Raw genomic sequence first — 130,217 nt, 5'->3', positions numbered from 1 at the left:
GTCGGGGTCAGACACAGAGTGAAGATCCCTCTACACTGTCCCATCACACACTCCCGGGGTCAGACACAGGGTGAAGCTCCCTCAACATCATCCCATCACACACTCCCGGGGTCAGACAGAGAGTGAAGCTCCTTTCACACCGTCCCATCACACCCTCCCGGGGTCAGACACAGAATGAAGCTCCCTCCACACCGTCCCATCACACACTCCCGGGGTCAGACACAGTGAGCATTTCCCTCTACACTGTCCCATCACACACTCCCGGGGTCAGACACAGGGTGAAGCTCCCTCAACATCATCCCATCACACACTCCCGGGGTCAGACACAGGGTGAAGCTCCCTCAACATCATCCCATCACACACTGCCGGGGTCAGACACAATGTGAAGCTCCAGCAACATCATCCCATCACACACTCCTGGGGTCAGACACAGGGTGAAGCTCCCTCAACATCATCCCATCACACACTCCCGGGGTCAGACACAGGGTCAAGCTCCCTCAACATCATCCCATCACACACTCCCACGGTCAGACATTTAGTGAAGCTACCTCAACACCGTCCCCTCACACACTCCTGGGGTCAGACATGGGGAGAAAACACGTCTCTGCAGTGTGAGATATACCAAAAGAGGTCTTGAGCTGAAACAGATTACAAAGGAGAATCTCATTGTGTTCACCTTGGAACTGTAGCACAGGGAACCACACAGACACACACACAATGAAGTGGTACAGCTGCACCTCAGTTCCAGGCTGATATTGTCCAGTCCCCAGGATCTCTTCAGTCCCCACCCCCATCAAGGCTGACCGCCGCTTCCTCGCACCCGAGATACGCCCACTCTCCGGACCCCAACCGTCCTGAACACTCTCCTGGCTTTGCAGACAAAATCGACAAAAGAGACTGGAAGCTCATATACGGTATACTATCAGACCTGCGTCCTCAACGGTCGGAAACAGCAGAGGTTCAGACACTGAGTGTGTGCCCCTCCGCAGGGCCCCATCACGCTCTCCACGGATCAGATACAGAGTGAAGATCCCTCTGCAATGTCGCATCACAGTCTCTGGGTCAGACGCAGAGTGAAGCTCCCTTCGCATCGTACCATCACACATTCCCAGGGTCAGACACAACGTGAATCTTCCTCCACGCCTTCCCATCACACACTCCCACGGTCAGACACAGCGTGGAGCTGTTCTGAATGAGCTGGGAAAAATCGAGGAAAATCTGCTGTATAAGTTCGTGAGAAACTTTGGAGATGTTTCGAATTGTCTCTTGGACATATAAGTGAGCGGCTGTTTTAGCGTGGAAGCTTCGCTTGGAGTTTTTCTGCCAGTTTGGTCTGGGTTCGTTCACGGCTGCTAAATGCCGGGCTCCCAGCTGCAGCTGCTGGCAATTCGCCAGGAGACTGGTTTGCTCCAAACAACGGAGACAAACGCCACTGCTTCCCCACTGACATCGGGACAACGTCCCTCCTCTTTTGTCGTCGTGATTCTCGTTCGGTGTAGGAGCCGGACCATCTGTTGAGAAGTCTCGACCTCTCACGGCCTGGAAGTTCTGCAGGACCGACGGAGCCTTTCCTGGCGCTGGAATTTCTGGCGCCGAGCCTGCAAGATACTGTCGAGTACAAACTTTTCAGGCCAGTCACTCAACTCGTTCCAGGACTTATAACCGACACATCCGTATATCTCTAGATTTGGACATAGTGTCACCATGCCGGGCCGTTCTCCACGGAGTTGCAGGCCTTCGGGGAGTTGGACAAAGGCGGCTGCATCTCCGGCCTCGGACAACGCCTTGTTTTGGTCGGTGAAAGGAGAACGCGAGTGCAATGTATTTTGAATACATTGAATACATTGAAACCGCACTGCAAAAATATATGTGGCGGCTCTGGAGGACTTGTTTGGGAAAGGTGGCATTTTGGCCACAGAGAATGAGTTCGGGGAGGCAGTGTTTTATCTAGAGAATGATGAGTTGGTACACCGGGATCTTAGTTGGGGGGATCACGGTGGAAAACATCCTTTTAAAGATGGAGCTGGTGACATTTCCACGCAGCTTAACGGACACGTTTAATCCCCAACGAGGTCCTACTTCCCGCACTAGACAGCTTGGGACAAGTACGGTCAGATATAACTGACATCAGACTCAAATTTAAGAGACACACCCTCCGTAACGTAATCTCTTTCCGGCGTCAGGTGTTCATGCAGCTGGAAATGGAGGACGACGTTGAGGGCCGGTTTACTGTCCGGCCCGAGGGGGTAGACTATCAGGTGTATTGGAACTCTGAGCGCCCACGGTACCATGCGTGCGGGGTGGTGGGGCACTTTCGGAGTGACTGTCCTAGCACTCGAAAACCCAGGGAGTCCATTTCGGGAACCAGTGCCCCAGCTAACTCTGCCCCTGATCCCATCCCTGTTCCTACACCTGTGCCGGCCCCTGCTCCTGCCCCTGACCCTGTCTCTAACCCTGTCCCTGTTCCTACGTCTGTTCCAGTCTCTGCTACTACCCCTGTGGTTCAGGCGGGTGCTCCTGGGGCTACGTGCAGGAAGGTGAGGCACTTTCGGAGGGACTGTCCTAACACCCGAAACCTTAGGGTGTCCACTTGGGGCACCAGAGCCCCAGCTACCTCTGCCCCGATCCTATTCCTGTGCCTGCACCTGACCCGACTCCTGCTTCCTGCTCCTATTCCTACGTCTGTTTCAGTCTCTGCCCCTGCCCCGTGGTTCAGGTGGGGCACTTTCGGAGGGACTGTCCTAACACCCGAAACATTAGGGTGTCCACTTGGGGCACCAGAGCCCCAGCTACCTCTGCCCCGATCCTATTCCTGTGCCTGCACCTGAGCCGACTCCTGCTTCCTGCTCCTATTCCTACGTCTGTTTCAGTCCCTGCTCCTGCCCCGTGGTTCAGGTGGGAGATCTTGAGGCTACGTACAAGGAGGTTCAGGCGACGGACGGGGAGGAGCTTGTGCTGAGAAAGAAAGCAAAGAAGAAATCCAAACACACTAAGAAGTCGGCCCCCGAGACCGCAGAACTCCCGCCTATTTGCCCTGAAGTGGAGCGGGAGGCTCGGGAAAGTGCGCAGTTGGAAGCGGAGAGTACCGCGCCATTGGTGAATCCGGCACCTGTGTGCGCCTCAGAAGAGAAGGGTATCTTCCCCCAAGAGGGTAGGGAATGTAGATACGGGGATTTCCCAGGAAAGGGTGGGAATCCGGGTAGAGTTTGTGTCTAACCCTGAATCCCCAGATGTAGCCACTAGTCCTGTGGTAGGTGGTGTGATTGTGTAGAAAGTTAGTGCTAGCCCTGTTTGCACAATCGCGACAGCCCTGAAGCCCTCCACCCAGGACTTAGTAGTAAGCGATTCCCTGGGGGCAAGAGCATTAAACAGTAAGAGCGGAGAGGAGACCCTGGGGATGATCCCTCCATTGTCGTAACTGTGGATAAGACTGATGCGACGGTGCAGCGGAAAGGTATGAGGGAGGTACCCGCTGCGCAGTGTGGGTTTTAAGTGCAGCCGTCTGTTCGAACACACGGGGATGAAGACGGGGGGAATCTATCTGTAGTGAGGCGGTGGAGTGAGACAAAGGACATCCTCACCCCTCCAGAGAAATCCCCATTGATACCTGTGGAGGAAATGAGAGAGTTCATTCTCACCTCTGAGGGTGCAAAGCATCGGCCTAAGCTGGCCTCGCTTCGCTGGTCTGGCACGCCGAGGCTGATGAAGTCCCTGCGAGTCATCCTTAGACGGAAGGTGAAGGGGAAGAGGAATGTTGTGTCTGGGAATGTCAGGCGGCAGCTGAAATCCTTTCCGGATGACCTGGTGAGGGACATCAGAGTGGGAATCAGCCTCGCTCCTTCGGGAGACGGTGGGTCACAGGTGAGTGGCGTTGGCACCACTGGGGCCCGGAAAGCAAAGAGAATTCTTGTTTTTTTTTCTCGGGCTCGTGTGGTTGAGGGCGCCTCCGTTCTCACCGGGAAGGGTGCAGGTGCTGAGTCCTAGTAAACTCCTTACATGAAGCTCACTGTAGCTGGTCTAAATTTTAATGGTAGCAGGGGTTCTCTCGGCAGATAAAAGAATCTCTCAGTCCTTTGGGATGGGTGATATACGGTGAGGTTCCTGTAGGGAACCCATACCACCGCGGGGGACGAGTCCGCTTGGCTCCTGCAGCGGCAAGGAGGGGTCTACATGAGCCTCCTCAGCTCCAACTCTAGCGGGGTGACGATCCTATTGGCCTCGACCTTCCAGCCGGAAATGGTAAAAGCTCAGGATGTCGAGCCCGGCCGCCTGCCCCATCTGGCTGTGCGCCTGGATGGTGTACCTCTGCATTTCATCAACGTGTAACATGATACCAATTCAGTTAGTCGCATCTGAGGATTGGAACTCTCCTATGCCCACAAGAGAGGGTTGATCATCGGTACACGGAACCACAACGAATGTGTGTGGCTGTCACTTCGTATAATCCATAGCAGTGGAGTTTGGAATATATTGGGTGAACCCTTGCCTGGGTATGTTGTGTAGTAACCCCTGGAAGACGGTATTCCTGTGACAGGTCACTTTCGCTGATAACTCGTATGTGGACGGATTCAACAGTTAAGAAATTCTCGACGGTTATTTTGATGTAACGGCCTTTTCTCTACGTTTCACCCTGGATCACAAATATCTCTCTCCCATCATTTATTCCGTGGATTACTGAACTTTACTCCTTCACCATCTCAAGACTCTGAGCTTTGCTTTCTCAGGCTTGATAGTCTGGGAGTTATATTTACACATATATACAGATAACACTTTTCTTTATTTCGTTAACTTACTGTGTTATATGTAGATACTAATAAATAGAGTGGTTTTAACATCAAAACCAGACTCCAGTGTGAACTCTATTGCTGCTGTTTCGTTTCTAAAACGTTACAATTCGTAACACAGTTTTATAAAACTAGTTAGACCACATCTGGAGTGTTTCATACAGTTCTGGTCGCCCCCATTCTCGGAAGGATGTCGGGGCTTTGGACAGGGCGCAGAAAAGGTTTACCAGGACACTGCCCGGATTAGAGGACATGAGCTATAACGAGAGGCTGGACAAACTTGTGCTGTTTTCTCCAGAGCGGCGCAGGCTGGGGTGAGACTGGATGGACGTTTATAAGATTACGAGAGGAATAGATAGAGTGGACAGACGATATATTTTTCCTGGGGGTTGAAATGTCTAATACATTTAAGGCGAGATGAGATGTGAGCAGCAATTTTGCTTCTTTCCACAGAGTAGTGGTTAGCTGGTTCACTGTCTGGGGATGGGAGACCAAACCGGTCACGTGATCCCATTTCCTGTTCACGTTTTTCTGCAGATCTGCAGCACCTGCGGGTCACTGCTCTACGTGTACGTGTAGCTTCACCTTTCCCCGTTCAGACAAGGCAGTGAGATCCGGATCTGTCACGTCCTCTCGTTGTGCGTGGACAATGTTTTTTTTTTTGCAATATTTTCAGCATGTTTCATTTCATTGTTTTTATCTGCTGAAGTGCAGCCGATGTTTCTGGGTGTCCGACCCGTTTATATGAGAATTTTGCCTTTTCTGTTTCTCTGAGATTCTTATAAATGTGTACAGTTCAGTTGAGCTTCACTCCACTACTTCCAAAGCAACAACCCGGTCAGTCAAATAGTCGACATAAGTAAAATAGTTTATTAAATTTTAAAAAATATTTTGGTACTATTTATATAATTTAACTACTTAAAATGTACACTCTTATTTTACACTCAATTGTTAAAATCTATTGTTATGAATTAGGTTCTACTGCTGCCGCAGGGACAACGAATTTCATGACATATGCCGGTGCTATTAAACCCGATTCTGATATTGATATGGGAGACCCACCACTGGTCACCTGATCCCAGTTACCGCAGATCGTAATAAGAAATTGAAGCCTTTTCCATATGTTTGCTTTCCTCAGAAATGACAACAGTTCAGTTTCCTTCTGAGCTTCCAGAGCAGAAGCTCAGTCTGTCTAATATTTCCACGTAATTAAAATGGGAAATTTGTTTATTTTCATAACGTTCTGAGCTACATTGAAAATCTTGCCTGACGTACCATCCACACAGATTGATACATTTCAACAATACATTGAGCTGATATACGACAGAACAATAACTGTAACAAAGCATTATGGCTGCAGAGCAAGTGCAGTGCAGATAGACATATGGTGCAGGGTCATGTCGAATTTCATTGTGAGGCCGAGACCATTTTATCATTCATTTGGCTTATAGACACAGACAGGAAGTCGCCCTTGAGCTTATCATTACTAAGAACTGCGGGTCTTCTTTTTTGCTCACTTTCTCGTGGCACTAGACAGGGATGTCCATTAAGCCCTTTATTTGTTAAACTTGTATTGGTCTTTAGCTATAACACTACGTGAAGTTAAAAATATTCTCCATATCTCTATGAATGGAACCATACATAAGATTTCTCTCTATGCAGATGATCTTTTCGTTTTTTATTTCAGATCTTGAGGAATCAATTCCTAATCTTTTGAAACACTTAAAGATATCGCTAAATTTTCAGGATATAAACTTAACTTGAATAAAAGAGAATTGTTTCCATTAAATGTCCCTGTTAGTATATATAATGATATTCCTTTTAGAATTGTTAATACATTTATATACTTAGGTATCATAATTACAAAAAAAAATGTAAAGATCTCTTTAAAGCAAATATAGTTCATTTAATGGACGCCAGGAAATAACTATTTTCTAGATGCTATCCACTTACTTTTTCTTTAATAGGTCATGTTCGTGCTGTGAAAATGATGATTTTACCTAGATTTTTATATATTTTCCAATATATACCTATCATTTTAACTAAAACATTTTTCGATCAAATTGACTCACTTATTTCTTCCTTTATTTGGAACAATAAGAGACCAAGATTTAATAAGTATCACTTAGAAAAATCTAAAAAAGATGGTGAACTTGCACTTCCTAATTTAAGACTGTATTATTGGGCTGTGAAAATTAGACAATTATGTTTTTGGTTATATTGGCTTGATAAGAAACAAAAATCATTATGGGTTGATTTGGAATTAAAAGCTGTTAAACAATTTTATTTAACTTCAATTGTAGGAGCTCCATTACCTTTACAGCTCTCTAAAATCCATCTTTACCCGTTTAATAAACAATCCCTACGGATTTGGGTTCAGATCCGTAAATTTTTAAAATTTTAAACAACTTAAGTTGTCTAGTTTTTTTTCATCAAAACTTTTCATTTAAACCTTCAACAACTGACTCTATCTTTCTCCTATGGAAAAATAAAGGGATCCACTCTTTTACAGATTTATTTTGTAATGGTCGATTAATGACCTTTGAAGAGTTAATTAACAAATTTTCTCTCGCTCATACACATTTTTTGCAATATGTTCAGGTGAAACATTTTTTACAACAATATATACCTAAGTTTCCATATTTACAAGTATCTGATTTGTTGGAAACCATTTTGAAATAGATTCCCGTAGTGTAAGTTTCCAGTAGCAGAATTTATAATTTATTTTTGTTACAAAAAGAGAACCTAACACAAAAGATTAAACAAGATTGGGAGAGAGAACTTAATATGACCTTTGTTAATGAGAGTTTGGCTTCGAGTTTCGAAAAAAACGTAAATTCTTCTTCTGTCTGTGCCAACCATTGTTTATTTCAATTTAAAATTGTTCACCGTTATTATTTAATAAAGGAGAGACTATCTAAAATATTTCCTAGTACAGCCAAATGCTGTGATAGATGTAAAACTGAAGTAGCTACTTAGTCACTGTAACGTTCTCCTTCGCGTGTAACTGATAACGTCGAATTTAACGTCGAGATAAACCAGTTAATAAGAACCAGATCGCAGTAAGATTAACCATTTACTGTTCACTCTTCACATTAACATATGGTGAAAACTGTTGATAAAACAATACAAGATTGATACAGTATTTGTTCCTTCCTTAATATCACATTTCAAGTGTAAATACTTGCAAAGGTGACTATAACTACATTACACTAAGGTGCAGTATACAGGGAGAGTTTACCTGCTCCATTGACTACTTTAAATACACTTCCATGCAAACTATCCGCGACTCTTTAACTAACGAAAGCATAAACATTATCTACCGTCGTTACTTCTAACAGGATCGGCATTAACATCTTAGTTCAATATATCGATTATCTATTAACTTACAGCGTTGCTCTCACTGTGATTTCTCATGCCTGCAAAACAACTTCTGCTCAGGTGAGCCTCGTGGTAAGCCCCCACCCTCGCGCTAATTTCAAACCGGTATTTTCCCACAAGACGCGGCGAAACCGGATGTGACGTCATCGAATGCCGATATATTTTACATGTAATGAATATACTTTAAACACTTCTAATTCTAACTAGAAAATACTATCGAATGAATTACTAAGCAAACATATTATAAACTAAATAACTGTCGTAAAGACAGCACACTCCCCGCTTGACCTTCGTAATCATCAACACTGTTCAGGGTTTTGCACTTAACAGTGTATTGTCTCATACATTCGACCAACCGAGCTGCCAAGATGATCATCACTAATCAAATCTCACTGAGATTTCTCAGGTCCTGTTGAATTTATTGCCAAGTGCACAAGTACGGGAAGGTACAGGTACAGAGAAACATTGACTTGTGGCAGCATCACAGGCAAGTACATTCAGATAACACACGGAACACAAATTATATGATTCTCTGTCAGTAACAATCTTTAAATATGTTTATGTCATTAACGGTATGAAAAATACATTGTGTCATGATCAATATTAAAATGTGCATTTTGTGTCAATAACAGACTTGGAAATGTTGAATGTGCTCACTGTCTTCATTCCTCCTGTAATCCACAATCAGCTCCTGTGTTTTTGTCACAATGAGGGAGAGATTGTTTTCTTGACACCACTGTGTCGGGGTGATGACTTCTTCTCTGTCGGCTGCCTCGTTATTATCTGGGATTCGGCCGATCAATGTACTGTGGTCAGCAGATCTAATTAGCAGATTGGAACCCGCCACTGCAGCCCCACAGTGCACTATGTACTGATTGCAAAGCTACGAAATTGCATGTGAATAGCCTCCCCTCCCCCAACTCCACTCTTTCTGCCTCACCAGCAGATTGGGACATCTCACATCTCACTGCCTCCGCCAGGACATTAAACTGTGAACAACTGTGGTCAGGGACTGATCTCTGTGCTACTCCAAACGCTACCTCCTTCCAGTCTGAAAACGACCCACTCATCCAGACACACACTACCGACAGTTTATCGATCTCCAACGAAAAAGCCTAATCACCTACTCCTGAGGGTCAATGCCATTGCTGACTCTGAGTTTACCACCGTCGAATGCCGGGAGGGACATAATAATCAGAAAGTCTCTAGTCACAGCCTTGTAAATAAAATGTGATCTCAGTGGGTGTGTGGCGCATGCTCAGAATGCGAAGGAGACAGACAGACTGAGCCAAGTCACAGACTGATGAAGGGGAGGAATGATCCATTTTGATACAGAGAGGGAAGCAGAGAGTTTGATATTGTGCCTGATGCCGGAACTGTGGCCAGTTAGAAGATGAAGTCCTCCCCTCAAATTGTTTTGAGTTGCGACAGTGTTTTTCTCAGAAGGCACCATGGAGAATAAAATTATCTGAGTGGAAATGTTGTCCTTCACCCACTGACGTGGTTTGTAAACTTTTAACAGTTTAGAAAAGTCAAAGGATTTGTGCATGAGGATCACAACCACAACAGCACGTTAGTGCCGCTGTATCTGTCAGTTCACCAGCGCTTGAATGTCGCCGATTCTTGAATGTGGAGGCGGAGATGCTAGAGAAGACAGCGCCCCACTCGCTACAAGGAGAGCCCGAGCACGTGTCCATGTACGTGATGTGATTGGATAAATCGCCATGACGTTCAGAGCACTGTGACGTCATTCACTGGCTCCCATTTTGTAAGGGATTCAGTCGGCCATCGCAGATACACCAACAGCTTCGCTCTGGGAAGCGGCCGTTCACCTGCTCCGTGTGTGCGAAGAGACTCATTCAGTTAACCCACCTTGTGATGCTCCGGTGAGTTCACAATAAATAGAGGCCACTTTTCTGTCCGGAGTGAGCAAAGAGTTTTACTCAACCATCCCAGCTGCTGCAACACCAGCAACTTCACATCAGGGAGGAAGTTCAAATTAGCTCCGTGTTAAATGTTTAACCATCACGGTGACTGAAGGCAGCTGTAGGTTCATGAGGGACTGTTACTGTCAGATTCTGCAGTTCTTGCGGCTGCTCATCGCACCCAGGACTGAACCCTGGTCACTAAGCTTTGGAGGAGGCTGTTCTGCTGATGTTAGTCTTAATCTAGACTGGCTTTTAATATTGTGGATCTGTGAAAGATACATCAGTTCTGTATCAAATCCCGTGTGTCAGGTACTTACTGTCTCTACCACTCTCACACTTGTACACTAGAGAGGCCACTCAGCCCATCTGGTCCCTGCCCAAGTTTCTGTTTCATATCAGTATATACCGTTTCCTTCTCACTCTCCCCGAGATTACAGGTTGCAAATAGTTACCACTCTGTGGGATAGGAGATTTCCCTTGAATTTCATAAAATCACAGAAATCCATAACACATTACCGATGCTTTGGCCCACAATATAGTGCCGACCATGTAACTTACTCTAGAAACTGTCTAGAATTACCCTGCCGCATAGCCACCTATTTTCCTAAGCTCCATGTACCTATCTAAGAGTCTAAAAGACCCTATTGTATCCGCCTCTACCACCGTCGCTGGCAGTGCATTCCACACACATACCACTCTGCTTAAAAGAAATTAGTTCTGACATCTCCTCTGTACCTACTTCTAAGCAACTTAAACCTATTCCCCCTCGTGTTAGCCGTTTCAGCCCTGGGAAAAAGCCTCTGGCTATCCACACGACCAATGCCTCTCATCATCTTATACACCTGCATGAATTCCCTGCATGATTTTCTCCGGGCTGAACAAGGCGATGAGCTCACTGTGGTTGTGACGTTCTTCAGGGCTCCGGACGAAGTTGGTTAAACTCCTTCTTCCCTGCTCTTTTCAACGTTTTGGGTCATTTTCACCAATTTTAAAGGACTGTGCCTCAGACAGCACAATTGTTACGTACCAGCAGCAATAGATCACTAATGGAGTCTGGTTTCGATGTGAAAACCAGTAGCTTTATCTGTATCTACTCCAAATATAAAAGATTAAACGAAATAAACAGAAGTTAACAGTGTTAAGCGTATATATAGCTCCCAAACTATCAAGCTTGGGAAACAATGCTTAAAGTCTTAAGATGGTAAAGTGGAAAAGTTAAGTAATCCACGGAATAAGTGAGTGAGAGGAGAGATTTGTAAATCCACACGAAGATGTAGAGAGAAGGCAATTACGAAGAATTCCACACACATTCCACGCTGGGTGAACGAAATAACAGTCGCCGAAGATCTTATCCGTCGATTAGTTCCGAAATACACTTAGAAATATCACCAGGTGACAGTCACAGGAATATCGTCTTCAAGTGATCACCACAGAACACCCCGATTCCAGGTAAGGGGCAACAGAAGTGATACCACGGGTACTCCAGCAAATCCACACATATGGATGATACGAAGTGACAGTCACACATCCGTTGTGCACTGCGTGCCGATGATCAACCCGATCTTCTGGGCGTGGAAGAGCTCCAACCTTAGAAGTGGCAAGCTGAAGTTCCAACAGCTTGTGCCTGTGTGTGTGTCTGTCTCTCCTCTCTCTCGCTCTCTCTCTCTCTGTCTCTCTCTCTCTGTCACTCTCTCTCTCTGTCTCTCTCTCTCTCTCTCTCTCTCTCTCTCTCTCTCTCTCTGTCTCTCTCTCTCTCTCTCTCTCTCTCTCTCTCTCTCTCTCTCTCTCTCTCTCTCTCTCTCTCTCTCTCTCTCTCGTTGCCGCAGTGTGTGACTGACGTCACAGTCCCGCCTCACTCAGGCAGTTAAAGCGACACTCACAGTGAACGAAACTGCGGTGTCGCAACACAATGCCCCTCTAAATTGTGACAGCAGACTCGCGGGTGAAACTTCGATGGAGCAGAATCAGAAACCAAATTGTTGCCAGCCTGAGTCAGGGGCTCCAGAGAGAGAGATGGGGTCTCGAGTTTACGAGGAGGAGGAGGAATCAGACCAGCTGGATATGGTTACAAAAGTAACATTTGGAAACTGGTTGACCGGAAAAATTGGTGGTTAATTTCTGCAAAATACTGCTGGAAATCAACAAATCAGGCAGCAAATGTAGAGAGGAATAAAAAGACAACGTTTACACTGAGCCTCTTCAGCATGCCTACACTGTGTACTCCGCTGCTTAGTTGCTGACTGAACTGCAGAGTTCCTCCAGAATTTTGTGTGTGTGCGTCTCTGTATTTCCAGCAACTGCAGAATATCCTGTGTTTTATACCTGCGTTTTACTTTGGCATTAGCTACACGTTGAAATTGAGTATATTGTTTCTGGAAGCCGCTTTCTGCGTTAAAACAGCTGCAGATTTCTCTATACACACGCGAAAAAAACTGAGGTATGGACATTGATCCGCTGCTTGCAGAAATCTTTAATGGCACCCACATTACCCAAAAGGTCCTGCGTTTATAAATTTTGACCAGCTTTGAAGCACCGATGAAATGCGTAGGCGTCAGGGCTGTGTCGTCTCCGAATGTCACGCATGCGCACAGTACACAGAAGGCCCTGCAGGTAAGAGCGATTGTCAGTCTTTCTATCTTAAACACCAATTTCAGGGCAATTCCTGTGAACTTCGAAAACCGTGACCCGCAATCGCAGGACAGCCCTGCCCTCTTCCCTCTCTTTCAGCCCCACGATCCGTACACGGGCCCCGGGGAGCTTCCGGCTGATGAGGGAATGGGAACCGATGGATCTCTCAGACAGAGCTGAGTTCCAGCTATCTAAATGCAAGGATTAGGAACTCCGAGAAAGGGAACAAAATCTTTTACATCACCAGTTGAGAAAATCACCTTTGTTCTACCTCCAATCACTAACAAGAGAAAATCTGCAGATGCTGGAATTCCAAACAACACGCACACAATGCCGGCGGAATTCAGCATTAGTACTCTTTTCCATAGATGCTGCCTGGCCTGCTGATTTCCTCCAGCAATTTGTGTGTGTTGCTTGTTCCTCCTCCTTTTGTTCAGGTCTTTTCAACCCGTGACGACATGTTTTGTCCCATTCTCTCTGGGTACATAATGATATCAAACACCTTTGCCCTGGGAAACAAGCAACTTTCACATCACAAATGTGCCAGACTCCAATGAGACAGACTACTGCCCTTCCCTTCATATTCATTGGCATTGCCATCACCGAGTTCACCACCGTCAGTCACCTGGGGGAGAGTTCAGGGGAAATATTTATGTAGAATGCAGAAACTGGGGATACCTGTGTGCATGTGGTGGTGCTAAAGTTGCTGGAGAATTTACAAGTGGGAAGCAGTGGAGTGATATTTTGGAAATCTGTCTTTTTAAAGTGTAATTTAGCTAGCAAACCACATATGGACAATGTGCAAAAGCTTTGGTGAGAAAATCCTTCATTAGCCGTTACAGGCCTGCTACATAGGTTGTGTGAGAGTGCAGATGAACTGGATGGAACCCAGAGGAGATCAAAGTTCCTATTGACAGTGAAAATGAATACATCTGAATCTGATTAAAATACACTGTGCACATGTCACTGGCTAAAAAGGCACAATACAAGCTTTACATGCACACTGGTCGTTACAAATTAGAGGGGACATTGGCGGGAAGGTGGGGAGACCTCCAGTGTCCCTGATGCCCTCACCTACATGATGTGCTTCCAGCTGCAGCTTATAGCCCTGAACTTTGGATCTTGAAATGGATGAATTCCGGATCATCCAGGAGTTGGAGGAGGTGATAGATATGACATGAAGAGAGCTGAGTTACACCCAAGGTGCAAGACACAGGCAACTGGGTGAGAGTCAAGAAGTGGAATGAGGTTAAATAGCCATCGCCAAGTACTCTTGTTGCCATCCCACACAACAACAGGTGGACACTTTAGAAACTGTTGGGGGGAATTGCCTAGCAGAGGAAAGTCAAAGGGGTGCTAGGGGATTGGTTAGTTAGGGGAACAGGACAAGAGGGGACTAATATCCTAGTAGTAAAGCTTAGTAATGTTGGGGGGTGGGGGGTGATGTGGTTAAAATAAGCTGTAGGGGGAATGGGAGCCAGAATGACAGAACAGATACTGGAGAGGGTGAATTGAATTGACTTTATTGAATACATACTTCATAAACATGAGGAGTAGAAATCTTTACGGTACATCTCCATCTAAATCTGCAAAGTGTAATATATAGTAATTTATAATAGATAGTGTGTACAGAGGACAGTCAATATAACATCGAAATGCAATTGTATCAGCATGAATTAATCAGTCTGATGGCCTGGTGGAAGATGATGTCCCAGAGCCTGTTGCTCCTTTTGCTGTGGTACCATTTCCTGGATGGTGGCAGCAGGAACAGTTTGTGGTTGTGGTGAATTTGTTCCCCGATATCCTTTGGGACCTTTTTACACACCTGTCTGTGTAAGTGTACTGAATAGTGGGAAGTTCACATCTACTGATGAGCTGGGCTGTCCGCACCACTCTCTGCAGTTTCCTGCGATTAAGGGAGGTACAGTTCCCATACCAGGCAGCGATGCAGCCAGTCACAATGCTCTCAATTGTGTCCCTGTAGAAATTCCTCAGTGGCCCCATCTCAAAGTTCTAAATACTGTCTGAGGTGAAAGCTGTGCTGCTGTGCTCTTTTCACAACACAGCCGGTACGTACACACCATCTGAGATGCTTGGTGATGTTTACAGTTTGGAGATGGCAGAAGTGCCCTATTATTATAGAGACAGGAAGAGCATTAGTGAATTTAATGGTCATTCCAGATACCAGCACTCTGCCAAAGTACAAGATTATTTCTCTCTCCAACTTCAGTTGAACTTTACTGTGATGTCAGATCACACCTTGACAACTCAAGTGATTTCATCTGAAATGTTGTCCTTCACCCATTGATGGATTTTGTAAATCTTTTCACAGGTTAAAAATGACAAGGAATTTGTCTACGGGAATCTCAAACACAACATGCCAGTTTTGCTGTCTCTGTCCAGATATTTAAGAGAGGAGCAAGGGATTCACTCAATCATCCTTCCTGCTCAGACTGTGGGGAAGGATTCACTCAATCATCTGACCGACTGGTGTGCCCGTCATTTGCTGGGACACTGGGAATTGATTTAGACAGTCATTTCAACTGAAGGTACATCAGCAAGTTCACACAGGGCAAGGCCATTCATCTGTTCTGTGGTTGAGAAGGCATTCAGTTGGTCATACCACCTGTGGACACACTGGTCACTTCTCTCTAGGCAGAGGCTTGTCATCTGCTGAATTTTTGGGGAAGGATTCACTCGGTCATCTGACCTAATGGCTCACCAGCGCGTTCACACTAGGGAGCGGCCGTTCACCTGCTCAGTCTGTGGGAAGGGATTCACTAAATCATCTCACCTGCTGAGACACCAGTCAGTTCACACTGGAGAGAGGCCGTTCACCTGCTCAGACTGTGGTAAGGGGTACATTTGCTCATCCCAACTGAAGGTACATCAGCGAGTTCACACTGGGGAGAGGCCGTTCACCTGCTTAGACTGTGGGAAGGGATTCACTCAGTCATCCGACCTACTGGCACACCGGTCAGTTCATACTGGAGAGAGGCCATTCACCTGCTCAGAGTGTGGGAAGGGATTCACTTGCTCATCTCACCTACTGAGACACCAGTCAGTTCACACTGGAGAGAGGCCATTCACTTGCTCAGACTGTGGGAAGGGATTCACTTGCTCATCTCATCTACTGAGACACCAGTCAGTTCACACTGGAGAGCGCCCGTTCACCTGCTCAGACTGTGGGAAGGGGTTCACTTGCTCATCCGAGCTGAAGGTACATCAGCGAGTTCACACTGGGGAGAGGCCATTCACCTGTTCAAACTGCGGGAAGGCATTCAATCAGTCATCTGAACTGAAGGTACATCAGCGAATTCACACTGGTGAGAGGCCATTCACCTGCTCAGACTGTGGGAAGGGATTCACTTTCTCATACAAACTGAAGGTACATCAGCGAGGTCACACTGGGGAGCGGCCATTCATCTGCTCAGACTGTGGGAAGGGATTCACTTGCTCATCCCAACTGAAGGTACATCAGCGAATTCACACTGGAGAGAGGCCGTTCACCTGCTCAGAGTGTGGGAAGGGATTCACTCAGTCATCTGAACTGAAGGTACATCAGCGAGTTCACACTGGGGAGAGGCCATTCACATGCTCAGTGTGTGGGAAGGGATTCACTCAATCATTTAAACTGAAGGTACATCAGAGAGTTCACACTGGAGAAAGACCATTCACTTGCTCAGACTGTGGGAAGGGATTCACTCAGTCATCCATCCTAATGGCTCACCAGCAAGTTCACAGTGGGGAGCAGCCGTTCACCTGCTCAGACTGTGGAAAGGGATTCACTCGGTCATCCCAACTGAAGGTACATCAGAGAGTTCACACTAGAGAGAGGCGGTTCACCTGTCCAACTATGGGAAGGGATGCACTCAGTCATCCATCCTAATGGCACGCCAACGAGTTCACAGTGGGGAGCGGCCGTTCACCTGCTAAAACTGCAGGAAGGGATTCAATCAGTCATCTGAACTGAAGGTACATCAGCGAATTCACACTGGGGAGCGGCCATTCACCTGCTCAGACTGTGGAAAGGGATTCACTCAATCATCTGAACTGAAGGTACATCAGCGAGTTCACACTGGGGAGAGGCCGTTCACCTGTTCAGACTGTGGAAAGGGATTCACTCGATCATCTGAACTGAAGGTACATCAGCGAGTTCACACTGGGCAGAGGCCGTTCACATGTGCAGTGTATGGGAAGGGATTCACTCAGTCATATAAACTGAAGGTACATCAGAGAGTTCACACTGGAGAGAGGCCATTCACCTGCTCAGACTGTGGGAAGGGATTCACTCAGTCATCCATCTTAATGGCTCACCATTGAGTTCACAGTGGGGTGAGGCCGTTCACCTGCTGCGAATGTGGGAATGTATTCACTCAGTCATCTAAGCTCATGTAACTCTCGCTTCAGCTAGCAGCTTAATATACGGGGTGATAGCCCCCACCTCAGCCCGGTCAAACTTAAGAAATCTCGTTTGGGTGGATGCTGCTTGAGGTGTCCCCGTTACAAATTAGTATGCTGAAATAACAAACAGTAAACAATATGTGATTAAATGATTGAGCTTTATAATTCTTACTTTGACCATTGCATTAGTAAGGAAAATTTAAAAAAAAGAAAAAGTGCTCACTCTCTCCATTTGCATCTTCTCATGTCTCCCTGGCAAAAGACCATGAAAATCTCTCTCCCAGACTCACAAGAACGAACATTTCTGTCATTGGATAGTCCCGCACTCCAAAACCCTGTTATCTCGAGTCGTAACCTAAACATTGCTGTTACAGAGAAACCACTACCTCAGCAGTGAAACATTACAGAGAGGCCATTACATCAGCAGTGAAACCTTAGAGCATGTTATACTTGTGACACACTACTGGGTTCACACTGGGGAGAAAGTTTCAATAGGCTGCATGCTGGATATTTGTCCATCACCATTGCTGAATGCAATTTCGACACTGTCTGTCGGTGCTGAACTCTGCAATTATTGCTGCTGCTCACCACACCCAGTTCTGTACCCTGGTCACTGGGCAAGGGGGGAGTTTTTTCTGCTGCACATTCACCTTTAATGGAACTGGAATTTAATATTCTGGGTCTAAGACAAATAATTCAGTTCTATTTTGAATTCTGTCTTCAGTATTTAGGTTTCACACAACTAGTGTACAGTAGAGAGTCAACTCAAGCCAGCTGGACCCTGCCAGTGATTCAGTTCCATGACATTCCTTTTTAATCCTCCCCTGTTGTTCATATCTCACTCTCCCTGGGTGCTGAGATCCACCACTGGATCCATTGTCCAGTGGTGATGGATTCCAAACAAAAACCTCTCTGTGGTGAAGAGGATTCCTTTGAGTTTTCTGCAGAGTGAAGATGTCGAGGAGAAGGGAATCAGCAGCAGGGCATGGCAACGAATGACAGAGTAGTAACATTCAGAAGCTGATTGACACGAGAAAATCTTTTGTTTGTCTGACTGATGGCAAACTATACCCATGGTGAGCTGCTCCACTGGTCGAGGAACCTGTGTGCATTGGGAAATGCTTTATCTATTGAGGGAGTTGTTTCTGCTTGTTTATCCTGTAATATTATATCCGGATGGTTATTACGGACTGTCCTATCTGAAATAATGTATTAATTAACGTATAGTTTTGTCAGCATCTCGTCTTCTTAGATTGTTGGGATGTCTCCCATGGAGGGTCATACTCATTCCACTGGTTAATGTTTTCTTCCAGAGTGATAATTCATTTTTCTGAGTTGGTCTCTCATTTAAGTTTTCTGTTCTGTATTTCTCATCACGATTGCATATACACACATGGAGTGCTGAATCCAGTTCATTTTTGATTAAAACATATACTTAGAAGTTTTATCTGACTGTTGTGTGATTTTTTTTTTTAATTTCATGTGTGTTACTTCTCTTCCTCCTTCTGTCCAAGGTAGTGTTAATCTAAGTGAGTTTGAGTGTAAATTGTCTATATTAATATTTTTCTTAAGTTCTTTATCTTTCTAAATTTTACTGTTTGAAATAGGACCAAGATATTTTTATTTTAAAAAAGTCAACGTCGGTATTGATGAAAGTGTTTATTGCCTGTGTTGTATTTGTTAATTATTGAGCTCTGTTTGGTTGTTTTTTTTTAAAGCCTTGAACTAAATTTTGTCAAAGGTTTTCCCTATTTTACACAATTTTCTATTTTCTTAGCTTGTTGATATTCCAGATACGTGGGTATCAAGAGTCCCAGTGAAGGGTCTTGGCCTGAAATGAAATCCATAGATGCTGCCTGACATGCTGAGCTCCTCCAGCACTTTGTGTGTAGATTTCTAGCATCTGCTGGTCCTCTTGTTCCCCAGATACTTACGTTTCTTGAAAGAACAAGCCAGGAACACGCTGGTTGTGGGGTTGTGTGGCTCTGTTGGTAAAATATTAAATAGAATCATTAGAAAAAGGTGGCATCAGGTTGGAACGTGTAGAACCTCTGTGGGTAGAATTAAGGAGCAGCAAGTGTAAAAAAAAATCCTTGATGGGAATTGTATAGAGACCTGCAAACAGTAGTAAGTATGTGGTCCACAAATTACAATGGAAGATGGAAAATGCGTGCCAAAAGGGCAATGTTACAATAGTCATGGGGGATTGTCATGCAGGTGATTAGGAAAATCAGTATGGTGTTGGTCTCAGGAGGAGGAATTCCTCGAATGCCTACAAGATGCTCTTTTAGAGCAGCTCGTGGTTGAGCCCGCTTGGGGATCAGCTATTCTGGATTGGGTGTTGTAATGAACCGGAATTAATTAGGTCACTTAAGTTCAAAGAACCCTGAGGGGCAAGTGATCTTAATGTGATCAAATTCACCCGGACATTAGAGAAGGAGAAGCTAAAGTCAGATATGGAATAAAGAGTATTAGAGAGGTATGAGAGGAAAGTTGCTGAAAATTGATTTGAAAAGAACACGGGCAGGGATGAAAACAAAAGAGCGATGGCTGGAATTTCTGGAAACAATTCGGAAGGCACAGGATATACACATTGCAAAGAGGAAGTAGTATTCTAAAGGTAAGGTGACAAAACCGTGGCTGATAAGAGAAACCGAAGACAACATAAAAACCAAAGAGAGGGCACAGAGCAAAAATTACTCGGAAGTTAGAGGATTGGGAAGCTTTTAAAAACTGACTGAATGCAACTATAAGAAGGAAAAGATGGATTACACAGATGAGCTAGCCAGTAATATTAAAGAAGATACCAATTTTTTCTTCAGGTACATATAGTGTAAAGAGAAGCAGATGTGGATATCGGACCACTGAAAAATGATGCTGGACAGTTAGTAATGGCGTGGGGGTGCAAGGTGGTGACAGATGAACTGAATAAGTCTTGTACATCACTCTTATCTCTCGAAGACACTGGCAGGAATATGGAATTCCCAGATGTCAGTGGTCAGAAAGTGTAAAGATACCTTACACAGGAGAAGGTTCTTTGGGAAACAGAGATGGTCTGAAGGTAAATAGGTCACCTGGACCAGATGGTGTACACCCCTGAGATCCGAAAGAGGCCGAAGAGATGTGGAGGCATTAGCAATGATCTTTCGAGAATTGTTAAGGAAATAGAATCCAAAGAAGATTTTTCCTTCACTGCTCCCACTCTCCCAGTTCCACCCATCACCTACCACGTCTTCCACCCCTTCACCCCCACACTTCTTCCTCTGACGTCTCATCTTTTTAGTTCGCAGTCCTGATGAAGGGTCTTGGCCCGACTCTTTACTATTTCCCATATGTGCTGCCTGGCCTCCTAGGTTCCTCCAGCATTTTGTGTATGTGTTGCTTGGATTTCTAGCATCCACACATTTTCTCCTGTTTTTGTTAAGTACAAAAGCGGGGTTATATAATATAGTAAGAAAACAGTGGGAAGTTAGAGGATTGGAAAGCTTTTACATAACCAGTAGGAGACAAATAAATTAAAACACAGGAGAGACATGATGAAAAATTAAGATAAGTGAGCCAATAATATCAAGTATCAAAAGTTGTTCAGATATATAAAGAGTAAAAGAGAGGCAAGAGTTGATATTGTACCACTGGAAGATGATGGTGGCGAGTTTGTATCAGAGCAAAGAAATCGCGGCCAAATGTAATAAGTATTTCGTGTCAATCTTCACTGTGTAAGACACTCGCAGTATAAGACTATCAGACATAGGCGCAGAATTAGGCCACTCAGCCCTATCGAGTCTGCTCCGCCGTTCTACCATGGCTGATCCCGGTTCTCACTCAACCCCATGCACCTGTCTCCTCGGCATATCCTGTAATGCCTCGACTGATCTGTAAACTATTAGCTTTTGCTTGAAATGTACCCACAGACTTGGCCGCCACCGCCACCTGTGTCACAGAATTCCACAGATTCACTGCTCTCTGACTAAACAAAATCCTCCTTAACTGCTCTAAAAGGTTGCTCCTCAGTTTTCAGGCTGTGTCCTCTGTTATGGCTACCCCCACCATAGGAAAAGTCCTCTCCTCATCCACCCTATCCGGACCTTTCCACATTCGGTGGGTTTCAGTGAGATTCAAGATTCAGGATAAGGTTTATTATCACTAGCATTTGGCGTGAAATTTGTTGACAGCAGCAGCAGTTCAATGCAATACAGATTCTGACATAGATAATAATAAACTAATTAAAACAATAATCAACAAGTAAATCAATTATGTGTGATGAATAGTTTATTAAAATGTGTAAATACAGAAATACTGTATATTGAAGAGTGTCCAAAGCTTTCAAAGTCCATTCAGGAATCGGATGGCAGAGGGGAAGAAGCTGTTCCTGAATCACAGAGTGTAAGCCTTCAGGCTTTTGTATCACTTACCTAATGGTAACGGTGAGAAAAGGGCCTGTCCTGGGTGCTGAAGGTACTTTATAATGGACGCTGCCTTTCTGAGACACCACTTCCTAAAGATGTCCTGGATACTTTGTAGGCTAGTACCCAAGATGGAGGTGACTAGATTTACAGCCTTCTGCAGCTTCTGAACGCCCTCCACCCACATTTACTAAACATAAGTCAGTGCAGGAGTACAGTCCCAAAGCTGGGAAACGCTTCTCGTGCTTAACCCCTTCATTCCCGGAATCATCTTCTTGAAGATCCTCTGGACTCTCTCCAATGACAACGCACATTTTCTAAGATAGAAGTCCCGCATACTCTAACTAACGGAATGTTACCCTTCATTGGTAGAGGGATTGAATTCAAGAGCAGGGAGGTAATGCTGCCACTATACAGGGTACAGGTGAGGCCGCACCTGGAGTACTGTGTGCAGTTCTGGTCTCCATACTTGAGGAAGGATATACAGTACTGGCTTTGGAGGCAATGCAGAGAAGGTGAACCAGTTTGATTCCAGGGATGAGGGGGTTAACCTATGAGGAGGGATTGAGTCGCCTGGGACTTTTCTCTCTGGGGTTCAGAAGAATGAGAGGGAATCTTATAGAAATACCCAGAATTTTGAAAGGGATAGATAAGATAGAAGTAGGAAAGTTGTTTCCATTGGTAGATGAGAGTAGAACTTGGGGACATTGCCTCAAGATTCAGGAGAGAAGAGTTAGGACGGAGATGAGGAGAAACTGTTCTTCCTAGAGAGTGGTGAATCTGTGGAATTCTCTGTCCAAGGATGCAGTTGAGGCTTCCTCACGAAGTATAATTAAGATAGAATTAGAGAGGTTTTTGCAGAGTAAGGGAATTAAGGGCTATAGGGAAAAGGCAGGGAGATAGAGCTGAGTTCAGCCATGATTTTATTGAATGGCGCGGCAGGCTCAATAGGCCAATGGCCGACTCCTGCTTCCATTTCTTATATTCTGACGTGCGGCCTGAGTAGTGTCTTATAAAGTAACAGCATTATCTCCTTGCTAATATATTCTACTTCACTTTAAATAAAGCCAGCATTGCAGTTGCCTTCGTTACCACAGACTCAACCCGTAAATTAATCTTCTGGGAGTTTTGCCCAAGGTCCTGGTGGCGTAGTGACGTCAGCGCCGGACTTCGGTAATGGAGGTCCCCGGGTTCGAATACAGTCGGGCCTCTCCCTTGTACGCTTTCCATCCGTGCCGGATTGAGTGTTGAGCTCGCAATTCGACCTCACAAAATAAAGATACTGCGAAATGTCTGTGTGAGGAGTAGCGCCCCACACAACCTTCCGATCCGCGCCTTGTAAGGCACGAAAATGCCCGACGCTGCCCTAAGTCAGTCCTGAGTGTCGACGACGTCATCATCATCACATTTCCTTCTGTACTTCTGTGGCTTGAACCTTCACCCCAATCAGATAACAGTTCACTATTGTTCCTTTTGCCGAAATGCACTATCGTACTTTTCCGAATATTGTATTCCATCTGCCACTTTCTTCAAACTTGTGTCCTGCTGCAATCGCATTACTTCCTCAGCACTACCATCGCCTCCACCTATCTTTGTATCATCCGCAAGCCTTGTCACAAAGCCATCAGTTCCATTATCTAAGTCATTGACAAACTGTGAAAAGTAGCGGTCCGAATACTGACCCCTGAAGACCACAAGTCACTGCTGGCCAACCAGAAAAGGCCCCTTTTATTCCCACTCGCTGCCTCTTGGCTGTCAGCCATTCCTCTAAACATGCCAGTATTACTTCTGACTTTTATCCTGTTAAGCAGTTTCATGTGTGACACCTTATCGGAAGCTTTCTGAAAATCCAAGTAAATGATATCCACTGCCTCTCGTTTGTCCATCCTGCTTATGACTTCCTCGAAGATCTGTAACAGACTTGTCAGGCAAGATTTCCCTGTACAGAACTTATGCTGGCTTTGACATTATATCATTAGTCTCCTAGTACACCAAAACCTCAACTGTTATCATAACTCCACACTTTCCCAGCCACTGAGGTTAGGCTAACTGGACTATAATTTGCTTTACTTTGCCTTCCTCCCTTCTCAAAGAGTGGATTGGCATTTGCAATCTTCCTGTCCTCCGGGACCATGCCAGAATCAAGTGATTCTTGACGTGTCATGACCAATGCATCTGTTATCTCTCCAGCAACCTCTCTCAGGACTCTGGGATGTAGTCCATCTGGTCCAGGTGACTTATGCACTTCAAGAACCTGTGTTTGCCTCAAACGTTTTCCTTTGTAATAGCAATGGCACTCACTCCTGTTCCCTGACACTCATGGATCTCTGGCACACTGGTGGTGTCTTCCACAGACAAGACGGATGCAAAGTACCTATCAAGTTAGTCTACCATCTCTTCCCCATTTGTACCCCATGAGCATCATTTTCCAGTGGTCCAATATCAACTCTCGCCTCCCTTTCGTATATTTTATAACCGGTTGATATTATTTTATAGTTTGCTGTCATATTTCACCTTTCCCCTTATAGCTTTTGTTTTAAATTTTCCTGTTGTTGGATATTAAAAGCTACCCAATATCCAACCTACTATTCACTTTTAATACCTTATATGCTTTTATACAGTCCTTAATTTCCTTTGTCAGCCACGATAGCCTAGCCCCGCTGTTTGAGAACTACGTCTGTGGGACATATCTATCCTGCACATTATGAACTATTCCCAGAAACGTCAGCCATTTCTGCTCTGGCGTCATCTCCACCAGCATCCTCCAATCCACCTGGGAAATCACCTCTCTCACGCCTCTGTAATTCCCTTTCATTCCATTGCGATACTACACATGTGACCTGTGCTTCTCCCTCACAAATTGCAGCAGGACTTCAATCATATTATGATCACTGCCTTCTAATGGTTCCTTTACATTAACCTGCCTAATAAGATCTGGGTTATTACACAACACCCAATGTAAGATAGCAGTTCCCCGAGTAGGCTCAACCATCAGCTGCTCTAAAAAGCCATTTCGTTAGCATTCAATACATCCCCTCTTTTGCGATCTCACGCCAATCTGACTTTCCCAATCCTCCTGCAGAGTGAAGTCACCCACTACAGTTGTGTCATTAAATTTATTACATAAATGCCAAACATTCAGCAGCACCTGGGACAGAAGTGAGGATACATGCTTTTACCAAGGAGAGAAGGTGTTTTTGTAGCTGAAAGGCCTGAAGGTAGATAAGACACCGCGGAGTTCAGAAAGAGGTAGCTGAAGAGATTGTGAAGGCATTGGAGTCATAAAACACTAAAACACAGGAAAATGCCATTCGGCCAGTCCAGTCCATGCTAAAGCATTAATCTTCCGAGCTCCAGCAACTTCCACCTGGACCATAGCCCTCCATATGCTTCTCATCCGGTGACCTAAGCAAACTTCTCTTAAAGATTTCAATCGTCCCTGCCACTTGCTCTGGCAGCTCGGTGCACACTCTCCCAGCCTCTGAATGAAGAAGTTCCCCCGTAGTTTCCTCTTCAAGTGATGAGTAATGATCTATCACAAATCACTAGATTTTAGAACGGTTCTGGTGGACCAGAAATTTGCAAATGTCACTCCACTCTTTAAGAAGAGAGGGGGCACAAGAAAGAAAATTATTGGACAGTTAGTGGTCAGGACCTTAGTGGTCAGGAAGATGTTAGAGTGTACTAAGAGTGTGTTTTTTGGGTACTGTAATTGGGGAAACATGATGAAGTAGGCCAAAGTCAGCGGGATTTCTTCAAGGAAATCTTGACTGACAAATCTCTTGGAATACTTTGCGGAAATAACAGGCAAGGTAGATAAAGCAGAGGCAGTGTATGTTGTTTGCTTGGATTTTCAGATGATCTTCAACAAGGTACCCCCATGCAAGGCTGATTGAAAAAGTAAGGAAGCATGGGATCCAAGGGCACATTGCTTTGTGCATCCAGAACTGCCTTGCTCACAGAAGACAAAGAGTGGTTGTATACTGGTCATATTCTGCATGGAGGTCGGTGACCAGTGGTCTGCCTCAGGGATCGGTTCTGGGACCCCTACCCTTCGTGACTTTTATAAATGACCTGGATAAGGATGTGGAGGTACGGGTTAGCAAATTTGCTGATGACACAAAGGTTGGGTTAGGTTGCAGGGGGATATTGATAGTCTGCAAACCTGGGCTGAGAAGTGGCAAACGGAGTTCAACCCAAAGAAGTGTGATGTGGTTCATTTTCGTCTGTCAAATATTATAGAATATAGTATTAATTGTAAGCCTCTTGGCAGTGTGGAGGAACAGAGGGATCTTGGGGACGGAGTCCATAGGACACTCAAAGCTGCTATGTAGGTTGACTCTGTGGTTAAGAAGCCATACTGTGCATTGGCCTTAATCAACCGCAGGCTTGAGTTTAAAAGCCGAGATGTAATGTTGCAGCTATATAGGACTTTGGTCAGACCCCACTTGGAGTACTGTGCTCAGTTCTGGTCGCCAAACTACAGGAAGGATGTGGAAGCCATAGAAACGGTGCTGAGGAGATTTACGAGGATGGTGTCTGGATAGGAGAGCATGTCTTTTGAGAATAGGTTGAGTGAACTCAGTCTTTTCTCCTTGGAGTGATGGAGGATGAGCGGTGACCTGATAGAGTTGTTCAAGAAAATTAGAGACATTGATCGTATGGACAGTTAGAGGCTTTTTCCCAGGGCTGAAATTGCGAGCACGAGGGCATAGTTTGAAGATGCTTGGAAGTAGGTACAGAGGAGATGTCAGGGGTAAGTTTTTTACACAGAGAGTGGTAAGTGTTTGGAATGGGCTGCCGGCAATCGTGGTAGAGGCGGACACGATAGGGTCTTTTAAGAGACTCCTGGATAGGTACACGGGAGATTAGAAAAATAGAGAACTGTAGGTAACCCTTGGCATTTCTAGAGCAAGGACATGTTCGGCATTGCTTTGTGAGCCAAAGGGCCTGTAACGTGCTGCAGGTTTTCTATGTTTCTAAGGTGCTGCACGTGAGGCTGCTTAACAGGATCACAGCTCATGGAATTACAGGAAAGAAACTTGTACTGACAAGGGAGAAAGAGTCAGAATAATGTGGGCAATTCTGTTTTGCTGTCGGTAACTAATGCTGCTCTGTAGGGGTCAGTATTGAGACCGCATCATTTCATGTTAAATGTGAATGAGATGGATGACAGAATTGATACCTTGGTGACGAACATTGCAGTTGATACAAAGATAGGTACGGGACAGGTAGTTAGAGCAAAGCGGGAGTCTGCAGAAGGACTTCGATAGGTCTGGAGAAGGCCAGCAAAGTAGCAGTTGAAATACAGTGTATGCAACTCATGAACATTTGGTAGAAGTATTTGGCGTAGAAAAAAAAATGGGAGAAACTTGAAAAAATTAGATGTGCATAAGTGCTTGTGAGTCCTTGAGCAAGAGGCCCTAAAGATTTGCTTGCAGATTGAGTTGATTAAGGATGACAACTGCAATGTTAACAATATAAGAGCAAGGATGCGATACAATAGCTTTATAACGCATTGGGCAGATCACTGTTGGTGCATTATGAGCAGATTCCGATCTGTACTTACGTCTTATTATCTGAGCAAAAGATGTGCTCGTAATTGAGTGGGTCCGGAGAAGTTTCAAAGAATGATTCCAGGAAGACCAAGATGAGGAAGTACGTGGGAAGGGATTCACTCAGTCATCCAACCTACAGAAATTTATCAATATCCACTGCTGCTGATTTCCACAAATAAATCTAAAGGGATATGCCCGATCAAATAGCTAATTAATCGATCAATAGCCCCCAAAACAACACGGCCCAGCCGGACACATAACAGTTGACTTTACATCTCACAACAGTGGATTCAGTAATGAAACCCGTGATTAATGTTGTTGTCCCTCTGAAATCATAAGAAACGCACATTAAGGTGCATTTAAATGAGAGCGCATCCCCACAGGTGACGTCGCACAGACCCCCCTCGCGCCTGACGTCACGCATGGGCTTCCCACACCGGGATCTGCCCTTACGTGCACAGCGTCTTACGTCATCCATGCGCTGGTGAGCTCGGGCTTTATCAGTTTAATAGCTGGGCTAATAGTCACGTGACCAGCCCTCCCCCACCGCTGTCAACAAAGGATTCAGGGGCTGCGCTATTCCCATTGGTGCAAAGCGATGTCAATCACTTGTTACCACCAGTCGCAGAGGTGGACAAGTCCAGAGGGTGTTACCCCCGCTGAGTTCGCCTCCCGCTCTGGCCTCAAACTCCACATCACAGCGGAGTAAATGTCCGTTTTTTGATTTATTTCCATTTCCCTCCAAGGGAAGTTGGGGCGTTTGTGAAGCGTCTCCTGCAGCCGGAGTCTGATATGTCGCCGAGAGGTGGAGACCGCTTGGCCTGTCGGTTTGATGCCAGTTCCCTGGGGAGGGAGAGGAGGGATTTAATTGAAAGGAAAAAGATGGTGTGAGAGGGAGCGGAAAAGATGTTTGCCCCGGTGGAAATCTGTGGAAATGTCTGAGCCCACGGTGGTGGCGAGCAGAGGGATTCACATAGGGGAGGAAACACCGACAGACGGTTGACCTGCAAGTGGGGCCAATGACGGGGGTAGGAGGTGAGTCGTTGGGGCAACACGGGGCTGCAGAAGATGGACATTTTTTGCACAGAGGATTAAAAAAGTGATTGGAGAGTATTTGTATTAGAGAGTGCAATGAAGTTTCAACAGACTGATCCCTGAAATGGTTGGGTCATCATATAAAGAAAGATCAAATGTGATAACCCTTTCATTTAGAGAATCGAGGACTGAGAGGTGAACACATTGCAATGCACATCATTACCAGTTGAAACAGGGATCCCAGTCTCTGAAAAAGGGGGTGGGTGCCTATATTTTATAATAAAACCCCTATTGGTTTAATTTTACCTCCTCTCCCAGTTTCATGCTTGCTCTGGTCCTTCACACCCCCTTACCTGTTTAAGATTCAGCCCATTAGCAACAGTCAGCAATTCATTCTTTTTGGCTTTTCCTAATGCCTTAGGGGTTGGCGCTTCCAGAAATTTATAAATGTCCATTGCTCCTGATTTCCACACACAAATAAATCAAAAGGGATTTCCCCAATCAAATCGATAATTCATCGATTAATAGCCCCCAAATTTGTTCATATCCCAGACGCAGGCCCCAAATTTGTTACGAACCATAATGCTTTAGAAACAAGCCAGCAGCAATAGACTACACCTGGAGTCTGGTTTTGATGTTAAATCTGTCTTTATTAGAATCTACTTGTAAAATTGCAACTTCAACAAGATAAACAGAAGTTAACAGTGTTAAGTTTATAAATGTGTGTAAATGTTACTCCCAAACTATTGAGCTCAGGGGAAACAAGGCTTCCAGTCTTGAGATGGTAAAGTATGAAAGTTCAGTTCAACTACAGAATAGGCGATGAGAGAGAGTGAGTTATGATCCAGGGTAAATGGCGAGAGAAGTCAAATATGTAGAATTGCACAGGTTCCACGGTGGTAAAACGAGAGAACAGTTGCTGGAGATTTTATCCGTCATTGTTCCAAATCCACATCCCAATTATCTTCGAAAGTGACTTGTCACAAGGGGTATTGTCTTCGTGAACTACCACACCACAGCCAGGCAAGGGTTAACACATAAGTGGTCTCCACAGGATGCGCCAAATCCAATCCACTCTTAAGGATCAAATGAGATGACAACCACACATTCGATGTACGGTGAATCGATAATTAACCCGTCCTTGTGGGCATAGGAAAGTTTCAAACAGTGACCCTTGGCCACTAGTTCCCTGGTTTCGATCCTTCCATTTTTCCTCCTTTGTCTCTGTCTGTCTCTGAGTGTCTGTGTCCTCGGTTAAAACTAAACAAGCTGCGAGCAATGAAAACAAGCAGCAAGTCAGACTGAGTCGGCATCCTAATCCCTGTCTCTCTCTCTTAAAATGACAGTCCACATCAAACAAAACCCAGGGATTCATAACAACGGCCAGTCCCCACTGTGAACGGACTGGTGTGCCAGTAGTTGTGATGACCGAGTGAATCCTATCCCACAGTCTAAGGTGAACGGCCTCTCCCCAGTGTGAAATCGCTGATGACTCTGTAAGCTGGATGACTGAGTGAATCCCTTCCCACAGACTGAGCAGGTGAATGGCCTCTCCCCAGTGTGAACTCGCTGGTGTCTCTGCAGGGTGGATGACCGAGTGAATCCCTTCCCACATACTGTGCAGGAGAACGGCCTCTCCCCAGTGTGAACTCGCTGGTGACTCAGTAGGGTGGATGACCGAGTGAATCCCTTCCCACATTCTGAGCAGATGAATGGCTTCTCCCCAGTGTGAACTCGCCGATGATTCTGTAGGTGGGATGACCGAGTGAATCCCTTCCCACAGACTGAGCAGGTGAACGGCTTCTCCCCAGTATGAACTGACTGGTGTGCCAGTAGTTGGGATGACCGAGTGAAACTCTTCCCACAGTCTGAGCAGGTGAATGGCCTCTCCCCAGTGTGAACTCGCTGATGACTCTGTAGGATGGATGACCGAGTGAATCCCTTCCCACAGACTGAGCAGGTGAATGGCCTCTCCCCAGTGTGAACTCGCTGGTGTCTCTGTAGGGTGGATGAGTGAGTGAATCTTTTCCCACATTCTGAGCAGGTGAACGGCTTCTCCCCAGTGTGAACACGCTGATGACTCAGTAGGGTGGATGACTGAGTGAATCTTTTCCCACATTCTGAGCAGGTGAACAGCCACTCCTCAGTGTGATGTCGCTGATGATTCTGTAGTTGGGATGACTGAGTGAATCCCTTCCCACAGACTGAGCAGGTGAACGGCTTCTCTCTAGTGTAAACTCGCTGATGACTCTGTAGGTGGGATGACTGAGTGAATCCCTTCCCACAGACTGAGCAGGCGAATGGCCACTCCCCATTATGAACTGACTGATGTGCCAGTAGATGGGATGACTGAGTGAATCCTATCCCACATTCTGAACAGGTGAACGGCTTCTCCCCAGTGTGAACTCGCTGATGATTCTGTAGGTTGGATGACTGAGAGAATCCCTTCCCACAGACTGAGCAGGTGAATGGCTTCCCCCCAGTGTGAACTCGCTGATGACTCTGTAGTTGGGATGACTGAGTGAATCCCTTCCCACAGACTGAGCAAATGAACGGCTTCTCCCCAGTGTGAACTCGCTGATGACTCTGTAGGTGGGATGACTGAGTGAATCCCTTCCCACAGACTGTGCAGGTGAATGGCTTCTCCCCCGTGTGAACTCGCTGATGTCTCTGTAGGTTGGATGACGCAGTGAATCCCTTCCCACAGACTGTGCAGGTGAATGCCTGCTCCCTGGTGTGAACACGTTGGTGTGCCATTAGGTCAGATGACCGAGAGAATCCCTTCCCCAAAATTCAGCAGATGACCAGCTCTGCCCAGTGTCATCTGACCGGTGTGTCCACAGGTGGGATGCCCGACAGAATCCTTTCTCACACACAGAACAGATGAATGGCCTTGCCCAGTGTGAACTTGCTGATGTACCTTCAGTTGAAATGACCAAGTGAATCCCTCCCCACAGTCTGAGCAGGAAGGATGGTTGATTGAATCCCTTGCTCCACTTCTTAAATATCTGGACAGAGACAAAAAAACTGTTGTGCCGTGTTTGAGATTCCTGGAGACAAATTCCTTCCCGTTTTTAACCTGTAAAAGATTTACAAAATCCATCAATGAGTGTAGGACAACATTTCAGATGAGATTACTTGAGTTGCTAAGATTTGATTTGGTATCACACTGTTACGGTGAGGTTAAACCCAAGTTGGAAGATAAATCATCTCCTGACTGGGCAGAGTGCTGGCATCTGGAATGACCATCAATTCCCATATGTGTTTCAAGTTCCAACTCCTTAAAGTGCAGGGTTACAAGCTGCAGCTGGATGCACTTCTTGTAAGTGAGGGCATCAGGGACACTACAGGTTTCCCCATCTTCCCTCCAATACCCCCTCTAATTTGTAATAACCAGTGTGTACATAAATCTTGCACTGTGCATTTTTTTTACCCAGTGACAAGATGTGCACAGTGAATTTTATATAGAGAGGTATTCATTTTCACAGCTAGAAAATCACAGTCAATAGGAACTTTGATCTCCTCTGGGTTCAATCCAGTTCATCTACACTCTCACACAACCTATGTAGCAGGCCTGTAATGGGTAATGAAGGATTTTCTCACCAAAGTTTTTGCATGTTGTCCCTATGTTGTTTGCTTGCTAAGTTATGCTTTAACAAGTCAGATTTCCAAATATCATTCCACTTCTTCCCACTTGCAAATTCTCCAGCAACTTTTGCAACACCAGAATACACACAAATATCACCAGTTTCTATATTCTACATAAATATTTCCCCTGAACCCTCCCCCCCCCCCAATGACTGACAGTGGTGAACTCAGTTTCTATCCTCCCTTGAAGCCTCCCCCAATTCTCCAGCAACGTTTGCATCGCCACAATACACACATCAGACAAAGACTGACAGTGGTGAACTCAGTGATTGCAATGCCAATGAATACGAAGGGAAGGGCAGTAGTCTTTCTGTCTCACTGGAGTCTGGCACATTTGAGATGTGAAAGCTACTTGCTGCCCAGGGCAAAGGTGCTTGATATCATTCAGTACCCAGAGAGAATGGGACAAAACATGTTCTCACCGGTAGAAAAGTCCAGAACAAGAGGAGGTAGAACAAGCAACACACACAAAATGCTGGAGGAACTCATCAGGCCAGGCAGCATCTACGGAAAAGAGTACCAATGCTGAATTCCTCCAGCATTTTGTGTGTGTTGCTTGGATTTCCAGCATCTTCAGATTTTCACTTATTAGTGATTGGAGGTAAAACAAAGGTGATTTTCTCAACTGGTGATGTAAAAGATTTTGTTCCCTTTCTCTGAGTTCCTAATCCTTGCCTTTATTATAGCTGGAGCTCAGCTCTGTCTGAAAGATCCATTGGTTCCCATTCACTCAGCAGCCGGAAGCTCCCCGGGGCCCGTGTATGGATCGTGGTGCTGAGAGACAGGGACAAGAGCAGGACTGTCCCGGGATTGTTGGCCATGGTGTCCAGATTTCACAGGAATTGTCGCGAAGTCGGTGTTTAAGATAAAAACACGGAGAATCGCTATTACCTGCACCCGACATTTTTAAAGCCTTCTGTGTACTGCGCGCATGCGTGATACTCAGGGACGTCCTCAGCCTGACACCTGCGCATTTCAGCAGCGCTTTAGCGCTGGCAAAATTCTTAATGCATGGCCCTATGGATAATCACGATGCCATTAACCATTTCTGCAAGCACCGGTTCAATGTCCATACCTCATTTTTTTTATAGTGTGTATAGAAAAATTCTGCAGCTGTTTTAACGTAGAAAGCAGCTCCCATAAACAATATACTCAATATCAACGTGTATCTCACACCAAAGTAAAATGCAGATATAAAACACAGGAGATTCTGCAGTTGCTGGAAATACAGAGACACACACACACAAAACGCTGGAGGAGCTCTGCAATTCAGAGAGGAACTAAGCAGCAGAGTACACAGTCCAGGCATGCTGAAGGGGCTCAGCCTAAACATTGTCTTTTTACTCCTCTCCACATTTGCTGCCTGAAATTAACCACCTTTTTTTCCGGTCAACCAGTTTCCAAATGTTTCTGACCTTTCTTTTGTAGCCACATCCTGCTGGTCTGATTCCTCCTCCTCCTGGTAAATTCAAGACCCCATCGCTCTCTGGAGCCCCAAAACGCTGACTCAGGCTGGCAACTTTTTTGTTTTTGACTCTGCACCATCGAAGATTCACTCGCTAGTCTGCTGTCAGACTTTAGAGGTGCATTGTGTTACGAGACCACAGGTTCGCTTACTGTGAGTGTCACTTTGTGCCTGAGTGAGGCGGGGCTGTGACATTAGACACAAGGAGAGAGAGAGAGAGAGAGAGAGAGAACGTAAAAACCACAGTGAGCTCATCGTCTTATTCACCCTGTAGAAAATCATGCAAGTGCATAAGATGATGAGAGGCATTGGTCGTGTGGATAGCCAGCGGCTTCTTCCCCAGGGCTGAAACAGCTAACACGAGGGGGAATAGGTTTAAGCTGAAAAACTTAAAACTTGTTGTAGTTCATCCATGCAATTTTTAAATGCTTGCCATTGCCTTTGAATGTTGCGGAACCAACTAGAGAGCAGGCCATTCTACATTGTGCATTGAGCAAAAAGAAAGGGTTAGTTAGCAATCTTGTCGTGCGAGGCCCCTTGGGTAAGAGTGACCATAATATGGTGGAATTCTTCATTAAGATGGAGAGTGACATAGTTAATTCAGAAACAAGGGTTCTGAACTTAAAGAAAGGTAACTTTGAAGGTATGAGACGTGAATTAGCTAAGATAGACTGGCAAATGATACTTAAAGGGTTGACGGTGAATATGCAGTGGCAAGCATTTAAAGCATGGATGAACTACAACAATTGTTCATCCCAGTTTGGCAAAAGAATAAACCCGGGAAGGTAGTGCACCTGTGGCTGACAAGGGAAATTAGGGATAGTATCAAGTCCAAAGAAGAAACATATAAATTAGCAAAAAAATGTGCCACACCTGGGGACTGGGAGAAATTCAGACACCAGCAGAGGAGGACAAAAGGCTTAATTAGGAAAGGGAAAAAAGATTATGAGAGAAAGCTGGCAGGGAACATAAAAACTGACTGTAACAGGTTTTACAGATATGTGAAAAGAAAAAGACAGGTCAAGACAAATGTAAGGACCTTTACAGTCAGAAACAGTTGAATTGATCATAGGGAACAAACACATGGCACACCAGTTGAATAACTACTTTGGTTCTGTCTTCGCTAAGGAGGACATAAATAACCCTCCGCAAATAGTAAGCGACCGAGGGTCTAGTGAGATGGAGGAACTGAGGGCAATACATGTTAGTAGGGAAGTGGTGTTAGGTAAATTGAAGGGATTAAAGGCAGATAAATCCCCAGGGCCAGATGTTCTGCATCCCAGAGTAGCCCAAGAAATAGTGGATGCATTAGTGATAATTTTTCAAAACTCCTTAGATTCTGGATTAATTCCTGAGGATTGGAAGGTGGCTAATGTAAGCCCACTTTTTTAAAAAAGGAGGGAGAGAAAAACCGGGGAATCATAGACCAATTATTCTGACGTCGGTGGTGGGAATAATGCTAGAGTCGGTTATCAAAGATGTGATAACAGCACATTTGGAAAGAGGTGAAATCATCAGACAAAGTCAGCATGGATTTGTGAAAGGAAATTCCGGTCTGACGAATCTTATAGAATTTTTTGAAGATGTAACTAGTAGAGTGGATAGGGGAGAGCCAGTAGATGTGGTATACTTAGATTTTCAAAAGGCTTTTGACAAGGTCCCACACAGGAGATTAGTGTGTAAACTTAACACACTCAGTATTGGGGGTATGGTATTGATGTGGATAGAGAATTGGTTGGCAGACAGGAAGCAAAGAGTGGGAGTAAACGGGAACTTTTCAGAATGGCAGGCAATGACTAGTGGGGTACCACAAGGCTCAGTGCAGGGACCCCAGTTGTTTACAATATATATTAATGATTTTAGATGAGGGAATTAAATGCAGCATCTCCACGTTTGCGGATGACATGAAGCTGGTCGGCGGTGTTAGCTGTAAGGAGGGTGCTGAGAGGATGCAGGGTGACTTGGATAGGTTAGGTGAGTGGGCAAATTCATGGCAGATGCAATTTAATGAGGATAAATATGAGGTTATCCATTTTGGTTGCAAGAACAGGAAAACAGATTATTATCTGAACGGTGGCCGATTAGGAAAAGGGGAGGTGCAACGAAACCTGGGTGTCATTGTACACCAGTCATTGAAGGGAGGCATGCAGGTACAGCAGGCGGTGAAAAAGGCGAAAGGTATGCTGGCATTCATAGCAAAAGCATTTGAGTACAGGAGCAGGGAGGTTCTGCTGCAGTTGTACAAGGCCTTGGTGAGACCGCACCTGGAGTATTGTGTTCAGAAAACCATCCCGCACACATTCTAAGAAATCCTCTTCCTCAGCACCCTTACCAATTTGGTACACCCAATCTATATGTAGATTGAAGTCATCCATTATAACTAGTGTTTCTTTTTTGCACGCATTTCTAATATCCTGTTTAATGCCATCCCCAACTTCACTACTACGGTTAGGTGGCCTGTACACAACTACCACCAGCGTTTTATGCCCCTCAGTGTTAAACAGCTGTACCCATATCGATTCCACATCCTCCAGGCTAATGTCCTTCCTTTCTATTGCGTTAATCTCTTCTCTAACCAGCAACGCTACCCCACCTCCTTTTCTTTCCTGCCTATCCCTCCTGAATATTGAATATCCCTGGATGTTGAGCTCCCATCCTTGGTCACTCTGGAGCCATGTCTATGTGGTTCCAACTATATCATATTCATTAATAACTATCTGCACATTCAAATCATCCACCTGATTATGAATGCTCCTTGCATTGACACACAAAGCCTGCAGGCTTGTTTTTACAACACTCTTAGCCCTTATACAATTATGTTGAAAAGTGGCCCTTTTTGATTTTTGCCCTGGATTTGACTGCCTGCCTGCCTGTCTCTCTGCACTTGTTCCTATCCCCCGCCACATTAGTTTAAATCCTCCTGAACAGCAGTAGCAAATGCTCCCCCTAGGACAAGGAGGAGGGACAGCCCTCAGTGATTCCTGTGTATGCTCCCTGGAAGCATCAAGAAATGATAATGATCCTGAATCAGGCCCCAGATAGAAAGGACAAAGCAGCACAGTTTGCTCAGTGTGTCCACAGTACTATACAAATGTTTAATGCAACTCCGCAAGATTTATTTGGTCTCTCCTGCATGATTCTCTCAGGTGATGAGGGGAGGAAATGGAAGGCAGAATTGAGATACCAAACCTATCAGGAGTTACAGGTGGGAAAACATAATGAGAATGAACAGATGGACCAGATCATTCAAGCTTTGTAAACAGCTCTCTAGCAACCTGTGAACATCACTAAAGTACCTGAATGCAAACTTAAGCCTGGGAATCGGGACCAGACTATTGAGAGTGATTTGTGGCCTGCTACGGCACCTTCGCAGGAGACCAAGCCTTTAATGATGGGAATCTGTCCCCCCTGTTCAATGCCCTACTGCTCCAATGCTTACCAACTAAGTTAGCCAACATGATTAAAACAAATAATATGGATTGGCCTGACAATGACCGAAATCGAATGTGATGAGCTTTGACATATCATTAGGACCCAACTTTCGAATCCCGATCAACCCTGAAGGGAACTAATATTAAAGGTGAATATGCTCAGCGGGAAGGATGCGAACGGGCTATATCTGAGGAACAGAAATGGGAGCAAAAACCTACCAAGGGACAGGTGGGATCAACAACCCATTTAGAAACTGACAAGAAGATGCTTCCAACTATGAGTGCCAACCCTCAGGAAGAGCCCGATGTAATATTCCAAGTTGCTGGAAATCCAGTTCCATTTATGATTGATATGAGGGCAACCACAACCACTCTCGATCAGGAAATAGGATCGGAAAAGGGATTCCAGCTATCAGATGCTACAATCACTCTGTCTGGGTTCGAAGGCACGGAACGTACTGTTACGTACTCGTGATACATGACAGTGGAGCCCTTGTCATGTGACTGGGGTTGAAGCTGTACTGGACTTGAGGTGATGGTCTTGTGATGGTGGAATGACGTCATTTTCCCGCCAGTAGAGATCAAGTGACAGGTTTTTTTTAACAGGTTATAAAAGGTAGACCCCACCCTGTGAGGAGGGGCAGTTCGTGGCTGGATTTGCCAAGTTGACTTCATGCCACTGCGTGTTTGAAGTGATGACGCAGTTTAGTTGAAGGATGAAGTTTTTATTTAATGCCTAAGTTTAAAAGGTTAATGCCAACAGGTTCTTTATGATTCTGTTAGTTCGAGGGAATTAGAGGAGAGTGAAGATTCAAGGTTGGAAGTTAAAGATCGAGGAGAATCGCTTTCTACGGTGAAACGGGGGCGACCTTTGTTTGATCCTTATTTGGAAGGATTTCGTTGACTATCTTCGTGTTAATCCCTAGGTTTACCTAGAAAGGATTGAAGGTAGTGGAGAAGGAAAGGTCAGTGCCTTTAAGCCGTTCTGTTTCGTAAATTCTTCGTGGGAAGTTCGACGTCGGGGATCGAAGCAAGCGATGTGAAAGAGAACCTAAATCGTCCTATAAAGTCTCTCCTTTTAAATGGACTGTGAGCATATCGAACTTTTGGCAATACCACTTTAAAGAAGTTTTTGGCAATACCACTTTAAAGAACTGTTTTTGGCAATACCACTTTAAAGAACTGTTTTGGAATATCACTTTACGAACTGTTTGAACAGCCGCTCAGTAGCTGTTTCCGGTTATGGGAGTGTTTGTTTACTTTTGGGGGGGTTTGTTTTCTGTGTTTAATAAACGTGTTGTTTGTTATAAGAAACCCTTGCCGAACTCATATATTTATTGTTGCCTGAATACGTAACATTAAATATGGGGGCTGCGTCGGGATTGAAGCTTTTGAGTTTACATGCTTGCTAACTTTTAAATCGGTGTTTTGGAAACGGGGATTACTCGGTTCTTTTGTTTGGCTTGTTGTGGTATTCGGCAGCAATGAATATTGATGAGTTTCTGGCTTCACCAGCTGCGGAGGTGTTGGCGAAGGCGAAAAAAACTGAGGTGTTTGAGCTAGCTAGTAGATTGCGACTTAAAGGTATTTTGCAGACTACTTCTAAGGCTGTGATACTGAGAAAAATCGCGTCACACTATGTGGATTCGGGTGTTTTTGATGAATCGATTTTAGAGTCGTTTCAAATAAGTAATTTGGAGATGCAGTTGCAAATCGAACAAATGAAATTGGAACAAAGTAAAGCTGATTTGGAGAGGTGTAAATTGGAGATGGAACAAAAGCAGAGAGAATTTGCATATGCAATGGAGGAATTAAGGACTGGAAATCAGTCTTCTGGTTCTAAAAAAACGTTTGTTGCTAGTCAAGAAATTAAATTGGTCCCTCCATTTAGTGAAACAGAAGTGGAAAGGTATTTTCAACATTTTGAAACTATTGCTCGGATGTCAGAGTGGCCGAAAGATAAATGGTCAGTGTTGTTACAGAGTGTAATTAAAGGCAAAGCACAACAAGTTTATACAGCTTTAACAGCTGCACAAGCTCTTGATTATGATATTGTAAAGAGTCATATTTTAAACGCATATGAGTTAGTCCCAGAAGCATATAGGGAAAGATTCAGAAGTTTGGAAAAGTCTGTGGAAAAAACTTATGTGGAATTTGCCTATGATAAAGCTATGTGTTTTGAGAGATGGGTTTCTTCTAAAAATGTAAATGGGGACTATGATACATTGAGAGAGCTGATTTTAATGGAGGAATTTAAAAGAAGCATTCCTGTTGAAGTAAGGACCTACTTAAATGAGAAGGATACTGATAAATTGCAGGACTGTGCTAGATTAGCTGATGAGTATGTTTTGATCCATAAGAACAAATTTCCTCAGGGCAGAATTTTTAAGAGGAAAAATAACATGGAGACTCCAGGTAAATCTGAAATTAAATCAGAGGTTAATGAGAAAGTCGATGAGAAAGGAAAGCCTGTGAAGGAAAGACAGTTTGGTCTTACTTGTAACTATTGTAAGAAGCCTGGCCATGTAATAGCTAACTGTTACAAATTGAAAAAGAAAGAGAAGGAAGCAGTTCCAGATGCTTGTGTGCAACATACTGAAGCACCTGTAAAGTTACAGGGTTTGATAAACATAAATGAGGCTTTGTTAGAGTCTGACCAAGTTAGAAAGGGATATGATCATTTTATAACTGAAGGGTTTGTAGCCTTGAAAGAAGGATCTACTCTGGTGCCAATAAAAATCCTTAGGGATACTGGTGCTTCTCAATCATTGATGTTAGACAGTGTGTTGAAGTTTAATGAAGAGTCTGATACTGGTGAGGTAAATTACATAAGAGGTGTTGGAAGTGATTTTATGCCTGTACATTTACATAAAGTAAATTTAAAATCAGGGTTAGTTACTGGATTTGTTAAAGTAGGATTACAGCATAGCTTACCTGTGAAGGGTATTTCTTTATTGTTAGGTAATGACTTGGCAGGTGGACAAGTTTTTCCTGAAGTGCATTTGACAATGGAGTCAGAGGAACCAGAGTTGAATTCTAACACAGATTCTTCCTGTGTTGTGACAAGAGCTATGGCTAAAAAGATTGAAGCGCAGAATGAGGTTGTTATTCAGGACTGTTCAACTCAGGATTCGAGTTTTGAGGATGTGTCAGAGACTTTCTTATCTTCGTTGTTTGAACAAGATTCTGGGAGTAAGTCTGACTATAAAGATTTATCTTTGTCTAGGAAGGAGATGATAGCAGAGCAGAATAGAGACTCTGAGATTATAAAATTAAGAGAGCAGGTTTTACTAGATAGTGAAATTGATAAGGTGCCAGTAGGATATTACTTGGAAAAAGGAGTGTTGATGAGGAAGTGGAGATCGCCTACAATTCCTGCAAGTGAGGATTGGAATGTTGTTTACCAGGTAGTTGTTCCAAAAGCTTATCGAAATGAGATTTTGACTTTAGCTCATAGTGTGCCTTTAGGTGGACATCAAGGGGTAAGGAAAACTGTGGACAAGATTTTAAAACATTTTTACTGGCCTGGTCTAAGAAAAGATGTGGCGATGTTTTGTAAAACGTGCCATACTTGTCAAATTGTGGGTAAACCAAATCAGGTTACACCAGTAGCTCCATTACAACCTATCCCAGCATTTGGTGAACCATTTTCTAAAGTTATTGTAGATTGTGTTGGTCCATTACCAAAGACAAAAACTGGTTATCAGTATTTGTTGACTATCATGTGTACTTCGTCTAGGTTTCCAGAGGCAGTACCACTTAGGAATATAAAAGCTAAGACTGTGACAAAGGCCCTTATAAATTTTTTTACTTATTTTGGATTACCTAAGGAGATACAAACTGATCAAGGCAGTAATTTTATGTCTGGATTGTTTCAACAGATAGTTTATAAATTGGGAGCTAAGCAAATCACTTCGTCTGCATACCATCCAGAATCGCAGGGTGCCTTGGAGAGGTTTCATTCTACCCTCAAGAATATGATTAGGACATTTTGTGTGGAAAATGAAAGTGACTGGAATGAGGGTATAAACTTACTTTTATTTGCAGTAAGGGAATCGGTACAGGAATCTTTAGGTTTTAGTCCATTTGAACTTGTGTTTGGGCATAGAGTTAGAGGACCTTTAGCTTTGTTGAAAGAACAGTGGATTGTTGGACTATGTGTTGAAATTTAAGGACAGGTTACATAAAGCTTGTAGCTTAGCTAAGGAAAATTTAAAGTTGGCTCAGGAGAAAATGAAGACTTGGTATGATAAAGAAGCTAGGATGAGGATGTTTAAGCCTGGAGATAAGGTGTTGGTTCTTTTCCCAGTGCAGACAAATCCTTTACAAGCTAGATTTCATGGTCCTTATGAAATTGTGTCTAAAATTAATGATGTGGATTACGTGGTAAAAACTCCAGATCGTAGAAGGTCAACACAACTTTGCCATATAAATATGTTGAAACCATATTTTGAGAAACAATCTGATACTGTGACTGTTGTGGTTAATGAGAATGAGTTTGATGTTACAAGAGTACAATATTGTGATAACTCATATTAAAGGTAAAGATAATGTGGTTGCTGATTGTCTATCTCGATGTTGAATGTACACTGTAATTTTTTTTTATGGAGTGTTTTTTTTTTCAATTGTAACACTCCTACTGTATTGTGACTTATAAGCTGTTATATGATGGTGTATGTTATAAAATTGTATATGTTATAAAATTTATACCTTTGTTTTTCTTGTAAGCAATTGTTAAAAATTTTTGTTCTTGTCAGACCAAAAATGTTTTTTTTGGAGGGAGGTGTTACGTACTCGTGATACATGACAGTGGAGCCCTTGTCATGTGACTGGGGTTGAAGCTGTACTGGACTTGAGGTGATGGTCTTGTGATGGTGGAATGATGTCATTTTCCCGCCAGTAGAGATCATGTGACAGGTTTTTTTTACAGGTTATAAAAGGTAGACCCCACTCTGTGAGGAAGGGCAGTTCGTGGCTGGATTTGCCAAGTTGACTTCATGCCACTGCGTGTTTGAAGTGATGACGCAGTTTAGTTGAAGGATGAAGTTTTTATTTAATGCCTAAAGTTTAAAAGGTTAATGCCAACAGGTTCTTTATGATTCTGTTAGTTCGAGGGAATTAGAGGAGAGTGAAGATTCAAGGTTGGAAGTTAAAGATCGAGGAGAATCGCTTTCTACGGTGAAATGGGGGCGACCTTTGTTTGATCCTTATTTGGAAGGATTTCATTGACTATCTTCGTGTTAATCCCTAGGTTTACCTAGAAAGGATTGAAGGTAGTGGAGAAGGAAAGGTCAGTGCCTTTAAGCCGTTCTGTTTTGTAAATTCTTCGTGGGAAGTTCGACGTCGGGGATCGAAGCAAGCGACGTGAAAGAGAACCTAAATCGTCCTATAAAGTCTCTCCTTTTAAATGGACTGTGAGCATATCGAACTTTTGGCAATACCACTTTAAAGAACTGTTTTTGGAATACCACTTTAAAGAACTGTTTTTGGAATATCACTTTACGAACTGTTTGGACTGCCGCTCAGCAGCTGTTTCCGGTTACGGGAGTATTTGTTTACTTTTGGGGGGGTTTGTTTTCTGTGTTTAATAAACGTGTTGTTTGTTATAAGAAACCCTTGCCGAACTCATATATTTATTGTTGCCTGAATACGTAACAGTACGTATTCACGTACCCAGCCACTGCAGGTGGAATTCCATGGGAGCCAGTGTGAGGTTTCATTTACATTCACCACCAGACGGGGGGTGTAATCTAGCAGGGAGAGACTTGCTCTGTCCGTTGGAAGTCGAGATTCTTTGCACAGACAATGCTGTCACCCTTGTCAGGAGAACAACCGACAGCTTCCCCAGTTTCTGACCCCCAAGTGGAGGGCACTTAATTTGGACCCCACTCCTTCTGCCAGCAGCCGACCCTCATGTGACTCTGTGCTTTGACCCTACAGGGTGTGCCACTGAGGAAAGCCAATATTATACATCCCTCGAGGGACAGAAGTTCCCAGTCACGGTGATTAGAGAGGTTAAAGGAAGAGACGGTATTGCATTACTGGCCGAATTTCCGGATTTCCTTTGGCGACAGACAGAACTGGTAGTTCCCCATACCACCATTAGGATTTGCTCTGGGTTCAAGCCAAAGAGCCCAGGGTTCCTGGCCTACACCCTAACGAAACAAGCCTCCAGCACCGAAGGAGACTGGCAAGACTGGCTGTGGGTCTAGTCCAATACGGGAAGGAGTCTGAGGTGAAGACGGGATATCTGGTAAGACAACCTTTTAATAGTGACCAATCCCAAGATGCTGTACCCCATCTCTGTGCAATTTCAGGCCGAGAAGTCTGTTGCACCAACTGCCCCCCTGTCTGGATCACCATGAAAGAAGGACAGACTCTCCCATCCATTTAGCAATATCCCCTCAATCCCGAGGCAAAGTTTTATGAGAATGGAAGCTCTTTTGTGGATCCAGCAGGATAACAATATTCTGACTATGCAATAGTGACGGACAGTGAAGTAACTGAACAGGCCTCTTTTGAAGCAGCTGTCTCTGCCCAGAAGGCTGAGCTGTTTGCTCTGACTCGTGCCTGTATCCCAGCAACAGACTAAAGTGGGAACGTTTACACAGACTCCCGTTATGCATTTGGGATTGTACATGACTACGGGGCTCTCTGGGAACATGGGGATTCCTGACTTCCTCTGGCCACCCCATTAGTAATGCAACCTTTGTAAACAACTTACTCACCGTTCTACAGCTACCGTAAGTTTTGTTTTTCTCAGGGGGATGCCTCTGAGGAGGAGTGAAAACTGTGGTCCCATATGGGGTGCCAGAAAGACCCCGGCCTAGGTTTTTGGTTCACCCCAGTGGGACAGGTTTGTGTTCCTACACAGTTTTTACCAATATTGGTCGATTATATACATAATTGTACACACCTGGGAAAGGACGGAATGGTTGGTAACCTGTGCCCTGCACACCAGGTACGAGTCCCTTGACAGGTGGACCTTTTCGTGTCTACAAGTTGATTTGATTGAATTGCCTAGAGTACATTGCTATAGATACTGCTGAGATATTATAGATATGTTTAGTAGATGGGTTGAAGCTGTTCCAACTACCAATAATACTGTTATGACTGTTGTGAAGGTATTATTATGGGAAATAATTCTCAGGTACGGCCTGGCAGAGATGCTGAGCTCTGACAATGACCCACAATTCGTGATGAAAGTAAACAAAGGCATACACAACGAACTAGCTATCCAGCAACAATTCCACTGTGTACACCACCCACGGGCCGCTGGCAGAGTGGAGAGAGCCAATGGCACTCTGAAGAGTAAATTGGCCAGACTAACAGTGGAGACTGGACTCACCTGGTTGAAGGTCCTACCATTACCCAGTTCCACATGAGGGTGACCCCACAGGGGAAAACAGGGTTGTCACCAGCTGAAATCATTTATGGATGGCCCATGAGGAGACCCTAGGGACTAAGACCTTGTGTACCATTGCTCCCAGAAAGTCTACCAGCAAAATTGGATATTCATACCCGAGGGGAAGGCATGGGGAAATATATATGCCAACTAACCAAAATTTTCCAAGCATACATTCACAGGTATGACAGGCATACAAGGAAGAGAACTACTCTGCACCATGGAACCTGGGATTTTTTTTCCTGATGAAGAACTGGGATTAAGGGAATCTTGGACCTCAGTGGCGAGGACCATATCAGGTGTTACCGACCACTCCCACAGCTGAGAAACTGAAGGGGCAATCTCGGTGGATACGTCATTAGGCGCCAAACATGTTACTGAAGGAACTGAGTAGAAGGTCTCTCTCGGACTAATGGAAAATGTATTGGTTGTTAGTGGTGTTCATGTTTATGTCTTTGAGAGGGCTCAACCCAGCATCCGGGGGCCCCCACGTTAACACATTTCCATCTTTCTGTTATACCTATGCCAAACAGGTAGAACTAGGGGCCTGCTGGGTTTGGGCTGAAATTCCACAGCATGGTAAAACTATGGTTCCAATGTCAGTAATCCCGCTCAACCAGAGTGAGGAACTCTCAGCCTGGGCTTTCTCAAATAACATACGGGGAAGTGAGTTGAGGACCTGTGGTCCAGTCAGAGATGACTGTGGCTGTCAGTGTTTTGAGGAATGGTGTCTCAGTCCCCCACCAAACGGAACTTCCAATTCTGGGAAACATGACCAGCAGCAGAGAGGAACAACTGAGACTGATTGATTTTGGATGATTACTTTTCTCTCTTATGGAGTAGCCAGGAATTCACAAGAGATAATCAATTTGGATACAGCACATGAGGAGCTGGCCACAATACTGCAGGGGCCCTGAGAGAAACACAGGCCCAAGTAACAGAAATATCCACTGAAATGATTGCAATCTGGCAAACAGTCCTACAGAATCATATGGCTTTAGATTTTATCCTAGCTGAGAAAGGGGGAACCTGTGCTATTATTGACACAGAATGTTGTACCTATATCCCTGATGAATCTACTACCATTACATCCCTCTCCGAGCACACTGCCAAGGAGACTGATGGCATCAAGAAAGTAGGGCAGGATTTACATGGGTTCACTGAAGGATCGAAATGGTGATCTGTGAAGGCCTGTTTGGTAATATGTGGGGTATGATACTGCATTATAGCCTAATAGTTGTACATATCTTTGTTGTAATTACTGTTGTACACTGTCTTTACCCACTGATAAGCCAATGCTGTCATCAGTTGCTTTCTCTATAAAAAGTTAGTGCTTTGTTGATATTGTAATGATCAAAAGGAGGGATTGATAAAGTCTGTAAAATGGTTAACACTTTGTTAAACAATAGCAGCCTGTTTTTCTGAAAGAAACTGCTGATGAGCAACCGATGTGCTGAGCCGTGATTCTTTTTGAGCGTAGCTAGCTGGAGTTTCAAGATGCTTATCTCCATGTGCACTAATGAGAAGAGATAGGACAGCTTCAGTCTGTTCTGTGTCTGGAAGCCTTTATGACTGTTTTGTAATTTGTCTATAGGGGCGGCTCATGTAGTAAATATCTTTGGCTCCAGCCTGTCTTGTGTGAGGGTATCTGGATGGATATATCCGTGGTGTAAGGGGAATTGTTAATCAGTTAGTGGATTGGGTGGGGACAGTCATTGACTGTTCCTGTTTGAGCGACTAACTGAGTAAGCCCCAGGTACGTGGAATAAAGAGTTTGTACCATACGGTCTCTGAGTGACTCTCTCCAGCTTCGACTTACAGAATGGGAGTGGTTTTAAAGGGCTGGAAACCAGAAGCTCATTACCAGACCTGGAGTGATTGCAACTGGGTCTGACAGAGGCATAACTGGTTGTTCTGGGCACATTCAGTCTCACTCCAACTATAACCCACCTTCCCTTTTACGGGTATGTAATGTCTAAAGGACCAGTGTTTGAGTAAATGAGACTCACCAAACTTTCTCCTGACTGAATCAATGGAATCTCCGATTCTCCTGAGGCAGTTGTTCTCTCCAGTTTATGTTCTCAGTCCTCAGGCTGGTTCACTTATTGCTGTTCCCGTCTTCAGTCGTGGTTTGCTTCCATTTGGGGTTTTTCTTCCAATAAACCTCTCACTGCAGGTCTAACTTTAACCAGAGTGATAATGAAGCACAATAACAATAAAAAGGAGAACCAAATATTTCTGCTTAATGTTACTAAGAACAAAACGTTGAAGGCTGATATAATGATTTCAGTAAACATTTTTTATTTTCACTCACATCAATCAGGATCAGAATTATGTGATTTGGTCCAACTGGTCTGCCCCATCATTTAGCCATGGCTGATTTTCATTCCAACACCACATTCCTGCCTTCCTCCTGTAACCCAGAGCTGCTCAGCAATCATCAATATGTTAATCTCTGTCATATGTATACCCAAATGGCAGCTTCAACCACCCTCTGTGGCAAGAAATTCCACAGATCAGACATCTTCTGGCCAATTTTTTTTCCCTCTCTGTTTTAAAGGGAAGATTCTTTATTCTGAGACTGCGCTGTCAGATCACAGTCTAATGGAAACATCCTCTCCGTGTCTACTGTATCCAGGCTTTTCAGCATTTGGTAGGTTTACTTAACCATACATCCCCCACCACCCCCACCGTCCCGATGAATTCCATTGAGCACGGGTCCAAAACAATCAAATGCTCCTCATACATAATGCCGAACATTCCTGAGATTATTCTTGTAAACCTTGTTAGCAACAACTGTACTGAACACATTTCTAGGAATAACAAACTAATTGGTACCAGAGTAATTTGCAGGGAAAAGTTGTGGTTACTTTACTGTTCTACTATCACAGAGTGAGCCATTTCCACTCCCACGTTAAAACAGGTACATTTCAGGAAACAGAAACTAATCCAGAATGAATGTAATAAAAATAAATTGGAATGACCAAACTGCTCAGCAGGTAAGGAACAGCTGTGGGGAGGGGAACAATCTTTACAATTCAGGTTAATAACATTTTGTCAGGATGACTTGAAACATTTTCAGTTTTTAGTGCAGATCTCCAGCAACTTCAGATTCTGCCCGATTTCCACCACTTTATCCAGATTTGACTTCCACAAAATGGGAGTGATTTTAAAGGGCTGGGCTGCTGGAAACACATTACCAGACCTGGTGTGATTGCAACTGGGTCTGACAGAGGCATAACTGGTTCTTCTGGGCACATTCAGTTTCACTCCCCACTATTTCCCATCTTCTATTGTACAGGTATGTAATGTATAAAGGACCAGTGTTTGAGTAAATGAAACTCACCAAACTTCCTCCTCACTGACTCACTGGGAACTCCAAGTCAGCTGATTCAGTGTTGTTCTCTCCAGTTGATGCTCTCAGTCCTCGGGCCAGTTCACTTGTTGCTATTCCCACATCTTTAGCCATGGTTTGCTTCCAGTTGGGGTTTCTCTTTCAATAAACCTCTCACCGCAGGTCTAACATTAATCACAGAGATAATGGAGCGCATTAACAATGAAAAGGAGAACCAAACATTTCTGCTTAAAGTTACTAAGAACAAAACTCATTGAAATTTAAACATTGAAGCCAAATATAATAATCTCAGTGAACAATCTTTTATTGTCCCTCATACATCACAAAACAATGTAGGATAAGAAGGAGCCTTCATACTGTCATGGTAATACATAAGACACAGGAACAGGATTAGGTGATTTGATCCATCTGGGCTATAAACGCGCAGGAGCAATGTGTGGTTAAGAGCCATGCTCAAGGATACAACACACTGCCTGGCCTGAGGCTCAAACTCATGACCTTCAGATAGCTTAACCACTTGTCCACGTGCACATCACAGAAACCACTCACCCCCCCTAGACTTCCCAGTCCCTCAGTAAAGCAGGCAGTGAAATCAAAGATCCCCAAAACCTGGGACGTTCCCCTTTCTCACCCACCCCAGTTCGGGAGAAGACATAACTGCCATAAAGCTCAAGGACTAATGTGAGCAGCCTCAGGAAACAAGGCGAGTTGGGGGAAGTTAACGGGACTCAGTGACCAACATCAGATTCCCCAACACAACATAGAGGAAGCATCCTGACCCATCCAGGAACTCTGAGCACACACCACGTCATCTCGCATCACAAAGCGAAGGGCAGGGCAGATCTGCAGTAAACAGCCTCACGTGACCTGTCGGTGGGTCTCCCATTTCAACTCTGTGGAAATAGACAGCCTGGGCTCCAGGTTTGGATCATTCAATGCAGATTAAGTGAAGTCTACACACTTTTGACCAGCCCAGATAATTGGTCCTCAGTTCGGTGCTCACGGCCAACATTGGATCTCCCCACTTGGGATCGGTCTCAATACTCACCGATGGGAACGCAATATCTTTGGCCCACAGACAGTGATCCTGACCCCTGACTCCCCCTCCCAGGAGGTGAGGACCCTTCCCTCAATCCCACAGATGATGCACTTCTGCACTGAGTGGAAAAGAAAACACCGCCCGGCCGGAGACAGTGAACATGCGCGAAGTGAGGGCAGGAGGGCAGGGCCTCATCCGGAGGGCAGGGCCTCGGAAACAGATGCACAGGTGCCGCCCATCAGCTGTTAGATGGGAGGGGCAAACTGGATCAAGTGACCAGTCGGGTCTCCCACCCCAGGCAGAGTTTTCCAGCTACCCAACATTCTGTGTAAAGAAACAAACTTGCTGCTTACATCTTTTCTCACCTTAAATATATTAGACATTTCAACCCCCAGGAAAAATAGATTGTCTGTCCACTCAGAATCAGAATCAGGTTTATTATCACCGGTGTGTGTCATGAAATTTGAAAACCGTGCAGCAGCAGTTCAATGCAATACATATTATAAAAGGGAAAAACACCCAAAATAAAATAATAAAAATAAACAACTAAATCATTTACAGTATATCTGGGACCCTTACTCTTTGTGATTTTGATAAATGACCTGGATGAGGAAGTAGTGGGATGGGTTAGCAACTTTGCTGATGACACAAAGGTTGGGGGAGTTGTGGATAGTGTGGAGGGCTGTTAGAGGTATCAGTGGGACATTGACAGGATGCAAAAATGGGCTGAAAAGTGGCAGATGGAGTTCAACCAGGATAAGTGTGAAGTGGTTCATTTTGTTAGGTCAAACATGATGGTAGAATATAACATTAATGGTAAGACTCTTGGCAGTGTGGAGGATCAGAGGGATCCTGGGGTCCCAGTCCATAGGACACTCAAAGCTGCTACGCAGGTTGACTCTGTGGTTAAGAAGGCATATGATGCATTGACCTTCATCAATCGTGGGATTGAATTTAGGAGCCGAGAGGTAATGTTGCAGCTATATCTGACGCTGGTCACACCCCATTGTGTTCAATTCTGGTTGCCTCACAACACGAAGCATGTGGAAACCATAGAAAGGGTGCAAATTTGATTTACACAGATGTTGCCTGGATTGGGGAGCATGCCTTATTAGAAAAGGTTGAGTGAACTCGGCCTTTCCTACTTGGAGCAATGGAGGATGAGAGGTGGCCTGATGGAGGTGTATAAGATAATGACAGGCATTGATCGTTGGATAGTCAGAGACCTTTTCCCAGGTCTGAAATGGTTTTGACAAGACAGCACAGGTTTAAGGTGCTGGGGAGTAGTTGCAGAGGAGATGTTACGGATAAGTTTTTTTACTCAGAGAGTGGTGAGTGTGTGGAATTGGCTACCGGCAATGGTGGTGGGGGTGGGTAGAATATGGTCTTTTGGATAGGTACCTAGAGACACTGGAGAAAAATAAAGAAATACTAGCTTCAGAAAAATAGAGGGCTATGGGTAACCATAGTAATTCCTAAGGTAGGGACATGTTGGCTCAACTTTGTGGGACGAAGGGCTTGTATTGTGCTGTAGGTTTTCTATCTTTCTGTGAATAAATTAAAAATCGTGCAACAAACAGAAATACTATATATTTTAAATGTGAGGTAGTGTTCAAGGGTTCAATATCCATTTAGCAATCGGAGGCAGAGGGGAAGAAACTGTTCCTGAATTACTGAGTGTGAGCATTCAGACATCTGTACCTCCTTACCTGCTGGTAACAGTGAGCAAACGACATGCCCTGGGTGCTGGAGGTCCTTGATAATGGACGCTGCCTTTCTGAGACATGGCTTCTAATCCTCTGGTAATCTTATAAACGTCCATCCAGTCTCACACCAGCTGGCACGGCTCCAGAGTAAACAACACAATTTTGTCCAACCTCCCGTTAAAGCTCAGGCCCTCTAATCCAGGCAATATCCTGGTAAACCTTTTCTGCGCCCACTCCAAAGCCCCGATATCCTTCCGAGAATGGGAGCGACCAGAACTGTATGAAAGACTCCAGATGTGGTCTAACGAGTTTTATAAAGCTGCAACACAACTTCCCGACTTTTGAACTCAATGCTTCAACTGATAAAGACAACCATGTCATTTGCCTTCTTAACCACCCGATCAATCTGTGCAGTCTCTTTCAGGGAGCGATGAACTTGGAGTCTAAGATGCCTCGGATTATCAAAACTGTTCAGGGTTTTGCATTTAACAGTGTACTGTCTCATACATTCGACCTACCGAGCTGCCAAGATGATCATCACGAATCAAATCTCACTGAGATTTCTCAGGTCCTGTTGAATTTATTACCAAGTGCACAAGTACGGGAAGGTACAGGTACAGAGAAACACTGACTTGTAGCAGCATCACAGGCAAGTACATTCAGATAACACACAGAACAGCAATTATACAATTCTCTGTCAGTAACAATATGGAAACATGTTTTACTTCATCCTGCTAACAGGACCAGAACAACAGGGGCTGAGCGGCGGCTCATCTCAGACGGTTCGTTGTGAAGGTCTCACAACCCAGACCGACCCCGGCAGATTCTGTGAAGGAAGCGAGGCGAGGCCGCCAGTTCGGGAAAGTTCATCCCCTCCCCCTTCAGGTTTCACCGATCACCTTGTGTTTCTCTCTCCCTTCCCCACCCCCACCTTTTATTCTCCAGTCCTGCCGAAAGGTTTCGGCCGGTTATGTCGACTGTATTCTTCCCCTAGATGCTGCCCGGTCTGCTGAGTTCCTCCAGCATTTTGTGCGCGTTGCTCGCATTTCCAGAATCTGCAGGCTTTATCTTGTTTGAATTCGGGAACTCACCACTCAACGTCAGACCTTCCCGCTCGGGACCGGCTTCAATACTCACCGAAGGGAAATTGTTGCCCCGCAGAGAATAATCCGTCTCCGGCTCCCCGTCAAAGGGGGCAAGGACCCCCTCCCGATCCCGATCCCGACCCCGATCCCGGACCCGGACCCACCGCTGATCCACTTCCACAAAGAACGAAAAAACCATCCCTGCCTGGCTCGGGCCTGTGAGCATGCGCAATGTAATTCTTTTTGCGTCACAGGCGGTGGGCGGAGCCACGGAAACAAACCCGCAAATACTGCCGATCTGCAGTAAAACACGATCACGTTTCGCTGGAGGGTCTCCCATGTGACCGGTGATTGTTCCTCGCCCTTCACATACCGCCCTACCCACCGCCGCATTTCCCACATTATTTCATTATTTCCCTATATCATTTCCATACGTATTTACATTTCCCCTCCGTATCTTCCCCGATCCCTTTCCCTCCAGCCCCAGGTCACAGAGTTCTCAGGGTTTTGATTCACTTCCCATCCCAATAGACAATAGACAATAGGTGCAGAAGTAGACCATTCGGCCTCTCCAGTCTGCACCGCCATTCTGAGATCATGGCTGATCCTTCACTATCAATACCCAGTCCCTGCCTTGTCCCCATATCCCTTGATTCCCCTATCCATCAGATACCTATCTCGCTCCTTCTTGAAAGCATCCAGAGAATTGGCCTCCACCGTCTTCCGAGGCAGTGTATTCCACACCTCCACAACTCTCTGGGAGAAGAAGCTCTTCCTCAACTCTGTTTTAAATAACTGACCTCTTATTCTCAATCCATGCCCTCTGGTACTGGACTCTCCCAACATCTGGAAGATATTTCCTGCCTCAATCCTATCAAATCCTTTAATTATCTTAAACGTTTCAATCAAATCCCCTCTCAATCTCCTCAATTCCAGCGTGTACAAGCCCAATCTCTCCAATCTCTCTGCGTAAGACAGCCCTGCCATCCCAGGAATCAACCTAGTGAATCTACGCTGCACTTCCTCAATTGCCAGAATGTTCTTCCTTAAACCTGGAGACCAAAACTGTACACAATATTCCAGGTGTGGTCTCACCAGGGCCCTGTACAAATGCAAAAGGACATCCTTGCTCTTGTACTCAATTCCCCTTGTAATAAAGGCCAACATTCCATTTGCCCTCTTCACTGCCTGTTGCACTTGCTCATTCACCTTCATTGACTGGTGAACTAGGACTCCTAGGTCTCTTTGCATTTCTCCCTTACCTAACTCTACACCGTTCAGACAATACTCTGCCCTCTTGTTCCTGCTTCCAAAGTGGATAACTTCACATTTATTCACATTGAATGACATCTGCCAAGTATCTGCCCACTCACCCAGCCTATCCAAGTCTCCCTGTATTCTCCTAACGTCCTCATCGCATGTCACACTACCACCCATTTAGTATCGTCAGCAAACTTGCTGATATGGTTTTCAATGTCCTCATCTAAATCGTTGACATAAATCGTAAAGAGCTGTGGTCCCAATACAGAGCCCTGTGGTACCCCACTAGTCACCTCCAGCCAGTCCGAGAAACACCCATTCACTGCTACCCTTTGCTTTCTATCTGCCAACCAGTTTTCTATCCATGTTGAAACTCTGCCCCCAATGCCATGAGCTCTGATTTTACTCACCAATCTCCTATGTGGCACCTTATCGAATGCCTTCTGAAAATCTAGGTACACAACATCCACTGGCTTACCCTCGTCTAACATCCTTGTTACACCCTCAAAAAACTCCAACAGAATAGTCAAGCATGATTTGCCCTTGGTAAATCCATGCTGGCTCGGCCTTTTCCTATTACTGCCATCAAGATGTGCCAGTATTTCGTCCTTAATAATGGACTCAAGCATGTTCCCCACGACTGACGTTAGGCTAACAGAGCGATAGTTCTCCGTTTTCTCCTTCCCCCCCCCCCCTTTTGAAAAATGGGATAACATTAGCCACTCTCCAAGCTTCAGGAACTGATCTTGAATCTAAGGAACATTGGAAAATGATTACCAATGCATCCGCAATTTCCTGAGCCACCTCTTTTAGAACCCTCGGATGCAGACCATCTGGACCCGGGGATTTATTAGCCTTCAGTCCTAACAGTCTACTCATCACAGTTTCTTTCCTAATGCCAATCTGTCTCAATTCCTCTGATATCTTATGGCCCTGGCCCATCCATACATCTGTGAGATTGCTTGTGTCCTCCCTGGTGAAGACAGATCTAAAGTACGCATTAAATTCAGTTGCCATTTCCCTGTTTCCCATAACAATTTCTCCCAATTCATTCTTCAAGGGGTCAACATTGTTCTTAACTATCTTCTTTCTCTTCACATAGCTAAAAAAGCTTTTGTTATCCCCTTTTGTATTCCTGGCTAGACTGAGCTCATACCTGATTTTTTCTCTCCGTATTGCTTTTTTAGTTAAAATCTGCTGTTCCTTAAAACTTTCCCAATCATCTGTATTCCCAGAATATCTGCCACTGCTGATCCACTGTCTTTCCTGCCAGGGCATCCGCCCATTTAACTTTGGCCAGCTCTTCCCTCATGGCTCCGTAGTCTCCTTTATTTAATTGCAGCACTGACACCTCTGATCTGCCCTTATCCCTCTCAAATTGTAGATAAAAACTTATCATGTTATGATCACTACTTCCTAATGGCTCTACTTCAAGATCACTTATCAATTCCTGTTCATTACACATCACCAAGTTCAAAATAGCCTCGTTCCTGGTTGGCTCAAGCACAAGCTGTTCCAAAAATACATCCCTTAGACACTCCACAAACTCCCTATCCTGGGGTCCAGCACCTACCTGATTCTCCCAGTTCACCTGCATGCTGAAATCTCCCATAACGACTGCATTACCTTTAGCACATGCCAATGTTAACTCCCTAATCAACTTGTACCCAATATCCACGCTACTGTTTGGGGGCCTGTACACAATACCCATTAGGGTCTTTTTACCGTTAATGTTCCTCAGCTCAAACCACACAGACTCTACTTCCCCTGTTCCCAAGTCACCTCTTGCTAAGGACTGAATCTCATTCCTCACCAACAGGGCCAGCCCACCCCCTCTTCCCATATTTCTGTCTCTACGATAGCACGTATACCCTGGTACACTCAATTCCCAGGCCTGATCCCCTTGCAGCCATGTCTCCGTTATCCCAACAATATCGTAGTTCCCCATTTTCATCTGAGCTTCAAGCTCATCTGTCTTATTTCTGACACTACGCGCATTCAAGTATAGAATTCTTAGCCCATTCCTCCTCTCTTTGCTTAAAACACTGTCTATTGTACCTAACCCAGCTCCTTGAACTTCCATCGGGCTAATTGCACCTTGAATTTTGATGACCTTCTCAAGATCACCCAAACCTTCTACACATTTAACCCCATGCTCCTTCTGACCAACCCTCTGGATCTGGATCCCTGCCCCCTGCACATCTAGTTTAACCCCCCCTGAGCAGCACTGGCAAACATTCTTGCAAGAATGTTAGTACCCCTCCGGTTCAGATGTAGACCGTCCCTTCGAAACAGATCCCAATGTACCTGGAACAAAGACCAATTATGCAAAAACCTGTACCCTTCCTTCCTGCGCCATGCTCTCAGCCTCGTATTAATGTGCATAATCATTCTATTCTTCGCCTCACTCGCACGTGGCACAGGTAGCAATCCCGAGATTGTCACCCTGGAGGTCCTGCCTTTCAGCTTCACTCCTAACTCCCTGAACTCTCTAAGCAGGACCCCCTCACTCACATTACCTACATCGTTGGTCCCTACATGGACCACTACATCTGGGTTCATGCCCTCATTCTCAAAAATAGCCTGTACCCGATCTGAGATGTCCCGGACCCTGGCACCAGGGAGGCAACATACCATCCGAGACTCCCGATCTGCCCCACAAAATCTCCTATCTGCCCCCCTGACTATAGAATCCCCTAAAACTATCGCTCTCTTCTCTTCTCTCCTCCCCTTTCTAGTTGAGGGGAAACTAGACACACAAATCCCGACACACAATTCAGACCCACACAGAAAATGAGCTGGTTTCTTTTAAATCAGTCAACACACACAAAATGCTGATGGAACGCAGCAGGTCAGGCAGCATCTACAGGGAGAAGCGCTGTCGACGCTTCGGGCCGAGGCCCTTCGTCAGTCCTGAAACATGGACAGCGCTTCTCCCTGTAGATGCTGCCTGACCTGCTGTGTTCCAGCAGCACTTTGTGTGTGTTGCTTGAATTTCCAGCATCTGCAGATTTCCTCGTGTTTGTCATTTAAATCAGTCTAAGTTTATAAACACCCATTTCTATTCACATTCCTCTGGCCTCACTGGACAGGAACACTGCAACATTAAGTGAGAAACAACAGGAGGAGGCCATTCGGCCCCTTTAACCATCAGCAAGATGGAGGCTACTCTCCCATCTCAGCCACATGCTTCTACCGATCTTGATTTTCTCGATCCCTTGGCTCGTCACAAATCTGCCAGCCTCTGTTTTATGTGAGGACGATCACCGAGTCTTCAATACCCTCTGTGGTGTGGATTTACAGACATTCACCACCCTCGGAGTGGAGACATTTCCCCTCATCTCAGTCCCGACATTTTCACTGCCATCATATTTGACCTACTAAAATGAACCACTTCACACTTACCTGGGCTGAACTCCATCTGCCACTTCTCAGCCCTGTTCTGCATTCTATCAATGTCCCGCTGTAAAGTCTGACAGCCATCCACACTATCCACAAAACATCCAAACTTTGTGTCATCAGCAAACTTACCAACCCATCCCTCCACTTCCTCATCCAGGTCATTTATAAAAAACACAAAGAGTAAGGGTCCCAGACCAGATCCCTGAGGCTCTCCACTGGTCACCGGCCTCCATGCAGAATATGACCCATCTACAACCACTCTATGCTTTTAGAGGGCAAGCCCGTTCTGGATCCACAAAGCAATGTCCCCTTGGATCCCATGCCTCCTTACTTTCTCAATAAGCCTTACATGGGTTACCTTATCAAATGCCTTGCAGAAATCCATATACACTGCATCTACTGCTCTTTCTTCATCGATGTGTTTAGTCACATCATCAAAAAATTCAATCGGGCTCGTAAGGCACGACCTGTCCTTCACAAAGTCATGCTGACTATTACTAATCATATTATACCTCTCCAAATGTTCATATCCATAGCGACTTATCCAACTTGATGTTTTCCAAAAGCTGCAGCACATTCTCTTTCTTAATATTTACATGCTCAAGCTTTTCAGTCAGCTGCAAGTCATCAGTACAATCACTAAGATCCTTTTCCATAGTGAATACTGAAGTAAAGTATTCATTAAGTATCTCTGCTATTTCCTACGGTTCAATACACACTTTCCCACTGTCACACGATATTTCAGGGTGAAAGGTGAAATATTTTTGGGGAATCTGAAGCGGGATTCTTCACTCAGAGGTTGGTGAGAGTCTGGAATGAGCTGCCAGTGGAAGTGGTGGATGTGGGTTCAAGTTAGACACTAAAGAGAAATTTGGGTAAGGACATGGATGGGAAGTGTATGCAGGTTGTTAGCAGTAAAAACAAAAACGGGTCGGTATTGACTAGAAGGGCCGAAAGGCCTCTTTCAGTTCTGCTGGGCTCTGTGACTCTAATAGTATTCTGATTTGTAATTTCCACAGTCATGTGCTTTGCTGCTAATTACCGAACCCAGTAATTTACAGAATGTGTGTAGAGGCTGCCCAGTGACTGTTCCTGGGATCAAAGTCGCTGAGACGTCTCATCACTGAGCAGATAATGTCTTCTCCATTCCCTTTCACTCAGTCCGTCACTCAACACCTTCCATGTTTACAGGAAATCACAGAACTCACAGAGAAGGAAACCGTGACAGAGGATTCCCTGCTTTTCCTCAGACCTGGTGATGGGGAAAGGCTCCCAGTCCCAGAGAGTGATGTGGGAATCAGGAATGATTTGGCAAAGTTGGACAAAATGCTGAAAAGATTTCTGCAGCTCGGTATGGTAAAACAATGCACCGAACTGAAAATAACATTGAAATATTGCTGACGTAACAAAGAACGTCAACAAACTAACCCTGCAATATGGTGTAAAATCCCGCTCCCCGTACTAATACGGGTTATGCACACCAAAGAACAAACTGCCGGAGGAACTCAATGGGTCGGACAGCATCTGTGGAGGGAAATGGACCGTCAACATTTCGGGCCGAGACCCTCCCTCTGGACTGAGAGTGGACGGGAAATAGTCAGAGAAAAGAGGTGAGGGCTGGGGATGGGGCAAGAGCTGGGGAGTGAGAGGTGGATCCAGGTGGGGGGGGAGGTGGAAGTTGGAAATAGTGACAAGGGTGGGACGTCAGTAGTTGGGGCAACACAGGGCTGCAGAAAGTTTAAATTAATTCCATAGAGGATGAACAAAAAGGTTAGAGAGTATTTGTTATAGAGAGTGCAATGAAGATACACCTAACTGATCCCTGGAGTGGTGGGGTCATAAATTGAAGAAAGATCAAATGTGGTAACTCTAAATGTCATTTAGAGAATCGAGGACTGAGAGGTGAACACATTTAAATGCACAGCATCATTATCGGTTGAATCAGGGATCCCAGTCTCTGAAAAAGGGGATGGGAATCGAGCCCGTGAGTCTGTGACCTGGAGGTGGAGGGAAAGGGATCGGGGTAGACATGGTGTGGAAAAGTAGACATGTATCTGGTGTAAATATGGAATAATGTGGGGAATGCGGCGTATGGGTCGGGCAGCGTGTGAGCGGCGAGGAGCAGAGTCACCGGTTCAGGAGGGAGTCCCTCCACCCTTCACCTGATCCCGTTTCTTGTTCACGTTTTTCTGCAGATCTGCAGCATCTGCGAGTCACAGCTCTACGTGTCCGTGCAGCTTCATCTTTCACCCATTCATACAAGTCAGTGAGATCCGGATCTGTCACATCCTCTCGTTGTGAGTGGACAGCGTTTTTTTTTTCCCTGCAATATTTTCTGCATGTTTCATACACAGTTTCGACGTGCTGAAGTGCTGCCAACGTTTCTGGGTGTATGACCCATTTATGTGAGAATTTAGCCATTTGTATTTATCTGAGTTTCTCAGAAATGTGTAAAGTTTAATTCAGCTTCACTTCAGAATTTCCAAAGCAACAACCCAGTCAGTCAAATAGTTCCACAGAATTAAAAGTTTATTAGATTTTTATTTTTTCTATTTTTGAACTATATATATATTCTTATTTTAAATCACAATTGTTAAAATCTTTTGTTAAGTATTAGGTTCTACTGCTACCACAGAGACAATAAATTTCATGGCACATTTCCCCTTTCATGAGTTATATTTCATGGGTTGAAATTCATGGGTTGAATTGGGGATGAATAAAGTATCTATCTATCTATCTATCTATCTATCTATCTATCTATCTATCTATCTATATGCCGGTGCTATTAAACCTGATTCTGATATTGATATGGGAGACCCACCACCGGTCACCTGATCCCAGTTACTGCAGATCGTAATGTGAGATTGAAGCATTTTCCATATATTTGCTTTCCACAGAAATGACAACAGTTCAGTTTCCTTCTGAGGTTCCAGAGCAGAAGCTCAGTCTGTCTAATATTTCCACAGAATTAAAATGGGGAAATTTGTTTATCATCATCACGTACTGAGCTACAGTGAAAATCTTGCCTGATGTACCATCCACACAGATCGATACATTACGACGGTACATTGAGCTGATATACAACAAAAAAATAACTGTAACGAAGCATTATGGCTGCAGAGAAAGTGCAGTGCAGATAGACATATGGTGCAGGGTCACGCTGAGTTATATTGTGAAGTCGGGTCCATTTTATCATTCATTTGGCATAACTACAGACAGGAAGCCATCCTTCAGCTTGGTGTTACGCACTTTAAGGCTTTTGTATCTCTCCGCCAATGTGGGAGCGGGTTTACAGCAAGAATGTCCAGGTTGTGAGGGTCTTTGAGTACATGGCCTGCTTTTCCGAGGCAGGGGATGTGTAGGAAGAGTCCATGGAGGGGAGGCTTGTTTCTCTGATCTTCTCTGCTCTCCAAAGTTCTCTGCAGTTCCTTGCAGTCATGGGCAGAGCAGTAGCCATACGAAGGCGTGAAGTATCGACAAGGAGCTCAGAGACCTCGGCCTTCACCCTGCCTTGTGTCGCTGGATCCTGGACTTGCTGTTAGGTCGCCGCAGGTGGTAAGAGTGGGCTCCATCTCCTCTGCCTCTCTGACCCTCAGCACACATAACCCAGAGGGTTGTCTCTTTGGCCCCCTCCTTTACTCTCTGTGCACCCATGACTTGTGTTGCCACCCACAGCTCCAATCTGCTGATTAAATTTGCTGACAGCACTACATTGATTGGCCTAATCTCAAAAAATAACTTTCAATCGATCAAATACCTCCTGACAAGGCTCGGTCCAAACAAACTTTTCAACCTTCTTCAGGAGATTAGTCAGAGGAAGAGCGATAGCAGCCAAGTTCTTCCAGAACTTAAAATAATATCCATCCATTCCCAGAACCCTTCTAAGAGCCTTCTTAGCAGTCAGAATAGGAAGTGACGAAATTGCCTGGACTTTTGCCCGAACAGGAGCAAACTTGCATCGACCTACAACATAGCCAAGACAGGTCACAGTGTCATGGCCAAATTCACTCTTAGCTAAGTTAACTGTAAGGCTGGCCTTGGAAAGCCTGTCAAACAGCTTTTCTACTGCAGAGATATGCTCTTCCCAAGTGTCACTCCCTGTGACTAAGTCATCAATATAGGCATCTGTGTGTTCTAATCTCGAATTACAGAATCAATCATTCTCTGGAATGTTTCTGGAGCATTTTTCTTTCCAAAAGGTAAAACATTGTATTCATACAACCCAGATGGTGCCACAAATGCAGAAATATCTCTACCTCTGTCCATCAATGGAACACACCAGTACCCTTTCAACAGATCAATCTTTGTAAGATATTAGCTATTCCAACCTTATCGATGCAATCATCTATCCTAGGGATAGGATAGGCATCTGTTTTTGTTACTGCATTTGCCTTCCTATAATCAGTGCAAAATCTAGCACTGCCATCAGGTTTGGACACAATAAAGCAGGGTGAGCTCCAATCTGATGCTGAAGGACTAATAATACCATTTTTCAGCATATATTCAATTCCTTGCTCAGCCTATTTACACTTTTCATGTTCATGCAATATGGGTGTTGTTTAATCGGTTTAGCTTGACCATTATCTATGCCATGTACTGCGACTGTGGTTGTTTGGGAACATCGGGAAAAAAATCTTTCAACTTCAGAATTAATTCCGTCAGCTGTTGTTGTTGCTTTGGCTGCAGATCAGTCAACTTGTTATCAATGTTTTCTGGAACAACCAAGTTCATTAGTCTAACTGGGACCATGTTTGGCTTGTGAAAAGTCTCAGACGAGTCAATTGTTTCATTCTCAGGGTTACCAGATTCATATGTTTTGACAAATACACTCACAGATGATGCCTGCTTGTCAAAATAAGGTTTTATTATATTTATATGTACCACCTGTGTTAGTTTACGTTGATCAGGTGTTTTAATAACATAATTCACATCAATAAGTTGAGAGACTATTTGAAATGGTTCATTGAATTTCACCTGTAGTGGATTCATCAACATTGGAGATAAGGTAAGCACATTATCCCCCACCTGGTATTTTCTTTCGCAAGCCCGCTTATCAAACCAACACTTCATTTTGTTTTGAGAAATCCTTCAGTTTTGTCTTTCTAGAATACAGGCTTCGTGCAGTGTATTTTTGAACTTTAAAACATAGTCTAACAGGTTAACATGTACATCCCCATCAATCCACCGTTCCTTTAACAAGGTCAAAGGTCCCCTCACACTGCGACCAAATACAAATTCAAATGGACTAAAGCCCAGTTAATCCTGTACCAACTCTTACCGCGAACAAAACCAAATACATTCCTTCATCCCAGTCTTTTCCATTTTCATCATGGTATGTCTTAATCAGTGTTTTGAGGGCAGAATGAAATCTTTCCAAAGCCCCTTGTGATTCCAGATGGAATGCAGTTGATGTAATTTGTTTAGTTCCCAGTTCATAAACTACCTGCTGGAATAATCCAGATGTAAAATTACTTCCTTGATCAGACTGGATTTCTTTAGGCAAACCAGATAAAGTAAAAAACTTGGTAACAGCCTTTGCCACAGTTTTAGCTTTAATATTTCTGAGAGCTATTGCCTCTGGGAATCTGGATGTATACCCTACTGGCACTTTCTTAATCTCATCATCTGAGAGAGCTGTTTCTTTTAAAGCTTCAAACTCAGGGTCTCGGTTCTGTTCTGCTATAATCTCCTTCCTAGACAGGGATAAATCTTTCTCATCAGACTTACGACCTGAATCCTGATGAAACAATGAAGGCAGAAAAGTCCCTGACGAGTCATCATAACCTGAATCCCGATTTTGGCTATCATGGGTATCAGAATCATGCTGCACAGAACTCTTTGCATTGGCAGACTTTTTAGCCATACCTTGAGTTCCTGCGTAGGAAGGATAAATGTTAAAATCCATCTGTGGGTCATCAGTGGTTGGCTTAGTAGTGAACTGCACTGCAGGAACAACTTTACCATCTGCCAGGTCATTCCCTAACAGCAAAGTAACATCTTCCACCGGTAAACTAGAGCACAATCCTATCTCAACAGGTCCTGAAACCAATCCTGATTATAAAGTTACCTTGTGCAACGGCACAGAAACCACACCGCCCCCAAGGCCTTGAATAAGATTTACCTCACCAGTGTTAGACTCATCACCAAACTTTAGAACACTGTCTAATGCAAGTGACTGAGAAGCCCCAGTATCTCGAAGAATTTTCACTGGTACTGGGGTTGATTCTTCATTTACTAATACAAACCCATCTGACATAAAATGATCGAACACCTTCTTAACTCGGTCAGACCTCTCAGTCCTTAACTGAGCCTCAGCAGAATATTCAGAACCCTGTGGGTTTATAGGTGCTTCAACATACTGACCACGGGCATTTGGGACTGCCTCCTTTTCCTTTTTCTTCTTCAGGATAGAACAATTAGCCATCACATGACCAGCTTTCTTACAATAGTAACAAGCAAGACCAGAATATTTCACCTTCAACTGTTTCCCTTCATCCTTACTCCTGTCACTAGTCCCAGCTTTAATTTCTGGTTTACCCTGGTGATCCCTGCTACTCTTTTGGAAGCTCTTATTCGGGGTAAACTTAACCTTATGAGTTAAAGCAAACATCTGCTAATCTAGCAGACTCCTGCAAAGTGGCAGCATCATTTTCATCTAAATATCTCTTTATGTCATCATAGACGCACCTTTTGAATTCTTTAATTAAAACCAACTTTTTCTATCTGTAAAAATCATCATTTATATTTTTATATGTGCACCAGCGGTCAAAACACACAAACTTCTCAGAAGCAAATTCCATGTAAGTCTGTTTCATAGATTTCCTCCAATTTCCAAGCCTTTGTAAGCTTCTGGAACCAACACATAAGCTTTGAGCACAGCCTGTTTCACAATGACATAATCAGCTGCATTTTCAATTGATAGGGCAGAAAAATTATACTTTGTAACTAAAGAGTCCAGCTTCCTTTCGGCCTCTTTTGACTTCCAGCCACTTTCTCAAAAGGCTGGAAGTATTTACCTACGTCAGTTTCATCAAATGGAGGGACCAATTTAACTTCCTGGCTGGCAATAAATGGTACAACCAACTCCTTTGAGACAGCAACTTCTTTCTTGAGCCTTAACTTATCTGTCAGAACATGCCTCTGTCTTTTTCCTTCTTCCCTCTGTTTGTCTGCTTCCTCAGCTTCAAAACACCTTTTTATCTGCTTCTTCCCTCTGTTTGTCTACCTCTCTAGCATCAAACCCCCTCTGTCTCTTTTTCGTCAGCCTCTAATCTAAGTACATCAGTCCACAATTGTTCTAGTTGTAACTGGATCTCCTCTTTACTCACAGGAAACCTCTTTAACACTTCCTTATCAAATACCTTCATAGATATATAGTGCTCAACTATTTTCCTCTGAATTTCTGGCTTTCTCATAGTCCCCTGTGGCGTCTGCAATTCGCAGCCGCACCATCAGCCGGGCCTATTAAAGTGTCCTGTAGCCGACCGTCCCCCTGATAACCTGGGAAACGACTCAGGGGCTGCATGACACCAGCCTATGTAGATGGGGCTGGATAATTGGATTCTGCTACAGCCAGAGGGGTGTTCTCTGGAGCTACGTCATTTATGGCATATCTTTTAAAGGAGAGGAATGTTTTCTGCCCCATGCAATTTACTATTGAATGGCCAGCATCCAATATAAGCCCACAGCCAGGAGCTGAGTGGTGTCTCTAGGTCTGAGGAGTATTTCGCTGCATTGTTGTAACCCAGTTTTGTTCTGTTTAGATGATTCAAGTTTAGACTCTAGAACAGTTCTGTTGAGTTTATAAACATTTTTTGTAATAAAACCCCTATTTTTTTCAACTTTACTTGCTCTCCCAGTTTTATGCTTACCCTGCTCCTTCACACCCCCTTACCTCATTGACGTTCAATAGTCAGCTATTCATTTGTTTTAGCTTTTCCTAATGCCTCAGGGGTTGGCGCTTCCAGACATATATAAATATCCATTGCTGCTGATTTCCACACACAAATAAATCAAAAGGGATCACCCCATTCAACTCGATAATTAATCGATCAATATTTCCCCAAGTTTGTTCATATCCCGGACGCAGGATGCAATTTTGTTATGAACCGTAATGCTTTAGAAACAAACCAGCAGCAATAGACTACACCTGGAGTCTGGTTTTGATGTTAAAACCACTATCTTTATTAATAACTACTTATAATATTGTAACTTAAACAAGATAAACAGAAGTTAACAGTGTTATGTGAATAAATGTGTGTAAATATAACTCCCAAACTACTGAGCACGGGGGAAACAAGGCTTGGAGTCTTGAGATAGTAAAGTATGAAAGCTCAGTTCATCCACGGAATAGGTGATGAGGGAGATATTTGTAATCCGGGGTAAATGTCAAGAGAAGGCAATTATGTCGAATTCCACAGGTTCCATGGTGGTAAAACGAGAGAATAATCGCTGTAGATTTTATCCATCGTCATTCCAAATCCAAATACGAATTATCACAAAAAGCAAATTGTCACAAGGGGTATCGTCACCACACCCAGGCAAGGGTTAACACATCAGTGGTCTTCACATGATACCCCAAATCAGATCCACTCCTATGGATCAAACGAGGTGACCACCACACGTTCGATGTACGATGAATCGATAACTAACCCACCCTTGTGGGCATAGGAAAGTTCCAAAGATTGACCCTTGGCCTCTAGTTCCCTGGTTTCGATCCTTCCATTTTTCCTCCTTCGTCTCCGTCTGACTCTGAGTGTCTGTGTCCTCAGTTAAAACTAAACAAGTTGTGAGCAATGTAAACAAGCTGCAAGTCAGACTGATTCACCTTCTTAATCTGTCTCTCTCTTAAAATGACAGTCCACAGCAAACAAAACCCAGGGATTCATAACAACAGCCACTCTCCATTGTGAACTGACTGGTGTGCCAGTAATTGGGATGACTGAATGAATCCTTTCCCACAGACTGAGCACGTGAACGGCTTCTACCCAGTGTGAACTCGCTGATGATTCTGTAGTTTGGATGACTGGGTGAATCCTTTCCCACAGACTGAGCACGCGAACGGCTTCTCCACAGTGTGAACTCTCTGATGTACCTTCAGTTTTGTTGAGCAAGTGAATCTCTTCCCACAGACTGAGCAGGTGAATGGCCTCTCCCCAGTGTGAACTCGCTGATGTACCAGTAGGTTGGATGATTGAGTGAATCCCTTCCCACAGTCTAAGCAGGTGTACGGCTTCTCCCCAGTGTGAACTCTCTGATGTACCTTCAGTTTAGATGAGCAAGTGAATCTCATCCCGCAGTCTGAGCAGGTGAACGGCCTCTCCCCAGTGTGAACTCGCTGATGAATCTGCAGTATGGATGAATGAGTGAATCCTTTCCCACATTCTGAGCAGGTAAATGGCTTCTCCACAGTGTGAACTCGCTGGTGTCTCTGTAGGTGGGATAACAGTGTAAATCCCTTCCCACATTCTGAGCAGGTGAATGGCTTCTCTCCAGTGTGACTTCGCAGATGTCTCTGTAGGTGGGATGACAGTGTGAATCCTTTCCCACAGACTGAGCAGGTGAACGGCTTCTCCCCAGTGTGAACTCGCTGATGTACCAGTAGGTTGGATGACTGAGTGAATCCCTTCCCACAGACTGAGCAGGTGAATGGCCTCTCCCCAGTGTGAACTCGCTGATGTACCAGTAGGTCAGATGACTCACTGAATCTCTTCCCACAGACCGAGCAAGTGAACGGCTTCTCCCCAGTGTGAACTCGATGGTGTCTCTGAAGGTGGGACGACAGCGTGAATCCCTTCCCACAGTCTGAGCAGGTGAATGGCTTCTCCCCTGTGTGAACTCGCCGGTGACTCTGTAGGTTGGATGATTGACTGAATCCCTTCCCACATTCTGAGCAGGTGAATGGCTTCTCCCCAGTGTGAACTCGCTGATGAATCTGTAGTGTGGATGACTGTGTGAATCCCTTCCCACAGTCTGAGCAGGTGAATGGCCGCTTCCCGGTATGAACTTGCTGGTGTGCCATTTGGTCAGATGACCGAGAGAATCCCTTCCCTGAAATTCAGCAGATGACCAGCCTCGGCCCAGTGTGATCGGACTGGTCTGTCCGCAGGTGGGATGCCCGACAGAATCCTTTCTCACACACAGAACAGATGAATAGCCCTGCCCAGTGGGAACTTGCTGATGTACCTTCAACTGAGATAACCGAGTGAAACCATTCCCACAGTCTGAGCAGGAAGGATGGTCGATTGAATCCCTTGCTCCACTTCTTAAATATCCAGACAGAGACAGCAAAATTGCCGTGCCGTATCTGAGATTCGTGGAGACAAATTCCTTCTCGTTTTTAACCTGTAAAAAGATTTACATAATCCATTAATTGGTTTAGGACAACATCTGAGATGAAATTACTTGAGTTGCCGAGGTTTGATCTCGTATCACACTGTTACAGTGATGTTAAACCCAAGTTGGACAGAGAAATCATCTCCTGACTGTGCACAGTGCTGGTATCTGGAATGACCATCAATTCTCTGATGCTCTTCCTGTCTCTATAAGAATGGGGCATTTCTGCCATCTCGAATTTGTGCCTTGGCTCAGTTTGACTCTCTCCAATGCTCGTATTCCCTATTCCTGCTGAGCAGCACGGGTGCCTGGCCCCACAGTATCTGAAACGCAAATAGTCTTTCTTGACGTGCTGCTGGGAATTCTTTTATGTATTATTAACTTAAAGTGCCACCGTTTTAACGCCATATAAAAAATTCCTGCTGAGATGAATGGTTGGTCCACACAGCTGTTACAAGTTCATAGAGTACATATTAGGATTATTTCAGGATCCTGTCACAGTCATAGAAAAATACAAAACAGAAACAGGCCCTATGGGCCATCGAGTTTGTGTTGAACCATTTAAACTGCCCACTCCCATACCCCTGCCATCCAGGAACCTATTAAAAACCTCTTAAATGTTAAATCGAGCTCACATACACCTAAAAAAGGCTCTAAGCATAAACAAGGAAATTATGCAAACAACATTTCCAGAAAAGTTGGGATATTTTCCAAAATGCAATAAAAACAGAAATCTCTGATATGTTAATTCACATTTACCCTTATTTTACTGACAAAAGTACAAAGAAAAGATTTGCAATAGTTTTACTGATCAACTTAATTGTATTTTGTAATTACACAAATGTAGAATTTGATGGCTGCAACACAAACACACTCAACAAAAGTTGGGACAGAGGCATGATTACCATTGTGTTACATTACCTTTCCTTTTAATAACATTTTTGAATCGTTTTGGAAATGTGGATACTAATTGCAGTAGATTTGCAATTGGAAATTTTGTCCATTCTTGCTTGATGTAAGACTTCAGCTGCTCAACAGTCCGTGGTCTCCGTTGTCTGATTCTCCTCTTCAAGATGCGCCATATGTTTTCAACAGGAGATAGATCTGGACTGGCAGCAGGCCAGTCAAGCACATGCACTCTGTGTCTGCAAAGCCACACTGTTGTAGCCCGTGCGGAATGTGGTCTGGCATTGTCCTGCTGAAATAAGCATGGACGTCCCGGGAAGAGACGTCGCCCTGATGGCAACATATGTCTCTCTAAAATCCTAATATATGCCTTAGAGTCAGTGTTACCTTCACATACATGAAACTCACCCATGCCGTGGGCACTGATGCATCCCCATACCATCACAGATGCTGGCTTTTGTACCTTTCTCTGATAATAATCAGAATGGTCGTTTTCACCTTTGGCACAGAGAACTCAATGCCCATTTTTTTCTTAAAACTAGCTGAAATGTGGACTCATCTGACCACAGTTCCACAGTCTTTCAGTCCATCTGAGATGAGCTCAGGCCCAGAGAATTTGCTGGCGTTTCTGCATAGAGTTGATGTATGGCTTCCTCCTTGAGTAATACAGTTTCAAATTGAATTTCCGGATGGAGTGACGGACTGCATTAAGTGACAATTGTTTTCCGAAGTACTCCCAAGGCCAGATGGCTATAATTGTCACAATAGCATGACTGTTTCTTAGGCAGTGCCGCCTGAGGGCTTGAAGATCACGTGCATTCAACAGTGGTTTCCGACCTTGCCCTTCACGCACTGAGATGTCTCTGAATTCTCTGAATCTTTTCACAATATTATGTACTGTAGATATTGAAAGACCTAAATTCTCTCATGAATTTTGGCACAAAGGGGTGAGCCATGACCCATCCTTGCTTGCAAAGACTGAGCCTTTGATGGACGCTACTTTTATAACCAGTCATGATACCTCACCTGCTACCAATTAGCCTGCTTCATGTGGAGTCTTCCAAACCGGTGTTAATTGAATATTCTGTGCACTGTTCAATCTTATTTTAACTCTCCCAACTTTTGTTGAGTGTGTTGCAGCCATCAAATTCTAAATTTGTGTATATTTACAAAATACAATTAAGTTGGTCAGTAAAACTATTGAAAATCTTTTTTTTGTACTTTTGTCAGTTAAATAAAGGTTCACGTGAATTAACATATCACAGATTTTTGTTTTTATTGCATTTTAGAAAATATCTCAACTTTTTTGGAAATGGAGTTTGTACACTGCTTTGAGGATTTGTTGGAAGTATACAGAATTATAAGGGTATAGATAGAGGTATTTGCAAGCAGCATTTTCCACTGATGTTGGGTGGGATGACAAGCAGAAGTCATGGGTAAGTGACTTCACCATTTATACAATACAATACAGGCCCTTCGACCTACAATGCTGTGCCACATATTACTTACTTTTGAAATTACCTAGAGTTTCCCATAGTCCTCTATTTTTCTGCGCACCATGTACCAGAAGCCTCTTAAAAGACACGATTGCATCCGCCTTCATCACAGTCGCCGGCAGCCCATTCCAGACACTCATCACTCTGCGTAAAGAAACTCAGCCCTCGTGGTGATATCACGTGCCAGGACGTGACTGGACAGAGTTCTGAGAATGCGCAGAAATGAAGAATGATCGAGAAGCATGGCAGTGTAAAACGTGGTTTTGTTGCTGTTAAATAAAAGGTCAATTCTTCCCTAATATAGTTTGTTATGAGTAACCCACGGTCCGTATAAAGAACACAACACCCCTGACATCTCCTTCGTACCTGCTTCCAAGCACCTTAAAACTGTGCCCTCTCCACGGGTTTTCTCTTGTTTGTGATTGGAGGTAGAACAAAGAAGATTTTCTCAACTGGTGATGTAAAAGATTTTGTTCTCTTTCGCCGAGTTCCTAATCCTTGCATTTAAATAGCTGGATCTCAGCTCTGTTTGAGAGATCCATCGGTTCCCATTCCCTCAGCAGCCGGAAGCTTCCCAGGGCCTGTGTACGGATCGTGGGGCTGAGAGAAGGGGAAGACAGCAGGACTGTCCCGGGATTGTGGGTCACGGTGTCCGGCATCAGAGCAATTGTTCCACACTCGGTGTTTAAGATAGCCGCCCGTAGATTCATTCTTACCTTGAACGCTCCTGCTGAGTCCTTTTGTGTACAGCGCGCATGCGATCTGAATACGTCAACAACCTTGACGCCTGCGCATTTGATTGGTGGTTCAGAGGCAGAGAAATTTTAAACGCACTGTTTTATGGGTAATCACGGTGCCATAAAAAGTTCCTGCAAGCACCGGTTTTATGTCCACACCTCAGGGTTTTTTCTGTGTAGAAAACTCAGCAGCTCTTTTAACGTAGAAAGCGGCTCCCAAAAAACAATATCAACAGGATAAAACACAAACGATTCTGCAGTTGCTAGAAATACAGACACACACACACAAACCCACAATGCTGGAGGAACTGTGCAGTTCAGGCAGCAACTAAGCAGAGGAGTCCACAGTCTAGGCATGCTGAAGGGCTCGGCCTAAACGTTGTCTATTTATTCCTCTCCACATTTTCTGCCTGATATGTTGATTTCCTCCAGTATTTTGCAGAAATTAACCACTTTTTTTTCAATCAAGCAGTTTCCAAATGTGTCTGATCTTTCATTTGTAGCCACATCCTGCAGGTTCGGTTTGTCTTCTTCCTCCTCCTTGTAAACTCCAGGCCCCATCTCTTTCTGGAGCCCCAAATCCCTGACTGGCAACTTGGTTTCTGACTCTGCTCCATTCACTCGCTAGTCTGCTGTCAGACTTCAGATGTTCATTGTAACAACCCAGCAGTTCGAAGCGAAGACCTTTGAAATTAATGAGAGTGACCTAAAACGTTGAAAAGGGCGGGTAAGAAGGAGTTTAACCAACTTCGTCCTGAGCCCTGAACAACGTCACAACCACAGTGAGCTCATCGTCTTGTTCAGCAGGAGAAAATCATGCAGGAAATTCATGCAGGTGTATAAGATGATGAGAGGCATTGGTCGTGTGGATAGTCAGAGGCTTTTTCAGGTATTCAGATAGTCAGGGCATAAACGGCTAACACGAGGGGGAATAGGTTTAAGCTGCTTGGAGGTAGGTACAGGGGAGGCGTCAGAGCCAAGTTTTTTTTAAACAGAGAGTGATGTCTGTGTGGAATGCACCGCCAGCGTCGGTAGAGGCGGATAAAATAGGATCTTTTAAGAGACGCTTAGATAGGTACATGGAGCTTAGGAAATAGGTGGCTATGCGGTAGGGTAATTCTAGACAGTTAAGAGACTAAGTTACATGGTCGGTACGATATTGTGGGCCAAAGCATCAGTAATATGTTGTAGATTTCTATGTTTCTGTGAAATTCAAGGGAAATCTCCTATCCCACGGAGTAGTGACTAGTTGCAATCTGTCATCTCAGGGAGGGTGAGAGGGGAACGGCAGGGATAGATTTTAATATACTGATATGGAACAGAAAAATGGACAGGGATCAGCTGGGCCGAGTGGTCTCTCAAGTGAGACACGGGATTTGATACAAACTGATTTATCTTTCACAGCTCCACAATATTAAACACCAGTATAGTTTAAGGCTAACATCAGCAGAACCGACTCCTCCAATGCTCAGTGACCAGGGTTCAGTCCTGGGTGCGATGAGCAGCCGCAAGAACTGCAGAATCTGACAGTAACGGTCCCTCATAAACCTGCAGCTGCCTTCAGTCACCGTGATGGTGAAACATTTAACACGGAGCTGATGTGAACTTCCTCCCTGATGTGAAGTTGCTGGTGTTGCAGCAGCTGGGATGATTGAGTAAAACTCTTTGCTCACTCCGGACAGAAATGTGGCCTCTATTTATTGTGAACTCACCGGAGCATCACAAGGTGGGTTAACTGAATGAGTCTCTTCACACACACGGAGCAGGTGAACGGCCGCTTTCCAGTGCGAAGCTTTTAGTGTATCTGCGATGGCCGACTGAATCCCTTCCAAAATGAGAGCCAGTGAATGACGTCACAGTGCTCTGAACGTCATGGCGATATATCCAATCAGATCACGGACATGGACACGTGATCGGGCTCTCCTTGTCGCGAGTGGGGTGCTGTCTTCTCCAACATCTCCGCCTCCACATTCAAGGACCGGCGGCATTCAAGCGCTGGTGAACTGACAGATACAGCGGAACTAACGTGCTTGTGAGTCGCATAGACAATTCCTTTGCCTTTTCTACACTGTTAAAAGCTTACAAAGCACGTTGGAGGGTGAAGCTCAACATTTCAACTCAGGTAATTTTACTCTCCATGGTGCCTTCTGAAAAAAACTGTCACAGCTCAGAACAAGTTGGAGGAACAAGACTTCATCTTCTAACAGGCTACAGTTCCGGCATCAGGCTGAATATCAAACTCTCCGCTTCCCTCTCTGTATCAAAATGGATCATTCCTCCCCTTCATCAGTCTGTGACTTGGCTCAGTTTGTCTGTCTCCTTCGCGTTCTGAGCATGCGCCACACACCCACTGAGATCACATTTTATTTACACGGCTGTGACTAGAGACTTTCTGATTATTATGTCCCTCCTGGTATTTGACGGTTGTGAACTCCGAGTCAGCAATGGTATTGACCCTCAGGAGTAGGTGATTAGGCTTTTTCGTTGGAGATCGATAAACTGCCGGTAGTGTGTGGCTGGATGAGTGGGTCATTTTCAGACTGGAAGGAGGTAGCGTTTGGAGTACCCCAGAGATCAGTCCCTGACCATAGTTGTTCACAGTTTAATGTCCTGGCGGAGGCAGCGAGATGTGAGATGCCCCAGTCTGCTGGTGACGCAGAAAGATTGGAGTTGGGGGAGGGGAGGCTATTCACATGCAATTTCGTAGCTTTGCAATCAGTACATAGTGCACTGTGGGGCTGCAGTGGCGGGTTCCAATCTGCTAATTAGATCTGCTGACCACAGTACATTGATCGGCCGAATCCCAAATAATAACGAGACAGCGTATAGAGAAGAAGTCATCACCCCGACATAGTGGTGTCAAGAAAACAACTTCTCCCTCATTGTGACAAAAACACAGGAGCTGGTTGTGGATTACAGGAGGAATGGAGACAGGGAACAAATTCAACATTTCCAAGTCTGTTATTGACACAAATGCACATTTTAGTATTGATCATGACACAATGTATTTTAAATATCGTTAATGACATAAAACATATTTACAGATTGTTACTGACAGAGAATCGTATAACTTCTGTTCCGCGTATTTTCTGAATGTACTTGCCTGTGATGCTGCCACAAGTCAGTGTTTCTCTGTACCTGTACCTTCCCGTACTTGAGCACTTGGCAATAAATTCAACAGGACCTGAGAAATCTCAGTGAGATTTGATTAGTGATGATCATCTTGGCAGCTCGGTAGGTCGAATGTATGAGACAGTACACTGTTGAATGCAAAACCCTGAACAGTGTTGATGATTAGAGGGATCTTAGACTCCAAGTTCATCGCTCCCTGAAAGAGACTGCACAGATTGATCGGGTGGTTAAGAAGGCAAATGACATGGTTGTCTTTATTAGTTGAAGCATTGAGCTCAAAAGTCGGGAAGTTGTGTTGCGGCTGTTACGAGCCTGCGGTCGTACTGTGTCTGTTTCTTTAAGAGCGCCGGCGTGAGGAGGCGGGACTCTGACGTCAGTCACAGGCTGACAGCGCTGACTGTGGACTGAACCATCGGGGGGGGGGGGGAGAGAGAGAGAGAGAGAGAGAGAGAGAGAGAGAGAGAGAGAGAGAGAGAGAGAGAGAGAGAGAGAGAGAGACTGCCTGCCTGCCTGCCTGCCTGCCTGACTGGAAAAGCTGATCGCTTCAGTTAGTCGCAGCTGAGGCTTGGAACTCTCCTATGCCCACAAGAGTGGGTTGATCATCGGTACACGGAACCACAACGAATGTCTGTGGCTGTCACTTCGTATAATCCATAGGAGTGGATTGTGGAATATCTTGTGTTAACCCTTGCCTGGGTATGTTGTGTGGTAACCCCTGGAAGACGGTATTCCTGTGACAGGTCACTTTCGCCGATAACTCGTATGTGGACGGATTCAACGGATATGAACTACGTCGACGGTTATTTTGATGTAACGGCCTTTTCTCTACGTTTCACCCTGGATTACAAATATCTCTCTCCCATAATTTATTCCGTGGATTACTGAACTTTCCTAATTTACCATCTCAAGACTCTGAGCTTTGTTCCCTCAGGCTCGATAGTCTGGGAGTTATATTTACACATCTATAACACTGCTAACTTTGCTTTATTTCGTTAAATTACTATGTTATAAGTAGATACTAATAAAGAGAATGGGTTTAACATCAAAACCAGACTCCAGTGTGAACTCTATTGCTGCTGGTTCGTTTCTAAAACGTTACAGTTCGTAACACAGTTTTATAAAACTAGTTAGACCACATCTGGAGTGTTTCATACAGTTCTGGCCGCCCCCATTCTCGGAAGGATGTCGGGGCTTTGGAGAGGGCGCAGAAGAGGTTTACCAGGACACTTTTGTAAATGGTTCTATTACCGGTATCTATAACTTGTTGATTGATTCTAGACAAGACTTCTTTGATAAAATAAAAAGAGCTTGGGAGGATGACCTAAATTGTCAGATTTCTGATGATAGGTGGAATAGAATTCTTAAACGGGTTAATAAATCATCTTTCTGTGCTCGCCATTCTCTTCTACAATTTAAAGTGGTTCATAAAGCTTAAGATTCTGAACAGAAGCTCTCCAGTTTTTACCCGAATGTTTCTCCACTTTGTAATAAATGCAACACAGCTGATGCCTCTTTAGTTTATATGATTTGGTTTGGCCCTACAATTGAAAAGTTTTGGTGGGAAGTATTCCATACCTTTTCACAACTTTTTTGGGTCCAATTTGACCCAAATCCCCCTTACTGCCTTGCTTGGTATACCTATCTTTTTAACTAAAATTTTTTTCGATCAAATTGACTCTCTTATTTCTTCCTTTATTTGGAACAATAAGAGACCACGAATTAATAAGTATAATTTACAAAGATCTGCAAAAGATGGTGAACTTGCACTTCCTAATTTAAGACTGTATTATTGGGCTGTGAATATTAGACATTTATGATTTTGGTTATATTGGCTTGATATTAAAACAAAAATCATTATGAGTTGATTTGGAATTAAAAGCTGTTAAACAATTTCATTTAACTTCAATATTAGCAGCTCCATTACCTTTACAGCTCTCCAAAATTCCAAATTTAAATCGTTACCCGGTTATTAAACTATTCTTATCGATTTGGGTTCAGTTTCGTTATTTTTTTTAAATTTGAAACAATTTAGTTGTCTAGTTTTTTATATCGAAACTTTTCATTTAAACCTTCAATAACTGACCCCATTTTTCTCCTATGGAACAATAAAGGGATCCATTCTTTTACAGATTTATTTTGTGATGGTCGATTGATGACCTTTGAAGGGCTAATTGACAAAATTTCTCTCGCTCATACACATTTTTTGGAATATGTTCAGTTTCGACATTTTTTACAACAATGCTTACCTAAGTTTCCATATTTACAAGACTCTGATTTGTTAGATAACATTTTGAAATTGAATCCCTTAGAGAAAGTTTCCATTGGCAGAATGTATAACTTATTTTTATTACAAATGAGAACCTATCACTAAAGATTAAACAATATTGGGAGAGAGAACTTAATATGACCTTTGTTAATGAAGATTGGCTTCGAGTTTTGAAAAACGGAAATTGTTCTTCTATATGTGCCAACCATTGTTTAATTCAATTTAAAATTGTTCACCGTTATTATTTAACAAAGGAGAGACTATCTAAAATATTTCCTCGTATAGACAAATACTGTGATATATATAAAACTGAAGTAGCTACTTTGTCACATATGTTCTGGCATGTTCATCATTAAAATCGTTTTGGAAATCTTTATTTCCAACAAAATCTAAAGCTCTGAAAATGAATTTACAACCTGATAGGTTGACTGTTCTATTTGGTATAGTTCCACATCATATTCAGGGTATTTCATCTCCAGATCAACATGTAATTGCATTGGTTACACTATTGACAAGAAGGGCTATTTTATTAAAACACAAAGATACTTCTTCCCTTGAATTAATTGAATGGTTTTCTCAAGGAATCTTATGTCTTATTTTGAAAAAAATTAGGAGAACTTTTGATCCTGGATTCGATTTTGAGAGAAGATGGTGTTCTTTGCCAAATATTATCATTTAATTTGAACTATGCTATATGGTTTCCTTCCAATTTTATTTTTTTATAAATATGAAATGGCGGTTGATGATTCTCTTTTTATATTTAGTTGATGGTTAAACGTGTTGCTCCGGGGGGTTGATTCCTAATGGGTTTTTCCCTTTTTTGTTGTTCGTGGGTCCCCCCTAGTTAGATGGGGTTCTTTATTTCCTTCTTTTTCCTATATATATTTTCCATTTTTATATTTTACGATTAGTTTTTTTCTTCAGCTTTATTAATTTTATACATATTAATCTACTGAAGTCTTGTTTCATTCTATAGCTGGAGAAGATTATGTACTAGTTAAAACGATTCTAAAAATGAAAAATGTAAATGACAAAACAACAATGTAACAAAGCATTATGGCTGCAGAGATAGTGCAGTGCAGATAGACATATGGTGCAGGGTCACGTCGAGTTACATTGTGAGGCCGAGTCCATTTTATCATTCATTTGGATTATGACCACAGACAGGAAGCCGTCCTTGAGCCGGGTTGTTCGCGCTTTAAGGCTTTTGTATCTCTTCCCCGATGGGGGAGCGGGTTTGCAGCGAGAATGTCCAGGTTGTGAGGATCTTTGAGTACGTGGCCTGCTTTTCCGAGGGAGGGGAATGTAGGAGGAGACCACGGAGTGGAGGCTTGTTTCTCTGATGTTCTCTGCAGTTCCTTGCAGTCATGGGCAGAGCAGTAGCCATACAAAGCCGTGAAGTATCGACAAGAAGCTCAGAGACCTCGGCCTTCACCCTGCCTTGTGTAGCTGGATCGTGGACTTCCTGTCAGATCGCCGGCAGGTGCTAAGTGTGGGCTCCCTCACCTCTCTCTCTCTCACCCTCAGCACACATACCCCACAGGGTTGTCTTCTTCCTCCCTCCTTTACTCTGTGCACCCAAGAGTTGTGTCGCCACCCACAGCTCCAATCTGCTAACTAAATTTGCTGACGACACTACACTGACTGGCCTAATCTCACATAATAACGAGGCAGCCTACAGAGAAGTCATCACCCCGACACAGTGGTGTCAAGAAAACAATCTCTCCCTCATTGTGACAAAAACAAAGGAGCTGGTTGTGGATTACAGGAGGAATGGAGACAGGGACCAAACTCAACATTTCCCAGTCTGTTATTGACACAAAATGCACATCTTATTATTGATCATGACATAATGTATTTTAAATATTGTTAATGACGTAAAACATGTTTATAGATTGTTACTGACAGAGAATCGTATAATTCGTGTTCCGTGTGTTATCTGAATGTACTTGCCTGTGATGCTGCCATAAGTCAGTGTTTCTCTGTACCTGTACCTTCCCGTTCTTGTGCAATTGGCAATAAATTCAACAGGTCCTGAGAAATCTCAGTGAGATTTGATTAGTGATGATCATCTTGGCAGCTCGGTAGGTCGAATGTATGCGACAGTACACCGTTAAATGCAAAATCCTGAACAGTGTTGATGATCAGAGGGATCTTGGACTCCAAGGAGGCGGGACTATGGACTGTGGACTGAACCATGAAAGAGAGAGAGAGCGATCTGCAGACAGGCAGTCGGCCAGTCTAAAGAGCGAGAGAGAGACTGGAAAAGCTGATCGCTTCAGTTAGTCGCAGCTGAGGCTTGGAACTCTCCTATGCCCACAAGAGTGGGTTGATCATCGGTACACGGAACCACAACGAATGTCTGTGGCTGTCACTTCGTATAATCCATAGGAGTGGATTGTGGAATATCTTGTGTTAACCCTTGCCTGGGTATGTTGTGTGGTAACCCCTGGAAGACGGTATTCCTGTGACAGGTCACTTTCGCTGATAACTCGTATGTGGACGGATTCAGCGGATAAGAACGTCGTCGATGGTTATTTTGAAGTAACGGCCTTTTCTCTACGTTTCACCCTGGATCACAAATATCTCTCTCCCATCATTTATTCCATGGATTACTGAACTTTCCTACTTTACCATCTCAAGACTCTAAGCTTTGTTCCATCAGCCTCGATAGTCTGGGAATTACATTTACACATATATACACTTAACACTTTCAACTTTCCTTCATTTCATTAAGTTACTATATACTAATAAAGAGAATGGTTTTAACATCAAAACCAGACTCCGGTGTGAAATCTATTGCTGCTGGTTCGTTTCTAAAACGTTACAGTTCGTAACACAGTTTTATAAAACTAGTTAGACCACATCTGGAGTGTTTCATACAGTTCTGGTCGCCCCCATTCTCGGAAGGATGTCGGGGCTTTGGAGAGGGCGCAGAAGAGGTTTACCAGGACACTGCCTGGATTAGAGGGCATGAGCTATAACGAGAGGCTGGACAAACTTGTGTTGTTTTCTCCAGAGTGGCGCAGGCTGGGGTGAGACTGGATGGACGATTATAAGATTACGAGAGGAATAGATAGAGTGGAGAGACGATATATTTTTCCTGGGGGTTGAAATGTCTAATACATTTAAGGTGAGAGGAGATGTGAGCGGCAAGTTTGCTTCTTTCCACAGACTAATGAGTAGCTGCAGTTTCTGCCTGGGAGAGGGGGGGAGGTGTCGCCAATCCTGACACGTGATCCCGTTTGCCCCTCCCATTTAACCGCAGATTGGCAGCATCTGCGCGTCTGTTTCCGAGGCCCCGCCTCCCGATGATGTAACAATCTCTTCGCGCATGTTCACAGTCTCCGGGTGGACGGTGTTATCCTCTCCGCTCAGAGCTGAAGTGGGTCGGCTGTGTTATCGGGAAAGACTTTCGTCTCTCCCGTCGGGATCACTGTCTGCGGGCCGAAGATATCACTTTCCCATCGGTGAGTATTGAGACCGATCCCGAGCGGGGAGGTCCGATGTTGGCCGTGAGCCCCGAACTGAGGGCCAGGAATTCATTTGTTTCTCCAACTATCTGGGCTCGTCAGAAATGTGTCGACTTCACTGAATCTGCATTGAACAATCCAAACCAGGAGCCCAGGCTGTCTGTTTCCGCAGAATTGAAATGGAAGTCCGGCCGACAGGTCACGTGAGGCTGTGTGCCGCAGATTCGCCCCGCCCTCCGCGTCGTGACGCCAGATCACGTGGTGTGATTTTGGCCACTGTGTCCCATTAACTTCCCCGAACTCGTCTCGCTTCCTGAAGCTCCTCGCGTTTGTCCTGGAGCTGTATGGCTGTTGTGTCTTCTCCCGGACTGGGGTGGGTGAGAAAGGAGAACGTCCCAGGTTGTGGGGATCTTTGATTTCACTGCCTGCTTTACCGAGGGACTGGGAAGTCCAGGGGGAGAATGGTTCGAGCCTCAGCTCCACGCAGCAGAGCAGAGCCACACGTTACTCCTGCAAGCCCAGCGACCGCGGTCGGTCCAGTATAGACAAGACAAGATCTGTAATACAAATTTCCTGAAATGGTCCTGTTTTAATCTGGAAATGGAGTGATAGTATAACAGTAAAGGAAGCACAACTTGCTGGAACCAATTTGTCTTTTATCCCTGGAAATGTGGCCAATGCAGTTGTTGCTAATGAGGTTCACATGAATAATCTCATGATCGGTGTTACGTGTGAGGAGCATTTGATGGTTCTTGACCTGTGCTCGATGGAGTTCAGAGGGACGGTGTGGCTAAGTAAACCTACCGAATGCTGAAAAGCCTGGATACAGTGGGCATGGAGAGGATGTTTCCATCAGACAGGGAGTCTGTGATCTGACAGCACAGTCTCAGAATAAAGATGCTTCCCTTTAAAACTGAGATAAGAAATTTTTTTTGGCTAAAAGATGTCTGATATGTGGAATTTGTTGCCACAGAATTTGTTTGAGGCTGCCATTTGTGTATATTTGTGACAGATTAATATATTGATGATTGCTGAGTAGCTTCAGGGTTACAGGAGGAAGACAGGAATATGGTGTTGGAATAAAAATCAGCCCTGGTTGAATGGTGGGACAGACCAGATGGATCGAATCACCTGATTCTGTTCCTGTGTCTTGTGTCTTACCATGACTGAATGATGGCTCCTTATCCCGTATCGTCTGTGTCATGTGAGGGGCAATAAAATATTGTTCACTGAGATCATTATATTTTCCTTCAATGTTTAAATTTCAGTGAGTTTTGTTCCTAGTAACATTAAGCAGAAATGTTTGGTCCTCCTTTTCATTGTTAACGTGCTTCATTATCTTTCATGTTAAAGTTAGACCTGCAGTGAGAGATTTATTGGAAGAAAAACCACGACTGAAGACAAGGGAACAGCAACAAGTGAACCAGCCTGAGAACTGAGAGCATAAACTGGAGAGAACCAATCTGACTCGGAGATTCCAGTGATTCAGTCAGGAGAAAGTTTGGTGAGTCTCATTTACTCAAACACTGGTCCTTTAGACATTACATACCTGTGCAAAGGAAGGTACAAAATAGTTGGGAGTGAGACAGAATGTGCCCAGACGAACCAGTTATGCCAGAACCCGTCAGACCCAGTTGTGAAGAAGCCCCCCACCTCCAATATTCCCTTTAAACTTTTTGCCCTTCACCCTTAACCCATGTCCTCTGGGTTTTCTTCTCCCCTAGCCTCAGTGGAAAAAGCCTGCTTGCATTCACTCTATCTATACCCATCCTAATTTTATACACCTCTATCAAATCACCCCTCATTCTCCTACGCTCCAGGGAATAAAGTCCTAACCTATTCAACCTTTCTCTGTAACTCAGTTTCTCAAGTCCCAGCAACATCCTTGTCTCTGCACTCTTTCAACCTTATTAATATTCTTCCTGTAATTCGGTGACCAAAACTGCACACAATACTCCAAATTCCCCCTCACTAATGCAATATACAACCTCACCATTACATTCCAACTCATATACTCAGAACTTTGATTTATAAAGGCCAAAGTACCAAAAGCTCTCTTTACTACCCTATCTACATGTGATGCCACTTTTAGGGAATTTTGTATCAGTATTCCTAGATCCCTCTGTTCTAGTGCACCCCTCAGTGCCCTACCATTTATCTTGTATGTTCTGCCTTGGTTTGACCTTCCGAAGTGCAATACCTCACACTTGTCTGTATTAAACTCCATCTACCATTTTTCCAGCTGGTTCAGATCCCTCTGCAAGCTTTGAAAACCTTCCTCACTGTGCACTACACCTCCAATCTTTGTATCATCAACAAATTTGCTGATCCAATTTACCAAATTATTATCCAGATCATTGATACAGATGACAAATAACATTGGACCCAGCACTGATCCCTGTGGCACACCACCAGTCACAGTCCTCCACTCAAAGTAGCAATCCTCCACTACCACTCTCTGACTTCTCCCTTTCTCAGTTCCCATTCAAATTTACTACCTCACCATGTATACCTAGTGAATGAATCTTCGTAACTAACCTCCCATGCGGGACCTTGTCAAAGGCCTTACTGAAGTCCATGTAAACATCCACTGCCTTGCCTTCATCCACTTTCCTTGTAACCGCCTCGAAAATCTCTAATATATTTGTTAAACATGACCTACCATGCACAAAGCTGTGTTGACTCTCCCTAATATGTCCCTGTCTATCTAAATAATTGACGATCCTATCTCTTAGTACTCTTTCCAATAATTTACCCATGACCGACATCAAACTTACCAGCCTATAATTTCCCACATTACTTTTAGAGCCTGCTTTAAACAACGGAACAACATGAGCTATCCTCCAAATCTCTGGCACCTCACCCGTAGATAATGATATTTAAATATATCTGCCAGGGCCCCTGCAATTTCAACACTAGTCTCCTTCAGGGTCCCAAGGAATAACCTGTCAGGTCCTGGAAATTTATCTACTCGCCTCAAGGTAGCAAGCACCTCTTCCTCATCTATCTGTATAGGTTCCATGACCTCAATACTTGTTTGCCTTATTTCCATTGACTCCATGCCAGTTTCCTTAGTAAATTCAGACACAAACAAAAAAAAACATTTAACATCTCCCCAATTTCTTTTGGTTCCATACATAGCCGACCACTCTGATCTTCAAGAAGACCAATTTGATTCCTTAACTATCCTTTTGCTATTACTAAACCTGTGGAAGCTCTTACTGTCCTTCACCTTGAATGCCAACGCTACCTCATGTCTTCTTTCAGCCCTCCTGATTTCTTCCTGAAGTATTTTTTTGCACTTCCTATTCTACTCAAGTACCTTGTTTGCTCCCTGTTTCTTACACATGTCATGCATCTCTCTCTTCTTTATCAGAGTCCCAATATCCATCGAGAACCAAGGTTCCTTATTCTTATTCACTTTGGCTTTAATCCTGAGACTTTGTTCCCAGGGTGTCCTCATGGGCCGTCCAGAAATGATTTCAGCTGGTGACAACCCTGTTTTCCCCTGTGGGGTAACCCTCATGTGGATTCGGGCTAATGGTCGGACCTCCAACCAAGTGAGTCCAGTCTCCACTGTTAGTCTGGCCAGTTTACTCTTCAGAGTGCCATTGGCTCTTTCCACTCTGCCAGCAGCCCGTGGGTGGTGTACACAGTGGAATTGTTGCTTGATAGCTAGTTTGTTACATACCCATTTGTTTACTTTCACCACAAAGTGTGGGCCATTGTCAGAGCTCAGCATCTCTGGCAGGACGTAGTGGGAATTATTTCCCGTAGTCATGTACGTGAATATGTGTGTTCCGTGTCATCGAACCCAGACAGAGTGATTGTAGCGTATGATAGCTGGAATCCCTTTTCCAATACTATTTCCTGATCGAGAGTGGTTGTGATTGCCCCCACATCAGCCATAAACAGAAATGAAATTCCAGCAACTTGCAATATTACATTGGGCACTTCCTCAGGGGTGGAACTCACAGTAGGAGGCATCCTTGCTTGTCAATTTCTAAACGGGTTGTTGTCCCCACCTGTCCGTTGGTAGGTTTTTGTTCCCATTTCTGATCCCCAGATGTCGCCCACTCACATCCTCCTTTCCACTGAACATAGTCACCTTTAATATTAGTTCCCTTCAGGGTTGATCAGGATTCGAAAGTCGGGTCAGAATGATATGTCAAAGCTCATCACATTCGATTTCGGTCATTGTCAGGCCAATCCATATTATTTGTTTTAATCATGTTGGCTAACTCAGTTGGTAAGCATTGGAGCAGTAGGGTATTGAACTGGGGGGACAGATTCCAATCATTAAATGTTTGGTCTCCTGTGCAGGTGCCGTAGCAGGCCACAAATCACTCCCAATAGTCTGGTCCTGATTCCCCAGGCTTAGGTTTGCATTCAAGTACTTTAGTGATGTTTACAGGTTGTTGGAGAGCCCTTTCCAAGGCTTGAATAATCTGGCCTGTCTGTTCATTCTCATTATGTTTTCCCACCTGTAACTCCTGATAGCTTTGGTATCTCAAATCTGCCTTCCATTTTCACCCCTCGTCATGCAGCAGAGACCAAATAAATCTTGTGGAGTCGCAGTAAACATTTTTGTACTGCGGACGCACTGAGCAAACTGTGCTGGGTTTTCTCTTCTGTCTGGGGCCTGATTCATGATCATTATCATTTCTTGAGGCTTCCAGGGTGCATACACAGGAATCACTGAGGGCTCTCCCTCCTCCTGCTCGTGGATTGGGCAGCATTCGGGTGGGTAATTGTCTTTGTGGAGCCATTAACTCTGTGGTTTTATTGGATTCTTCCCTCCCTGTCTCGAAATAATCCTCAGTATTCCCATTCGGGATCTGAGAATAAAGAGAACCTCCCTTCCCTGTTTCCCGAGCAGTCACCATTGGGGTTTTGGGGCAATGGGTGCACTTGGCCCCTGGCAAGGTAGGAGAGGTACGGGTGGTGCCCACTCCTCATCATGGTCACTGTCCTCAAACAGGGTTGGTATGACAGACATGGGTTTGGGATCCCTTGTTTCCCTATCAGTATGTAATGAAACCCAATTTCCTTTGGGATCAATAAAGTATATCTGTCTGTCTGTCTGATGTTCCTGCCCTTCTCTCCTATCTAGGCCGGCCTTGGTTTGCTTACTTTGTTTTTCCTGCTCTCGTTTTCGGCATCCATGCACCCATTCACACTTCACTTTTAGCATCACCCAACCTTTGCAGGTCATACCTCTATCCCATTGTCACATGCATTCTTACTCCAACTTGCTAATAACATACTGTTCCACTGCACATCTGCTTTTCCTTCCATTCCCTTTACCACAATTTCCACTTCATTCCACAGTTCATTTTCCCTATCAAATTTACTGCTTGTTCTCATGAGGTAATATCCCAGGTTCCCCCCCAGTGGCCACATATTGTTCCCCAATTTCTTATTCAGCGCTGCACTCAACATTTGAAAATCGTTTTCCTTGTCTGGAAAACTCTAAATCGACTGCAATTGACCCATGTTCTCTTTGTCATTTACTCGGCACAAAGCCTCCTGCTCAATTATCAATCAGGTAACTTTACCTGGCTGGCACATCCTGCGCAATTGATTAATTTACATGGCAGATCTGCCTCCTGCCACGAGGGACTGTACCTGTGAAGGAACTAACGGACAGCGACAAAAATTAAAATAACTATTGGGCACCCGGTCAGTCTCTGCAGTCCCCAGAGTGGTCCAGCCAGTTGCTCAGCCCGTCTGCTTGGCACTCCCTGTATTGGGGTCCTGTTCATGATGACAAATGTTAAAAGTTGAATCCAAATAATACACAGAAGCCCAGTTTCCTATCATCACCACAGTTTATTGTGCATTCTCCTGCAGGAGTTTGAGACCCAGTTGTCAAAGGGAAGGCATGCAAGCACTGCCACTATCTTAGCAAGTGGACTGACTTGTTATTGACTCAGGTTACAGCTGTATACTTGTACATAGCAAGCCCATACATTACTTTTGCAAGATGTTATTTGAACTGGTACACCCAACAAGTCTGTTGGTGCAAAACGTAATTATTAGAATTGAGAGTTTGCTAAATCAAGGTTTTAGTTACAGGTGGATGTACTGTCCAGTCCTTGTCAGTTATTCCCTTTGCAAGGCCCTGGCTTAATTTCAAACAGAAGTTCATTCCTGTCCTATCACTGAGTCCTCCTCCATTTACTCAAACAAGAGAACAATCGTTATCAGCTAATGTATAATGTTATCAGCTAATGAGAGTACAATGTATAATGTTATCAGTTCTCAGTGTGTCTCTCTGCAAGCTGCAGAGAACTGGTATTGAGCCTGTCTTAGCTAAATGCTGAAGACTGAGTTCACTTCAGTTCAAAATTCCTATTCAGTACCAATTATTCTTTTAGTCAGAGATTACATAGGTTCAAAATGATTTTTTTTAATATATCCTCAATTCCTCTGGTGGGTTCAGCGGAAATATTTATGTCCAATATAGAAACTGGTGTTACCTGTGTGTGTTGTGGCGATGCAAAAGTTGCTGGAGAATTTGCAAGTGGGAAGAAGTGGAGTGATATTTGCAAATCTGACTTTTTAAAGCATAGTTTAGTAAGCAAACCACATATGGACAATGTGCAAAAGCTTTGGTGAGAAAATCCTTCATTACCTGTTACAGGTCTGCTACATAGGTTGTGTGAACGTGCAGATGAACTCAATCACGTATAATGTGTAATGTCCTTGTTTATGTTAAGACCCTTTTTTAGGTGTATAAGATGATGAGGGGCATTGATTGTGTGCATAGCCAGAGGATATTTTCCCAGAGCTGAAATGGCTCACAAAAGGGAGCAGAGTTTTAAGATGCTTGGAAATCGATGCTGAGGGGATGTCAGGGTAAGTTTTTTTTACACAGAGAGTGGTGGGTGCATGGAATGCGCTGCTGGCTTTTTGTGTGTGAGTATTTAAGTTGCTGTGGGGCCAGGCACCCATGCAGCTCAGTAAACAGGGAAAAATATCAATGGAGAGAGTCAAACTGAGTCAGGTCACAGTTTGGAGATGGCAGAAATCCCCCATTCTTAGAGACACAGGAAGAACATCTGAGAGTTTAGTGGTCATTCCAGATACCAGCTCTCTGCCCAGTTAGAAGATGATTTCTCTCTCCAACTCGGGTTGAACTTCACTGTAAGAGTGTGTTGCCAGATCACACCGTGACAACTCAAGTGATCTCATCTGAAATGTTGTCCTACACCCATTGATGGATTTTGTATATCTTTTTACAGGTTAAAAATGACAAAGAATTAATCTATGGGAATCTCGAACACCACACACCAGTTTTGCTGTCTCTATCCAGATATTTAAGAAGCGGAACAAAGGATTTCCTCGAACATCCTTCCTGCTCAGACTGTGGGGAGGGATTCACTCAATCATCTGACTGACTGGCACGCCTGACATTTTAAACAAGGGAGGAAACCCATTCATCTTCTTAGACAGTCGGAATGAATTCATTTGGAAATTTCAACTGAAGGGACATCACCAAGTTGACACTGGGACGAGGCCATTCACCTACTCTGTGAGTGAGAAGGAATTCAGTCGGTCTTCCCACCTGTGGACACACCAGTATATCACACCGGGCAGAGGCTGGTCATCTGCTAAATTTGTGGGGAAGGATTCACACGGTCATCTGACTTCATGGCTCACCAGCGGGTTCACACTGAGGAGCGGCCGTTCACCTGCTCAGACTGTGGGAAGGGATTCACTCGGTCATCCGACCTACTGGGACATAAGTTTGTTCACACTGGGGAGAGGCCGTTCCTCTGCTCATTCTGTGGGAAGGGATTCATTTCATCATCCAACCTGAAGGTACATGAGCGAGTTCACACTGGTGAGAAGCCATACACCTGCTCAGACTGTGGGAAGAGATTCACTTGCTCATCGGAACTGAAGGTACATCAGCGAATTCACACTGGGGAGCGGCCGTTCACCTGCTCAGACTGTGGGAAGGGATTCACTCAGTCATATCAGCTGAAGGTACATCAGAGAGTTCACACTCGAGAGAGGCCATTCACCTGCTCAGACTGTGGGAAGGGCTTCACTCGGTCAATCGACCTCCTGGGACACAAGTTGGTTCACACTGGGGAGCGGCCGTTCATCTGCGCAGACTGTGGGAAGGGATTCACTCAGTCATATCAACTACAGAGACACCAGCGAGTTCACACCGGGGAGAGGCCATTCACCTGCTCAGAATGTGGGAAGGGATTCAGTCGATCATGTCAACTACAGACACACCGGCAAGTTCACACTGGCGAGAGGCCGTTCATCTGCTCGGAATGTTCAAAGGGATTCACTCAGGCATCTCACCTACTGAGACACCAGCGAGTTCACACTGGAGAGAGGCCATTCACCTGCTCAGACTGTGGGAAGGGATTCATTTGCTCATCCCAACTGAAGGGACATCAGCGAGTTCACACTGGAGAGAACCCATTCACCTGCTCAGACTGTGGGAAGGGATTCACTTGCTTATCCCAAATGAAGGTACATCAGCGAGTTCACACTGGAGAGAGGCCGTTCACCTGCTCAGACTGTGGAAAGGGATTCACTCGGTCATCCCATCTGAAGGAACATCAGCGAATTCACATTCGGGACAGGCCATTCACCTGCTCAGACTGTGGGAAGGGATTCACTCAGTCACACGAATTACTGGTACACAAGTCAGTTCATACTGGGGAGTGGCCATTCACCTGCTCAGACTGTGGGAAGGGATTCACTCTGTCACACGCACTATTGGTACACCAGTCAGTTCACACTGAGGAGAGGCCGTTCAACTGCTCAGTCTGTGGGAAGGGATTCACTTGCTCATCCCAAATGAAGGTACATCAGCGAGTTCACACTGGAGAGAGGCCGTTCATCTGCTCAGTCTGTGGGAAAGGATGCACTAGTTCATCCCAACTGAAGGTACATCAACGAATTCACACTGGGGAGAAACCGTTTACCTGCTCAGACTGTGGGAAGGGATTCACTTGTTCATCCCAACTGAAGGTACATCAGCGAATTCACACTGGGGAGAAGCCATTTACCTGCTCAGACTGTGGGAAGGGATTCACTAGTTCATCCCAACTGAAGGTACATCAGCGAATTCACACTGGGGAGAAGCCATTTACGTGCTCAGACTGTGGGAAGGGATTCACTTGTTCACCCCAACTGAAGGTACATCAGCGAATTCACACTGGGGAGAAGCCGTTTACCTGCACAGACTGTGGGAAGCGATTCACTCAGTCATTTCAACTACAGAGACACCAGCGAGTTCATACTGATTAGAGGCTGATCAACTGATCAGACTTTGGGAAAAGTTTCTCTCGGCCAAATCAACCAAATTGTGCATCATTGAGTTCATACTAGGAAGAGGCAGTTCACCTGCTGTGAATGTGGAAAGGGATTCATTCACTTATCTATCCTTATGACACACTACCTGGTTCACAATGGGAAGAGGCGAGTCAGCTGCTGTGAACATGGAAAAGGAGTCATTCATCTAACCTGATGTAAATCTCGCTTCGGCTAGCAGCTTAATATATGGGGGTGATAGCCACTCAGCCCGGTCAAACATAAGAAATCTCGTTTGGGTGGATGCTGTGTGGTGTGTCCCATGTTATAACTAAGTACCCTGAAATAACAAATGATACACAGTATGTGATTTAATGATTGATCTTTATAATTCATTCTTTGACTATAGGGTTAGTAAAAAAATCAAAAGACAAAAGGGCCCCCACTCTCCGTTCACATCTTCTCATCTCTCCCCAGCAAAAAACACAATAATCTCTCTTCCAGACTCCAAGAAAAAAAAAATTCTGCCATCGGAATGCCTTGCACTCCAAAACCCTGTTATCACTAGTCATAACCTAAATATTGCTGCTACAGAGAAACCATTACATCAGCAGTGAAACCTTACAGCGTGTTACACTTGTGACAGACTAGCGGGTTCACACTGGGGAGAAAGTTTCAATAAGCTTCATGCTGGATATTTGTCCATCACCATTGCTGAATGCTATTTTGAGAGTGACTGTAAGTGCTGAACTCTGCAATTATTGCTGCTGCTCACCACGCCCAGTTCTGCACCCTGGTCACTGGGCATGGGAGAAGATTCTCCTGCTGTGCATTCAACTTTACTGGGACAGGAGTTTAATATTCTGCATCTGAGACAAATAAATCTGTTCCATTTTAAACCCTGTCCTTGGTACTTACTGAATTTACATTACACCTATTGTACAGTAGAGAGTCAACTCAGGCTGGCTGGACCCTGCTAGTGATTCTGTTCCAGGACAGTCCTCTTAAATCTTCCCCTGTTGTTCACCTCTTCCTCTGTCTGTAGTGATGGGTTCCAAACAGTCACCAATCTGTTTGTGAAGAGGTTTCCCTTGAATTCTCTGCAGACTGAAGAAGTTAAGCTGACTGCAGTTCTGTCTGAGATGTTCTTTACCCCTGAAATCTCTGGACTGAGGAAGAATTAATTTCGGAGTTACCCTCCTTACTCATGGCTCATTACCACATTATTGGTCATTTTCTCTGCTTCTAAAGGGTTGTTAGAAAACACCACTGTCTTCCAAAGACTGAAAGCAGAATGGTAAACCATTAGCAGGACGTTCAATGGAGCAGGGTCAGAAACCAGAGACAAATCTGCACAGGGCAGAGTTTGGAGCTCTGGAAGATGGTTGGGGTAAGAACATATGATGAGGAGAAGGGAATCAGCAGTGGGGTATGGCAACAAATGACAGAGTAGCAACATTTGGAAGCAGATTGATGGAGAAAATCTTTTGGTGGTTTGACTGATAACAAACTATACCCGTGTGACATCTATGTGTTTGGAATGGTTTCAATTATTGAGGGTGTTGTTCCTGCTTGTTTATCCTGTAATATTATGTCTGGATAGTTATTATAGATTGTCCTATCTGTAACAATGTATTGATTATCATGTCATTTGTAAGATTTTGACTGTAAAACTGGATCAGGCTTGAACTTACAGGCTTGTCTGAAGTGATGGAGGGCAATCATGAGTCAGTATTTTAAAGCAAGAATTTGGTGAATGATTTTATCTTTATAAGTAATCAGTTTGAGTTAAATTCCTGCTGGATCCTGGAATGTGTTGGATTGTGTCTGGTTTCTCTTGGCATTTCCAGCACTTACTGCCTTAAATACAAACAATATTGTATGTATTTTTGATTTTATTTTCCCCTTTTGTTAAACAGCTTGTCTTGTATTCCTGCAAGGAACCCCTCTGTTTCTGGTAAGAGGAGTCCAACTTGTCAACATCTTGTCAACATCTTCCTTGTCAACATCTCATCTGCTGAGATTGTTGCGATGCCATACTCATACCACCTGCTAATGATTTCTTCCAGAGTGATGATTTATTTTTCTGAGTTGGCCTCTCAGTTAATTTTTCTGATATGTATTCCGTATCACAACTGTATATACACACATGGAGTGCTGAATCCAGTTCATTTTTCTTGAAAATATAGAAGTTTTACCTGACTGTTGTGTGATCTTTCCTCGTGTGTTATTCCTCTTCCTCCTTCTGTCCAGGGTCATGTTAATCTAAGTGAGTTTCAGTGTAAATACTCTTTTCTAAAGCTTTCTAAAGTTCTTATTTACCTTTGTAAATTTTACTGATTGAAATGGGACAAATATATTTTTCTTATTAATAAGTCAATGCCGGTATTGAAGAAAGTGTTTATTGCCTTTGTTGTATTTGTTAACTAGTGAGCTCTGTTTGACAGGACTTCTTAAGGTGTGAACTAAATTTTTTCAAAGGTTTTCCCTATTTCGCACTACTTTCTATTTCTTTGCTTGTTGATATACCAGATTTGTGGGTATCAAGAGTCCCGGTGAAGGGTCTTGGCCTGAAATGTTGATTCCCATCCATAGATGCTGCCTGACATGCTGAGCTCCTCCAGCACTTTGTGTGTAGTTCTCTAGATTTCTAGCATCTGCAGGTCCTCTTGTTTCTCAGTTACTTATATATTTATTGAAAGAACAAGACAAAAACAAGCTGGTAGTGGGGTGGTGTGGCTCTGAAATATTAGATAAAATCATTAGAAAGAGGTGGCAAAGGGTTGGAAGTTGTAGAATTGAGGAACAGCAAATGTTAAAAAAAAATCCCTAATGGGAATTTTACAGAGACCTTTAAACAGTAGTAAGTATGAGGTCCTGAAATTACAATGGGAGATGGAAAATGCGTGCCAAAGGGCAATGTTACAATAGTCATAGGGGATTGTCATGCAGTTGATTAGGAAAATCAGGATGGTGTTGGTTTGAAGAGAAGGAATTCCTAGAATGCCTACAAGATGCTTTTTAGAGCAGCTTGTGATTGAGCCCACTTGGGGATCAGCTATTCTGGATTGGGTGTTGTAATGAACCGGAATTAATTAGGTCACTGAAGTTCAAAGAACCCTTCGGGGCAAGTGATCTTAATGTGAACAAATTCACCCGGACATTAGAGAAGGAGAAGTTAAAGTCAAATGTGGAATAAAAAGAATTAGAGAGGCATGAGAGAAAAATTGATCAAAATTGATTTAAAAAGATCACGAGCAGGGAAGAAAACAGAGCAGCAATGGCTGGAATTTTTGGAAGCAATTCGGAAGGCACAGGATATACCCATGCAAAAATTTGGGCACCCCTAGTCAAAATTTCTGTTAATGTAAATAGCTAAGCAAGTAAAAGATGACCTGATTACAAAAGGCATAAAGTTAAAGATGACACATTTCTTTAATATTTTAAGCAAGATTACATTTTATTTCCATCTTGTGGTGAACTACATATACCTGTCTGGACACCACCCCCCCACCCCCGCCCCCCCCCCCCCCCCGCTGACTGTTCCTGTGGCTACTCCCACAGACCCCGGTATAAAGGTGATTGAGGCCTGAGCCCTGGCCTCAGTCTCCAGGATGTAACATGGTGGTCAATTGCTGCTTGTTCTTTCTTCCAGTCAATAAACGCCGATATCTCGACTCACGGCTCAGAGAGTTATTGATGGTGCATCACATCTTTTACAGTTTCAAAATAGCAAAAAAAGATAAGGGCCAGAAGCAGAAGTTTGGGCACCCTGCATGGTCAGTGTTTAGTAACACCCCCTTTGGCAAGTATCACAGCTTGTAAACGCTTTCTGTAGCCAGTCAAGGGTCTTTCAGTTCTTATTTGAGTAAATTTCTGGGTTCAGACATTAGTAGCAATGTACTAAATGTGGAAATTACAAATCACAATATTATTAGAATCACAGAGCCAAGCGGCACTGAAACTTCCAGCCCTTCCAGTCAATGCTGACCTGATTTTTGTTGTTACTGCCCATTTCCAACTACCTGCTCCAGAGCCTCCATACACCTCCCATCCACGTCCTCACCCAAATTCCTCTTTAGTGTCTAAATCAAACCCACACCCTCCACTTCCACTGGCAGCTCAGTCCACACTCTCACCAACCTCTGAGTGAAGAATTCCCCTTCAGGTTCCCCAAAATAATTCACTTTCACCCTGACTGTATGTCCAATGTCAGGGTGAGCGGGAGGATGGGGCAGAGAGGGAAGACAGGTAAGTGGGTGGTCGAGTGCGGAGAAGGAAACAGAGCAGAGAATTTATACTTAATATCTTCCAGAAAAAGTAATTGTTTGAACTTGTTGCAAACCTGCTATCCGTACCTTGTACATTCTTAACCAGATTATTGATCCAGGTGGCAAGTAGCAATGGTTGATGTTCAAAGTAAATGTTATTATCAGAGTACATATATGTCACCACATGCAACCCTGAGATTGTTTTTCCTACAGGAACACTTAGCAAATTTATAGAATAGTCAAAAGGATCAATGAAAGTTCAAGTGAAGCATCGAATTCAACTGTGCAAATGCAAATATCATTAAATATCAATGAATAATGAGAGCAATGGGTTATAACCCTGGGGAACCTTACTGGGCCCGGGCCTCAAGTCCAATAAACAGCCTCCCACCATCACTCTCTGCTTCCTACCATCAAGACAACTGTGCATCCAGTGAGCCAGCTCTACCTGGATCCCGTGTGATCTGACTTTCCACAGCAACTTACCATGTGAACGTTATCAAAGGCCTCACTGATGCCAATATCAGCCCCGATCCTGGGGCAGAGGTGTCACAGATTTAAGCATAGGAGGAAGAGGTTTAGAGGGATCTGAGGAGGAGATTTGTCACTCAGAGGGTAGCTGAAATCTGGAACACACTGCCCGAGGTGGTGGTGGAGGCAGGTCCCTTAAAAAATTTACGAAGAGGATGAGCATTGAAACTACCGAGATACAGTCGGCTGTGAACCAAGTGCTGATAAATGGGACCAATGTAGACAGTGAGTGGATGGTCAGAACAGGTATGGCCGACCAAAGGCCTGTTTCCGTGCTGTGTGATCCACTGCTCCGGACATGCTAAATTAACGATGGTGGCACCACGAGGCATTGATTTCAAAACTCCACACCCCTCTCCAACCTGAATTGAACCAGACTGAACCCCTTTCTCCCCACTGTGAATATCTGTTTCTGTCAAGGTAATATACCAATTGATCACTTTTGCTGAACAACTGGCAATTGGTGAAGTTCCTGTGTCTTCTTCCGTTAATGTTGCTGCCTTACAGCAAAACTAACCCTCTCACTGTGTCAGAATCAGTGATTAAATCAGACCCCAAACACTGTGCTTTCATCCCTGCATGTTATAAACTGGGACCATCTCACTGAGGGTCTGATGGAGACATGTGATCACATTTCCCCTGCCTCTGACATTTCAAATACCCTCAGAATGGTTTTCTGATTCAGTCTGAAGGTTATGGTACATTCAGCTCGTCGTCAGACCTGACAAACCATGTCTTCCCACAGCTGGTTCCACCTGTTTGTGTGTCCTCTTTCCTCCATCTCCAGGGAAGCTGCATCTCCACACAAACTCCTCACTTGAGACGACTGTCTATACCCGTGACACAGGAAATCACATCTCCGTCACTCTCCTGATACGGTATCTGACCTGCTCACCTCCGGGTCTCCTCCCTCACCAAGCTCCTTCCTCAGTCACTATCTGTGAGATTATATAAAAACACAATTTCTGTAAAACGATCTATCAGACAGCTCCTGTACCCCTCCACCCCGGACGATGGTTTGCTGATTAAAACTCTCTCTCCTCAGACCCTTCCCTATTCCCTCTGCAAACTCCAGATATGCCAGCTGATCCGAATCCACTGTGAGGACATTTATATCTCACAGGAGGATGTAGAAACCCGTGTCGTTCTCTGATACAGAGGTCAGTGACACCCCACCGCCATCCCAATCTGCACCAACAGCCCATTACAGTGACAGCTCTGCCAGACACTGGGGCTTTGTAACAAACACAATGTTGGCAGCAAAATTAGACAGTAATTCATTGCAGAGAGAATTGCTGCTTCCTAAAAGGACACGCGAGCGTCCGACACAACGGAGCAGATCCTCCCCTGTTTACAACTTTATTTGACCCGGTCACGGAAATTCCGATCATCCCACTTTCTCACAACAACAACTCCTCCGAATACGGTCCCCCAGAAAGTCACTCCTCTCACCCCACACCCACAGTCCACCCATAACCTCTACCCACACACACACAGACAGATACCTTTCACCCCATATCCCTCCTCGCCTGGGAACCACAACTAACTGATCCCACAGCCTGGCCTCGGACGCAAAGCTAAAACCGGGGCTGCGGGACCGGAGAGCCCGGAGCCTCCAGCCGTCCGGCAGAGCTCGTTCCCGACACTTTTCATAGAAACATAGAAAACCTGCAGCACGATACAGGCCCTTCGGCCCACAAATTTGTTCTTCCACGGCAGCCCCCGATTTCCACAAACCCGAGATCAGTACCATCTTCACGGAATCCTGAACAGAAGAACCGCCGGCGACAGCTACGGTCGGCCCTGCGCCTGCGTTTAGCAGGAGGTTCTGGGCTGCACCAGCCGTGGCCAGATGTCCCTATAGGGGGACCAGTGGACGGAGGCGGGAGGGACAACGGAGAGGTAAATCACAAACAAGACAAAGTCTACAGATGCTGGAAATTCAGAGCAACACAAACAAAATGCTGGAGGAACAGCAGGCCGGGCAGCATCTATCGAAAAGAATCAACAGTCGACGTTTCCAGTTGAACCCTCCTTCAGGACTGAGATGGGATGGGAGAAATATCTGAATAAAATCGGGGCGGGCGAGGAAATGTCTCGCTGGAAGGTGACAGGTGAAACCAGGTAGGTGGGAATGCTCAAGAGCAGAAGAAAATAGAGTCTAATAGGAGAGGAGAGTGGAGAATAGGAGAAAGGGATGGAGCAGTGGATCCAGAGAGAAGTGATAAGCAGGTGAGAGGACGTGAAAGGTCAGAGAGGGAGGGAGGGGTGTGAGGGAAATTTGTTCACCGGAAGGAGAAATCGATATTTATGCTATCAGGTTGTGTGTGTGTGGTGGGGGGGGGGGGGATGCCCAGACGGAATATAAGTTGCTGATCCTGGACACTCAGGGTGGACTCGTCTTGGCACAAGATGGGCTGACACGTCGGAACGAGAATGGAAATCGGAATTGAAATGTTTGGACACCGGAAGTCCCGCTCGGAGCGGATAGTTCAAAGGTTAATTTATTATCAAAGTAGGTCTCCATAAACAACTCTGAGTTTTTTTCTCCAGAGAAGCACGAAACAAAGAAAGAGCATGAAAGTCGTTCAGAGAGAAAAAAAATCAAATCCCACCCCACCCCCTGCATAAAAAAGAACGACTTCCCGATCATCAACCCCCAAATCCACCCCTCCGGCACAAAAGGGAACAATAATATCGACCCCCGGTAAAACAAAACACGCCTACCCCGCACAACTGCGGAGGAGCCGGTGTCACCAGTGTGGAGGCGGCCGCATCGGGAGCAGCGGACACAACGGGCGACCCCGGAAAATTCACAGGTGAAGTGTCGCCTCACCTGGAAGGATGTTTGGACAACGGAGAGAGTTCGGACGTCCGGCCCTTTCACTGCGACACCCCGAACTCCGCATCAAATCCGTCCAAACGAATCTGGGTGAACTTTAATGACGAATAAATATAATTCCTCACAACGATCAGCTGTCTGAATGATTCCCTGACTGAGAGGAAGGGGTATCTATGGTCCACACTATCAGGGTGTTGAGTTTACCAGGAGACAAAGACTGCAGGGACGAGAGGTTTTCTGTTCGCTAATACACTGTGTGTGGACCCCGCTGGCAATTCTGGTGTTGTGACCCGAATCGAGACAAACACCACGCTGCCCACTCCACCAACAACACGGCACAGCCGGACACATAACAGGGGACTTTACATCCCACAACACTGGATTCAGTGATGAAACCCGGGATTAATGTTGTTGTCCCACTGAAAGGTCCATTAAGGTGCTTTTGAAAGCCAGCGCTCGCCCACAGGTGACGTCACACAGCTCCTCCTCCCAGGCGCCTGACGTCACACATGGGCTCCCCACACCGGGATCTGCCCTCACGTGCGCGGTGTCTTACGTCACCCACGCGCTGCTGTGCTCGAGCTTTATCGGTTTAACGGCTGGGCTAATAATCACGTGACCAGCCCCTTCCCCCATCGCTGTCAACAGAGGATTCAGGCGCTGCGCTATTCCCATTGGTGCGAAGCGATGTCAATCACAGGTTACAACCTGTCCCGGAGGCGGACATGCCGAGTGGGCGTTACCCCGCTGAGTTCGTCTCCCGCTCGAGCGCCGACCGCCTCCTCAGAGCGGAGAAAACCTCAAAGTAAATGTCCGTTTTCTGATTTATTTCCATTTCCCTCCGAGGGAAGTTGGGGCGTTTGTGAAGCGTCTCCTGCGGCCGGAGTTTGATGTATGGCTCAGAGGTCGGAGGAGACCGCTCGGCCCGTCGGTTCGATGCCGGTTCCCCGGGGAGGGATTTTATTGAAAGGATGAAGATGGTGAGAGAGGGGGCGGACAGGATGTTGGTCCCGGTGGGGACAGGAGGGGCTCATCTGTGGAAATGTCTGAACCCACGGTGGTGCCGAGCAGAGGGATTCACCACATGGGGGGCAAACTCCGGCAGACTGTTGCCCTGCAAGCGGGGCCAATGGTCCGGGCAAAGTGACAATAATTTGTGCTTTGTTGAGATTGTACCTGGAATATGGTGTAAAATCCCGCTCCCCAGACTAACACGGGTTATACAGACCAAAGAACAAACTGCCGGAGGAACTCAGTGGGTCGGGCAGCATCTGTGGAGGGAAATGGACCGTCAACATTTCGGGCCGAGACCCTCCCTCTGGACTGAGAGTGGACGGGAAATAGTCAGAGAAAAGAGGTGAGGGGTGGGGATGGGGCAAGAGCCGGGGAGTGAGAGGTGGATCCAGGTGAGGGGGAGGTGGGAAGGTGGAAATAGTGACAGGGGTGGGAGGTGAGTGATCGGGGCAACACGGGGCTGCAGAAGATGGAAGTTAATTCCACAGAGGTTTAACAAAGAAGTTAGAGAGTATTTGTTAGAGAGAGTGCAATGAAGATTCACCAGACTGATCCCTGGTGTGGTGGGGTCATCTTATGAAGAAAGATCAAATGTGATAACCCTTTCATTTAGAGAATCGAGGACTGAGAGGTGAACACACTGAAATGCACAACATCATTACCGGTTGAACCAGGGATCTCAGTCTCTGAAACAGGGATTGACTGTGCGGGACTGAAATGAGGGGAAATGTCTCCACTCCGAGGGTGGTGAATGTTTATAAAACCCCTCCACAGAGGGCGGTGAAGACTCAGTGATTGTCCGCACGTAAAACAGAGGCCGGCAGATGTGTGGAGAACGAAGGGATCGAGGAAATGAGGATCGGGCAGAAACACGTGGCTGAGATGGGTGAGCAGCCGCCATCTTGCTGATGGTTAGAGGGGCTGAATTGCCTCCTGCTGTTTCTCACTTGATGTTTCAGTGTTCCTGTCCAGCAAGGCTCTGGAGGAATGTGAATAGAAATTAGTGTTTATAAACACTGAACTGATTTAAATGAAACGTGAACATTTCCTTTTTGCGTCTGAATTATGTTTTGGACCTGGATGGGAATTGAGCCGGTGACTCTGTGACCTGGACGTGGAGGGAAAAGGATCGGGGAAGATATGGTGTGGAAAAATAATCATGTATCTGGGGTAAATATGGAATAATGTGGGGAATGCGGTGGATGGGTCGGGCAGCATGTGAGGGGTGAGGAGCAGAGTCACCGGTTCAGGAGGGAGTCCCTCCACCCGTCACCTGATCCCGGTTCCTGTTCACATATTTCTGCAGATCTGCAGCATCTGCGGGTCACTGTTCTATGTGTACGTGTAGCGTCATCTTTCCCCGTTCAGACAAGTCAGTGAGATCCGGATCTGTCACGTCCTCTCATTGTGGCTGGACAATGTTTTTTTTTCTCTGCAACACTTTCTGTTGTTTCATTCCACTGTTTTGAGGTGCTGAAGTGCTGCCGATGTTTCTGGGTGTCTGACCCGTTTATGTGAGAATTTAGCCATTTGTATTTATCTGAGCTTCTCATAAATGTGTAAAGTTTAGTTCAGCTTCACTTCAGAATTTCCAAAGCAACACCCAGTCAGTCAAATTGCTCCACACAATTAAAATAGCTTATTACTTTTTTCTCTATTTTTGTACTATATATATGTATATTCTTATTTTAAATCACAATTTTTCAAAACTATTGTTATGAATTAGGTTCTGCTGCTACCGCAGGGACAACATGACACATGCCGGTGCTATTAAACCTGATTCTGATATTGATATGGGAGACCAACCACCGGTCACCTGATCCCAGTTACCGCAGATCGTAATGTGAGATTGAAGTATTTTCCATATATTTGCTTTCCACAGAAATGACAACAGTTCAGTTTCCTTCTGTGGTTCCAGAGCAGAAGCTCAGTCTGTCTAATATTTCCACACAATTAAAATGGGGAATTTGTTTATTATCATCATGTACTGAGCTACAGTGAAAATCTTGCCTGATGTACCATCCACACAGATTGATACATTCCAACAGTACATTGAGCTGATATACATCAAAATAATCACTGTAACAAAGCATTATGGCTGCAGAGAAAGTGCGGTGCAGATAGACATATGGTGCAGGGTCACTTCCAGTTACATTGTGAGGTTGAGTCCATTTTATCATTCATTTGGCTTATAACTGCAGACAGGAAGCCGTCCTTGAGCCGGGTGGTTCGCTTTAAGGCTTTTGTATCTCTTCCCCGATGGGGGAGCGGGCTTGCAGCAAGAATGTCCAGGTTATAAGGTTATTTGTGTACATGGCCTGCTTTTCCGAGGCAGGGGAAGTGTAGGAAGAGTCCATGGAGGGGAGGCTTGTTTCTCTGATGTTCTCTGCTCTCCAAAGTTCTCTGCAGTTCCTTGCAGTCATGGGCAGAGCAGTAGCCATACAAAGGCATGAAGTATCGACAAGGAGCTCAGAGACCTCGGCCTTCACCCTGCCTTGTGTAGCTGGATCCTGGACTTCCTGTCAGATCGCCAGCAGGTGGTAAGAGTGGGCTCCATCTCCTCTGTCTCTCTGACCCTGAGCACACATCACCCATAGGGATGTCTCTTTGGCGCCCTCCTTTATTCTCTGTGCACCCATGACTTGTGTTGCCACCCACAGCTCCAATCTGCTATTTAAATTTGTTGACAGCAGTACATTGATTGGCCTAATCTCAAATACTGATAACAATCGATCAAATGCCTTCTGACAAGGCTCAATCCAAACAAACTTTTCACCCTTCTTCAGGAGATTGGTCAGAGGAAGAGCGATAGCAGCAAAGTTCTTACGAAAATATCCATCCATTCCCAGAAACCTTCTAAGAGCCTTCTTAGCAGTCAGAATAGGAACTTGAGAAATTGCCTGGACTTTTGCCCGAACAGGAGCCAACTTCCTTTGACCTACAACATAGCCAAGACAGGTCATACTGGCATTGCCAAATTCACTCTTAGCCAAGTTAACTGTAAGGTTGTCCTAGGAAAGCCTGTCAAACAGCTTTTCTACTGCAGAGATATGCTCTTCCCGAGTGCCACTCCCTGTGACTAAGTCATCAATATAGGTATCTGTGTGTTCTAACCCTCAAATTACAAAATCAATCATTCTCTGGGATGCTCCTGGAGCATTTTTCCTTCCAAAAGGCAAAACATTGTATTCATACAACCCAGATGCTGTCACAAACACAGAAATGTCTCTACCTCTGTCCGTCAATGGAACACACCAATACCCTTTCAACAGATCAATCTTTGTAAGATATTAGCCATTCCAACCTTATCGATGCAATCATCCACCCTAGGGATAGGATAGGCATCAGTTTTTGTTACTGTATTTACCTTTCTATAATCAGTGCAAAATCTAACACTACCATCATGTTTGGGCACAATAATGCAGAGTGACTCCAATCTCATTTTGAAGGCCTAATAATACCATTCTCCAGCATATACTCAATTCCCTGGTCAGCCAATTTACACTTTTCGACGTTCATGCGAAGTGGGTGTTGTTTAATCGGTTTGGCTTGACCAACATCTACATCATGTACTGCGACCGTGGTTTGCTTGGGAACATCGGGAAATAAATCTTTGTACTTCAGAATTAATTCCTTCAGCTGTTGTTGTTGCTTTGGCTGCAGATGAGCCAACTCGTTATCAATGTTTTCTAGAACAACCGAGTTCATTAGCCTAACTGGGACCATGTTTGGCTTGTGAAAAGTCTCAGACGAGTCAATTGTTTCATTCTCAGGGTTACCAGATTCATTTGTTTTGACAACAATACTCACAGATGGTGCCTGCTTGTCAAAAAAGGCTTTATCATATTTATGTGCACCACCTGTGTTAGTTTACGTCAGTCGGGTGTTTTAATAACAGAATTCACATTATTAATTTGAGAGACTATCTCATACGGTCTATTGAATTTCGCCTGAAGTGGATTCGTCAACATAAGGCAAGCACCTTATCTCCCACCTGGTATTTTCTTTCGTGAGCCCTGTTATCAAACCAACACTTCATTTTGTTTTGAGAAATCTTTAAGTTTTGTCTCGCTAGACTACAGGCTTGGTGTAGTTTATTTTTGAAATTCAAAACATAGTCTAACGAGTTAACATGTACATCCCCATCAATCCACGGTTCCTTTTAACAAGGTCAAAGGTCACTCTGCGACCAAATACAAGTTCAAATGGAGTAAAGCCCAGTGATTCCTGTACTGACTCTCTTTCTGTGGACAAAATCAAATGTATTCCTTCATCTGGACAAAAGCAAAAGTATCCCTTCATCCCAGTCTTTTCCATTTTCAACACAATATGTCTTAATCATTGTTTTGAGGGTAGAATGAAATCTTTCTAAAGCCCCTTCTGGTTCCGGATGGTATGCAAATGATGCAATCTGTTTTGCTCCCAATTCATAAACTACCTGCTTGAATAATGCAGATATACAAATACATCATTGATCAGACTGTATTTCTTTAGACAAATCGAATAAAGTGAAAATCTTGGTAAGAGCCTTCACCACAGTTTTAGCTTTAATATTTCTGAGAGGCATTGCCTCTGGGAATCTGGATGTAGTACACATAATAGTTAGCAGATACTGATGGCCAGCTTTAGACTTTGGCAATGGGCCAACACAATCCACTATAACTTTGGAAAAGGGTTCACCGAATGCAGGTACAGGCCACTGGGGTGAGCTCATTAGGTTTACCCACAACTTGACAAGTGCCTTTTGGAAACTCTTATTCAGGGTAAACATAACTTCATGAATTAAAGCAAACTGATCTGCTAATCCAGCAGATTCCTGCGGAGTGGCAGCATCATTTCCATCTAAATACGTCTTTATGTCATCAGGGACGCACCTTTGGAATTCTTCAATTAAAACCAAATCTCTCAAGCTGTTAAAATCATCATTTACATGTTCAGATGTGCACCAGTGGTCAATAGACACAAATTTCTCATAAGCAAATTCCGTATATCTGGTTCACAGATTTCTTCAAATTTCTAAACTTTTGCCTGTCTGCTTCTGGGACCAACTCGTAAGCTTTGAGCACAGCCTGTTTCACTACGTCATAATATGTGGTCATAATGCGTGGCCATGTGGTTAAGGTGTTGAACTAGCGATCTGAAGGTCATGAGTTCGAGCCTCAGCCGAGGCAGCTTGTGTGTCCTTGAGCAAAACACTGAACCACACACAGCTCCTGCACATTTATAGCCCAGTGGCGATGATTGGGGCAGCATAAATAAGTAAATAATAAGCTGCTTCAGCAACTGTCAAAGCAGAATAGGGTTGCTAAGCCTTCCCCTTAAGTACACTTTGTAAGAGAATTTTCTGTCTGCTTTTCTGCCTCTTTAGCCTGAAACTGCATCTGCCTTTCCGGAGCCTCCATCTTTAATATTTCTAACTTCTATTGGAGCTCAAGCTCACGAGGTTTACATTCAGGAAACACCTCCAACTCCTCCACTTTAAACACATCCTCAGATACATAATGCTCAGCTATTATCTTCTGCATCTGTGCCCTCCTCATTGTCAATTTCACCTTAGCAAGTATTAACGTTCTAGCAATACTCAACAACTCAATCCTTCTGGTGTCCTCTAATGCCTGAGAGGTTCACACTTCCAGATATCTATCAACATCCATTGCTGCTGGTTTTCCACACACAAGTAAATCAAAAGGGATTTCCCCAATGAAATTGATAATTAATCAATCCTTAAATTTGTCATATCCCAGACACAGCCCCATTTTGTTACAAACCATAATGCTTTAGAAATGAACCAACAGCAAAAGACTACTCCCAGTGGCCACACATTTTAATTCCACATCCCATTCCCATGCTGATATGTCTATCCATGGCCTCCTCTATTGTCAAAATGAATCCAAACTCAGGTTGGAGGAACAACACCTTATATACCGGCCGAGTAGCCTCCAACATGATGGCATGAACACTGACTTCTCTAACTTCTGTTAATGCCCGTCCTCCCCTTCTTACCCCATCCCTGACATATTTAGTTGTTTACCTGTTCTCCCCCTCACTCTGGTACTTACACCCCCACCCTTTTCTTTCTCCCAAGGCCTCCCTTCCCATGATCCTTTCCCTTCACCAGCTCTGTATCACTTTCGCCAATCACCTTTCCAGCTCTCAGCTTCACCCCCACCCCCTCAGGTCTTCTCCTATCATTTGCATTTCACCCTCCCCTCATTACTTTCAAATCTCTTACTATATTTCAGTTAGTACTGTCGAAGGGTCTCGGCCCACAACGTCGACAGTGCTTCTCCCTATAGATGTTGCCTGGCCTGCTGTGTTCTATCAGCATTTTTTTTGTGTTTGTATTTCCAGCATCTGCAGATTTCCTCATGAGTGTTATGTGTATGTATGTGTGTAAATATAACTCCCAAACTTCTGAGCTCAGGGGAAACAAGGCTTGGAGTCTGGAGATGTTAAAGTATTAAAGTTCAATTAATTCACAGAATAGGTGATGTGAGAGAGATATTTTTGTAATCCAGGGTAAATGTTGAGAGAAGGCAATTATGTTGTATTCCACAGGTTCCATGGTGGTAAAAAGAGAGAACAGTCGCTCTAGATTTTATCCATCATCTTTACAAATGTACATACGAATTATCACCTAAAGTGAATTGTCATAAGTGGTATCATCAAATGAATGACCACGCCACAGCCAGGCAAGGCTTAACACATAAGTCGTCTCCACAGGATATCCCAAATCAGATCCACTCCTGTGGATCAAATGAGGTGACAACCACACATTCGATGTACGGTGAATCGATAATTAGCCCACCCTTGTGAGCGAAGGAAAGTTCCAAACAGTGATCCTTGGCTACTAGTTCCCTGGTTTTGATCCTTCCATTTTTCCTCCTTTGTCTCCGTCTGACTCTGAGTGTCTGTGTCCTCAGTTAAAACTAAACAAGCTGCGAGCGATGTAAACAAGCTGCAAGTCAGACTGATTCACTTTCTTAATTTCTCTCTCTCTCTCTCTTAAAATGACAGTCTACAGCAAACAAAACCAAAGGATTCATAACAATGGCCTCTCCTTACTGTGAACTGACTGGTGTGCCAAGAGGTGGGATGACTGAGTGAATCCTTTCCCATATTCTGAGCCTCTCTCTAGTGTGAACTCGCTGATGACTCTGTAGGGTGGATGACTGAGTGAATCTCTTCCGACAGAATAAGCAGGTGAACGGCTTCTCCCCAGTGTGAAGTCGCTGGTGTCTCTGCAGGGTGGAAGAGTCAGTGAATCCTTTCCCACACACTGAGCAGGTGAACGGCATCTCCCCAGTGTGAACTCGCTGGTGTCTCCGTAGGTTGGATGACCGAGTGAATCGCTTCCCACATTCTGAGCAGGTGAACGGCTTCTCCCCAGTGTGAACTCGCTGGTGTCTCCGTAGGGTGGAAGAGTCAGTGAATCTCTTCCCACAGTCTGAGCAGGTGAACAGCTTCTCCCCAGTGTGAATTCGCTGATGTACCAGTAGGATGGATGACACAGTGAATCCTTTCCCACAGACTGAGCAGGTGAATGGCTTCACCTCAGTGTGAACTCGCTGGTGTCTCTGTAGGTTGGATGACTGAGTGAATCCTTTCCCACAGACTGAGCAGGTGAATGGCTTCACCTCAGTGTGAACTCGCTGGTGTCTCTGTAGGTTGGATGACAGAGTGAATCCTTTCCCACAGACTGAGCAGGTGAAAGGCTTCTCCCCAGTGTGAACTCGCTGGTGACTCTGTAGGGTGGATGACAGAGTGAATCCTTTCCCACAGACTGAGCAGGTGAATGGCTTCACCTCAGTGTGAACTCGCTGGTGTCTCTGTAGGGTGGATGACAGAGTGAATCCTTTCCCACAGACTGAGCAGGTGAATGGCTTCTCCCCAGTGTGAACTCGCTGGTGACTCTGTAGGTTGGATAACTGAGTAAATCTCTTCTCACAGACTGAGCAGGTGAACGGCTTCTCCTCAGTGTGAATTTGCTGATGTACCAGTAGGCGGGATGACAGTGTGAATCCCTTTCCACAGTCTGAGCAGGTGAACAGCTTCTCCCCAGTGTGAATTCGCTGATGTACCAGTAGGGTGGATGACAGAGTGAATCCTTTCCCACAGACTGAGCAGGTGAATGGCTTCTCCCCAGTGTGAACTCGCTGGTGACTCTGTAGGTTGGATGACTGAGTAAATCTCTTCTCACAGACTGAGCAAGTGAACGGCCGCTCCCCAGTGTGAACTCGCTGGTGAGCCATTAGGTCAGATGACAGAGTGAATCCTTACCCAGAAGTTCTGCAGAAGACCAGCCTCTGCCCGGTGTGAACTGATTGGTGTGTCCACAGGTGGGATGACCGACTGAACCCCTTCTCACACACAGAACAGGTGAATGGCCTTGTCCAGTGTGAACTTGCTGATGTACCTTTAGTTGAGATGACCGAGTGAATCCATTCCCACTGTCTGGGCAGGTGAATGTCCTTTTTCCTGTGTAAAATGATGGGCGTGCCAGTTGGTCAAAATCACCGAGTGAATTCCTCCCGACAGTCTGAGCAGGAAGGGTGGACAATTGGATCCCTTGCTCCACTTCTTAAGTATCTAGGCAGAGACAACAAAACTGGCGTGTCGTTTTTGAGCTTCCTGGAGATGAATTCCTTCTCATTTTTAACCTGTAAAAAAATTTACAAAATCCATCAATGGGTTTAGGACAACATTTCAGATGAGATTACTTGAGTTGCCAAGGTTTGATCTGGTATCACACGGTTACAGTGAGGTTCACCCTAAGTTGGACAGAGAAATCATCTCCTGACTGGGTAGAGTGCTGGAACCTGGAATGACCATCAATTCCCTGATACTCTTCCTGTCTCAATAACAATGGAGCATTTCTGTCGTCTCCAATCTGTGACCTGGCTCATTTTGACTCCCTCCATTGGTATTATTCCTGGCTCCTGCTGAGCGGCACGTGTTCCTTGTCCCACAGTGACTGAAACACTCTCATGCAAATTGTCTTTCTTGACATGCAGCTGGGATCTTCTCTTGTGTATTATTAACAAAATGCCACAATTTTAAAGCCATTTAAAAAATTCCTGCTGAAATGACTGGTTGGCCGCACATCTGTTAAAAGGACTTAGAGTGAATTTTTGTATTATTTCAGGTTCTTGTCGCAATCATAGAAAATTTCAACACAGAAACAGGCCCTTTGGGCCATCTAGTTTGTGCTGAACTATTTAAACAGCCCACTCCCACACCCCTACCATCCAGGTATCTACACAAACCTCTTAAACGTTAAATCGAGCTCGCATGCACCACTTGTGCTGGCTGCTCATTCCACAGCCGGATGACCCTCTATGTGAAGAAGTTCCTCTCATGCTCCCCTTAACATTTCACCTTTCACGCATAACCCATGGCCTCTGGTTGTAGTCCCACCCAATCTCAGTGGAGAAAGCCAGCTTGCATTAACACTATGTGTGCCTCTCTATCACAATCAAATCTCCCCTCAATCTTCTACATTCCCAAGAATAATGCCCTGATTTGTTCAATCTTTCCTTATAATCCAAGTCCTCCAGACATGGCAACATCCTTGTGTATTTTCTCTGAAATCTCTGAACTTCTTTTACATCTTTCCTGTAGGTAGGTGACCAAAACTGCACATAATACTCCAAATAAGGCCTCACCAATGTCTTCTACAAGTCAACATAACATCCATCTATTGTTGTCACTACTGTGGTTCATGAAGGGCAATGGGCTAAAATATTTCCTTCCATCCCTATCTAACTGTGATACCACTTTCAGTGAATTAAGGACTTGTATTCCCAGGTCCCTTTCTTCTACAACACTCCTCCGTGCCCGATCAGTCACTGTGAAAGACCTCCCTTGGTAGGTCAGACCAAAGTGCCACGACTCACACTGGTCTGCATTAAATTCCATTTTCCATTTCTCAAACCATTTTCCCACCTGGCCCAGATCACACTGCAAGCCATGAAAGTCTTCTTGCAGCTGCTAAACCCCCAGTCTTGTTGTCATCCACAAATTTTCTGATCCAGTTAACCACACTATCATCCAGATTACAGATATAGATGACAAACAACAACAGATCCAGCACTGATCCCTTTGGCACACAACTAATCACAGGATTACAGTTATAGAGGCAACCATCTGCTACTACACTGTGGCTTCTCCCAAAGACAGTGTCTCATCCAATCTACTGTCTCATCTAGAATGCTGAGTGACTGAACCTTCTTGACCAACCTCCCATATGAGACTTTATCAAGTGCCTTGCTAAAGTCCATGTAGACAACATCTACTGCCTTGCCTTCATCCACTTCCCTGATAACTTCCTCGAGAGACTCTGAAAGATTGGCTAGAGCCATACTGTCTATCCTTTATCAGTCCACATCTATCCAAATACTTACAGTATATACTTGGTTCCTGCACCCACATTCCAATAACTTTCCCAGTTCTGATGTCAAGCTCACCAATGGATAACTTCCTAGTTTATTTTACAGCCTTTCTTGAACAGCAGAACAACATTGTCTGTCCTCCAATCCTCCAGTACCTCACCTGTCACTAAGGATGATTTAAATATCTGTGCTTGGACCCCAATAATTTCTGCACTTGTCTTCCGCAGGGTCCAAGTGAACAACTTGTCAGGCCCTGGGGATTGATCCACACTAATTTGCCTCAAGACAGCAAACCCCTCCACCTCTGTAATCTGTACAGCGTCCATGAAGTTAATGCGGCTTTGCCTCAATTCTATAGACTCTGTGTCCATCTCCTGAGTAAATACGGATGCAAAAAAAATCTCCCCAAGTCTAGGCTATCCTTCATGTGGATTACCATTTTGATCTTCCAGAGGATTAATTTTTTTTCCCTTGCAATCTTTTTTGCTCTTAACATATCTGCAGAATCCCTGAGGATTCTCCTTCACCTTGTCTGCTGGGGCAACCTCATGCCTTCTTTTATTTCTTTCATAAGTGTTCACTTGAATTTCCTGTATTTCATAAGTACCCCATTTGCTCCTATCTGCCTGTACCTGGTATGCACCTCCTTTTTATTGATCTGGGAGAGGAAAGCCAAAGAGGTGATAGATCTGCATGGAGGGAGGTGGGGGTAAGGAGTGTTAAACTAAAGTTGCAGGGGGAATGGGAGCCTGAATAACAACACAGATGGTGGTGGGGTTGAAAAAGTTGAGCATGGTGCAGTGAATATGCTGAGCCCTGTATATTTCAATACAGGGAGCAGTGCAGGAAAGGTGGATGAGTTCAGTGCATGGATCAACACCTAGAATCAACACTAGGACCTGGCAACTGTGGATTGGGACAGGCTGCTTTATGGCAAAGGTGTGCTTGGTAAATGGGAGGCTTCAAAGCAAAATTTTGAAAGTAGTAAGCGGGTATGTCAGAATAAAAGGTAAAGATAGAAACTGTAGGGAAACTTGGATTGCACGAGATATTGAGACCCTGGTAAAGCACAAAATGGAATTGCATAACAGGGATAGGCAGTCAGTTTCTTATGGAGTATAAGAAATGCAAGAGAACACATAAGAAATCAATCAGGATGGCTAAAAGATGGCATGAGGTTGCTGACACAGAAAAGGTGAAGGATAATCCTCAGGGATTCTAGTGATAGATTAAGAGCAAAAGGATTGCAAGGCACAAAGTTGGTCCTCTGGAAGACCGGAATGGCAATCCACGTGTGGAACCAAAGCAGATGGGGGAGATCTTAAATATTTTTCCATCTCTCTTAACTCAGGAGATGGACAAAGGGTCTTTGGGAGTGTGGAAACTCGGCATTAACCATTTCAACCCTGGGGGAAAAAACACTCCTCTGGCCACTCACATGCTCAATACCCCTCATCATTTTATACACCAAAAAATGTCTCTAAATATAAACAAGGAAATTATACATTGCACAATCTACTTTCCACGATTCAGTACATTTACACAGACAGGTGTGTAAAAAGGGCCCAACGAATATCAGCAACAAAAAGGCCCAATTCACCAGAACCACAAACTGTTCCTGCTGCTATCATCCAGGACACGGTACCACAGCAAAAGGGCCAACAGGCTTCGGGACATCATCTTCTACCAGGCCATCAGACTGATTAATTCATGCTGATACAATTGCATTTCGATGTTATATTGACTGTCCTATGTACAAACTATCTATTATAAATTACTATAAATTACACATTGCACATTTAGATGATGTAAGGTAAATATTTCTACTCCTCATGTTTATGAAATATGTATCTAATAAAGTCAATTCAATTCACCCTCTCCACTATCTGTTCTGTCATTCTGGCTCCCATTCCCCCTACAACTTATTTTAACCACATCACCCCCTCCCCTGCTCACTACCACTAGCAAGTCTTACCACTAGGATATTCGTCCCCTCTTGTTCTGTTCCTCTAACTAACGAATCCCCTATCAGTCTTTTGACTTTCCTCTGCCAGGTAATTCCCCCCACAGCTTCTGAAGTGGTCCACCTGTTGTTGTGTGAAATGGCCACAAGAGTACTCTGCGATGCCTATTTAACCTCATTCCCCTTCCTGACTCTCACCCAGTTTCCTGTGTCCTGCACCTTGGGAGTAGCTCACCTCCCTTCATGTCATATCTATCACCCCCTCCAACTGCTGGATGATATGGAATTCACCCATTTCAAGCAGCTCATTGAAGTGCAGGGTTACAAGTTGCAGCTGGATGCACATCTTGTAGGGGAGGGCATCAGGGACACTGCAGGTCTCCCCTCCTTCCCTCGAATACCCCTCTACTTTGTAATAACCAGTGTGCAGATAAATCTTGTACTGTGTATTTTTTACCCAGTGACAAGATGTGCACAGTGAATTTTATATAGAGAGGTATTCATTTTCACGGCTAGCAAATCACTGTCAATAGGAACTTTGATCTCCTCTGGGTTTGATCGAGTTCATCTGCACTCTCACACAACCTATGTAGCAGGCCTGTAACAGGAAATGCAGGAGTTTCTCACCAAAGCTTTTACACATTGTCCATATGTGGTTTGCTTGCTAAATTACACTTTAAGAAGTCAGATTTCCAAATATCACTCCACTTCTTCCCACTTGCAAATTCTCCAGCAACTTTTGCATCACCAAAATGCAAACAGGCATCACTAGTTTCTGTGTTCTACATAAATATTCCCCCTGAACCCGTCCCCAATGACTGACGGTGGTGAACTCAGTGAATGAAATCCCAATGAATATGAAGGGATGGGCAGTAGTCTGTCTCACTGGAGTCTGGCACATTTGTGATGTGAAAGCTACTTGTTGTCCAGGGCAAAGGTGTTTGATATCATAATGTACCCAGAGAGAATGGGACAAAACATGTTCTCACCGGTAGAAAAGTGCAGAACTAGAGGAGGTAGAGGAAGCAACACACACAAAATACTGGAGGAACTCAGCAGGCCAGGCAGCATCTACGGAAAAGAGTCCTAATGCTGAGTTCCTCCGGCATTTTGTGTGTGTTGCTTGGAATTCCAGCATCTGCAGATTTTCTCTTGTTTGTGTTGGAGGGAGAACAAAGGTGATTTTCTCAACTGCTGATGTAAAAGATTTTGTTCCCTTTCTCCCAGTTCCTAATCCTTGCATTTAGATAGCTGGAGCTCAGCTCTGTCTGAGAGATCCATCGGTTCCCATTCCCTCAGCGGCCGGGAGCTCCCCGGGGCCCGTGTACGGATCGTGGAGCTGAGAGAGAGGGAAGAGGGCAGGACTGTCCCGGGATTGCTGCCCACGGTGTCCGAAATTCAGAGGAATTATCCTGAAGTCGGTATTTAAGATAAAAACACAATTAATCGCTCTTACCTGCAACCGACATTTTCAAAGCCTTCTGTGCACTGCGCGCATGCGTGAAACTCAGGGACGTCCTCAGCCTGACGCCTGCGCATTTCATCGGCGCTTCAGCGCCGGCGAAATTCTTAACGAATTGCCCTATGGGTAATCACGGTGCCATTAAACATTTCTGCAAGCACCGGTTCAATGTCCATACCTCATTTTTTTTATCTTGGGTATAGAAAAAATCTGCAGCTGTTTTAATGCAGAAAGCGGCTCCCATAAGCAATATACTCAATATCAACGTGTATCTAATGCCAAAGTAAAATGCAGATATAAAACATAGGAGATTCTGCAGTTGCTGGAAATACTGAGAAAACATTTTCTAAGTATTCCTCTCCAAAATTTCTGCCTTATCTGTTGATTTCCACCTGTGTTTTGCAGAAATTAACCACCTTTTTTTTTCGATCAACCAGTTTCCAAATGCTTCTAATCTTTCACTTTTAACCACATCGTGCTGGTCTTATTCGTCCTCCTCCTCTGGACACCATCTCTCTCTGGAGCCCCTGACTCAGGCTGGCAAATCTTCGGTTTCTGACTCTGCACCATCGGAGATTCACTCGTTAGTCTGCTGTCAGACTTTAGAGGTGCATTGTGTTACGAGACCGCAGGTTCGTTTACTGTGAGTGTCGCTTTAAGTGGCTGAGTGAGGCGGGGCTGTGACGTCAGACACAGGCTGCGGCAGCCTGAGGGAGCGGGAGAGGGAGAGGGAGAGGGAGACAAGCTGTTGGAACTTCAGCGTGTGACTGCTATAGGCTGCAACTCTTCCATGCCCAAAAGGTTGTGTTGATCTGATCATCGACACGCAGTGCAGAACGGATGTGTGACTGTCACTTCGTATCATCCATATGTGTGGATTTGCTGGAGTATCCTGTGGTATCACTTTTGTTGGCCCTTACCTGGAATCGGGGTGTTCTGTGGTAATCACTTGAAGACGATATTCCTGTGACTGTCACCTGGTGATATTTCTAAGTGGATTTCGGAGCTAATCGACGGATAAGATCTTCGGCGACTGTTATTTCGTTTACCCAGCGTGGAATGTGTGTGGAATTCTTCGTAATTGCCTTCTCTCTACATTCCCTTTATTAGTAACTACGCTATACAACAATATAAATGCAGATATATCAAACAGGTTAGCAATGATTGTGTGTGTGTGTGTGTGTGTGTGTGTGTGTGTGTGTGTGTGTGTGTGTGTATGTGTGTGTGTAAATAGGAAAGCCAAGCTTCTTCACGCCTCGGGGTGAATGGATACCGTCTTCCGGTGATGAGTGAAGTTCGGTTCAGTTCGTGGGATTGAGTCGGGGAGTGATGGAGAGAGAGAGAGGGAGAGTTTTGAGTCTTCAGGTAAGCTGACGCCGTCGATAGTCCCTTCGTCCTCCGAAATCCTTTGGAAGTCACCGACTGTGACCACTATAAATGGGACCGTTCTTCAGTGGTGGAGTTATTAACCCAGGCGAGGGATGGACACACGAATAACTCCCCACCGGTCACAGCCTTTTCACACTGCGAGAGCCACTGATCGATGCTCCGGATCGATCTTCCAAAGCCCAACTTTTTCTGTGGACACAACAAAGCTCATTCAGTGTCCAAAACCATGTGTCTGGAGGTCTATCAGCGGACCTCCTACTTATCTCATCGTGCTGAGCCCCAGCTGTCCATCAAACAGTTCCTCCCTTCTCTCTCTGTAAGAACACAGAAGCTGACAGTGTCCTTGTAAAAGTGTCAACAAGCTTGCAGAGAAACCATAACATCGTCTCCGAGCAGTCTTCCTCTCTAACTCTCTCTCTCTCTCTCACTCTCTGTCCACCTTCCCTCCCTCCCTCTCTCTGTGTCCGGTGTTGAACATCTCCCTCTCTCTTTTCAAAAATACAGTTCATAAGGGTAATTCAGGACCCCGTCACTATAATAATGAAGAGAGTGGTTTTAACATCGAAACCAGACTCCGTTAGTGATCTATTGCTGCTGGCACGTAACAATTGCAACAACCCAGCTGTCTGAGGCACAATCCTTTAAAATTGGTGAAAATGACCCAAAACGTTGAAAAGAGCGGGTAAGAAGGAGTTTAACCAACTTCGTCCGGAGCCCTGAACAACGTCACAACCACAGTGAGCTCATCGTCTTGTTCAGCCCGGAGACAATCATGCAGGGAATTCATGCAGGTGTCTAAGATGATGAGAGGCATTGGTCGTGTGGATAGTCAGAGGCTTTTTCCCAGGGCAGAAACGGCTAACACGAGGGTGAATAGGTTTAAGCTGCTTGGAAGTAGGTATAGAGGACATGTCAGAGCTAAGTTTTTTAAACAAAGAGTGGCGTGTGTGTGGAATGCACCGCCAGCGACGGTAGTAGAGGTGGATACAAAAAGGTCTGTTAAGATAGGTACATGGAGCTTAGGAAAATAGATGGCTATGCGGTAGGGTAATTCTAAGCAATTTCTAGAGTAAGTTACATGGTCGGTACAACATTGTGGGACAAAGTATCGATAATATGTTGTAGATTTCTGTGATTCTATGACATTCAAGGGAAATCTCCTATCCCACGGAGTGGTGACTAGTTGCAACCTGTCATCTCAGGGAGAGTGAGAGGGAAACGGCGGGGGTAGATTTTCATATACTGATATGGAACAGAAACATGGGCAGGGACCAGCTGGGCTGAGTGGCCTCTCAAGCGAGACACGGGATTTGATACAGGATTTATCTTTCACGGGATTTATCTTTCACAGATCCACAATATTAAACACCAGTCTAGTTTAAGTCTAACATCAGCAGAACAGACTCCTCCAATGCTCAGTGACCAGGGTTCAGTCCTGGGTGCGATGAGCAGCCGCAAGAACTGCAGAATCTGACAGTAACAGTCCCTCATGAACCCGCAGCTGCCTTCAGTCACCGTGATGGTTAAACATTTAACACGGAGCTGATTTGAACTTCCTCCCTGATGTGAAGTTGCTGGTGTTGCAGCAGCTGGGATGATTGAGTAAAACTCTTTGCTCACTCCGGACAGAAATGTGGCCTCTATTTATTGCGAACTCACCGGAGCATCACAAGGTGGGTTAACTGAATGAGTCTCTTCACACACACGGAGCAGGTGAACGGCCGCTTCCCAGTGCGAAGCTGTTTGTGTATCTGCGATGGCCGACTGAATCCCTTCCAAAATGAGAGCCAGTGAATGACGTCACAGTGCTATAACGTCATGGCGATGTATCCAATCAGATCACGGACATGGACACGTGTTCGGGCTCTCCTTGTCGCGAGTGGGGCGCTGTCTTCTCCAGCATCTCCGCCTCCACATTCAAGGACCGGTGGCATTCAAGCGATGGTGACCTGACAGATACAGCAGACTAACGTGTTTGTGAGTCCCATAGACAATTCCTTTGCCTTTTCTACACTGTTAAAAGCTTACAACGCACGTTGGAGGGTGAAGGACAACATTTCAACTCAGGTAATTTTACTCTCCATGGTGCCTTCTGAAAAAAACTGTCACAGCTCAGAACAAGTTGGAGGAACAAGACTTCATCTTCTAACAGGCTACAGTTCCGGCATCAGGAACAATATCAAACTCTCCGCTTCCCTCGCTGTATCAAAATGAATCATTCCTCCCCTTCATCAGTCTGTGACTTGGCTCAGTTTGTCTGTCTCCTTCGCAATCTGAGCATGCGCCACACACCCACTGAGATCACATTTTATTTACACGCTGTGACTAGAGACTTTCTGATTATTATGTCCCTCCCGGCATTTGACGGTGGTAAACTCCGAGTCAGCAATGGTATTGACCCTCAGGAGTAGGTGATTAGGCTTTTTCGTTGGAGATCGATAAACTGCCGGTAGTGTGTGTCTGGATGAGTGGGTCATTTTCAGACTGGAAGGAGGTAACGTTTGGAGTACCCCAGAGATCAGTCCCTGACCACAGTTGTTCACAGTTTAATGTCCTGGCGGAGGCAGCGAGATGTGAGATGCCCCAGTCTGCTGGTGACGCAGAAAGAGTGGAGTTGAGGGAGGGGAGGCTATTCACATGCAATTTCGTAGCTTTGCAATCAGTACATAGTGCACTGTGGGGCTGCAGTGGCGGGTTCCAATCTGCTAATTAGATTTGCTGACCACGGTACATTGATCCGCCGGATCCCAAATAATAACGAGGCAGCGTATAGAGAAGAAGTCATCACCCCGACACAGTCATGTCAAGAAAACAACCTCTCCCTCATTGTAACGAAAACAAAGGAGCTGGTTGTGGATTACAGGAGGAATGGAGACAGGGAACAAATTCAACATTTCCAAGTCTGTTATTGACACACATGCACATTTTAGTATTGATCATGACACAATGTATTTTAAATATTGTTAATGACATAAAACATATTTACAGATTGTTACTGACAGAGAACCGTATAACTTCTGTTCCGCGTATTATCTGAATGTACTTGCCTGTGATGCTGCCACAAGTCAGTGTTTCTCTGTTCCTGTACCTTCCCGTACTTGAGCACTTGGCAATAAATTCAACAGGACCTGAGAAATCTCAGTGAGATTTGATTAGTGATGATCATCTTGGCAGCTCGGTAGGTCGAATTTATGAGACAGTACACTGTTAAATGCAAAACCCTGAGCATTGTCGATGATCAGTGGGATCTTAGACTCCAAGTTCATCGCTCCCTGAAAGAGACTGCACAGATTGATCGGGTGGTTAAGAAGGCAAATGACATGGTTGTCCTTATTAGTTGAAGCATTGAGTTCAAAAGTCGGGAAGTTGTGTTGCGGCTGTTACGAGCCTGCGGTCGTACTGTGACTGTTTCTTTAAGAGCGCCGGCGTGAGGAGGCGGGGCTATGACGTCAGTCACAGGCTGACAGCGCTGACTGTGGACTGAACCATGAGAGAGAGAGAGAGAGAGAGAGAGCGAGAGGGAGAGAGAGAGAGAGTGAGAGAGAGAGTGAGAGAGTGAGAGAGTGAGAGAGTGAGAGAGTGAGAGAGTGAGAGAGTGAGAGAGAGAGAGAGAGAGAGAGAAAGAGAAAAAAGCTGATCGCTTCAGTTAGTCGCAGCTGAGGCTTGGAACTCTCCTGTGCCCACAAGAGTGGGTTGATCATCGGTACACGGAAACACAACGAACGTCTGTGGCTGTCACTTCGTATAATCCATAGGAGTGGGTTTTGGAATATCTTGTGTTAACCCTTACCTGGGTATGTTGTGTGGTAACCCCTGGAAGACGGTAACTCGTCTGTGGACGGATTCAGCGGATAAGAACTTCGACGGCGGTTGGTTGAAGTAACGGCCGTTTCTCTACGTTTCACCCTGGATTACAAATATCTCTCTCCCATCATTTATTCCGTGGATTACTGAACTTTCCTACTTTACCATCTCAGGACTCTAAGCTTTGTTCCCTCAGGCTCGATAATCTGTGGGTTATATTTACACACATATACACATAACACTGTTAATTTCCCTTCATTTCGTTAAGTTACTATATTATAAGTCGATACTACTAAAGATAATGGTTTTAACATCAAAACCAGACTCCACTGTGAACTCTAGTGCTGCTGGTTCGTTTCTAAAACGCCACAGTTTGGAACACAGTTTTATAGAACTAGTTAGACCACATCTGGAGTGTTTCATACTGTTCTGGTCGCCCCGATTCTCGGAAGGATGTCGGGTCTTTGGAGAGGGCACAGAAGAGGTTTACCAGGACACTGCCTGGATTAGAGGACATGAGCTATAACGAGAGTTTGGACAAACTTGTGTTGTTTTCTCCAGAGCGGCGTAGGCTGGGGTGAGACTGGATGGACGTTTATAAGATTACGAGAGGAATAGATAGAGTGGATAGACGATATATTTTTCCTGGGGGTTGAAATGTCTAATACATTTAAGGTGAGTGGAGATGTGAGCGGCGTTTGCTTCTTTCCACAGAGTAGTGGGTAAACGGACATCTGTCTGGGGGTGAGAGACCAAAGCGGCCACGTGATCCCGTTTCCTGTTCACGTTTCTCTGCAGATCTGCAGCATCTGCGGGTCACTGCTCTACCTATACGTGGAGCTTTATCTTTCCCCGTTCAGACAAGGCAGTGAGATCCGGATCTGTCACGTCCTCTCGTTGTGGTGGACAATATGGTTTTTTTTTCTGCAATATTTTCAGCATGTTTCATTCCACTGTTTTTACCTGCTGAAGTGCTGCCGATGTTTCTGGGTGTCTGACCCACTTATGTGAGAATTTAGCTTTTTATAATTATCTGAGCTTCTCATAAATGTGTGCAGTTCAGTTAAGCTTCACTCCACTACTTCCAAAGCAACAACCCAGTCAGTCAAATAGTTCCACACAATTAAAATAGTTTATTACATCTTTTTTTCATTTTGTACTATTTATATAATTTAACAATGTGATAGTTATATTCTTATATTAAATCACAATTGTTAAAATCTATGGTCAAAAATTAGGTTCTACTTCTGAACGAATTTCATGACATATGCCGGTGCTTTTAAACTTGATTCTGATATTGATATGGGAGACCCACCACCAGTCACCTGATCCCACTTACCGCAGATCGTAATGAGAGATTAAAGCCTTTTCTATTTATTTGCGTTCCTCAGAAAGACAACAGTTCAGTTTCCTTCTGTGGTTCCAGAGCAGAAGCTCAGTCTGTCTAATATTTGCACACAATTAAAATGGGGAATTTGTTTATTATCATCATGTACTGAACGACAGTGAAAATCTTCCCTGACGTACCATCCACACAGATCGATACATTACAACGGTACATCGAGCTGATATACGATAAAACAATAACTGTAACAAACATTATGGCTGCAGAGAAAGTGCAGTGCAGATAGACATATGGTGCAGGGTCACGTCGAGTTACATTGTGAGGTCGAGTCCATTTTATCATTCATTCGGCTAATAACTGCAGACAGGAAGCCGTCCTTGAGCCGGGTGGTTCGCTTTAAGGCTTTTGTATCTCTTCCCCGATGGGGGAGCGGGTTTGCAGGAAGAATGTCCAGGTTATGAGGTTCTTTGTGTACATGCCCTGCTTTTCTGAGGGAGAGGAAGTGTACGGAGAGTCCATGGAGGGGAAGCTTGTTTCTCTGATGTTCTCTGCTCTCCAAAGTTCTCTGCAGTTCCTTGCAGTCATGGGCAGAGCAGTAGCCATACAAAGGCGTGAAGTATCGACAAGAAGCTGAGACATCGGCCTTCACCCTGCCTTGTGTCGCTGGATCCTGGACTTCCTGTCAGATCGCCGGCAGGTGGTAAGAGTGGGCTCCATCTCCTGTCTCTCTGACCCTCAGGACACATACCCCACAGGGTTGTCTCTTTGGCCCTCTCCTTTACTCTCTGTGCACCCATGACTTGTGTTGCCACCCACACCTTCAACCTGCTAATGAAATTGGCTGACAGCACTACATTGATTGGCCTAACCTCAAATAATAACTTTCAATCGATCAAATGCCTCCCGACAAGGTTCGGTCCAAACATACTTTTCACGCTTCTTCAGGAGATTGGTCAGAGAAAGAGCGATAGCAGCAAAGTTCTTACGAAAATATCCATCCATTCCCAGAAACCTTCTAAGAGCCTTCTTATCAGTCAGAATAGGAACTTGAGAAATTGCCTGGACTTTTGCCCGAACAGGAGCCAACTTGCTTTGACCAACAACATAGCCAAGACAGGTCACAGTGGCATGGCCAAATTCACTCTTAGCTAACTGTAAGGTCGTCCTGAGAAAGCCTGTCAAACGGCTTCTCTACTGCAGAGATAAGCTTTTCCCAAGTGTCACTCCCTGTGGCTAAGTCATCAATATAGGCATCTGTGTGTTCTAACCCTCGAATTACAGAATCAATCATTCTCTGGAATGATCCTGGACCATTTTTTCTTCCAAAAGAGAAAACATTGTGTTCATACAACCCAGAAGGTGTCACAAATGCAGAAATTTCTCTACCTCTGTCCGTCAATGGATCACACCAATACCCTTTCAACAGATCAATCTTTGTAAGAAATTTAGCTTTTCCAGACTTATTGATGCAATCATCCTCCCTAGGGATAAGAGAGGATTCTGTTTTTGTTACTGCATTTACCTTCCCATAATCAGTGCAAAATCTAACACCACCATCAGATTAAGGCACAATAACGCAGGGTGAGCTCCAATCTGATGCCAAAGGACTAATAATACCATTTTCATCATATATTCAATTCCTTGCTCAGCCAATTTACACTTTTCGACGTTCATGCAATATGGGTGTTGTTTAATCGGTTTGGCTTGACCAATATCTACATCATGTACTGCGACTGTGGTTTGCTTGGGAACATCGTGAAATAAATCTTCAAACATCAGGATTACTTCCTTCAACTGTTGTTGTTGCTTTGGCTGCAGATGAGCCAACTTGTTATCAATGTTTTCTGGAACAACCGAGTTCATTAGCCTAACTGGGACCATGTTTGGCTTGTGAAAATTCTCAGACGAGTCGATTGTTTCATTCTCAATATGTTTTGACAACAACACTCACAGACGGTGCCTGCTTGTCAAAATACGGCTTTATTATATTTATGTGTACCACCTGTGTTAGTTTACGTTGGTCGGGTGTTTTAATAGCATTATTCAGATCATTAATTTGAGAGACTATTTCAAGCACCTTATCTCCCACCTGGTATTTTCTTTCTCAAGCCCACTTATCAAACCAACACTTCATTTTGTTTTGAGAGATCTTTAAGTTTTGTCTCACTAGACTACAGACTTGGTGTAGTTTATTCTTGAACTTCTAAACAGAGTCTAACAAGTTAACATGTACATCCCCATCAATCCACTGTTCCTTTAACAAGGACAAAGTTCCCCTCACTATAAATTTTAAAAAGGGTTCACCGAATGCAGTTATAGGGCAGAGTGGGGCCACTGGGGTGACCTGATTCGGTTTACCCACAACTTGACAAGTGTGACAGCTTCTGCAAAAGGTCACAACATCTTTCCTCAAATTAGGCCAGTAGAATTATTACATAACTGTTTACAGTTTTATTCACTCCAAAATGTCGACCTAATGGCATACTGTGGGCCAAAGTTAAAATTTCAGCCATATAACTTTAGGAACTACAACTTGGTGAACAATTTCCCATTCCTCACTCGCTGGTATAGCAGGTGGCCTCCACTTCCTCATTGACACTTCATCATGAGATAATACCCTACTGGCACATTCTTAATCTCATCATCTGAGAGGGCTGTTTCTTTTAAAGCTTCAATCTCAGGGTCTCGGTTCTGTTCTGCTATAAACTCCTTCCTAGACAGGGATAAATCTTTCTCATCAGACTTACGACTGAATCCTGTTGAAACAATGAAGGCAGAAATTCCCTGACAAGTCATCATAACCTGAATCCCGATTTTGGCTATCATGGGTATCAGAATCATGCTGCACAGATTCGTCTGCGTCGGCATACTTTGAGTTCCTGCGCAGGAAGGATAAATGTTAAAATCCATCTGTGGGTCGTCAGCGGTTGTCTTAGTTGTCAACAGCGCTGCAGGAACAATTTTAGGTCATTCCCTAACAGCAAACTAACATCTTCCAATGGTAAAATGGAGTATAATCCAATTTTAACAGGTCCCAAAAGCAACCCTGACAGTAAATTTACCTTGTACAATGGCACAGAAACCATGCTACCCCCAAAGCCTTTAATAAGATTTACTTCATCAGTGTTCGTCTCATCACCAAACTTTAGAATGCTGTCTAATATAAGTGACTGAGAATCCCCAGTAACTCGAAGAATTTTTGGTAGTTGGGTTGACCCTTCCTTTACTAATACAAACCCATTTGACATAAAATGATCAAAAGCCTTCTTAATTCAGTCAGAGTTCTCAGTCCATAACTGAGCCTCAACAGAATGTTCAGAACCCTGTGGGTTTATAGGTGCGTCAACAAACTGAACACCGGCATTTGGGACTGGCTTCTTTTCATTTTTCTTATTCAGGATAGAACAATTAGCCATCACATGACCAGCTTTCTTACAATAGTAACGAGCAAGACCAGAATATTTCTCTTTCAACTGCTTCCCTTCATCCTTACTCTTGTCACTAGTCCCAGCTGTAATTTTTGGTTTACCCTGGTGATCTCTGGCACTCTTTTGGAAGCTCTTATTTGGGATAATCTTAACCTTATGAGTAAAAGCAAACTCATCTGCTATTCTATCAGACTCCTGCAAATTGGCAGTATCCTTTTCATCTAAATATGTCTTTATGTCATCAGGAGCACACCTTTTGAATTCTTCAATTAAAACTAACTCTTTCAAGCTATTAAAATCATCATATACTTATCATCATCATCATATATGTGCACCAGCGATCAAAACACACAGACTTCTCATAAGCAAATTACATATGTCCGGTTCACAGATTTCCACAAATTTCAAAACTTTTGCCTGTATGATTCTGGGACCAACTCGTAAGCTTTGAGCACAGCCTGTTTCACTATGTCACAATCAGCTGCTTCATCAACTGTCAAAGCAGAATAGGCTTGCTAAGCCTCCCCCTTTGTAAGAGAACCAACCCTCTTTTGGCCACTTTAAATTCTAAGCAACCTTCTCAAAATGCTGTATTTATCAACCTCTTTCTGATCAAATGCAGGTACCAATTTAATTTCCTGACTAGCCTCAAACTTATCACCAGAGTCTAACGCTAGACCCCTTTGCTGAAACCACTGTATCTTTTCCAGCTTGAATAGCCTCTGTCTTTCTGCTTCCTCCTTCTGTTTTTCTGCCTCCTCTCTGATTTTCTGCCTCTCTAGCCTCAAATTGCCTCTGCCTTTCCGCAGCCTCCATCTTTAATTTTTCTAACTTGTCCTGGAGCTCAAGCTCACTAGGTTTACTTCCAGGAAACACGTCCAACTCCTCCACTTTAAACACACCCTCAGATACATAATGTTCAGCTATTACCCTCTGCATCTGTTCCCTCCTCATTGTCAATTTCAACATAGCAAGTTTTAACCTTCTAACAAGACTCAACAACTCAATCCTTCTGGCATCCTCTAATGCCTCAGAGGTTCCCGCTTCCAAACAATAATCAGCATCCGCTGCTGATTTTCTACACACAAATATATCAAAAGGGACTTCCCCAATGAAATCGATAATTAATGACTACGCCCCCATAGCTGTTCATATCCCAGATGCAGGCCCCAATTTTGTTATGAATCGTAAAGCTTTAGAAACGAATCAGCACCAATAGACTACACCTGGAACAACACACACAAAATACTGGTGAAACACAGCAGGCCAGGCAGCATCTATAAGGAGAAGCATAGTCGACGTTTCAGGCCGAGACCCTTCATCAGGACTGCCTGAGACTGCCTGACAAAGGGTCTCGGCCTGAAACGTTGACAGTGCTTCTCCTTATAGATGCTCCCTGGCCTGCTGTGCTCCACCAGCATTTTGTGTGTGTTTGACTTCCAAGCATCTGCAGATTTCCTCGTGGAGACTACACCAGGAGTCTGTTTTTGATCTTAAAACTATCTTTATTAGAATCAACTTATAATATAGTAACTTAAGCAAGATAAACAAAAGTTAACAGTGTTCTGTGTATATATGTGTGTAAATATAAATCCAAAACTATTGAGCTTGGGGGGAACAAGGCTTGGAGTCTTGAGATGGTAAAGTATGAAAGTTCAGTTCAACCACAGAATAGGTGATGAGAGAGATATATGTAATCCAGGGTATATGTCGAGAGAAGGCAATTATGTCGAATTCCACAGGTTCCATGGCGGTAAAACAAGAGAACAGTCACTGTAGATATTATCTGTCATCCTTCCAAATCCACATAATAATTATCACCCAAAGTGACTTGTCACAAGGCGTATCGTCTTCAAGTGAATTACCACACCACACCCAGGCAAGGGTTAACACATCGGTGGTCTTCACATGATACCCCAAATCAGATCCACTCCTATGGATCAAACGAGGTGACAACCACACATTCGATGTATGATGAATCGATAATTAACCCATACTTGCGGGCATAGGAAAATTCCAAACAGTGACCCTTGGCACCTATTTCCCTTGTATTGATCTTTCCATTTTTCCTCCTTCATCTCCGTCTGACTCTGTCTGTGTCCTCAGTTAAAACTAAACAAGCTGTGAGTGATGTAAACAAGCTGCAAGTCAGACTGATTAAACTTCCTAATCTCTCTCTCTTAAAATGACAGTCCACAGCAAACAAAACCTTGGGATTCATAACAACTGACTGGTGTGTGCCAGTAGTTGGAATGACTGAGTGAATCCTATCCCACATTCTCAGCAGGTAAATGGCTCCTCTCCAGTGTGAACTCGCTGATGTCTCTGTAGTGTGGAAGAGTGAGTGAATCTCTTCCCACATTCTGAGCAGGTGAATGGCCTCTCTCCAGTGTGAGCTCGCTGATGTTCCAGCAATCTGGATGAGTTATTGAATCTCTTCCCACAGACTAAGCAGATGAACGGCTTCTCCCCAGTGTGAACTCGCTGATGTTCCAGTAATCTGGATGACTCAGTGAATCTCTTCCCACAGACTAAGCAGATGAACGGCTTCTCCCCAGTGTGAACTGACTGGTGTCTCTGCAGGGAGCATGAGTGACTGAACCTCTTCCCACATTCTGAGCAGGGGAATGGCTTCTCTCCAGTGTGAACTCGCTGATGAGTCTGCAGGTCGGATGAGCGAGTGAATCTCTTCCCACATTCTGAGCAGAGGAACGGCTTCTCCCCAGTGTGAACTCGCTGGTGTTTCAGAAGGTTGGATGACAGAGTGAACCGTTTCCCACATTCTGTGCAATTGAACGGCTTTTCACCGGTGTGAGCACGCTCATGTCTCTGTAGGTAGGATGACTGAGTGAATCCCTTCCCACATTCTGAGCAGGTGAATGGCTTCTCCCCAGTGTGAGCTCGCTGGTGTCTCTGTAGTTGGGATGATTGAGTGAATCCCTTCCCACATTCTGAGCAGATGAACGGCTTCTCCCCAGTGTGAGCTCGCTGGTGACTCTGTAGGGCGGATGAATGAGTGAATCTCTTCCCACATTCTGAGCAGATGAATGGCCTCTCTCCAGTGTGAACTCGCTGATGACTCCGTAGGTTGGATGACTGAGTGAATCCCCTCCCACATTCTGTACAGGTGAACGGCTTCACCCCAGTGTGAATTCGCTGATGACTCTGTAGGTGGGATGACACAGTGAATCTCCTCCCACAGACTGAGCAGGTGAATGGCTTCTCCCCAGTGTGAACACGCTGGTGACTCTGTAGGTGGGATGACTGGGTGAATCCCTTCCCACAGACTGAGCAGTTGTACGGCTTCTCCCCCGTGTGAACTCGCTGATGTCTCTGTAGGTGGGATATCAGAGTGAATCCTTTCCCACAGTCTGAGCAGGTGAATGGCCTCTCCCCAGTGTGAACTGGCAGATGACTCTGTAGGTGGGATGACTGAGTGAATCTCTTCCCGCATTCTGAACAGGTGAACGGTTTCTGCCCAGTGTGAAGTCGCTGATGTCTCTGTAGGGTGGATAACTCACTGAATCCTTTCCCACATTCTGAGCAGGTGAACGGCTTCTCCCCAGTGTGAACTCGCTGATGTCTCAGTTGGCTGGATAAAGCACTGAATCCTTTCCCACATTCTGAGCAGGTGAATGGCTTCTCCCCAGTGTGAACTCGCTGATGTACCAGTAGGTTGGATAACTCACTGAATCCTTTACCACATTCTGAGCATGTGAATGGCTTCTCCCCAGTGTGAACTCGCTGATGACTCTGTAGGCTGGATGACCGAGTGAATCCCTTCGCACAGACTGAGCAGGTGAATGGCTTCTCCCCAGAGTGAACTCGCTGATGTACCAGTAGGTTGGATAACTCACTGAATCCTTTCCCACATTCTGAGCAGGTGAATGGCTTCTCTCCAGTGTGAACTCGCTGATGTACCAGTAGGTTGGATGACCGAGTGAATCTCTTCCCACAGACTGAGCAGGTGAAGCGCCTCTCTCCAGTGTGAACTCGCTGGGGACTCCGTAGGTTGGATGACTGAGTGAATCTCTTCTCACATTCTGAACAGGTGAACGGCCTCTCCCCAGTGTGAACTCGCTGGGGACTCCGTAGGTTGGATGACTGAGTGAATCCCTTCCCACAGACTGAACAGGTGAATGGCTTCTCCCCAGTGTGAACTCGCTGGTGAGCCATAAGGTCAAATGACTGAGTGAATCCTTTCCCAGAAATTCAGCAGATCACCAGCCTCTACCAGGTGTGGTGTGAACTGACTGGTGTGTCCACAGGTCCAACTGAATCCTTTCTCACACACAGAACAGATGAATGGCCTTGCCCAGTGTGAACTTGCTGATGTACCTTCAATTGTGATAACTGAGTGAATCTATTCCCACTGTCTGAGCAGGTGAACAGCCTGTGTAAGATGACTGGCTTGCTATTTGGTCAAATGATCAATTGAATCCCTCTCCACAGTCTGAGCAGGAAGGATAGTCGATTGAATCCCTCGCTCCACTTCTTAAATATCCAGACAGAGACAGCAAAACTGGCGTTTTCTGTTTGAGATCCCCACGACAAATTCCTTCTCGTTTTTAACCTGTGAAAAGATTTACAAAATCCATCAATGGGTTTAGGACAACATTTCCGATGAGATTACTTGAGTTGCCAAGGTTTGATCTGGTATCACACGGTTACAGTGAGGTTCAACCCAAGTTGGACAGAGAAATCATCTTCTGACTGGGCAGAGTGCTGGTATCTGGAATGACCATCAATTCCCTGAAGCTCTTCCTGTCTCTATAAGAATGGGACATTTCTGCCGTCTCCAATCTGTGACCTGGCTCAGTTTGACTCTCTCCATTGGTATTATTCCCTGTTCCTGCTGAGCTGCATGGGTGCCTGGCCCCACAGTAACTGAAACAGTCTCACGCAAATTGTCTTTGTGGATGTGCATCTGGGAATTCTTTTATGTATTATTAACTTAAAGTGCTACAGCTTTAACACCATATAAAAAAATTCCTGCTGAGATGACTGGTTGGTCCGCACAGCTGGTAAAAGCGGTTAGAGTGAATTTTTGTAATATTTCAAGTTCTTGTAGAAAAGTACAACACAGAAACAGGTCCTTTGGGCCATCTAGTCTTGTGCTGAACTATTTAAATTGCCCCTCCCACACTCCTACAATCCAGGTACCTACACAAACTTCCTAAATGTTGAAATCGAGCTCGCATGCACCACTTGTGCTGGCTGCTCATTCCAAACCTAGATGACCATCTGTGTGCAGAAGTTTCCCCTCATGTTCCCCTTAACATTTCACCTTTCACCCTTAACCCCTGGCCACTGGTTGAAGTCCTACCCAATCTCAGTGGAGAAAGCCAGCTTGCATTTACACTATCTATGCCCCTCTACCACAATCAAATCTCACCTCAATCTTCTACATTCCAAAGAATAAAGTCCTGACCTGTTCAATCTTTCCTTATAACCCAAGTCCTCCAAACTTGACAACAGCCTTGTGAATTTTCTCTGAAATCTTTGAATCTCTTTTAAATCTTTCCTGTCAGTAGGTGACCAAAACATCACACAATACTCCAAATTAGGCCTCTTTTACAAGTCAACATAATATCCATCTATTGTCAGGATTTGGTTCACGAAAGCCAATGGGCTAAAATCTTTCTTTCCGTCACTATCTAACTGTGATACCACTTTCAGTGAATTAAGGACTTGTATTCCCAGGTCCCTTTCTTCTACAACACTCCTCCGTGCCCGACCAGTCACTGTGAAAGACCTCCCTTGGTAGGTCAAACCAAAGTGCAACAGCTCACACTGGTCTGAATTAAATTCCATTTTCCATTTCTCAAACCATTTTCCCAGGGGGTCCAGATTGCACTGCAAGCCATGATAGTCTTCCTCGCTGTCCACTACACCACCAGTCTTGGTGGTCATAAATCTGCTAATCCAGTTAACCACACTATCATCCAGATTACTGATATAGATGACAAACCACAACAGATCTAGCACTGATCCCTGTGGCAACCACTAGTCACAGGCCTCCAGTCAGAGAGGCAACCATCTGCTACCATACTCTGGCTTCTGCCAAAGACAGTGTCTCATCCAATTTACTATCTCACCTAGAATGCTGATGACTGAACCTTCTTGACCAACCTCCCATATGAGACTGTGTCAAGTGCCTTGCTAACGTCCATGTAGACAACATCCACTGCCTTGTCTTCAACCACTTTCCTGATAACTTCCTCAAGAGACTCTGTAAGACTGGTTAGACATGACCTACCATGCACAAAGCCATGCTGTCTATCCTTAATCAGTCCACATCTATCCAAATACTTATATTTCCGGTTCTTGCACATACGTTCCAGTAACTTTCCCACTATTCACTACTAGTCACCACTCCGTGGGTTTGGAGATTTCCCTTGAATTTCATAGAATCATGGAAATCTATAGCACATTACAGACCCTTTGGCCCACAGTGTTGTGCCGACTATGTAACTTACTCTAGAAACTGACTGGGGTTTCCCTAGCACATAGTACTCTATGTTTCTGAGCTCCATGTAACTATCTAAGAGAGTGTTAAAAGTCCCTGTTGTATCCGCCTCGACATCCGCTGCTGGCATTGCATTCGACACATCCAACACTCTCTGTGTAAAAAACCTACCCCTGACATCCCCTCCGCATATATTTCCAAGCACCTTAAAACTATGCCCCATCCTGTTAGCCATCTTAATGCTGGGGAAAAATCCTCTGGTTATCCACACACTCAATGCCCCTCATCATCTTATACACCTAAAAAAGGCTCTAAACATTAGCAAGGAAATTATACATTGCTCTGAGGATTTGTTGGAAGTAAACAAAATTATGAGGGTATAGATAGGGTAAATGCAAGCAGCTTTTTCCACTGAGGTTGGGTGGGACGACAACCAGAGGTCATGGGTAAGTGGGGAAGGTGAAAATTTAATGGGAACATTTGGAAAAGTTCTTTGCTGAAATGGTCGTGAGAGTGCAGAATGAGATGTCAGCACGAGTGGTGAATATGAGCTCGATTTCACCATTAAGAGAAGTTTGACAGGTACCTGGATGGTAGGGGTATGGAGGGTGATGATCCCAGTGCAGGTAGTTGCAGGTAGCTTAAATGTTTTTGTGGCATTGACTAAATGGGCCAAATAGCCTGTTTCTCCACTGAACTTCTCCATGTTTCTGCGACAGAGAAGCTGGCCAAACTTGTTTGGAAGAGAAAAGGTAGGAGTGACAATGGAGCAGCAATGGCTGGAGTTTCTGGGAGCAATTCGAGAGCTGAGTAATCGATACATCCCAAAGACGTGGAAGCATTGGAATGACAGCAGGGCACAACCGTGGATTAAATGAGAAACCAAAACCAACATAAAAGCAGAGGAGAGGGCAAACAAAAGAGCAAAAGACCATTAGGAAGCTTTTAGAATCCAAAAGAAGACAACTAAAGGAAAGTCAGATGAGTTCAGGAGTGGAATTATGAAATGGTTGTCATTAATGAGTTTTGGTTGCACCCAACAGTCCACGGCATTTAGAGGAACGAGATATCCAGGGCCTCAATATCTCTTGAAAACCAAGATTCCCTGCACTAGTTACCATTCAACTTTTATTTTGTCAGACACATACAAACTCTACACCCTTAAAATTTCACTTCTGAAGAACTCCCACTTACCAAGTTCTCCTTTGCTAAAAAACATCCTGTCCCAATCCACACTTGTCAAATCCTTGTAAATATCATAAAAATTGGCCTTTCTCCAATTTAGAATCTCAAGAGAGGTCCAGGCCTCTGCTTTTCTGTATTTACTTGGAATCTCATGATCAGTAGATACAAAGTGTTCCCATACACTAATTTCTGTCACTCGCCCTAGATCACTTCCCAATAGCTTATTGCACACTTCTACATCAGGAATTTTACATACTGATTAACTGCTCTACCCCATCTAGTCCTTTTACAGCCTAGGATTCCAGTCAATAAATGGAAAGTTAAAATCACTCACTTTATCAACCTTTGTTTCTTGGCATAGTCCGCAATCTCTCTACAGATTTGTTCCTTGAAATCCCTCAGACTGTTGAGCGCAAGCAAGTCCAAGTAATGGCTACAATATCATAATTTCATGTCCTGAGGTCTGAATGACATCTGTTTGCTGTCAAAAAAACAACCTTGCCCTCAATGTCACTGAAACAAAGTAGCTGGCTGCAGACTACAGGAGAAATGGAGACAGGCTGACCCAGGATCTGGGGTTGAGAGGGTGAACAGCTTTAAGTTCCCTGGCACACACAACACCGAGGATCTCACCTGGTCTGTACATACTGGCTGTGTGGTGAAAAAGGCACAACAGCACCACTTTCACCGCAGGCGGTTCAGGAAGTGTGGGACGGGGCCCCAAATACTAACAACTTTCCACAGGGGCACAATTGAGAGCATCCTGACTGGCTGCATCACTGCCTGGTATGGGTGCTGTACTTCACTCAGTTGCAGGACCCTGCAGAGAGTGGTGCGGACAGCCCAGCGCATATGTAGATGTGAACTTCTCACTATTCAGCACATTGACAAAAACAGGTGTGTAAAAAGGACCACTGTGTAAAAAGGATCATTGGGGACCAGAGCCACCCCAACCACAAACTGTTACAGCTGCTACCATCTGGGAAATGGTACCACAGCCTGAAAGCCAGAACCAACAGATTGTGGGACAGCTTCTTCCACCAGGCCCTCTGATTGATTAATTCATGCTGATACAATTGTACTTTTATTTATCCTGACTGTCCTGTTGTACATACTATTTATTATAAACTATTAAAAAATTTAACATTGCACATTTAGACAGAGACATAACATAAAGATTTCTACAACTCATGTATGAAGAATGTAAGTAATAAAGTCAATTCGATTCAATTCAACCTCTCCACTCTCTGTTCTGTCATTCTGGCTCCGATCCTCCCTGCAACTTTAGTTTAACCACCCACCCCACAGGGGAGCACCAGCAAGCCTTGCCACTAGGATACTCATCCCTTTCTAGTTCTGTTCCACTAACTAACAAATCCCCTATCACCCCTTTGACTTTCCTCTGCCAGGTAATTCCCCCCAACAGTTTCTAAAGTGTCCACCTGTTGTTGTGTGGGATAGCAACAAGAGTACTCGGCGATGGCTATTTAACATTCTTCTTCCTGACTCTCACCCAGTTTCCTGTGTCCTGCACCCTGGGTACAACTCACCTCTCTGCTCGTCATACCTATCACACCCTCTGACGCTTGGATGATGCGGAATTCATCCATTTCCAGCTCCAACTCCTTAAAGTGCAGCTGGATATACGTGAGGACGTCAGGGACACTGGAGGTCTCCCCGCCTTCCCACCAATATCCCCTCTAATTTGTAATGACCAGTGTGTGCAAAAACCTTGTACTGTACAATTTTTACCCAGTGACAACAACATGTGCAAACTGAATTTTATATAGAGAGGTATTCATTTCAACAGCGAGCAAATCACTGTCAGTAAGAACTTTAATCTCCTCTGGTTGAGTCTTGATCGAGTTCATCTGCACTCTCACACAACATATGTAACAGGTTAATGAAGGATTTACTCGCCCACAGCTTTTGCAAACCACCTATTTGTGATTTTCTTGCTAAATGATGCTTTCAATTTCAGATTTCCAAATATCACTCCACTTCTTCCCACTTGAAAATTCTACAGCAACAATACAGACGGTATTGTACATAAGTATTTCCCCTCAAGTCTCACCCAGGTGACTGACAGTGGAGAACTCAGTGATGGTAATGCCAAGGAATACTGCCTTTAAGGACAGTAGTCCATCTCCCTGGAGTCTGGCACATTTCTGATGTGAAAGCTACTTGTTGCCCGGGGCAAAGGTGTTTGATATCATTACGTAGCCAGACAGAATTGGTGGAAGCGTGTTCTCACTGGTAGAAAAATGCAGACCGAGAGGAGGTAGAACAAGCAACAGACACAAAATGCTGGAGGAACTCAGCAGGCCAGGCAGCATCTATGGAAAAGAGTACTAATGCTGAATTCCTCCAGCAATTTGTGTGTGTAGCTTGGATTTCCAGCATCTGCAGATTTCCTCTTTGTGATTGGAGGTAGATCAAAGATGATTTTCTCAACTGGTGATGTAAAAGATTTTAGAGCCATAGAATAGAACACTACAGCACAGTACAGGCCCTTCAGCCCTCCATGTTGTGCCAACCCATATAAACCTTAAAAAAAAGAACTAAACCCACACTAC

At 44.5% G+C, this 130,217-nt stretch overlaps 3 protein-coding genes and 1 pseudogene across 6 annotated transcripts; 2 read left to right on the top strand and 2 right to left on the bottom strand.

Annotated features, from left to right (window-relative positions):
* The first annotated feature begins 9,931 nt into the window (after nucleotides 1-9,931).
* On the top strand, nucleotides 9,932-18,570 carry LOC132387993 (zinc finger protein 239-like). Of its 3 annotated transcripts, XR_009510115.1 has the most exons (3): nucleotides 9,932-10,051; nucleotides 15,054-16,864; nucleotides 16,949-18,570. XR_009510115.1 is itself a non-coding variant. In XM_059960332.1 (2 exons), exon 2 carries the CDS (start codon nucleotides 15,435-15,437, stop codon nucleotides 16,608-16,610), a length of 1,176 nt encoding a protein of 391 aa, XP_059816315.1. In that variant the 5' UTR covers nucleotides 9,932-10,051; nucleotides 15,054-15,434; the 3' UTR covers nucleotides 16,611-18,570. The 3 variants fall into 3 exon arrangements, 2 of the variants coding, with proteins under 2 accessions (XP_059816315.1, XP_059816316.1); XM_059960332.1 differs by having other exon boundaries at nucleotides 15,054-18,570; XM_059960333.1 differs by lacking the exon at nucleotides 9,932-10,051 and adding an exon at nucleotides 12,670-12,703 and having other exon boundaries at nucleotides 15,054-18,570.
* A 10,523-nt stretch (nucleotides 18,571-29,093) lies between these two features.
* On the bottom strand, nucleotides 29,094-69,620 carry LOC132387997 (zinc finger protein 850-like; annotated as a pseudogene).
* Nucleotides 69,621-76,701: 7,081 nt separating this feature from the next.
* On the top strand, nucleotides 76,702-91,067 carry LOC132387992 (zinc finger protein 420-like). 2 transcript variants are annotated; one of them, XM_059960331.1, is made up of 3 exons: nucleotides 76,702-78,259; nucleotides 79,620-79,766; nucleotides 85,510-91,067. In XM_059960331.1, the coding sequence occupies exon 3, from the start codon at nucleotides 85,919-85,921 to the stop codon at nucleotides 87,542-87,544; it is 1,626 nt and encodes a 541-aa protein (XP_059816314.1). In that variant the 5' UTR covers nucleotides 76,702-78,259; nucleotides 79,620-79,766; nucleotides 85,510-85,918; the 3' UTR covers nucleotides 87,545-91,067. The 2 variants fall into 2 exon arrangements, with proteins under 2 accessions (XP_059816314.1, XP_059816313.1); XM_059960330.1 differs by having other exon boundaries at nucleotides 79,616-79,766.
* A 9,672-nt stretch (nucleotides 91,068-100,739) lies between these two features.
* LOC132387995 (zinc finger protein 850-like) lies at nucleotides 100,740-124,375 on the bottom strand. Its single transcript, XM_059960335.1, has 2 exons — nucleotides 122,301-124,375; nucleotides 100,740-104,361 (listed from the first exon to the last, which is right to left on the bottom strand). The coding sequence occupies exons 1-2, from the start codon at nucleotides 124,161-124,163 to the stop codon at nucleotides 103,267-103,269; spliced, it is 2,958 nt and encodes a 985-aa protein (XP_059816318.1). The 5' UTR covers nucleotides 124,164-124,375; the 3' UTR covers nucleotides 100,740-103,266.
* Nucleotides 124,376-130,217: the final 5,842 nt, after the last annotated feature.

This window comes from Hypanus sabinus, unplaced genomic scaffold (genome assembly GCF_030144855.1).
Source record: "Hypanus sabinus isolate sHypSab1 unplaced genomic scaffold, sHypSab1.hap1 scaffold_248, whole genome shotgun sequence".
NCBI lineage: Eukaryota > Metazoa > Chordata > Chondrichthyes > Myliobatiformes > Dasyatidae > Hypanus > Hypanus sabinus.
This window is presented reverse-complemented; position numbering and strand designations above follow the sequence as displayed.

Excerpts from the sequence above, each read along its gene's own strand:
- LOC132387993 (XM_059960332.1), top strand. The coding sequence starts at position 15,435 with ATGGCTCACCAGCGCGTTCACACTAGGGAGCGGCCGTTCACCTGCTCA.
- LOC132387995 (XM_059960335.1), bottom strand. The coding sequence starts at position 124,163 with ATGGCTCACCAGCGAGTTCACACTGGGGAGAAGCCATTCACCTGTTCA. Across the intron at positions 104,362-122,300 it reads CACTACAGAGACATCAGCGA|CGAGTTCACACTGGGGAGAA; the intron begins GTTCACACTGGA and ends CAGAGTCACCAG.
- LOC132387992 (XM_059960331.1), top strand. The coding sequence starts at position 85,919 with ATGGCTCACCAGCGGGTTCACACTGAGGAGCGGCCGTTCACCTGCTCA.